General features: G+C 41.8%; 1 protein-coding gene across 2 annotated transcripts; it reads left to right on the forward strand.

Moving 5' to 3' along the window:
* The first annotated feature begins 44,731 nt into the window (after nucleotides 1-44,731).
* Nucleotides 44,732-102,238, forward strand: SLC28A3 (solute carrier family 28 member 3). Of its 2 annotated transcripts, XM_028165121.2 has the most exons (19): nucleotides 44,732-44,790; nucleotides 44,953-45,086; nucleotides 72,030-72,128; nucleotides 75,374-75,456; nucleotides 78,740-78,831; nucleotides 80,253-80,442; nucleotides 81,504-81,648; nucleotides 82,904-83,017; nucleotides 83,629-83,706; nucleotides 86,581-86,661; nucleotides 88,030-88,110; nucleotides 90,277-90,402; nucleotides 92,002-92,132; nucleotides 93,706-93,874; nucleotides 94,284-94,481; nucleotides 100,001-100,082; nucleotides 100,736-100,834; nucleotides 101,045-101,162; nucleotides 102,011-102,238. In XM_028165121.2, exons 2-19 carry the CDS (start codon nucleotides 45,009-45,011, stop codon nucleotides 102,129-102,131), a joined length of 2,085 nt encoding a protein of 694 aa, XP_028020922.2. In that variant the 5' UTR covers nucleotides 44,732-44,790; nucleotides 44,953-45,008; the 3' UTR covers nucleotides 102,132-102,238. The 2 variants fall into 2 exon arrangements, with proteins under 2 accessions (XP_028020922.2, XP_007177001.2); XM_007176939.2 differs by lacking the exon at nucleotides 44,732-44,790 and having other exon boundaries at nucleotides 44,889-45,086.
* The last annotated feature ends 41,941 nt before the right edge of the window (nucleotides 102,239-144,179 follow it).

A 144,179-nucleotide genomic window follows, 5' to 3' on the forward strand; every position in this document is an offset into this window, starting at 1 on the left:
AAAAAGAAAAAAAAAAGGTCATGAAGAACCTAGGGGTAAGGCGGGAATAAAGACACAGACCTACTAGAGAATGGACTTGAGGATATGGGGAGGAGGAAGGGTAAGCTGTGACAAAGTGAGAGAGTGGCATGGACATATATACATTACCAAACATAAAATAGATAGCTAGTGGGAAGCAGCCACATAGCGCAGGGAGATCAGCTTGGTGGTTTGTGACCACCTAGAGGGGTGGGATAGGGAGGGTGGGAGGGAGGGAGACGTAAGAGGGAAGGGATATGGGAACATATGTATATGTATAACTGATTCACTTTGTTATAAAGCAGAAACTAACACACCATTGTAAAGCAATTATACTCCAATAAAGATGTTAAAAAAAAAAAAGATGTGGCACATTGATACAATGGAATATTACTCAGCCATAGAAAGAAACGAAACTGAGTTATTTATAGTGAGGTGGATGGACCTAGAGTCTTCATACAGAGTGAAGTAAGTCAGAAAGAGAAAAACAAATACCGTACGCTAACGCATATATATGGAATCTAAAAAAAAAAAAGTACTGATGAACTTAGCGGCAGGGCAGGAATAAAGATGTAGACATAGAGAATGGACTTGAGGATGGGGGGTGGGGGGGCAGTGGAAACTGGGGCGAAGTGAGAGTAGCATCAACACATATACACTACAGAATGTAAAATAGTTAGCTAGTGGGAAGCAGCAGCATAGCACAGGGAGATCGACTCGGGACTATGCGATGACCTGGAGGGGTGAGATGGGGCGCGGTGGGATAGGGGCGGTGGGATAGGGAGGGTGGGAGGGAGGCGATATGGGGACATGTGTATGCATATGGCTGATTCACTTTGATGTACAACAGGAACTAACACAGTACTGTGAAGTAATTATACTCCAATAAAGATCTATTAATAAAAAAGGGAAAAAATACCAAGGATTTGTTGAGCTGCAATATTAACAAATGCAACACAAATTTTAAAAAAGAAACCTGCAGCCGTCTCCCAACTAGTCCATACGTGCACGTGGGTCTCCTCCAGTTCCTTCCACACACAGCAGCCAGAACCAGATTTTCTAAGGCACAAATCTGATTATGTCCAACTTTGATGTTCAAAAGAAGTGAATTCACTACAGTACAAACGCCACCCGCCTCCCACCTACCCCTGCTGCCTGAACCAGCTAAGGGTCCAGTAGCCCCTTCTCTTTAGGAATGGTATCTGAGGCTTGTTCCATAAATGGTCCTATATCCAGCCATTGAGAGGATTCTATTTGCATGATGCATGTAAAGTTAGCCGAATCCAACCTCCTCACTATTATTGCATCTGTGCCCCTAAACCTAAGCTCAGAGAGCCGGGGCTTCATTGAGCTCATGATTATGTTGTATGAACTGATTTGAGCCTGCTTGCCAATCAGTGTGTGTTTAATACATGTCTATGTGGGGCAAAATTTGATCTGAGTCCATCTAATATTATCCACCTCTACCTACTGGTGGCTACCGTGATCTACCAAAAAAGAATCTAATCCCTGTGCATGACCACACAAAAGGTCATGTTTCAATGTAAGAAGAAAGATATGGGTGGGAAGAGGGGGAGGGGGAGGGTCCCCAAGAAAACCCTGCTGTTCACAAACCTACAGTTCCTGGAGAGAAGTTCTACCCGGCAAGAAGTATCCAACATTTGAAGTTGCCAGGACTCCAGGAAAAATCAATAGAATCTTACCTATGCTTTTCAAACTCTTAAAAACTCTCCTAGGAGTATAGCATGTGAAAATGATGCTGCCTCCTGCTCTGCCCGTCTCTCTCATTCATTCATCCAACATACACATTTGGAGTCCCTACAATGTGCCAGGCATGTGTCTAAGAACTGAGGATTCAACAGTGAACAAAACAGACCAACTTCTGCCCTCAGGGAGCTTACAGTCTGATGAGTTCTGCAGGGTTGGTCCCAGTTATACTCTCCTAATTGCACAGCTGGACAATTCTGATTAGAGCACAGGGTGGGCAGAGCAACAGTGGACAATGTTGGTGCCCCACCTGGACCCCTTAGGGATCTGTGTGAATAAACCCGGCACAATGACACAGTGCAGAACCTACCCTCCTCCCACCCTCAACCCCTCATGCCTTCTACTCTCTCCCAATGAAATACTTTAACCTCCTTATCTGTGTCCTTTCCAGCCCATCCATCCTCCTTGATCCTTCTCCCCTCTGTCCATCCTTGATAAAATTCATCCCAGAGGACCAAATCCCTGTTTCTGAACTACACTCAGCATCCTGACCCATTTCCAGGAAGGATATACTTGTTCCAAAGACGGGGGAAGCAAGAAGCCTCCGTGTAGGAAGACACATCTGTGTTGGACCTTGAGGATGGGTGGGATTTCCATATAGGCCCACAGGGAAAAGGCCATCCCAGTGAGGAGAAACTGGAAGCAGGAAAGGAAAGGGGAGCAAAGGCAGTGGCTTCAGCTCAGAGGACACAGGGGGTGAAAGGAGGAGTGAGGAAGACTGAGAGCAGGAGGTGGGGCCACAGTGTGCAAGACCTGGAGCACCAGGCTCAGAAAAGTGGTTCCAGCCAGTGGGTAGAACTCAGGTGGTGATGAGGGGATGGAAAGAATGGTGGGTGTTTGGTGAGAGGCATTTTGCAAGAAAGGCTATTAGCTTTGGAGGCTGATTCAACCTGAGAAAGGGGAGCGTCTCAAAGCCCTCAAGACTGGGAGGATTTGAGCATATAGGAGAATTGTAGTGTCACTTTAGAGACTGACACGGGAGTGGTTAAGAGCACCGCCCTGCTGGCTGTGTGACCTTGGGCTTGTTGCTTCCCTACTCTGAGCCTCCATTTACTCCACAGAAAAATTGAAATTACAATCATCCGTACTGTGATGGTGAATTTTATATGTCAACTTGACTGGGCCACAGGGTGCCCAAACATTTGGTCAAACATTATTCTGGGTGTTTCTGCTACAGTGTTTGTGGTTGAGACTTACATTTTAATAGGAAGAGTAAAGCAGACTGCTCTCCCTAATGTGGGCGGGCCTCAGCCAATCAGTTGAAGGCCTGAATAGAACAAAAAGACCAACCCTCACCTGAGTAAAAAAGAATTCTCCAGCAGACTGCCTTTGGACGTCATCTACACCATAAGCTCTCTTGGGTGTCAAGCCCACTGGCCCACACTGCAGATTTGGACTTGCCAGCCTCCATAATCACATGAACCGATCCCTTATAATAAATCTCTTCCCATATATATATATATATATATATATATATATATATATATACACACACACATTCTATTGGTCTGTTTCTCTGCAAAACCCTAACTAACATACATTATACCTGCAAGGCACTTAGAACAATGCCTAGCACATACTAAGTCTGAAGGGGTATAGATATGTGTGTAAAGATTATTCTTCATCTAGGAAGGTTGGTCATCATATAAAGACCCATAATCAGAAATCCACCCTCCAGAAATGTTCAATTAGCAATAACCAGAAGAACAGTGATCATAAATCCATACTCCTATTAAAGAAAACTGTGGACTTCCCTGGTGGCGCAGTGGTTGAGAATCTGCCTGTTAATGCAGGGGACATGGGTTCGAGCCCTGGTCTGGGAAGATCCCACATGCCGCGGAGCAACTAGGCCCGTGAGCCACAACTGAGCCTGCGCGGCTGGAGCCTGTGCTCCGCAACAAGAGAGGCCGCGACAGTGAGAGGCCCGCGCACCACGATGAAGAGTGGCCCCCGCTTGCCGCAACTAGAGAAAGCCCTCGCACAGAAACGAAGACCCAACATAGCCAAAAATAAATAAATAAATAAATAAAAAGAAAACCGTGCACCAAGCTTATGAAAAGTTGAGGTGTAATTGCTTCATGTTCTATGTCATGCTGGAGCATCTCCCAATAAGTCTGCCTGACCCTCACCTGACACCCCCAGGGACTATAAGGTTAGAAGTTAGCCTGCATAAATTGATAAGTCATTTTGACTATATGACCTGGTAGAAATGTGAACGCCAAAGCTGTCGTAGTTTCTTTGCACTGTAGAAAGTTACAGTCATGCATCCAACCTGGCCTCTGATTGGGCACCCATTTCCCTAAGGACTCCCCGAACCCCTTTCCTTCAAATGCCCTGAAGCAGCACTTTGGTCTACCTGCTGATTCCCTCATTAAAGTATTAAATCAAACCTTGCTTCCTGGTTACTACCTATTTGTAAGGGAATTCTGTTTATAACACCACAGAGGGTGTCACATCTGCACCCAAGTGTTCATGATTTCTTATGAGATGTTTGAAATAATGTTTTCATGAAAGAAAAACTGCTGCCCACGAAATGTGATTGACACAGTGCTTCTCAACCTTTTTTTGTATTAATGTCCCCCTTAAGGAGCCTTTTGAGACGTTTTTCCCCTGATCATCCCCCGCCTGTGAAACTTTGGTATAACAGATCTACTGTATATTTGTTGATATAATGTGGTCCTTTGCAGGACCACAAGCCATTGTAATAGCTAATATTTTTTCACACCCCCTCCAAGAGCTCATGTGTTCTCAATATGGTAATATGGCTCCGAAAGGGGAACTTTAAGCTCTGGCCTACTACCCATTTGATCTTGGGGAGGCGACTTCCTTTCTCATAGAACAATTGTAGCATGTAGGGGTTGGGGAGGGGAGAGGATCACTCTTCCTAAATCTATCTGTTTGGGCAGAGTAGTTAGACTGTAATCTCTTTCCCCACATCATCACCCCACCCCTCTATGCATAGACACACCCATCCTGCTTTAGGGCTTGGGGGGTTTTTGGTTTGGGGTTTTTGTTTGTTTGTTTGTTTGGCTGGTTGATTGGTTGGTTGGTTGGTTTTTTGAGCCTTCAGTTCACACTGCCTTGAAGCTCTCAGGGCAATTTTTTTTTCTATTAAACACATTGCTATTTTTTTCTATTAAAAGTATTGCTAAGTATACATTGTCTGTTGTTCATTTCAGCTTACTTCTATGCTGCTCGCAAACGTGCAGCACGGACAGCTGACCCAAGCAGGCCTCTCTGATCATCAGGCTTCTGTGTGCTCCTCCCTTTAACTGGCTGTGAGCGATAACTTCTATGAGGGGCACCATTTCTATCCCACAAAGGAACACACTAGAAAGACTAGAAGACCTACTAAAACAATACTTTTACTAAATCCTTCAACTAAAATGATAACGGTAGTGATGTGGTCATAGCTTCAAAGATAATCCTCATAGAACTTAGTCAAATTTATTTAAAAGCTCTGTGGTTTTGTCCTTGAAATTTAAAATGTTTTGTCACTTCAGATTCAGAGAGGGCCAGGCTTCACATGGCAGCAAACAGGATGCCCTGCTAGACTCAGGCCCACCGCTAGGTGGAGACCCTCTTAGGGATGAGACTTGAAGGCAATACCATCTCAGGGAAGGCTCTTTGCTAGGAAATGGGAGGGGCAAGACTGGGAAACTCCTTTCTTATCCCGACATCATGAAAGAATTGCCCTTTCCCTTACTAGAGACCAAACCTCAGAAGTTTGGTCAAGAACAGAGGGCACAAGTTTCAAACAGACCATGAATCAATCAATTATTCAACCAGAAAGGAGCAAGAGCGTGACTAGTGCAGCCAGCAGGGCGGATTGAATGACACTGAGGCACTTGGGAAAGGGTTTTTGCTTGAAGTTACAAGCTAACTCAAGGAATAAAATAGCAAGAAGGCAATCCGTTTCCTCAGACCAGCCCATTTGCTTTCTTACTACTTCTTTAGTCCTTCACACCCAGGCGTCTTCCAAATGCTTTGTGTGTCCTCTACGAGATTCAATTTGAATCAGATCACTTGAATACACGGCATATGCTTGAGCATCTACTAAGCCCACCAGTTATGCATTTCCAGCACAAAATGGGAATTGAAACTGGGTTTCCTACAATCAGTAGAAATGTTCTACAAGCAAAAGAAAATAGACAAGGGAAAAATTACAACTACTGCCTGGGGTCAAATGAAATAAAACCTTCCTGACGTCCTGGAAAGGAACATTTTCTAAGCCATCTAATATAAAAAAGTAAAGTTATTCCTGCATATTTATTATACTCACAATGATGCACCAAATTTGCCAGCACATTTTGTAAGCCTCTACCTACTGCCACTGAAAATGTATATTTTTCAGTTTAAGGCTCAGTACAGTCAATTCTTTTTATTTGGGATAGCTGTGTTCTATAAATTCATGGCAAAAACTGAATTAGCAAATACTGAACCACTGTTCCTAGGGGAGACCCACAGGTCAGCTCCTGAGAAACTCTGATCACATTTTCATCAACCAACAATACACAACTTTGTTTTATATGTGTTTCTGCTTAAAGACCGCTTATTTAATATATACTGTTGATTCGTTAATGCTGAATTTACAGCCAAAAGCACTATAACTCATTCCTGAAAGCAGCTTATCTAAGGCAGCACATCTTTTCTCTGTAAGACATGTCACAGCCTTCTTTGCCCTTGGGAACGCTAGACAGCATTTCAGCACTATGCTTGAGGCCTATATTAAATAGCAAAGTCACCAACAAAGATGGGAAAAAAATGATTTTTGCATAAATATGCAAAAAAAGTGGCACTAAAAAGATTGGAAAAAGAACGCTTGCTCACAGTATGAGAGCTGTGTCATCTTGTCTGACACAAAAAGTGTCATCTTGTCTGACCTCAGCTGGGAACGTGCAGTTGAAATTCTTCTCCAATTCACACACATCCACAAATGACTGTAAAAGCACAAAGAGTACTGATTTGGGGATTACAAGTAATTTTTTGCGAGTAGGTGAACTCGCAAATACAGAATCTGAGTAATGAGAATCAACTGTATTTCTGTCTTTAGCCCCTATTGCATAGATTATCAGAGCTGAGTTTGGGGAGTCCTCCAAATATATACAAACAGAACTTACACCAAATATGAGAACCCCTTCAATTCCATTCTGACTTTCTGTGTGCAGGAATCCAGTCCTCCTCTTGGCAGCCAGTCTTACCTACAATAAAAATCTTCCTCCCGGGACTTCCTTGGTGATGCAGTGGTTAAGAATCCACCTGCCGATGCAGGGGACACAGATTCGATCCCTGGTCTGGGATGATCCCAATGCCACGGAGCAACTAAGCCCGTGTGCCACAACTACTGAGCCTGCACTCTAGAGCCCACGGGCTGCAACTACTAAGCCCGCATGCTGCAACTACTGAAGCCCGCTCACCTGGAGCCTGTGCTCCGCAACAAGAGAAGCCACCGCAATGAGAAGCCCACACACCACAACGAAGAGTAGCCCTCGCTCGCCACAACTAGAGAAAGCCCGCACAGCAACAAAGACCCAATGCAGCTAAAAATAAATTAAAAAAAAAAAAAATCTCCCTCCCCTGGTAGGCCACTGAGCCTAGTGGTTAAAAAAAGTGGACTCTCAAGCCTGCCATCTGATTTTGTACCCCAGGCCCATCATTTATAAGGCTTGGCCTTTGGCAACTCAACCTCACTAATCCTTAATTTCCTTATCTTTAAAATGGGGATGGTAGGAGTATCTGCCTATTGGGTTGCTGCAACACTTAAATGATACACTAGGTTTAAAGCGCTTAGCTCCATGCCTGGCATGTTCGATAGTCCTCAATGATCAGTGACTATTATATTGAGTTGAACAGAACACATTTCCCATCATAGTCACACAGAAGGCCATGAATGAAACACTACTTTCTTATATTTTTCAAAGCTGTGAGCTTCATTGCCAACACCATGAGCGAGAAAATAAAAGTGTCCTTAAAAGAAGGATTCCCTCTTTAACTTTTTAGTGGATTTAATCTCAGAAAAGGGAAAAAGCAAAAGTTCCATGGGGGATCTCCAGTGTTTTTCCAGATCACAAGCTTTGCCTTGACAAATGATCTGCCTCCGTGTAAAGTGAAGTTTCCTCAGTTTCCTCATCTGTAAAGTGGAGGTTTAACCAATGATCTCCAAGGACCAATCCAGAACAGTAATGTTGCAGCCCAGCCTGACTTAGGACAACATTTTTCCTTCTCTTACTCCAGTCTCTCTAAGATGCTCCAGCTAAAACAGTCTTCCCAATAACAAAATTAAAAACAAAATTTCATAAGATGATATTGTACCCTGAATTGCCCCTGATTTTCAGCCAGGAGAAATTCTGCCTCTGAGGAGACATACAGTAATGTCTGGAGACACTTCTGATTGTCACAAGGTGGGACAGGGGAGGTGCAACTGGCATCTAGAAAGGAGAGGCCAGGGCTGCTGCCAACATTCTACAAGGCTCAGGACAGCCCTCACACCACAGAATTACCCAGCCCAAAACTCACTAGTGCTAAGGTTGAGAAAGTCTGGTTTCTCTTAAAGCACAATTCCCACGGATGATTTAATTGCCCTTGGCATTGAGATCCAGGGATGTGGGTGTAAAGGGATTACCTGCTTTGCATGGTGTTCTGGTCATGACCTGTGATTTCCTGCCAACACTGAGAGCATATGATCTGCAGCATTACTGGCTACTTGAAACCCCACACACTGCTTAATCCTGCCCTAAATCTATGTTCCAATGGCCTGACTTTTTCCTAATGTATTGCTATGATTAAGCTATTTTTAAAACTTAACACTAGAAACACTTTGTGGATTTGGTTAAATTACAGACCTTCGACCTCAGTGGAACTTTTCACATGGGATGACTTTTTCCTGATAAAGAATTAGCAGCTGCTGGGGGGGTAGGAATGTTGATGGCTGGAGAGGCTTTAAACTATGATTAACAGATTGTCACTCCATCGCACTTACTCTTTCTGACTTTGGAGAAAGCAGAACATACACACCTAATGATGCTTTCAGAATTCTTTTCAGCTGATTGCCTTTTTTCTACTCCCTAGGCCTGCTATTCTTCAGGACCTTACCAGAATCACCATGTGCTCTAAAACTATTTCCTGGACTGTTTTTGACCAACTTCCAGGGAACACAATCCCTTAACGCCCCACACAGAGCAACAACAAAAGACAGAGTTTGCTCTCAGACATCACTCACGGCTTCAGCAAAGCACTTAAACCCATCAGGAAATCCCTCAAGGGGAAGAGACTTGACACCAAGGGGTGTGTGAAATAGAAAGGTGAGCTCTTTCCAGTCCAGGCAGAGAGAATTTTGTGCAATTAGAAAAAAGGAGAGGTGATTCCAGTGTTCCTCCAGGTGGAATAACTCCATCAATTTCCCAGGAGGGTGTGACAACAGAGCACCTTAATTCCCTTCCTTAGACCTCGGCTAACAGCCCTGGTATCACAATTTTGGATCACGCTTTCCATTTTTTCATTTTGTACTGATCATCTCATCAGTAGCAGCTGCAGAGATTATTGCCCTTATCGCACAGAAAAGGAAAATTGAAGTAAAAAGTTCAGTACCTTGCCCCAAGAGGTCACGTGATTAGTGGGGCACTAGAGCAAGGTCCCCTTCTCCTGGTTTGGAGATGTAGACTGAGAGGATCTCACAAACTTCCAAGAAAGAATTGTACCTCCTTTTCACTAACAAAAACATTTCTGATGGTATCTAATGGTAATGTCCTGTCTTCAGTGATAATATGGGCAAAGAAGAACTAGTTCTTTTACAAGTTATTGAATTCTTAATCTTAAGATTTGCTAAACCTTACATGTAACCATGAGGGTAGAAGCTATAATACCCATTTTACAAGTGAGAAAACTGTGGTCTGGAGACAGGATAGTGACCTGTCCAAGTCACATACCTGGGGATTCAGACCCAGATCTACCTGAGCCCAGAGCCCGGTCTCTTAACCTGTACACTGTACTGCCCGCCTCCCATTATTTTTGTAATTGAGACATAACATCCATACAGTACACAAATTTTTACAGGTCACCACCACCCAGATCAAGGGACTGAACATTCCCATGACCCCAAAGCCCCCTTGGGCTTCCTCCCTGGATAGGTGCTCTTTTGACACTCTACTGTATTTTTTATCACACTTCAGGAGAGCTGGAAGGTGCCTGAGCAGACACAAAGTCTTCTTTAAGACCACATACTCCTTCAAGAAACCTCTACAGAAATGCCATGGCTGATCTTTTTGTCACAGCTATAGATGTGTTTGACTGTGGTCAAAACAACAAAAAATATACCCAGCATATGGTGCTTGAACACCTGAACATCCACATACAAAAAAAAAGGAATATAGTCTTCACAAAAATTAACTCAAAATAGATCACAGACCTAAATGTAAAACACAATACTATAAAACTCCTGCAAGATAACATAGGAGAAAATCTAGATGACCTTGGGTTTGGCAATGACTTTTTAGATACAACACCAAAGGCATGATCTATGAAAGAAAGAATTGATAAGTTGGACTTCATTAAAATTACATTTATCTGCACTGTGACAGACTCTGTGAAAAGAATGAAAAGATAAGCCACAGACTGGAAGATAATATTTGCAAAAGACACATCTGATAAAGCACTATTATCTAAAATATTCAAAGAACTCAACAATAAGAAAACAACTGATTAAAAAATGGGCCAAAGACCTTAACAGACAACTCACCAAAGAGGATATATAGATGGCAAATAAGCATATGAAAAGATGCTCCGTATCATAGGTCATCAGAGAAATGCATATTAAAACAATGAGATACCACTAGACACCTATTAAAATGGTAAAAATTCAGAACACTGAAAACATCAAATATTGGTCCAAGAAGTGGAGCAAGAGGAAATGCAAAATGATACGTGGAGCAAGAGGAAATGCAAAATGATACAGCCACTTTGGCGATTTCTTACAAAACTAAACATATTCTTACCAAATGATCAAGTAATCACGCTCCTTGGTATTGATTCAATGGGGCTGCAAACTTATGTTGACATAAAAACCTGCACATGGATGTTTATAGCAGCTTTATTCTTTTTTTTTTTTTTTTTTTTTAAAATCATGAGAGTTTTTTTTTTTTTTTTTTTTAAAGGATTTTCTTATTTATTTATTTATTTATTTATTTTTGGCTGTGTTGGGTCTTCGGTTCGTGCGAGGGCTTTCTCCAGTTGCGGCAAGCGGGGGCCACTCTTCATCGCGGTGCGGGGACCGCTCTTCATCGCGGTGCGCGGGCCTTTCTCTATCGCGGCCCCTCCCATCGCGGGGCACAGGCTCCAGACGCGCAGGCTCAGCAATTGTGGCTCACGGGCCCAGCTGCTCCGTGGCATGTGGGATCTTCCCAGACCAGGGCTCGAACCCGTGTCCCCTGCATTAGCAGGCAGATTCTCAACCACTGCGCCACCAGGGAAGCCCAGCTTTATTCTTTTTTTTTTTTCTTTTCTTTTTTTGGTTGCACCAGGTCTTGGTTGCGGCAGGCAGGCTCCTTAGTTGCAGCATGCGAACTCTTAGTTGTGGCGTGCCTGTGGGATCTAGTTCCCTGATCAGGGATCGAACCCAGGCACCCGGCATTGGGAGGGCAGCGTCTTATCTACTGCGCCACCAGGGAAGTCCCTATAGCAACTTTATTGTTAACTGCCAAAACTTGGATACAGCCAAGATGTACTTTACTAGGTGAATGAACAAATAAATTTTAGTACATTCAGAAAATGGAATATTATTCAGCACTGAGAAGAAATGAGATATCAAGCCATGAAAAGACATGAAGGAACCTGAAATGCATATTACTAAGTGAAAGAAGCCAATCTGAGAAGACTACATACTGCATGAATACAATTATATGAACTCTAGAAGAGGCAAACTATGGAGCAGAAAAAGATCAGTGGTTGCCAGGGGCGAGTGGGGAGGAAGGAATGAACAGACAGGGCACAGAGGAATTTGAGGGCAGTGAAACTACTCTGTATGATACTATAATGATGGATGTATGTCAATATACATTTGTCCAAGCCCATAGAATGTACATCACCAAGAGTGAACTCTAATGTAAACTGTGGACTCTCGGTGATAATGCTGTGTCAGTGTGGGTTCATCAACTGTAATAAATGCACCACTCTATTGGGGGATGTTGATAATGGGAGAGGCTGTGCATATGTCAAGGCAGGGGGTGTATGGGAAATCTCTGTTATTTTCCACTCAATTTTGCTATGAATGTAAAACCGCTCTAAAAAATAAAATCTATTTAAAAAAAAAAAAAGTCACCTCCTCCCCAGGATATTCAGAAATTGTTGCCCTAGGGGTTCCCCCACCTCTCAACAAGGGCCCCTGTTACAGCCATGTTTGGAAACCACTGGTTTCTTGTGAACCAGCACCTGCCATTTAATGGCTCTGTGACCCTGTAATCTCAGGCAGATTCTTTCACCTCTGGTTTTAATGTATTACTCATAAATCACTACCTTATGGAATCCTGGGAGGGATTAAATGAGGATTCAATGTAGAAAAAGTACTTAACCTATAATTCCTTTCCCTTTCCCTAAGGAGTTTGGGCTTTGGTCTCAGGACAATTTTAAGAATTTTAAGAAGGGGAGTGATGTGATTAGCTTGGTTTAGAAGTATCACTGATTTTAAAAAGTCATTTAGTAGGCAATGTGCATATGGATGGATGGAGGAGGAGAGGGCAGGCTTGAGGCCCCGGGAAGTGAGCTGACAGTGTCTGATAGCTGCTCAGGGTGAGAGAAAGGATCTGAGAAAGCGGGGGACCGCTAGCCTTGACTCTTATCTTCCCTTCACAGCCAACATCTGCTCCAGCAGCAGGTCTTACCTTCTCCACCACAGAGTAACCAGACCCTCCAGCCTCTCTAACCTCTGCTGCTCCTACTGCCATCCTACACTGCTCAGTCCCTAGTCCTGGACTTGTTATAATAGGCTCCCAGCATTTTTCCTGCTTCCAACTCCAATCCATTCTCTATAAAGCAGTCATCAATGTAAATCAAATCTCATCCACTCGCCACCTTAAAATCCTCTAGTAGGTTCCCATCGCACTGAATACAATAAAATTCTTTACCCTGGCTTTAGGATCTGGCCGATTTCCCCTCCTCCGCTGTGCTCCAGCCTTTCTGTCTTCCACCAAGAGGGTCCGCACCTAGCTGTTTCCTCTTCCTACAATGCTCTCCCTGCCCTGGCTAACCTCCACCTCATTCCTTCCCCCATCAGCCCACCCCACCCCCTCCACATTTGCCTGAGGACTCAATTCTCATCTGAGCCGCAATGTCACCTACTCAGAGAAGACATCCCTTCCTATTTTAATTTTATACCTAAAAAGATCACCACCTGCTATTTTTCTTACTCATTTATTAGTTGATCATCGCATTTGCTGTCTCTTCCTATTAAAATGTTGCCTCTCCAAGACCAGGAACCGCCTGTCTTATTCCTTACAGTACCTGGCCCGTAATAGGTGTGAATGAATAAAAGATCGTTGAATGAATAAAATAAAATTATGTGAGGGTGGAGGAGGTGTTTGCAAAAATGTCTCTGATGATCCCACTCCAACAACTATTACTTTCATTGCACTCTTAACCATTGTTGTAGCATATAGTGTACTCTATTGGGTATCTCTTTTGTGTATCAGTCTTTCCCATTCTTTTTCGGCAAAGGAACCATTTTCTTATTTATCTTTGCATGCCCAACATCTTGCTCAGTATCTGACAGCCAGTAAGTGTTCAACAAGCATTTGTATAATGAATGAATACGTCTCAGCTGAGGTTTTACTTCTTATTGAGCCAACTTTTCATTCTCACAAAGTCACTTCCTGAATGATGCCTCCTGGCATTGATTTACATCCTCTCCCTTCTCAAACTTGTAATCAAGACATGCTCACGTTCGACATTCAACTGTCCTCATATTGGACAGGAAAGGAGATGCCCTCTAACCTCGGCTCCCCAAACTTCTCTCTTTTTCACCGCCTAATTTCTCTGAAGTGGCTCACTTCCTCTCTCCTCCACTCTTGTCCAGTTTTACCTCCCCAGTTCTCCCCTATACGCCCTCTGAGACAATACTAGGAATAGCCAGACCCAAGCTGATCAATTGTTAGAAATACACATTGCTGTGTCCACCTCAGATCTAATAGATTAGACTCTCTGGAGTTGAAGTCTGGAAATATGCATTTTTAACGTTCCAGATAATTCTGAAGGAAACCAGAATATGTCACCCTAAAATATCCCTCTTTGACATAAAAATTATTTTGAGCTGATAGCAATTAAGAAATAGTAAATGCAGAAAGGCTTCACCTTTTCTGACTAAAGGCAAGAAATAAATTCTCCTTTGACTGGAGACAAACACTTATCAGCCCAGAGACCAACCAGAAGGATCTGCAAACAAACCCTGTTAAACTAACTTTTATCTTCCTAGTTAAGCAAGAGAAGGACTAACTTACCCTAGCTGGACTACTCTCTTGCCCAAACCCCATTGTCTTGTCAATTCTTCACAAATTTATTGTTTCCTGTCTAAAATGTATAAAAGCTTCCTGCTCTGATCACTTCTGTATGTCTTCATTCTTTTATGAACTTGTAAATATTCAATAGAATTTGTATGCTTTTCTCCTGTTAATCTGTCTCTGTCAGTTTGATTTTCAGACCCAGCCAGGGACCCTAAGAGGCTTGAGGAAAATCTTTTCCTCCCCCACAATTCTCAAGCACACCAACATTTAAGACTGCTAGTAAGCTATTTTTGATTTTTTTAATAGTTAATATTCTTGCAATGCACAAAATTCCAAAAATGCAATAGGATTTTGGCAGCTTGTTACAACTAACTGTAGAATCCCTACTAATTAATAAAATAACTAACAACCCAACAGAAAAAGGAGCAAGAGTCATGAACAGGCGTTTGTCAGAATTGCCAACAAGCATATGAAAAGATGCACTATCTTGACAAATTGAACATATATCAATCTCTTTCCTAAATATATATACCCTAACAGTTCATGAATCAGGCAGCACCTCATCTAGCAGAGAGAAAGGAGCTTCAAAAAGCTCACAAAATGAAAGAGTTTTATAGGCAGAAGGGGACAGGACAAGGAAGCTACTAGCAAAGAGTAGATTGTCTCAGGCAAGGTCACCTTCGTAGAAGGTCATGTGTTTTTCCAGCACTGTGCACTAAATAAACAAAATTTTCCCCACTGATTTGATATGCCACCTTTTTGTGTAATAAATTCCTCTTTGTATCTGGGTCTGATGAATCCATTCATTCTCATCTGTGGTCAAAGGCAACCTGTAGCTTTGGAACACAAAGTAAAAAAAATCTGCCCACTTTATTCTTTGTTAGCTCCTTCATGGCTTTGCTAAGACAACTAGTTACAACTAGCTAAGACAGCTAGTTTAGAAGTGTTTGTAACATACATGTCCACCTAAAGATGGTCCATGAAGATCAGAAAGCCCTTTTCAGTTTGGGTTTCAATAATGTCCAGCACAGTGTTGGGGCTCAGGGTAGGCCACCCCAAAATATGTCTCAATGACATATTGATTATTTTGAATTAAAGTTACTTAAAAGATTGGTATAAATATACAATGGAATACTACTCAATCATAAAAAAGAATGGGATTTTGCCATTTGCACCAACATGGATGGACTTGGGGGGCATTATGCTAAGTGAAGTAAGTCAGACAAAGACAAATACTCTATGATATCACTTGTATGTGGAATCTAAAAAATACAACAAACTAGTGGATATAACAAAAAAGAAGCAGACTCACAGATATAGAGAACAAACTAGTGGTTACCAGTGGGGAGGGGGAGAGAGGAAATACTGGGGTGGGTTGGGGGGTAGTGGGAGGTACAAACTATTGGGACAGGCTCAAGGATGTATTGTACAACACGGGGAATACAGCCAATATTTTGTAATAACTGTAAAAAAAAATAAAATAAAATAACAAAGATAAAGTTACTTAAGAAACAGCTGATGCAAGAGAGACACTTTGACTCTCCTCTCTGCCCCCCTGAAAGCAGGAAATAAATCTCCATGTGAAAGGTGTCCTCCCTGCATCTGGAGGTAGAGGACACCCTTATCCCCAGAGATGGGAAATTCAGACTGGGAAGCTGTATAAACAAACCTGGCTACCTCTTTAATTTACTACCCCAAGCCCAAACTCTGTTTAGATTTTTCACTAATTAAGCACCCAAAGCCAAAGTGTCTTTGTCCTGTCACTTCCTCACAAATTTATTGCTTCTTTGTCTAAAAAGTACAAAAGCTTCCTGCTTTGGCCACTTCTTAGGTCCCATTTCCATGATACCTCCATGCAAATGAGTTAAAATTTGTTTTCCTCCTGTTAATCTGTCTTGTGCCAATTTTATGATTAGTCCAGCCAGGAGATGACCAGAAGTGGGTAGAGGGGGAAATTTCCCCCTCCCCGACAGCAGCCTGATGTTGGATTAACAAAGCACATCATCTTCAGGCAGCCAATTGGCTGCAGTTTGCCAGCACGAGCAACATTTTCATCTGTAAATGGGGATTTTGATCTCAACTCCATGAGAACAGGACTTCAGGCAGCAAAGAACTTGACTTTGAAGCCAAGGTAAGAGGACCCTTTCCTAAGGCACCTCCACCCACGGCAGCGTTTCCTTCTTCCCTAACCTCAGAGCCAATCTGAAAACAATTTTCAGATTTTCTTGGCAAATTTTGCTTTCAGTTCACTTCTCCCACAATTCTAATTAAAATGTTCTTCTTCTCTGTCGAAGGATGTGAATAGCCTTGAGAATTCTAAGTGCGAAGGTTAGGCATTCTGAGTATCACTCCATCACCCAGTTAGTGCACCCCTGCTGTGTAAAAGGGGTTGAGCCAGGAATTATAAAGAATATAAAGACAAATGTGACCCTGTCCCATTCCTAAAGGAGACTATAGCCCACTGGGTAAACAAATAGCAATAGTACAAGTCATAACATGATCAGAACAATTCTTGCAAGGGTGAGGAGCTTGGTTGGTGAGTCTTTCTATATCAACTTGAGCATGCGACTTAGTCTTTCTGGGTCTCCCTTTTCTCATCAGAAAAACAGACTAAAACCCATATCAATCTCATATACGTATGAGAGCATTTCTCTCAATGACAGAAATAAATGAAACATTCATGTAGAGAGTACGCTACAATGCCTGGTGCACGGTGGGCACTTGACACATGAACTGTTCTTATTTCCAAGAGCTATAGAAGTCCACTGAAGGGACCATTCATTACATCTTTGGCCTTTGAGAACAAATAGGTTTCACAAAATTGGAGGCTTAGAATTCAGGTAAAGGCTGCAATCTGGGGACAGTACTGAGGCCAGTTAGGGGAATTCCAAGGTATCTAAACGGTGTGCACTGCTTTCTGAGATCAGTCTGCAAAGGCAGCAGAGGACAAGAGAAGACCAAGCAGAATGAAGTTAGTATTGAAAAAAAATGTTACTTGCCATTCCAGTTCTACAAGGATCAAGCCATTAGCCACCGCAGTCACCCAGAACAGTGCGTTCTGAGGTGAATTCAGAATGGAAAAAAAAAAACAGGAAGAATTCTGTGCTTTAAATATACTGGTACCTAGATAGGTAAGATACACATCTAAGGGAAAATTTCAAATGACCCCAGTTTCTTGCATCTTCCCATACATAGAAAAGCACTAAAATGACTAACTTGAGATGTCTGGTTTTTGTAATAAGCAGTAATCTTTTGGTGCTTGACTACATGCTTTTCCTACACAGTAGCCTCTAGCCACCTGTGCCTTACTGACCCTTAAAATGTGGTTAACTTGCCCGAGGCAGTGAGTTTTTAATTGTATTTCACTTTCATTAATTTAAGTGTTTTTTAAAATGTTTATCTATTATTTATTTATTTATTTGTCTATGACGGGTCTTAGCTGTGGCACGCGGGATCTTTAGCTGTGACATGTGGGATCTAGTTCCCTAACCAGGGATCGAACCCAGGCCCCCGGCATTAGTAGCGTGGAGTCTTAACCACTGGACCACCAGGGAAGTCCCATCATTAATTTAAGTTTAAATCTAAATTGCCACATGTGACTAAAGGCTACCCCATTGGACAGCACAGCTCTGGATTATTATCATACCTGCCTTGAGCATACCCTTCATGGAAGATGGTGGTCAGATCACCTAAAAGGAGAGAGCTGGGACTTCATCAAGATGCCAAAACAGTTTGTACGAACTGTGCTTATGGCAGCTTGCTAACAACTGCTCATTTTATAGATTGAGAGGAAGGGAGAAAAAACAAAAACAAAAAAACTTCAAATGGATCTGTTCAGAGCAGTTTTCTTTCACCTTTTTTTAGAAATGGGCTTACTATTTTTTTTTCTTTTTTTTAATGGTTTTCTTTTTTTTTTTTTTTAATTTATTCGGCTGCTCCGGCTCTTAGTTGCAGCACGTGGGATTTTCGTTGCCGGGTGCAGGATCTTTAGTTGCGGCATGGGAACTCTTAGCTGTGGAATGTGGGATGTGGGATCTAGTTCCCCAACCAGGGGTCGAACCTGGGCCCCCGGCATTGGGAGCACAGAGTCTTAGCCACTGAACCATCAGGGAAGTCCAGAAATGGGCTTACTATTTTAGCACTTGTTCGTCCAGTCACTCCCCACACCATAATCAGAATCCTGCAGATTGTTTCTTACACACACACACACACACAAAATGGAACAAAAGATGAACATAGATTTTTTTGAGATTTGTCAGACCTTTTACTTAGAGATGGACCTAAATCTTGTTTTATCTAGTCTTGCAAAAAGTCTGTGCTCCAAAGCAATGAAACTATGATCTAGCCTCTCACCTTTTATCAAAATAATCTTTCAGTAATATATTCAAATAATTGTGCCAGACAAATGTAGGTATCAAAACAGTGTCTTCGATAAAGATTCTGACTCCTCCAGAGATAGGAACTGATGAATGGGTACATTTCCAGCAGTTGTCCTAGAACTTTGAAACAACAAATGGTTCTCAGGCAGAGAGGGAAGCAGGCCAATAGAACAATGAATCATGTCTAGACAGGGATTATGACAATCCTCATAATGTAGATGAGACAAAATGAGGTCTAAAAAGGTTACACGACTTGTCCAGAACTGGAAAATCACATCTGTAAAATGGACTTGAACTGGGTCTTCTGACCCCAGACCCAGGGTTGTGGCTGCTTCTATTTTCAGGCATAGGATGGAAATGAGGGAATTTGTCTTTATGATTGGTTTTTTGGAATGTGTACTTTCCTGCATCCATGATAACTCAACTGAAATCACAGAAATCTAAAATGAGACATAACATCCAATTATGACATTATATAAATGGGATTATGGTGACATACAAAGTATGAAAGGAGTACTGTGTTGATTCTATTATAATTAAACCATGAAAAAGTAATTTTTTTAAATCCTGGATGGTGCTAGTTTTCAAACTTTGATCTGTGCCAATCACTTGTGCCATTTACTTATTTATTTATTTATTTTTGCCCAAGCCATGCAGCTTGCGGGATCTTAGTTCCCTGACCCATGCCCTCAGCAGTGAAAACGTGCAGTCCTAACTACTGGACCGCCAGGGAATTCCCACTTGTGCCATTTATTTAAAACACGGTGGGGCATGGGTACCCTGACCACCCATTCTGACTCAGAATGTCTGGGGCGGGGCCCAGTCGTCTTTTTTTTTTTCTTCTTAACAAAACACACAATTCTAATGTAGCCCACAGTTTGAGAATTATTATTCATACACGGCATAGGGGACTGAGAAAGACTAGTAAGGTAGGAGGGAATCCAGGAGACTGACGAGTCATCGAAGCCAGAAGAAAGTGCTTCAGAAAGTGGATTGGAGGTTGGGAGGTGAAGAAGAGATACAGAGAAGTAGCCGCTGGCAACGTTCAGGTTGTGGGCATGCTGACAAGAGCAGCTTCAGATAAGTGAGGGCGTCAGAATGTGTTTGGCATGGGATGAGGAAGGAGAATGAGGGGAGATGGAGGAAGCAGAGTGACAACAGACAAATTTTGGGGGGAAGTTGAGCTGTGAAAGGGGCAGAGAAATAGGACTGAAATAGAGATATCTGTACACAACCCCCATCCATGTTCATTTCAGCATTATGCACAATAGGCAAGGCATGGAAACAACCTAAGTGTCATCTCTTCCTTTTGATAAGTTATTTAACCTCTCCTGCCTTGATGTCATCTACTGAGTAATAACTTTTAAAAAGTTGTTGTGAGAATTAAATTCGTGATACTGAAAGCCTGTCATAGAGTAAGTGGTCATTATTTCTGTATTCCCATACTTAGAAACCTTGCTTAGTATCTTGTTGGCATTGAAAAAAATGAATGAATGAATGAACAAATGAACAGTGGGAATGGTCCAGTACAGTGGAGAGGAATCTAAACGTTGTACATAGCAAGTTCCTGGAGAGATGATAAGCAATGCAGATCCATGGGTCCTCCCCCAAAGACTTTTTCTTCTCTTGGTTTCTTGACTCCGCCCTCTCCGGGCTCCTCTCCTACCTCACTGCCTGCTCCTTCTCAGTCTCTTGAGCAATGGAGGCTTTGCTCAACCTCTTAAGCTCAGAATATCTCAGCAATTTGTCCTAGGAACGTTTTCTTCTTCGTCTTTATACTAGCTGATTTCCCTGTGTTCTGTGGCTTTAAATACCATTCAAAGGATCCATGAACTTGGATGGGGGAAAATATCTTATTTTCACTAATCGCTAACTGAAATTGAGTATTTCATTCATGAATAAAGGGGTCTGAGTACAATAGTACTGCAGTACCTGTGGCTTTGTCACCAACAGAAATCAGAAACATTTTCATATTACATTACAATTTTTCCACATATCTAAAGATATCAATTCCTTTTTTATTACTTTGAGATGATGGTTGTTAATTTCTCAGATCTCAGATCATTAATTTAACAGATTTACCTTCTAGATCGGTTATTTAATGTATTAATACAGGAGCATATTATATTATGCTAGTGGTTTTACCAGACTGTCAAAGGGATGCACGGCATAAAAAGTTAATCACACCCGATTAAATGAAGATAAGTCCTAAATTTCTACCTTCAACTTTGACTTTGCTCTAGCTCCAGCCTCATAAATTCAGTTCCACGTGGGCGTCAAGTAGGCCTCTCAATATGAACAATACAGAAACAGCTCTGTGGCTTCACACTTGCTCCTCTCCCAGTCTCCTCAGATCTCCTCCCACTTGTTAAAGCCCCAGTTTTCTTTCTTTCTTTTTTTTCGGCCTTGCGGGATCTCTGTTCCCCGACCAGGGATGGAACCCAGGCCCCCGGCAATGAAAGCACCGAGTCCTAACCACTAGACAGCCAGGGAATTCCCCTAAAGCCCAAATTCTAACACCAAGTTACTGTACTCTACTTTCACTCGCCTTCAGAACAGCATCTGAAATTCTCTAGTCAATAAGCTTTAGTAACACAAAAAACAGTAATAATCTGGATCTCCCCCAGAAAAAGGCAAATGGACTCTTTTTTTTTTTTTTTTCAAATGGACTCTTATAATTGAAGAAAGGGGCATAATAGGATTGGAATGGCTAGCAAGAGCCTCTTCAGCAAATTTCCAAACCAGAAATTTCCCTTAGTAATTACAAGAGAGATTAATTTTTATTTTTCCCCGGAGCTGAAAATTTAGATGCTCCTATTGTCTATCCTTTTGAGGTCTACCCTAGGACCTAGGGTGGGACAGATCAGGGTGGGGCAGAGTGGAAGACAGAAACAGATCCTTTAAAATGGGTTTATCCACGCCCAGCCAGCAGGACTCACAAGGCATTCTCCTTGGCGAGCTGGGGAGTGAAGCTGGCGTCTGGCCCTCCATCCGACACACCAGGGAAGAGGCACCGGAGATCATTTGTGGTTCCCATGGTGGGTACAGAGAACAGAATTTCCTTTCCTGAAATGCTTTTATTTGTGTAACTCCAAAAGTGTGCAATGGCTAGTAATCTGAATTAGCCCTGTGACCCTACTTGCAGGTTTATTATTATTATTATTATTATTATTTTTTGGGCCCGTGCCTCGCGTCATGCGGGATCTTATTTCCTCAATCGGGGATGGAACCCGAGTCCCCTGCAGTGGAAGCGCAGAGTCCTAACCACTGGACCGCCAGGGAATTCCCTGCAGGTTTATTCTTTTTTTTTTTCTTTTTTTTTTATAAATTTACTTATTTATTTATTTATTTTTGGCTGTGTTGGGTCCTCGTTTCTGTGCGAGGGCTTTCTCCAGTTGCGGCGAGCGGGGGCCACTCTTCATCGCGGTGCGCGTGCCTCTCACTGTCACGGCCTCTCTTGTTGCGGAGCACAGGCTCCAGACGCGCAGGCTCAGCAGTTGTGGCTCAGGGGCCTAGTTGCTCCGCGGTATGTGGGATCCTCCCAGGCCAGGGCTCAGAACCCGTGTCCTCTGCATTAGCAGGCAGACTCTCAACCACTGCGCCACCAGGGAAGCCCCCAGGTTTATTCTTAAAGGTCAGTCTTGTTTGGGATTAGTTGTTGACAATCAGCTCATTTAACAAGTGTTTCTTGAGGGGAAGGAAACTAACATTTACTGAGTGTCTACTCTGTTCCAGGCACTGTGTCGGGGGTTTTAAGTGTGTCTTCCATTTAATCCTCATAATGATATGTCAGAGCTCTTGGGATTAACCTTGGACCATTTTCATCCTGTTCACTCTACATGTCTATACGTAGTCAACTCACATTTCTATCTCCAGCTTGACTTCTGAGGGCCACGATCTGAACTCACTCAAACTTCCTTCACCACTTCTCCACATCCACATGCTTAGATGCCCCATGAAAAATCTCAAATATTTCCAAGACTCTCCTGCCCATCCCAGCCCCCCCAAACCATTAAACTCTACGATTGTCTATCCCAGTAAATGACAGCGAAATCATCTTTAAGGCTCTATATTTTTTTCGAATTGCCACTACCCATACCTTCTCCTTTACTGAAAATCTCCCAGTGGCTTCCATAGCTCTTAGAATAGAATGCAGAGGCCTAAAGAGGACACCTCCAAGACTTTTGCTTTGTTTTCGGCCACTCTAGCCTCAAAGACCTTGCAGTTCTAGATTCCTTCCCAATCTAGGAACTTTATCTCCTCCCCCCCTAGAGATTTAACATGAGATTAGTCTTTAAGTTTTTTGCAATTTAATACATTAAAATGGGGCCTTTTTATTTATTCCTAGGCTCTATTATATGTTGTAGCTTTCAGCTTAGTCCCAAAGACATTTTAATTCAGGTGCCCTGGTTTAAACCTTGAATACATGGTTTAAAACATGTATTCATATACATGCTTCCTCCCAAACACACCCCCAAATGGGATAATAGTACAAATATTGTTCTGCAACTCACTTTTTTTTCTTTTTTTACATACTTTGCAGAATCTTTTATGTCAGTTCTTACAGACGTGGCTTATTCTAACTTCTATTTATTCTCTCACGGTATGAATGTACCATAATTCACTGTTTAAGCTGTTCTAATGTTTTTCTTTTATTAAGCCACCATGAATATCATTGACCATATGTCCCTGAGGATTTGTGTATTTCTGTAAGATAGATTCTTACAAGTGGAATGTTGGATCATATGAAATGTGCCTTTTTAAATGTTTATCTGTTCTATCTGCCTGCCCCAAACCAAAGTCTAGAGCTGGAAGAAGTATTAGAGGGCATGTGGTCCATCATGCTTTGTAACAGGGAAGGAATCTTGAAACCAAAAGGTGACAAATGGAGATCAGAACAGGGTTAGGATGAGAGCACAGGGCTAGGGATACTGATCTGGAAAGTGGCTCAAAAGGTGACGGGGGAGGTGGGGAGAGGTGGGGAGTGGGCTGGGAATCCGGAGAGAAAGGTGACATCTAGAGAAGCAGCCACCTCCGCCCCGGGGGTGGGAGTGGGACAGGAGCACTTGGAATGAAGACAATCAGGCTAGAGAGAGGGTCAAAGAAAGAGCGGCGTCATTAGCAGAGCCAGGGCCCAGAGAAATTAAGGAGAATGAGACCTAGGGATTTGGCCAGGAGGGTTTTTGGTAGAGGGATATGATCTGAATACTTATCAATGATGTGTTTGAGATTTTCGACACAGAAAGAAGTACCGTTTATTGCCTGTGTACTCTTAAAGTCCCCTAAGCCACCCGAGACAGAGGATGAGCCCCGCGGGTCACACAGCCGGCGAGGGCTTGAAGCCTGTTTCTACCCCGCAGGGCTCCCCTTGCCTCCTGCAACGCAGGAAACTGCATGTCTCTTCTGAACCAGTCCCGATGATCTTAAGTCCAAACGGGTTGAGTCGGCAAGTCTTCCGCCCCCCCGCTTTGAGCCCCCAAAGCACTATGGGGTGGCCTCACTTAACACCCAAGCCCCACCCACCCGGCCAGACCACGCCCAGCGGGACACGCCCACTCTGAACCACACCCGCTCTGGACCACACCCACAGCCTCCAACAGACCTGCGAGTCAGGCTCACCTAGAGCCCCTAACTGCTTCACTCGCTTGTGTCTAGTGCCTGGTAGGCACTCTGCTTACTCAAAGGCGTGATGAATGACCTCTATAAGAATTATTAGAAAATGTCTTCTATCTGGTTCATTATTTTGCACATTCATTCAAAAAACTCACTGAATTCTTAACAGCAAGAGACAGTACCACCTCCCACTGATGGAGAACTTACGGAGGTCTCTGCCTACTGCTAGGATCTGAGGAGAAACATTTGAAAAGACACAGCCTATGCGTCTAAGGATTTCAGAGACCGGCAGAAGAAATAAGGAAAGTAGATAATCACTACAAAGTGCATTTAGCTCTGGGTAAAATACCACTTTGCTAATCTTGTTTAATCCTCACAGCCACAAATAAATCTCAACATATAACAGAGGAATCCATGATACAAATGAAATTAAGTGGAGTGAACTCCACATGTGAGTTTTAAAATTCTCTATATAGCCCCTTCACTCCCTTTTAGCTTAGAATGATTTGGTTGCCCAGATCTCTGTGTCAAAACTTTCTTTTGCTCCTTCCATTGATCTTGCTTTGGTTCTTTATGCATGGAGCGAGTATGCTGCCTTGTGCAAATCATTTAAGGATGCAGAAACTCAATGCAGTATAAAATGAAAATGCAGTATAAGAGGGGTGTGAAAGTTGGAGGTGTGTACCTAGGTAGGTGTACCCGGGAGGTAGGTGCCAGGAGCCTGGTCCATGTCACCTGGGGAAGCCAGGAAGGCATCACCAAGGAGGAGGCCCTTGAGGGGAGAGGCTTAAAGGGTGGGGTGAGCTTTGCTTGGTGGATTGCAAGTGGACAATAAAGGGGGAGGTGAGGCTCTGGGGGTGATGTTCTATACAGAGAAATCACATGTGCAAAGCACTGTGGGAAAGTGTAGCCTGATCTCAAGGGATCTTTAGCGTGACCTCAAGGAGTTCAGCATGGCTGATCATATTGTTGTTGGGGGATGAAAGATAATGCCATCTGGTGGGTGAGGACCAAGACTTTACCTACCTGGCTTAGGTTTTTTTTTTTTTTTTCCATGAGCAATGGGGAACCACTGAAGAATAGTGAGCAGGGGAGTGACATGATGAAATGTCCACATGTGAAATACTTCTTGGGCAGTCACGTGAAGATAAACTAGAATAAGAACTATAAGTAAGAAGTTGGCAAGAAAACTATGGCTATGGTTTAAGTGAGAGGAGGTGAGTGTCTGAAGTGGGCAGGTATTGAAGGTGATTGAGTGTAAGACGTGAAAATAAATTAACAACCTAAACTCTCCCCCAAGTTTCCGACATGGGAAGCAGGGTGAATGGCAATGCCACATACAGATGAAAGAAAACAGGAATGGGAACCTGTTTGGGGGTTGATTTCAGATTGGTCACACTGAGTTGGAAGTACCTGTGAGACAGCCAAGTGGAGATGTTTCCAAATATGGGTATGGAGCATCTGCCTTCTGCAAACTTGGACTTCATTGGCATCTTTTCCTCATATCCTCCTATTCTCTCTCCACTGGTTCTTATGGGGTCATGGATCTTTAAGAATAATGATGAAAGCTCAAGATGCTTTCTCCAGAAAAGTACATGTGCATAAGAAAAATCCTTCTGTGTTTCTCCTTGATTCTCACACTAGTACCACACTCATAAGAGTTCTGACACCGGATGTCAGATACCAGCTGTGTGTCCTACAATTTAACTCAATTCTGACACTATCTACCTGGAGACAGCATCAAATCCCACAGGTTAAGGGCTCAGTCCCACAAGACCTCCCCCCCCTCCCATTTCAGATGCCAATCACAGGTCCAGGTTGTCACCTGTGCTTCTGACCAGCACAGGTTCCCACAGCACTTTCATCAGGTTGGATTAATTTGAAAATCCCAAGATTCTCCATGGCTTGGTCTTTCTTGTGACCAGCCTCCATCCAGAAGCCATCAAGGAGCCCACCGAAAGTTGCCTCAATAGAAGAAAAGACTCTCTTCTTAGGAATTTACAAGAGTTTTAGGAGCTCTGTGCCAGGAAAGGGGAAGGAAGACCAAATACGTATGTCTTATTATAAATCATGATATCACAACATGCATGCAAAATGATTGGATGCCTTCGGGAGATTCCATTCATAGACCTTATCTGAGAAACTCTGTAAATCACATCCCTGTGTTAGAGTAGGAGGAAGCCCTAGGGACACTAACACCCCACGGATGGGTGGAGGAAGAGGAGTGACAAAGGCAACTAAGAGGGAGTGACCGAGGGAAGAGGGGCACCGGAAAGGGCAGCGGAAGTCTAGGGTAACTGCAACCAAGGAGGGACGAGATTCAGCATCAGAATAAGGACTGCCCAGGGTTTAGGGATTTGCAGCAAGAAGGAGTCGCTGGTGACCTCAATGCATGAGGATCCTGTAGTGTGATCAGGCACAAGATGCGGAGAAGTGACCTGCAGAGGAAGTGGGTTTAGTGAGTGTAGCCCCTTCCCTCATTAAGGGTCTCTTCAGATCTGAGGTCATTATCCACAGATTGGCATTGAGTGCCCTGCACACTTGAAATGCTTTCACCCGTGACAAATAACCAATATTTATTTAGGCAGTTCGAGTCTCTTGAGAAATGAAAGTCAGGTTTAAGAATAGAACACTTTGAAGAAAGAGTGAAGAGATCTGAGAAGGCAGTGAGTGGAGAAGAAAAATAAAATGTACGAAGAGACGTGAGTTACAAAGAGAATTGGTTGAGTTGGTCTATGTGGATTGTTGGAGGATGGAGGGAATGAAAAGTACCCACCCAACTGGGAAGGTATCTTGAGATCATTTAATCAACAGATCAGTTTATTACAGTTTAACTTATTCCCAGGGTGGGATCGGGCAGACAATGATCCAGAAGCATTCACAGATGCACTCCACACCCCCAAGGGGCCGCTGGGACAATTTTATAGTTAACCCCAGGTATGGGGGTACGTGCTTGGAAACAGGATGTGCATTCCTGAGTCAAGATGACTGATTGGGTAACTAGTCTCGTGGGCACTGGGAATACGTCCGAGAAGGTCTTCATCATTGTTTGGGGACTAATAGAGCATAGAAGCCACCTGGTTCTGATAATTAGTAAACAATATCTATTATCTACCAAGCCACTGACGACAGAGAAGTGATTTACTGCACAGCACAGGCCTGGGTAGGGTCAGCAGAAGGACAGGAAGATCTGTATGGGCCCAAGATGGCGTCAGTTATGTTAACAGCCATACATGGGTTCACAAATTTTTTCCTCTAAAGACTAAATTTTGAGTTATTTTTCTATTCTACATGTGAAGTCAGAAATTAATAAACTTGGGAAAAGCCATTTCACTTACAGGCAATATACAAATAAGATATAATTTTCTCTCAGCAAAGACAGCAGAAATGTGTTTGGTTTATAAACTAAAGGAGAAAAAACATCATTGCTCAACTTTAAAAATATACATGCATTTAAATAACCCACATCTGCAGTGAGGCTAATCCACTGCACATGTAGGTTATACCTGGAAAATGAATGAAAAGAACAGCAGGAAACAATTTTTTTAAAAAAAGAAAAAACCTTATTGTATAGAAGGGTGTGAAAACAGCCTTGTGCCTTGCTTCTTGGAATTAATGCTTCCTGTAGATAAATTACTAATTCTTCTTGGAACAACATGGAAGGGTCCTTTTTTGCTGGATGTCACTGAGTGGACTCAAGCAAGTGCCCTGAGCACCCATACTTCAGAGCTTCTCTCCACTTCTCGCTCATGATCTGGGTCCCCTGATGCACTCCACACATCAGCCCCACTTCGCGGAAGTCTTCAGGCCTTAGCAGAACTTCCTGGATCAAGATTGCAAAGTTCCTCTGCATTTAGAAAATCCTATCCATCTTTTTTGTTGATCAATTTACAATTATTTATAACTACATTCTCAGTTATAATAACAGTAACAGCTAATGCTTCGATAGTCCCATGTGCCAACCATTAGCCAAAATGCTTTCCATACCAACTTACTCAATCTTAGGAACATATGAAAAAAGAGAGGGTGGCTGAGTTGTTGCCCAGGATCGCACAGTTAATAAGTGACAGAGCTGGAAATGAGCCCAGGTAATCTGCTCTTAACCATTGCCACCTTGTGCTAATCAATATAGTCACCGCACAGGAAGAACAAGAGTAGAATAATAAACTACCATGTTCCCACCAGCCAGAATTGACAACTAACTTTCAATCCAATTTGCTCTACGACACTTCTTTGTTAAAGAATCCAACTAGTGCACACAGATAAACAATTCTGTCAACAAGGCCCCCGTTGGCCACTGAACCAGGCTTCCTTGTCTTGCTCTGAAGAGGGAATCACTGTCACAAATTTAATTCCTCTTCTTCCAATCTGATCTGTAGTGATGCCACAGGCACTTTCAGGCAAACCAGTTCCCTCTATTATTACCTGATTGCTACCCATCTCCTGTTTAAGGAACTCTAGGCTGCAAAACCTCCCACCAAAAACATCCTGCACTTGTTTACTTTTGCTTGAATTACCATTCTTGAACCAGGGATTGAGATAAAGACAACACAGAACTACAAGGACCGATAAGGCTCCATCTGGAGAAGTTTTAATGCTGAGGCTGGAATGTGTGCAGAATATTCAGATAGGACAGGAGAGAAGCAAAGGGTGCCTTTACAGAAATTTAAAGAGCTGGCCTTCTGTCTCTGCTCCCAAGGCAAAATTCTTGGCTTAGTCTCCAGGTCTTTCTCTTGCCTTCCAAGTCCCATAGAGCAAGACATGGATCTTCGTTTTGTTCACTGATGACTCCCAAGTGCCTAGAATAGTGCCTGGTTCATGACAGGCTCTCAGTAAATATTCGTTTGGGAGCTGAAGATGCCAAAAGCAGAAGGGGAACGGTGGGGAAAACTCAAGTCTTCAAGGCAGACAGCCTAGATTGGGTTGTCTGGCTCCAGCAGGTTCCAGCTGTGTGACCCAGGGCACGGAGTTTAACTTCTGAGGCTCATCTGCTTTCATGGGTCTGGACAGGGAGGGCACTCCATCGTGGTTCACTGGGGGGACAAAGCCTTTTACCAGGCAATTCTGCCTGGGGCACCCCTTGCCCTGTCTGTGCTGTCTGCCAAGGCTGTGCTAAGTCTCCACTCCCTGATCTCCTCCTCACCCCACTCCGGAAGACCAAGACCTCAGCGTTGACAGGCTCCTTTGTGATCAGCTGCCCTCTTTTAGGAGGAACAAAGAGAGGCAGGGCTTGGAATCTGAATTCCTACTCACTTCCCGTGACTACACAGCACAGGGAGAGTTATGGGGAAAACCCAGACTGCGACAGAGTGTGACACACACTGCATGTACTTACGAAGCTCTTACTCAGCCTTGACGTTTCCCTGACTCAAAACAGTCTTGGATGGAGACAAATGAATATAGCCATTTTACAGAACCTGAGCCCCATGTTTTACAAAAACACTATACCAAGCTGATAACTTTGTAAGGATTCTTGAACAATTAAATCACTATTTGCCAAACATTGACGATGTGTGAGGCACTGTTGTAGGTGCTGGGAATGCATCAATGAACAAAACAAAGGTCTCTGCTGTCATGGAGCTTATGGTCTAACAGGCAAGCAGGCAATCAGTGTAGTCAATAAGTACATTGTACTGTTTTATTAGGGGACAGGGCTATGGAATTTTTATTCTGGATTAAGAATTATGATCATAACAAATTTAAAGGATTTAGTGAACAAGTATTTGGAAGGAGTAGAATCAGGGCAGCCCTCAGTTTTACTTTGGAAGATGTTAAGAAAAATAGGCCAGTGTCCTGCCCACTGACTGGGGGAAACATCACGTTTTATCTTACATGCATTGTGTCCCAGGTTTTAGAACACAGTCGTGCTGAATGACACCTTAATACCCTGTTTTGTATCATCTTTCTTCCCCATATGGCACACGTTTAAGGTCCCCTCCACCATGCCCACCTCTCTTCCAGGCTCGTGGTGAGGAAACTGGAGGTCAGAGCCCTTGAGTGACTGACTCACTCAGGTCCTGCAGGTGGCTTAACAATGGGAGAGTCTGGAACCTGGTTCCTGACACCTTTGATGGGTTCTCATACTTAGCCTGCTGGAAGTCTAGAATCTCATGGGCTGGGCTGGGATGAGGACAGGAGAGGGGAGATTATATACAGCAATTACAGCTGTAGTATTTGCTACTACAACAACAATAACAACAACAATAGCTAATTTATTGAGTCTTGAAAGTGCCAGGCCCTGGTCCAACAATTTCAAGGATATTCTTATTTGGTCCTCACAAAACCCTAAGAGCTCTAGGAAACTGAGGCTCTGAGAGATTGCATACCCTGCTCAAGAGCCCAACCTTGAAGAGGGGAAATACGGGTTAGAACAGGCAGTCTAACTTCAGAGCTCTTGAGAGAAAAGACACCAAGACTTCCATATGCAAAAACAGAAGTGATGTGTACTTCACATTGTCCCACGTCAGACGCTCATAATATCTGGTGGACCCACTGAAAACAAATTGCCCTTATGCGTTGAAACTGGCCTGATCTCTTTATTCTGCTATTTCACTGTCCCCCATGCCAGTATGTCACCTGTGTGCCGTGACCTTGATTCCATACGATATCCAGCACCCCACCAACTGTCCACTTAGTTATTTAAGACCAGCTGATCATCTTTGCTCAAGAGGTCTCCAAATTCATGCTTTTCAAATCCCGTCATTCCTTTTATATTTGCTGTTGGCATTATATAAAGCATAGCTTCTTATCAGCTGGAGCTATTTGGTTACCTTGAAATGCAGTTCCTGCTGGATGATGTAAATGCTTACTTTTCTCCTTAACTTTCACAGTAAGGGATTAAACCTGCTTAAGTGGTGATAAATATGAGGGGGTTTTTCTAGAGTTTTCTATTTTAAGAATGGTTATGGACGTATGAATTTTCGTAGATTCGATGTATTTCCGCTCTAAACATTGTTCTTTTTGATGTTAAAATCATCTTGACTTTGACTACTTTTGAAGCCCTTTTCAGATTATTCTTTTAGATACAACCTCCAGTTTAAAAATTTCCTTTTTGGAAGCAGTCATAGGTGCACCTATCTGGTTCCTTTCAGGGGGACGGTATTTAGAAGCCGAGAACCAGGCCTATAGAGCCCCTGTATAGCTGTGCTGTCTCTGTGCTGCCTCCAGGCCAGGCCCTGTGCTGGCACAGGGGATTCTGTGACACACAAGTCAGTCAGTGTCCTCAGCTAGAGGAGGTCTGGCAAGAAGATCGGGTGGTCTGGGGCAGCAACCCTGAGAAGCTGAGAGCTGAACCATGAGAATGAACCAATCCAGGGGCTACTCCAAGTTCAAGTGAAAATGCTCCGAGGCCAGAACAGAGTTCCGAGGTCCTGGAAGATTTGTGAGCAAGAAAGAGAGTAGAACAAAATGAGGGGAGGCCCAGGAGGTCTGCCTGGGTCCTCCTGTAACAGGACAATGAAGAACAATATCTCAGTATGTGCAATCTTCACAAGAGGACGCTGGGAATAGGATTTCTTTTTTTGCTTTTAGTAACTAAAATTTGTACTGAGTGAATGAATGGAAGTTACCCAGAATGATTGGCTTTGATGAGTGTGAAATAATGCTAATGAACGCTAACAAAGCCAATGATAAGTAACAAACCACACTGAACAGAAAAACTCAGAAACCAAGGTTTTCTTGCTTACTTTTACATAGTTTGGTGTGTTTGTGATTGTTACATTGCATAAGTAGGACACAGTCCTTTCCTGCTCAGATTGTTTCCAGTGCAGTAGATTGAGTAGAATTCAATATCAATATTTCCCAGCATTCACAAATAATACTGCAACTTCCAGGTGTTCTACCAACTGATGTAAGAGCCCTGACACTATCTCAAGCTTCTGCCAATACGTGAAATAACTAGATAGTGATGGGTGAGGCTGAAAATGAGAGCTCAAGATGTGGTTTAAACACTTACTTTTAGACTTAGAGCAACTTTTAAGGACAACTTACAACTTTGGGGGTACATCCTTAAGTTTTTTAAATTCAGTGTCACTGACAATTACTTGGCATCTCTATAATTCTGAGTCACATAGCTTGACCTAGTAATGACAAATCTTACTGTTTTAGGGATGTGTTATATAAGAGGAAACCCCTATACCAAAAACCTTAACCTTTTTAGGTAGTAGAATCTTTGCTGTTGTTATTAATAAATCCATCCCAACTCTGAGCATAAATAATAAAATGTGTATGGAATCTGTATTTAACAACATGGGGGGAAATATGTGGGATAATATATAGTTTCAGAGATGTAAAAAATATACGTTAGGGTTTTTGGGGAATTCCCTGGCAGTCCAGTGGTTAGGACTCCGTGCTTTCACTGCCGAGGGTGCAGGTTCAATCCTGGTCAAGGAACTAAGATCCCACAAGCCACGTGGCACAGCCAAATAAAGAAATAAAGAAATAAATTAGGGTTTCTGGGGCAGTGAGTGGGCAGGCTGGGGTTGGGGGGTGGGTGCTGAGTGTTCAGATGACACCTGGTTCTGTCTGCTGGCCGCAGCCCCACAGCTCTACTTCCTCAAAGGGGGATATGAGACCTTCTAATTGGAATATCCTGAGTGTTGCATGGACATAAAACCCATTTCACAAGAGAAGGTTGAAACTAAGAGTGCCCTCATTAGACTGAGTGAGAAACCAGTGCTCACCTCAGCTATAGACCAGCTTCTGAGCAGGGCAGCCCTGTTGCAATCCTTCTATTCCTCAACCTTGGTGGCAGGAGATGCCAGGAGGAAAATGGTAACTACTGTGTATTCTGGGTCAGTGGCATTGAAAACGGTCATTTCCCCAGCTTGCTCTCCTTATATGTGCCTGTGTCATCTCTTGTGACACTTGTTTTCTTCCCTGCCCCTGGGAGTAGTCTTCAAGATATTGACTTCTGAGGTTTGCAGATTTCACAATTTGATACTATTTTTTCTGTCTATAAGCCATTTCTCCTGGAGAAAAGGCAATTTCTTAAAATCCATACGGATGTGAAGAAAAGCAGTATGTTATTGGTTGTTCTTTTTTACAGTGCAAAATAAAAAGAGAATATATATATATATATAAATTAACAATTTCCCTGCCCACACACATAACTGACAAGGAGGTTAAGTTTATAATTTGCATATATGAATAATTCACAAAACGTCTTTTTGTATCTTTCTACTTCCATATAATTTCAAACTTATAGAAAACTTTCAAGAATAACAAAAACTCTCATCATTTAATCAGATTCACCATTAACATAATGCCTCATTTGCTTTATTTATTCTCTCTCATCTCATATACATTTACATGCTGCTTTGTTTCTGAACCATTTGGGAATAAATACAGACATCATACTCCTTTATTCCTACATACTCCAATGTCTATTTCGTGAGGAAATTCTCTTGCATAACAACAGTATCATTATCAAGATGAGGAAATTTAAGATTGATACATTACTATGACCAAAATTCAAATTTGGTCAATTGTCCCTACATTGTCCTATACATTATAACAAACCTTTCCCTTGGTCCAGGATGATGTGTTGCATTTATCTGTCAAATATCTTTGGTATTCTGTAATCTGGAATGGTCCTCTGGCTTCTTTGTCTTTTATGAGCATAACAATTTTGAGGAATACAGGCCAGTTATTTTGTAAAACATCCCTCAGTTGGCCCTTATGTCTTTCTGATTAGACTCAGATTATATATTTGGGACAATAATACCACAGAAATGATGTTGTGTCCTGCTCAGTGCATCTTATCAAGAGGCACAGAATGTCACTTTTCCCCATTTTTGCTGACCGTTTGGGTAAGGTGGTGTCTTCCAATTTTCACCATTATAAGGTTCTCGTATTCTTTTTCTTTGATTAATATGTAATTTGTGGCGAGACACTAAGAGACATGTAAATGTCCTTCTCATCAAATTCTGCCAGCCACTAGCTTTAGCATCCATTCATGATTCTTGCCATCATGGTAGCAAAATGGTGAAGAAAACATATTTGAGTTTTCTCTTTCTCATATTTCTCTCTTTCTCATATTTCTCTTTTCCAGAGATTGCAATATTCTTTTTCCAGTAGCAGCCTTATTTAGCTGACCATCCAAAACCACCCACCATTCCCTCACAAACTGTGTCTTGTTTTCTCATCTGTGAAAAGGGACAAAGAATGTTTCCCCTAGGTTGCCTTTTGGGGCAGCTGCTGGCAGGTTTGCCCTGGAATCTTGAGTGTATGCGTTCTTCCTACACAGCACCAGGCACTTTACCATGTGGTACTGCATCAAACCCACCCAGCAGGCCTGTTATAAGGTAGGCACAACTATGAACCTCGTTTTGCAGGTACCAACAGACGTTTAGAGAGGATACCTGTGAGTAACTTGCCTGAGGTTCCAGCTAGTTAGCTTTAGTGAGAGGCAGAGCCTGGGTTGGCAGCTAGACTGAGTCCAGAGCCTACATGCTTAACTGCTACCTTATACTCATCCAAAACAGAATCATGGCTTGCTCGTGGCAGGGCCAGGAGTAGGATGAGCTGGGCAAGGTGCCTGGGGTGCAAAATTTAAGAAGGCTCTCACTCTCAGGTCCTGACCCTGTGCCCTCATGACACTGAGAGTGAGTGTCCCCTTAAAATGTGCACCTTAGGTTCACTTCGCCCTCCTCCCAGCCCTGGTTCTTGGGGAGGGCCGGCCAGTGGGAATTGGCCTCCCTCACAGTTCATTGTACAGCTCACACATATTCCTGGGATACCTGGGAAGGTAGGGATTTTCCAGTTTCTCCCTTTGGTCAATGGACAAGCTATTCAGCCTTGAGCCTGATCTGTTCTAAGCAATGTTAAGCACAGAGACTACAATGAGTACCATCCCTGCCCTCCTATAGTTGCAGGTCCAAGCATTCACTTCCAGTGGAATCAATATGACAGGTCAACACTTGGGCCTTCTTAAGAATCACCTCAATGTGCATTGGCACATTTTTTGAGGATTTTGAAGTACACAAATGGATTAAACTCTGCTGTCTTGACAACCTCATTGTTTTTCCATTTTATTAACCTTTTTGCATTTATCTTGATTATGGTTTGCTTTCCCCACTGATGGAATGAATACTTTGGGGTATTAACTCAGTTGTGCTTCCCTTGGGCTTTATTTCCTTTCAGAACTTAGCTCTTGACAGGACCAGGTTTCAGAGGCATGGGCTCAAATTACAACGTTGCCACTTAGTAGCTATGTTCTTGGAAAAGTCAGTTTGTCCCCTGAGACTCAAGTGTTTCATTGGTCCACCAATGTGCCAAGATCATCTTTCCCAGGATTCTAAGTAAAGTGATACAGACACCAAGTAATCTTAAATCACAGGTGCCATTACCCAGGCAGCAGATGCTGTGCCTGGCCTTTCCTAGTACCAACTGTATAGTGGGGGTGTTGAAAAGCAAAATCTAACTACAAAGGTGATTTTGTTGGAAAAACATCCCAAAGTATTTTCTATTTCAAATACACATTATTACTTTTTTTCTTTCTTGGATGATCTGAAAAATTCAAGTTGGTTAATCAGATTAAGCTTTGCAGCCATCCCAGGATTACATTGTTGGTTTATTTTTATTTTTTTTTTTTTAATTTATTTATTTATTTATTTATTTTTGGCTGTGTTGGGTCTGCGTTTCTGTGCGAGGGCTTTCTCCAGTTGCGGCGAGCAGGGGCCACTCTTCATCGCGGTGCGCGGGCCTATCACTGTCACGGCCTCTCCCGTTGCGGAGCACAGGCTCCAGACGCACAGGCTCAGTAGTTGTGGCTCACGGGCCCAGTTGCTCCGCGGCATGTGGGATCTTCCCAGACCAGGGCTCGAACCCGTGTCCCCTGCATTGGCAGGCGGATTCTTAACCACTGCGCCACCAGGGAAGCCCACATTGTTGGTTTATTAAACTACTTCAAGATGTATTAAAAAAATGTTATTCTGTAGTACGTGAAATGTCCTTCCAGGGAGGACAGTGGGAGCAGAGAAAAAAAATCATGAAACATATAATACATTGTTCTCAACATGGGACAATTTTTTAAAATTCATTTTACTCCTTTTGGAAACACTGTCACCAAAAGGAAAAGAATGACCTCACTATAGAGCTACATGTATGAAGCAAGACCTACTGTCATGTATTTATAATTTTTTTACTTTCACATTTTTAATAAATTTGAAGGGGGTGGGGAGGTTTTTGTTTTTCATTAATGGGTTTGTATATATACAGCCCATGGGTTTTTGGTCTAAAAGCCAACTCTTAGAGAATGGAATAGGACATAGAAATCATTTGATTAAAAAGTCTAGTGAGGACTTCCCTGGTGGCACAGTGGTTAAGAATCTGCCTGCCAATGCAGCAGACACGGGTTCGAGCCCTGGTCCGGGAAGATCCCACATGCCACGGAGCAACTAAGCCCGTGCGCCACAACTACTGAGCCTGCACTCTAGAGCCCGCAAGCCACAACTACTGAGTCCAGGTGCCACAACTACTGAAGCCCGCGTGCCTAGAGCCCGTGCTCCACAGCAAGAGAAGCCACCGCAATGAGAAGCCCACGCACCGCCACAAAGAGTAGCCCCCGCTCACCGCAACTAGAGAAAACCCGTGTGTAGCAACAAAGACCCAATGCAGCCAAAAATAAATAAATAAATTAAAAAAAAAAAAAGTCTAGTGATTTGGTTGCTACGCAATGGTTGCAAAGTTTAAAACTGAGTTTGAGGGACCCTGCAATGAAAATAGCTCAGACACACAGGAGTTAAGAGACAGTTTCTCAGGCCTTGGATCAGTTATTCCTTACTAATAACGATTCTGCATGACTAGGGAATGATTTAATATGCAGTCTTGGAAAGTTGAAAGGTGATTTTCTGGTCACAATTTCTATTTCCAAATTGGGCAAAATGAGCCATCGCTTCTGCCAAGGTACCATCATTTCTAGTGATAGTCTCATGAACCAAGTTAGTTCCTGTGCTGCCAGGAAAGTCGGAATTTTCATTAGTTCTAAAAGCTCTTAACCATAGGTTTCAGATAGGTAGCATTTTAAGTTAAAACTTCTCTGGAAATGACCATCTTTTTTTGCATTTTAGCATCCAAGTTGTATGTGCAATTTGCTCTAATTAGGTCTCAATTTTTCCAGTTAGCTGATATTGCTGGAGAATGAAATGGGCAGGTCACTGTGTCTTTTAATCAACGTTGTAGTGTGATCTTGCTTGCACCATGACCTGCTCTCAAACATGCTTGTATCTTTTCAAACATACTCTCTGTAGCCTAGGGGCAGAGAAAACATAGGATTGTTGCATTTTAAAAGGTTCATATAACAATATCTGCAAGAACGTCAGACATTTGAGTTACGTTTCTGCAATTACAACCATAAATACAAGAATGAAGGTTTTTCTTTTTCTCTGGAGAATAAGGATCCTCCCTAACCTTAAACTAGATGAGTCTTGAGCAGCCATAGACAATACATAAATGAATGGGCGTGTTTGTGTTCCCACAAAATTTCATTTATGGACACTGAAATTTGAATTTCATAGGGTTTACTTGTGTCATGAAATATTCATCCTTTTGATTTTTTTCAACCATTTTAAAAGCTAGAAACCATTCTTAGCTCTGGGGCTGCATAAAAACAGGCAGCAGGCTGGGTTTAGCTCTTGAGCTGAGCTGTAGTTTGCTGTAGTAAGTGGCAGAGTCAGGATTTGAACCCAGGCAGTATGGGTCCAGTGAGCTCTTAACATATATATTATATATTATATTATATGTAATACATATATGTTAACATATATATATATTCAATATGATGATAATGATAGTAAATCACGTTCTTTATAGAAAATCTAGCAAAGGATGAAAGAGAAAATAGCAACCACCCATAAAACCACAACCCAGAAATAACCACTAGTAATACTTGATGTTTTCTTTCCATTCTTTTGTCTACTATATGCAGTATTCAGTTTATAAATTTTAGTTTTTCACTTATAAACATTTTTCACATTTCCACACAGGCCACACAATTATAATAATTAATGTATACATGAGAGTTCTTTTTAAATGTACTAGGGGAAATTGCTATTTTGAAAAAATCCTACAGCTAATAATATCATAAAGCAAAGAATCTTTTGATTAAGTTGGTCACTTTTTATTTACCTGCCACATCTCTGCATTTCTAGGAGTTGGATTTTTTAAAAGCAACCTTGATTGCAGACAGTAGTAAAAAGGCTTTGGAGAGAGTTCCTGCCCGCTGCGCCGGTGCAGTTAATTTTAGCCAGGGTTTGTTCTATGAGTTGTAAACCTGTTTACCCAAGTAGAAGTTAGCAAGCTGAAATGTGACTTCTCCGCCCCATGTGAGAGGCATCTATTTTAGACTCAGGTTGTTGGTGATCCCCAAAGAGCAGTCTTTGAAGAATTGCAGCCCCGATTTCCTTTGAAAGTACTTCTGTGTGGATGAAAGGCTCTTGGTGCTCCAGCCAGGCATCAGGGCTGTGCCTCTGAGGTGGGAGAGCCAACTTCAGGACACTGGTCCACAAGAGACCTCCCAGCTCCACGTAATACCAAATGGCGAAAATCTTTCAGAGATCTCCATCTCAACATCAAGACCCAGCTTCACTCAACAACCAGCAAGCTACAGTGCTGGACACCCTTTGCCAAACAACTAGCAAGACAGGAACACAGCCCCATCCATTAGCAGAGAGGCTGCCTAAAATCATAATAAGGCCACAGACACCCCAAAACACACCACCAGACGTGGACGTGCCCACCAGAAAGACAAGATCCAACCTCATCCACCAGAACACAGGCACTAGTCCCCTCCACCAGGAAGCCTACACAACCCACTGAACCAACCTTAGCCACTGGGGACAGATACCAAAAACAACGGGAACTACGAACCTGCAGCCTGTGAAAAGGAGACCCCAAACACAGTAAGATAAGCAAAATGAGAAGACAAAAAACCACACAGCAGGTGAAGGAGCAGGGCCAAAACACACCAGACCTAACAAATGAAGAGGAAATAGGCAGTCTACCTGAAAAAGAATTCAGAATAATGATAGTAAAGATGATCCAAAATCTTGGAAATAGAATAGACAAAATGCAAGAAACATTTAACAAGGATGTAGAAGAACTAAAGAGGAACCAAGCAATGATGAAAAACACAATAAATGAAATTAAAAATACTCTAGACGGGATCAATAGCAGAATAACTGAGGCAGAAGAACGGATAAGTGACCTGGAAGATAAAATAGTGGAAATAACTACTGCAGAGCAGAATAAAGAAAAAAGAATGAAAAGAACTGAGGACAGTCTCAGAGACCTCTGGGACAACATTAAACACACCAACGTTCGAATTATAGGGGTCCCAGAAGAAGAAGAGAAAAAGAAAGGGACTGAGAAAATATTTGAAGAGATTATAGTTGAAAACTTCCCTAATATGGGAAAGGAAATAGTTAATCAAGTCCTGGAAGCACAGAGAGTCCCATACAGGATAAATCCAAGGAGAAACACGCCAAGACACATATTAATCAAACTGTCAAAAATTAAATATAAAGAAAACATATTAAAAGCAGCAAGGGGAAAACAACAAATAACACACAAGGGAACCCCCATAAGGTTAACAGCTGATCTTCCACCAGAAACTCTGCAAGCCAGAAGGGAGTGGCAGGATATACTTAAAGTCATGAAGGAGAAAAACCTACAACCAAGGTTACTCTACCCAGCAAGGATCTCATTCAGATTTGATGGAGAAATTAAAACCTTTACAGACAAGCAAAAGCTGAGAGAGTTCAGCACCACCAAACCAGCTTTACAACAAATGCTAAAGGAACTTCTCTAGGCAAGAAACACAAGAGAAGGAAAACACCTACAATAACAAACCCAAAACATTTAAGAAAATGGGAATAGGAACATACATATCGATAATTACCTTAAATGTAAATGGATTAAATGCTCCCACCAAAAGACACAGACTGGCTGAATGGATACAAAAACAAGACCCATATATATGCTGTCTACAAGAGACCCACTTCAGACCTAGAGACACATACAGACTGAAAGTGAGGGAATGGAAAAAGATATTCCATGCAAATGGAAATCAAAAGAAAGCTGGAGTAGCAATTCTCATATCAGACAAAATAGACTTTAAAATAAAGACTATTACAAGAGACAAAGAAGGACACTATATAATGATCAAGGGATTGATCCAAGAGGAAGGTATAACAATTGTAAATATTTATGCACCCAACATAGGAGCACCTCAATACATAAGGCAAATACTAACAGCCATAAAAGGGGAAATCGACAGTAACACAATCATAGTAGGGGACTTTAACACCCCACTTTCACCAATGCACAGATCATTCAAAATGAAAATAAATAAGGAAACACAAGCTTTAAATGATACATTAAACAAGATGGACTTAATTGATATTTATAGGACATTCCACCCAAAAACAACAGAATACACATTTTTCTCAAGTGCTCATGGAACATTCTCCAGGATAGATCATATCTTGGGTCACAAATCAAGCCTTGGTAAATTTAAGAAAATTGAAATTGTATCAAGTATCTTTTCCGACCACAACGCTATGAGACTAGATATCAATTACAGGAAAAGATGTGTAAAAAATACAAACACATGGAGGCTACACAATACACTACTTAATAACGAAGTGATGACTGAAGAAATCAAAGGGGAAATCAAAAAATACCTAGAAACAAATGATAATGGAGACATGACGACCCAAAACCTATGGGACACAGCAAAAGCAGTTCTAAGAGGGAAGTTTATAGCAATACAAGCCTACATCAAGAAACAGGAAACATCTCAAATAAACAACCTAACCTTGCACCTAAAGCAATTAGAGAAAGAAGAGCAAAAAAAACCCCAAAGCTAGCAGAAGGAAAGAAATCATAAAGATCAGATCAGAAATAAATGAAAAAGAAATGAAGGAAACAAGAGCAAAAATCAATGAAACTAAAAGCTGCTTCTTCGAGAAGATAAACAAAATTGATAAACCATTAGCCAGACTCATCAAGAGAAAAAGGGAGAAGACTCAGATCAATAGAATTAGAAATGAAAAAGGAGAAGTAACCACTGACACTGCAGAAATACAAACGATCATGAGAGATTACTACAAGCAACTCTATGCCAATAAAATGGACAACTTGGAAGAAATGGACAGATTCTTAGAAATGTACAACCTACCGAGACTGAACCAGGAAGAAATAGAAAATATGAACAGACCAATCACAAGCACTGAAATTGAAACTGTGATTAAAAATCTTCCAACAAACAAAAGCCCAGGACCAGATGGCTTCACAGGCGAATTCTATCAAACATTTAGAGAAGAGCTAACACCTATCCTTCTCAAACTCTTCCAAAATATTGCAGAGGGAGGAACACTCCCCAACTCATTCTACGAGGCCACCATCACCCTGATACCAAAACCGAACAAAGATGTCACAAAGAAAGAAAACTACAGGCCAATATCACTGGTGAACATAGATGCAAAAATCCTCAACAAAATACTAGCAAACAGAATCCAACAGCACATTAAAAGGATTATACACCATGATCAAGTGGGGTTTATTCCAGGAATGCAAGGATTCTTCAATATAAGCAAATCAATCAATGTGATACACCATATTAACAAATTGAAGGAGAAAAACCATATGATCATCTCAATAGATGCAGAGAAAGCTTTTGACAAAATTCAACACCCATTTATGATAAAAGCCCTGCAGAAAGTAGGCATAGAGGGAACTTTCCTCAACATAATAAAGGCCATATATGACAAACCCACAGCCAACATTGTCCTCAATGGGGAAAAACTGAAACCATTTCCACTAAGATCAGGAACAAGACAAGGTTGCCCACTCTCACCACTATTATTCAACATAGTTTTGGAAGTGTTAGCCACAACAATCAGAGAAGACAAAGAAATAAAAGGAATCCAAATCGGAAAAGAAGAAGTAAAGCTGTCACTGTTTGCAGATGACATGATACTATACATAGAGAATCCTAAAACTGCCACCAGAAAACTACTAGAGCTAATCAATGAATTTGGTAACATTGCAGGATACAAAATTAATGCACAGAAATCTCTTGCATTCCTATATACTAATGATGAAAAATCTGAAAGTGAAATTAAGAAAACACTCCCGTTTACCATTGCAACAAAAAGAATAAAATATCTAGGAATAAACCTACCTAAGGAGACAAAAGACCTGTATGCAGAAAATTATAGGACACTGATGAAAGAAGTTAAAGATGATACAAATAGATGGAGAGATATACCATGTTCTTGGATTGGAAGAATCAACATTGTGAAAATGACTCTACTACCCAAAGCAATCTACAGATTCAATGCAATCCCTCTCAAACTACCACAGGCATTTTTCACAGAACTAGAACAAAAAATTTCACAATTTGTATGGAGACACAAAAGACCCCGAATAGCCAAAGCAATCTTGAGAACGAAAAATGGAGCTGGAGGAATCAGGCTCCCTGACTTCAGACTATATTACAAAGCTACAGTAATCAAGACAGTTTGGTACTGGCACAAAAACAGAAATATAGATCAATGGAACAGGATAGAAAGCCCAGAGATAAAACCCACACACATATGGTCACCTTATCTTTGATAAAGGAGGCAAGCATACACAGTGGAGAAAAGACAGCCTCTTCAATAAGTGGTGCTGGGAAAATTGGACAGGTACATGTAAAAGTATGAAATTAGAACACTCCCTGACACCATACACAAAAATAAACTCAAAATGGATTAAAGACCTAAGTGTAAAGCCAGACACTATCAAACTCTTAGAGGAAAACATAGGCAGAACACTCTATGACATAAATCACAGCAAGATCCTTTTTGACCCAGCTCCTAGAGAAATGGAAATAAAAACACAAATAAAGAAATGGGACCTAATGAAACTTAAAAGCTTTTGCACAGCAAAGGAAACCATAAACAAGACCAAAAGACAACCCTCAGAATGGGAGAAAATATTTGCAAATGAAGCAACTGACAAAGGATTAATCTCCAAGATTTACAAGCAGCTCATGCAGCTCAATAACAAAAAAACAAACAACCCAATCCAAAAATGGGCAGAAGACCTAAACAGACATTTCTCCAAAGAAGATATACAGATGGCCAACAGACACATGAAAGAATGCTCAACATCCTTAATCATTAGAGAAATGCAAATCAAAACTACAATGAGGTATCATCTCACACCAGTCAGAATGGCCACCATCAAAAAATCTAGAAACAATAAATGCTGGAGAGGGTGTGGAGAAAAGGGAACCCTCTTGCACTGCTGGTGGGAATGTAAATTGATACAGCCACTATGGAGAACAGTATGGAGGTTCCTTAAAAAACTAAAAATAGAACTACCATATGACCCAGCAATCCCACTACTGGGCATATACCCTGAGAAAACCATAATTCAAAAAGAGTCATGTACCAAGATGTTCATTGCAGCTCTATTTACAATAGCCAGGACATGGAAGCAACCAAAGTGTCCATCATCGGATGAATGGATAAAGAAGATGTGGCACATATATACAATGGAATATTACTCAGCCATAAAAAGAAATGAAATGGAGGTATTTGTAATGAGGTGGATGGAGTTAGAGTCTGTCATACAGAGTGAAGTAAGTCAGAAAGAGAAAAACAAACACAGTATGCTAACACATATATATGGAATCTAAGGAAAAAAAAAAAAAAGGTCATGAAGAACCTAGTGGCAAGATGGGAATAAAGACACAGACCTACTAAAGAATGGACTTGAGGATATGGGGAGGGGGAGGGGTGAGATGTGACAGGGTGAGAGAGTGTCATGGACATATATACACTACCAGATGTAAAATAGATAGCTAGTGGGAAGCAGCCGCATAGCACAGGGAGATCAGCTCAGTGCTTTGTGACCACCTAGAGGGGTGGGATAGGGAGGGTGGGAGGGAGGGAGATGCAAGAGGGAAGAGATATGGGAACATATGTATATGTATAACTGATTCACTTTGTTTTAAAGCAGAAACTAACACACCATTGTAAAGCAATTATACTTCAATAAAGATGTTAAAAAAAAAAAAGAAAAGAAAAGAAAAAAATACAAATAAAGTTGACCCTTGGATAACAAAAAAAAAAAAAAAAAAAGGCTTTGGAATCCACCAGACCTGAATTTGACTTCTCACTGACCCTTTACTGGCCAAATGGCCCTGGGCAAACCGTCAGTTTCTGTTACTCTGAGGTGTTAACTGAGGTGATGTTCAGGGACACCTCAGTTTTCCCGTGTTCCGAAGAGAAACCGAGACCACTATATATAATGTCCCAAGCAGGGACCTAGCACAGAATCCTGGTCACTTGGTAGCAGCCAGTGCTTATGTTCTCTGCCACCAACCACTCCCAGTGCTCAGCACCAGCACAGGAAACAGATTCTTTCCCTCAAGACTGTAGAGAAAATGTCCTTTTCTGTTTTGAGCAGCACAGGAGTCTTCTTCCCGGAGTGAAAATGGGTCCTCAGGAATGAGGATAATGAGAAGGATTAATGAAGTAGGTGGACCTGATCTGGAAGTGCCCATCCCGCCCCTTGCCACTCCTGCCTCACCCCAACCAGGAGACTTTGATCGAAGTTTCCAAACTGAAGCAGTGGCCAGTTTCCTACAATAGCAGGTGGCATCCTGACCTCAGCAGAGGCGGTGTTCTATTTCACAGGTACAGGGGATCTCCAGCCCAAACGTCTGAAAAGAATTCGGAGCCCAGCCAAATCCATGAGCAGCAAAAACTCTCTGGAGCTGCAGAGGACGGCAGTCCTCACAGCCGAGGGCTGCAGCAACACTGGCTTTCAGGTGAGCAGACCTTTCATCTTGTTTAAGACCAAGTAAATGGAAGTAATGCTCTTTCCTTGCCTTTCTGGCAAGTTCCTTAACTACAGCAGAGGGATTATTGGAACGCAATAAGATTTTTAATGTCACTCTTTAAGCCTTTTATTTTTCCTTCTTGGGTTCTTCTCAGGTTGACAAACCTGAAAAGTCTCTTAACCGAAACTGTTTTTGTCCCTGCCACATAAAGACAAGATTATCCTCTCCTACTTGTGTTTAGGGCTCATACGGCACAGATATAGTTGGGTTTTTTTTTTTAATGTATTTATTTATTTATTTTTGGCTGCGTTGGGTCTTCATTGCGGTGCGCAGGCTTCTCCTTACGTTGGCTTCTCTTGTTGCAGAGCACGGGCTCTAGAGTGCAGGTTCAGTAGTTGTGGCGCACAGGCTTAGTTGCTCCATGGCATGTGGGATCTTCCCGGACCAGGGCTCGAACTCGTGTCCCCTGCATTGGCAAGCGGATTCTTAACCACTGCACCACCAGAGAAGTCCACAGATAATAGTATTTACCTACAGACATTTTCCCAAAGAACTGGTGAGAGGGGAAGAATGGGGAAGAATCCAGATCCTGGATGTAGTTAGCACCTCAGGGTCCCTTTCTCTTAAACCAGGTCTCAGAGCCTCTGTCAGATGGTGGCCTGGGTACCTGCCCTGCTGCGGGGGGCAGGTACCCAAATCATCTCATGTCATCATCCAAAACTCACCGAGTGACTAACATTGCTTAGCCCAGGGCTAGGTGCCACAGAAGTCCCATCACCATAAATCACCAGGCTTTTTTCTGACTGGGTCTGGGATGGGGATTTTTCAGGGCTGTACCCAAGTATACTTCTTTTCCTAACCTGACACTTAACATGGGAAGCTCACATGAGCAGGTGTCAGCAATCCCTTGGGCTTCAGCTTCAATAAACAGGCAAAACAAATGTTTAGGCACTAACAAAGAAAGGAACAAGGACGGTAAAAAGGCTTTGACTCAAGTCCTGAGTCTTCTACTCACAAGTTATTGTAACTTCCTTGATCTTCGGTTTAGTTGTCTGTGCATGTGTCACAGTCGTGCTCATCTCATAGATTATAAGTGTAGGGGAGGAAAAATCTTTCCCTCTACCCGCTAATGTTCAGTTCCTGAGGTCTGTGAACTAAACTGACAAATGGCAGATAAACAGGAGCAAAGGCATATTAATAAATATTTTTAATTTTTTGTACACATAAAAGTCACAGAAAAGAAGGCTTCACAGAAAAGAAGGGAACATCCCAAAGAAGCAGTATGACTCAGAGGCTTATATACTATTTTAAAAAGGAGATAAATTGTGGAGAAGTGAGTAGACAAAGGAAAGAGTGGTTGGTCTCTTAGGGCCAATAAATTGTGGGAAAGTGATGAGGAAATATATGGAGGTAACTACTGGAAGATGAGGTTTGACCATGAGGTATCTCCTCGCTATCTCTGTCTCCAGTGACAATGGCTGTTCTCTGTCTGTTATGGGAGAGGGCAACACTCGCACGAGGGAAAGTTATGCCCTGTTTTTAAGCAGATAGAGGAAGAGCAGAGATATCTTCTAAGAATTATTTTGAACTGAAGGCAAATGAGAAAAGGCAGACACAGAAAGAGCTCTCGGCTCTTCCTCTATCCGCTTAAGTATGGCATATTTAAGCCAAAGTGGCATATTTGGGGTGGCATATCCTGATCACCATCATAAGTGAGAAAAAAGCATAAAGCAGGGAGCCTTTTCTGATTCAAAAGAATGGAAGGGATGGAATGGGATAAAGGGTCAAAGTGAATATGGCAGCAAGAGAAAGGCATCTGCAATGGAGAAGGGTGCCTGTTGCCAGCAGCTGGCTGCCCGTGGTCAGTGAGCAAGACACAGAGCCCCCGAAAGCCGCCCTGTTTTCTATCCCTCACACTCTCCTCCCACAGCAGAGCATCTCCAGGCCTCAGGGTGCAGAGCCGTGCCTCTCAAACCCAGCAGAGTACCACACACCAGCACCAACAACCGCTGGCCAGGTTATTCGTCCAGTGCTCCTCCTTCAACAAGAATTTCCAGAGACACGTATCTACTCAGCAAGACTGTTAACTGCCCCCTGGATGTGGCCACTGCTAGAGAGGGAGACGAGTTCAAGAAGGAATAATATGCTAATCTTGCATCACAGATGTTCGGAGAACATCAGTTAGGGCTTAAGGCTGGGCAGGGATTTCCCAGTTGAACAGGGAGGGGCGTCAGCAGAGCATCACAAATAAAGAGAACTGTCTGTACCCAGGCCCGGGGGCCTGAAAGAGCCTGTGTGCTTGGGGTAGAGAAGATGCGGAGCTGGGGCTGGGGAGTGGGGAAAGGGGGCAGGCTGGCGTCAGATCACGTGGCCTAGGCATTTGAGAAGGAAGCAATCATAATCTACACTCTTGGGAATTCCCTGGCGGTCCAGTGGTTAGGACTCCACACTTTCACTGCTGGGGGCCCAGCTTCAATCCCTGGTCGGGGAACTAAGATCCCACAAGCCACGCATTGCAGCCAAAAAAAAAAATCTACACTATCAAATCATTAAAGTACTCTACTAGCCCTGTTAAAGATGGACAAAAAATGGAAAGAGATTTGTGTGTGGCTGGGACACCAGTTAGGAGGTTAGCGTGATGATCAGAAGTAGGTTAGAGGCGGTGGAAACTGACGCTGGGGGAAAATACTTGTGCTCATAAGAGGCCGCTGCAGTGGAACGGGGCAGAAGTCAGGGCGAGGAGTCAGAGCTGCTCTGCCTGCGAATATTTCCACGTCCTCCTCTGTAATATATGCGAAAAATATATGTAATATATGTTTTTTAAAATGCTGTCTTAGTTCACTCAGGCTGCTGTAACAAAATATCTCAGACAGGGTGGCTTATAAACAAAAACATATTTCTCACAGTTCTGGAGGCTGGGAGGTCCAAGATCACGGCATCAGCAAATTCTATGTCTGGTGAGGGCCCCGTCCTCACATGGCCAAAAACGCAAGGGAGCTCTCTGGGCTTCTGTTTGTTTGTTTGGTCGCACTGCACAGCTTTGGATCTTAGTTCCCCGACCAGGAATTAAACCCGTGCCCTCAGCAGTGAAAGCATGGAGTCCTAACCACTGGACCACCAGGGAAGTCCCTCTGGGGTCTTTTTTATAAAGGCACTAAACCCATTCATGAAGGCCCTTCCCCCATGACCTAATCACCTCCCAAAGGCCCCACCTCCTAATACACCATGCGGGGCATGACATTTTCAAAACAAGAATTTGGCGGGGGGCGTGGTGTGTGGACACAAACATTCAGACCGTAGCAAGTGCCTAGCCCAGTGTGAACATAGTAACAGTAGCTCTTGGTGCCAGGACAGGTTAAAGTCCACATTCCTAGTTTGAGATACACACTTGGAAGTGATTCCCTTTACGTAGATAGGAAATCTAGGAACCGGGTTGGAGTGAGGAAAAGAATGACTTCATTTTGAGGCTGCTGGTTGAAATTAAGATGATGTCGAACATCCAGATAGAGATGGAGATGGAGCAGGAAGCTTTAGGCACACCTGCACCTGGAGGCTGGAAGGGGACATTATATGTTTGGGGGCTGTTAGCACACAGGTGGCCAGGGTGTGGACAAGACCACGGGGAGGGAAACCTGGGAAGCACCAGTGTTTCAGGAGCAGCAAAGTCAGAGAAGTCGGAGGATGAAACAGAGAAGCCAGAGGGAGAGAGAGGACAGAACCAGAGGAGGGAAGGTCTGGGGAAGCAGAGGGGAAAGAGAACCACAAGGTGAACAGCAAAGACCCCCCCCCCTCCACAGAATGGAGGAGACACTTTCATCTGACTCGCTAATTAGGATATTACTGGTGACCGGGGCTGAGGGCCGGGACAGTCTGTGTTATAAGTGGGAGTTAAGAGACTGGAGAAAATGAGGACAGAAAGGACATTCCTCTGGCAGAGAGGAGAGGAGAGAAGAGGGACCAGCTCGGGAGAGGCAAGATGGAAATTGTAGGCAGGGTTTTTCTTATCATTGTAAATTATCACATGCAGAAAAACACATGAAACCAAATAGACAACATATTATAAAGTGCCACCCAGGTCAAGAAATAGGACATTGCCATCCCTCAGCTCGGACACCCCTGCCCTGCACATTCTGTTCAACTGCCCCCCTCCCTCAGGGATAACGAGGTTCCCATCTTTGTGGTAATTACTTCCCCGTTTTGCCTTATGCCTTAACTTCTAATTATGAATCCTTAAACACTGCCTTTGCCTGTTTTTGAACTTTATATAAATAGAAAATTTCAAGAAAAATTATTTGCTTCTTTTAAAACATTTATATGGAATTAGGTAAGATGAATCATTTTGTATCTGGCTTCTTTTGCTCAGTTTTATATTTCTAAGATTCAGCCATAGTATTGTGTGTAACCAGAGTTCATCCAATTTCCTTGATACACAGTATTCTCCGCCAGCACTACACAATTTATCTATTTTACTGTCAGTGGACTTTGCCTCATTAAGTTTGGAGCTTTGGGGAACTTCAAAATAACAGAGGCAGCTATGAATATTCTTGTACGTGTCTCCTGGTGAATAACACTTTTATTTTGGGGTTATACTTAGGAGTGGAATCACTAGGTCACTGGGAATACACATACACTTTCAACTTTGATAATAATGCCAGACTGGTTTCCTAAGTGGTTTTACTAGTTTATACTCCCGTCCACAGAGTGTGAGTTCCTATTACTCCATAACCTCACCAACATTTATTGAGTTTGTTAATTTCAGTGATTCTGTTCAATAGTCATATATTAGGGAGGTTTGATTTTAATTTTCCTGTGTTATTGGCCATTAGATGCCTACTTTATGAAATACTTGCTCAAGTCTCTTGTTTGTTTTCTCTACTGGATTTTGTCTTTTCCCTATTGATTTGAAAGAGTTCTCTTTCAAAATGAAAGTCTTCTATCACTCTGAAGCTGTCTTTCGCTCTTTAACATTTTGATAAACAAAAGTTAATTATATCGCGGCCCCATTTATCAGGTGTTTGTTTTATATATTCTGTTTAAGAAATCACTTTCTACCCTGCAAGATCATGAAGATACCCTCTCATATTTTCTGTAAGCTTGTCCTTGCTTTCTACATTGAGGCCTCTAGTCCCTCTGAAACTGATTTTTATGTATAGTGTAAGATGAGAGTCAAGTTTTCTGTGTTTCTACATGGACATTCAATTATTTCACCATCACTTTAAAAAAAAAAAATCTTTTCTTCACTTGACAAATACCACGAATTCCAAGAGTCTATCTTTGGGGTAAGTTTTTTTAGAATAGGGCAACTGAAAGATTTTTTCTTCACACTCAAAGAAGGGGAAAGGATGCAGAGAAAAGGAAGAGATGAAAATTGACAGCAGGAGAGGTGGGATAAAACTCAGAACTTCTAAGGGTGAAAATTCAGGCAAGTTTTTGAACAAACCCCTTTCCTGAAGGGTGTCCCTTAGAATCCCAGCACAAGTGTCCTCCTGCCCACGAGTAAACATTGATCTTGCCATGAGTGGCCATTAGAGGTACAGGGCCCATCCTTGCTCTGACATCAGTTGGGTAGGACCCACTTATGAACATCCTGAGACAGCCCTAGACTGGAATTGTGCCTCTACTCTACACATACACCGAGGAAGGCCAGCTCACTCCATGATTCACCTGGTGAGCCAGTCAGGTTTGGAGAGATTGTTAAATGGAGCTCAAAATTTGGGAGGTCATATAAATGTTGGAATGTTGGCATAGACTTTGAACCCAGATTCTTTGAATATATAACTTCTGAGGTTGGAAGAGTACTATTTCTTCAACACATTATCAGGGAGGTCAGCATGAATCACACTCAGATAACTGAGTATGTTTACACATAGCTCAGGACAAGCTTGGCTAGAGCTATCTAGATGCTTTTTTTTCCCCACAAGTAAATTAAGACACAGAAAATACATGACAATAGAGTTGCCATATGATCCTGCAATCCCACTCCTGGGTGTATATCTGGAAATAAGTATAATTCAAAAAGATACATGTACCTCTATGTTCATAGCAGCACTATTTACAATAGCAAGACAGGGAAGCAGTCTAAATGTCCATCACCAGATGAATGGTAAAAAAGATGTGGTACATGTATACAATGGAATATTACTCAGCCATAAAAAAGAAGGAAATAATGCCATTTGTAGCAACATAGATGGACCTAGAGATTATCATCCTAAGTGAAGTAAATCAGACAGAGAAAGACAAATATATGATATCACTTATATGTGGAATCTAAAACAAATGATACAAATGAACTTATTTACAAAACAGGAATAGACTCAGACATAAAAAACAAACTAATGAAGAAATGAAATTGAGTTATTTGTAGTGAGGTGGATGGACCTAGAGTCTGTCATACAGGGTGAAGTAAGTCAGAAAGAGAAGAACAAATACCATATGCTAACACATATATATGGAATCTAAAAAAAAAACAAAAAAAAAACAAAGATTATGAAGAACCTAGGGGCAGGACAGGAATAAAAAGGCAGACATAGAGAATGGACTTGAGGACATGGGGAGGGGGAAGGGTAAGCTGGGACAAAGTGAGAGAGTGGCATGGACATATACACTACCAAATGTATAATAGATAGCTATTGGGAAGCAGCCGCATAGCACAGGGAGATCAGCTCGGTGCTTTGTGACCACCTAGAGGGGTGCGATAGGGAGGGTGGGAGGGAGACGCAAGAGGGAGGAGATATGGGGATATATGTATATGTACAGCTGATTCACTTTGTTATAAAGCAGAAACTAACAAACACACCATTGTAAAGCAATTATACTCCAAGAAAGATGTTAAAAAAAAAACAAAACAAAACTTATGGTTATCAAAGGGGAAAAGGGCGGAGAGGGAGGGATAAATTACGAGTTTGGGATTAACAGATACAGACTACTATATATAAAATAGATAAACGATAAGGACCTACTGTATAGCATGGGGAATTATATTCAATATCTTTTAATTACGTATAACAAAATAATCTGAAAAAGAATATATATATACAGAACTGAATCACTTTGCTGTACACCTGAAACTAACAAAACATTGTAAATCAACTATACTTTAATAAAAAAAACAAAAAATAATGTGGCAATTCTGGAAAACAGATACATCCCCGTTTCTCCAGGGTTTATTGTTGTTGCTGTTTGTTGCTGTTGTCATTATTGTTACTATTTGTTTCTTTAGTGAATTAAGTGAAATAATTTTATGTAGTCTGCATTTATTGTCATGTGTGGCCACTAAAGTCTCCGCTCAGTTAGTTTAATGATTAGTTAAGGATCCGATATAAATTCCCAAGTGGCTGGAACCAAAAAATCTCCCAGGCTTTGCTGAGGTCTCTGTGTGCCTGCTGGGGAGATTGCCTTCAGTGCTCAGGCAAGCTGGCTACAATTCTATGTTTACTTTACTCCCTGCTTCTGTTGAGTTTCAACACCAGCCAGAGATGAGAACTTTGATTTTTCTCAGGTCTTTCTCAAGCATGAACATGACTCCGGGCATGTCCCTGGGCTTCTAATTTCCCAGGAATATCAGAGCGTTTCAAAGTCCCTTATGGATATCTCATTCCCCAGCTTTTCCTTTACGTTTTTGTTTACCTTGCTGTTTTCTCCAAATGTTATCACCACCTCAGGCAGCCACCTGCCTTAAACGATTGCCCCCAGGGAAATAGCATCGGGTGAGCTCTAACTCAGATTAAATAAAGACACGCCTTGTGAGTGGTATCTTCTGAGGAACTACAAGACAGGTCAAATAATGGCAGTTATCTTGGAATTGGACTTTGGGAGAGTGACAACCCCACTTTGCCTCATTATTTACTCATTAATATGAGACAAGGCTCTCTGCACCATGAAAAAGTGTCACAGTCCAAAAGGGGCCAAGACAGGCATAAGAGCTCCCCTTCTGGACCACCCAGTTACCTTATTTTGCTGACCTGCTCAGCTTTGGAAATGTACCAATCATTTTACCCTGTCAGTCATATCACTTTATAACTTTGTTAGCTTTTAAAGAGTTTTTGAAAGTATTTATTTATTTGGTTGCATCAGGTCTTAGTTGCGGCAGGCGGGCTCCTTAGTTGCGGCTCAAGGGCTCCTTAGTTGCAGCGCACCAGCTCCTTAGTTGCTGCTCGCCAGCTCCTTAGTTGTGGCATGCAAAATCTTAGTTGCGGCATGCATGCGGGATCTAGTTCCCCCCGGACCAGGGATCAAACCCGGGCCCCCTGCATTGGGAGAGCAGAGTCTTAACAACTGCACAACCAGGGAAGCCCCAAGAATGTTTATTTTTCTAATTCTCATTACTGCATTCTGAGTTTCTCATCCACTCAAGTCCATTGGTTCAGGAACACTTACAAGGAGGAAGTTGGTTAGAGAGCACTGGTCTGACTTGTGCAGCCAGGGAGGTTTGAAACAAAGTAATTACTTAATTACTTAATTGCTTGAGGACTGGTCAGACCCAGACAGATGAAGCAGCTGGGGAGCAAAGGTCTAGGCACAGGGTATGTTGGAGCCAGCAAGGCAGGGCATAAAGTCAAGAAAAGATATTTCTAGGAGCCAGCAAATGTGAGGCTTTCTGTTGACCCACACAGCCGCTTCCTTGTTCCCCTGCAGAGCATGAGGTCTTGAGGTCAGGGAAGAGGGAAGAAGGAAGTGGGAAAGGAAGAATTTAGAAAAGCACAGGTGGGAGGAAGAAGTAGTCTGCTGTGCTCCAAGCACTGACCACAGCGTATGTGGTTCTGACCTTGGCTGCAGATGGCAAGGGGCCTCTTGTTAAGGAGGAAGTGGGAGAGGGAGGAAAGGGGTGAGCTCCTGGAAAAAGCCAGACGGTTGGTGGGCGGGTGGGAAAGTGAGGGTGACAGCAGGGCACAGACACTGAGACTGAAAGCTACATACTAAGTCATTACGAGGAGGGTAAAACCCCTTAGGTTGAGGCTTCAGAGCCAGGCTGCCAGGTCCACCATTTAGGCAAGTGACCTAACTTCTATACTTATTTCTTCATCCCAAAATAGGTACTAATATCCTGCATCATAAGACTTTTGGGAGATTAATGTAAAGCACTAGTACCTAGCAAGTGCTCAAGTATCAGCAACTATTATTTAAACCATTTACGTGGGGAGCTATTTTGGTGCACGCCAAACCAAATTTTTTTTTCTTTTTTTAATAAATTTATTTATTTTTTATTTTTGGCTGTGTTGGATCTTTGTTTCTGTGCGAGGGCTTTCTCTAGTTACGGCAAGTGGGGGCCCCTCTTCATCACGGTGCGTGGGCCTCTCACTGTGGCGGCCTCTCTTGTTGCGGAGCACAAGCTCCAGACGCGCAGGCTCAGTAGTTGTGGCTCACGGGCCTAGTTGCTCCGCGGCATGTGGGATCTTCCCAGACCAGGGCTCGAACCCGTGTCCCCTGCATTAGCAGGCAGATTCTCAACCACTGCGCCACCAGGGAAGCCCCAAACCAAATTTTGAACTACAGGTGTGAAGTCTGTCTCTTCTCATAGCAAATACTGGACTCCACTGATAGAAAAACTGTGAGAGATGCCAACATGCAGATCTGAATTGTTACCATGTCAACTGAACATAAAACCTCATGTCCCTGAGGTCTCCAGCACACTGGAGAGCTCGGCCCTCAACATCTGTGTCTCTTCAAAGCACTGTAGAAAGTAATTTACAGATATTCTGGTTCATTTTGATTCATGTTCTATTTAATCAAATGAATTTCTTTTAAAATTTTTATACACTGTTAAGTTTATTCGATGTGTTTCTAGCACTTAATTACTTAATCAGCACTCCCTGGAAAGAAGTGCTTGATGACCAAGGTGACTTTAGAAATCACCAAAAAGCAAATTTTTTCCAACTGCGAGCAAATTCAAATGCCTATGACATAATGATGTGCAACTTACTGGTATAAAATACTCCAGTTCTAAGTAAGGATAATATTTAGAAAGAAATGACCGTAACTCCCCACAATAACATAAGAATCAGGTAACTGACCCAGGCTTTATCCTGCAGGTGATTCAGGCTTTGGCATAAAACACACCTTGCTTCCCCACTCCCGCATCTCGTGGCTTGAGGGATCTCAGTTCCCGGACCAGGGATCGAACCTGGGCCCCCTGTAGTGGAAGCTCAGAGTCCTGGACCACCAGGGGATTCCCTAAAACACTCCTTTACATAAAGAGGGCTGGAGAGTGGCTGAAGCAGGAACCAAAAGTAGACTTGGAGTCGATTTCACTGAACTTGCAGGAAGGTCCCAAGTTGTAACACCCACTGTATAAACCAATGGTTGCAAACGCAAAGCAGGATTTTGAATAGCTTAGGGGCTATTCAAGATAATACAAGATGAAGTTACAAGATGAAGGTGTCATTAATGATATCTGATGTCTCTTGACACCACCTGTATCTCTCCTTCCCTATTTCCCTTTTCTTCCTTCTTATTCTGTCTTACTCCAATAATAGACTTTAATAAAAGCTGAAGCCATGTTTTCTGCTCTTAATTTTAGAAATAAAATTAAGAAATAAATTTAAATATTAGAAATAAGTCTTTCAGTGACTAATCTGACTAAATTGCTTCACAGACAAGTGTTATTACATCCTTCATAGCTTTTGTATATTATAAATATTAGAGTAAATTTCTTAATCTTTCGACCTTTGGCTGACAGTCAGGAGCCCTACAGAAAGGAGACCACCACCAGCCTTGTGGCCCATGGTGAAAGCATTTTTATAAACAAAACACAATCTACAGTCACCTCACCATCTGAATTTTGATCCCATCAGACAGACTGGAGATTTGCCTACTAAAACAAATCAGAGAAGGAAATGAGAGTAAGAAGAATCTTAATTTCAACTGAGAAATTCAAAGGGATTTTATCCTTGTTTATTAATTATTAATTTTTTTCTCAACTGTAGGAAGATGTTTTGCTTATAAGAGCACTTCCGGTTCCCCTGTGACTAAATGGGTTGCATCTTTGGAATGTCAGACACAGCCAAGTTTATTCAGGTTAACCCGTAGAAGTAGTACCTTGAACTTTTTAATAGTCCTTATACTGACTACAATTAAATAATTTATGGTTGACAGCTTTTCCTCTAAACTCCCTGAGAACAGGGACTGTAATGCAATGCCTTGTAACTAATACAGTTTCTACGCCATAGTAGGTGCACAGTAAGTATTTATTAAAGGAATGAATGAGAATGCTTGGGATGGAGCCCCAAGGAACTATATGCAACATTAAGGGTTGAGTGAAAAGGCTTATACGGTACAGGAAAAGGAGAAGGAGACGTACAGATGGTAGGAAAGAACTAGCAAAATGTGATCACAGAAGTCACAGAAGTCAGGGACAAGAATATTTTAAGGAGTAAATGGTCCACTATGTATGATGAAAACTGGACTTAGGGGAATGGAAACCATTGATTACTTTAGCAAGGGTGATTTCCATAGTGTGGTAAGAATGAAAGCCATTTTGGCATGGGTTCAAGAGTGAATATGAGGCAAAAAATGGAAGCAGTGTCTTGTCTGATCAGGCTGCTATAACAAAACACCACAGACTCAGTAGCTTAAAGACAACAGAAATTTATTTCTGGAGACCGGAAGTCTAAGATCAAGGTGTTAGCTCGGTCAATGTTCTAGTGTGAGCCCTCTTCCTGGTTTAGAGCCAGCACCTTTGAAATCACCGTGTCCTCACATGGTAGAAGGGGCTAGGGATCTCTGTGGGCTCACTTTTATAAGGGCACTAATTATTCCCATTCATGAGTGCTTCACCCTCAAGACTTAAGCAACTCTCAAAGGCCCTACTTCCTAATACCATCATCTTTGGGGGTTAGAATTTCAACACAATGAATTTTGAGGGGACACAAACATTCAGACCGTAGCAACCAGTAAATGCAGATAGAAAACTGTTTTTTGGGTTTTTTGTTTTTTGTTTTTTGTTTGTTTGTTTTTTAAATAAATACATATACTCAAGGATGCTTGCTCATTGCTTTCCTTTTTTTTTTCAATTTTTGTTTATTTATTTATTTATTTTTGGCTGTGTTGGGTCTTCGTTTCTGTGCGAGGGCTTCCTCTAGCTGCGGCGAGCAGGGGCCACTCTTCATCGCGGTGTGCGGGCCTCTCACTATCACGGCCTCTCTTGTTGCGGAGCACAGGCTCCAGACGCGCAGGCTCAGCAGTTGTGGCTCACGGGCCTAGTTGCTCCGCGGCATGTGGGATCTTCCCAGACCAGGGCTCGAACCCATGTCCCCTGCATTAGCAGGCAGATTCGCAACCAATGCGCCACCAGGGAAGCTCCTGTTTTGGGGGTTTTGTTTTAAATTTATTTTATTATTTTATTTTATTTATTTATTGTTTCTGGCTGTGTTGGGTCTTCGTTGCTGTGTGCGGGCTTTTCTCTGGTTGCGGTGAGCGGGGGCTACTCTTCATTGCGGTTCACCGGCTTCTCATTGCGGTGGCTTCTCTTGTTGCAGAGCATGGGCTCTGGGTGCATGGGCTTCAGTAGTTGTGGCTCGTGGGCTCAGTGGTTGTGGCTCGCGGGCTCTAGAGTGCAGGCTCTGTAGTTGTGGCACACGGGCTTAGCTGCTCCACGGCATGCGAGATCTTCCCGGACTAGGGATCAAACCCGTATCCCCTGCACTGGCAGGCGGATTCTCAACCACTGTGCTACCAGGGAAGCCCAGAAAACTGGTTTTTAATGGGAGAAGAATTCTTGGCTTCACATATTAAAAAATTGATAAAGATGCAACTATTAGAAAATCAAGGGAAAAGAGGGTTGAGTAAGGTAGTGCATGGGAAAGCACAGAGCACTATGCCTGGCCCAGAGTAAGAAGTCCAGATGTTGTCATATTATTGCTCTTAGGATTAGCTTCTCCATGCGTGTCTTGAGACCTCTCCCTCTCATATGTATAGTAGAAGTTCTTGTGGGAGGGTCTTCAACTATTCAAACAACAGCCTAAGTCAAAGAAAAGCAAAAGAAACAGTAACAGGAAATTGGAACCAGGCTGAAATAATCACGCATTATCAAGTGCAAATATGAAAAACTAAGATAAGAGTGAAAGACAACCCAGCAGGAGAAGGGCAGTGATGTCTTGGAGTGTACAATTCTACATTTATATGACTTTTAGCTAGTTCCAGGATCTGGAAACCACATGTGAAAAAAGGAAAACATATACATATGTGTTTTTGGAGAAATTTAACTCCACTATTGGTGATGACTTGGTTAGGGTGGTGACAGGTCGACCATCCCATTATAAAGTTACATTTCTCTCTTCCTAATTAGTAAGTGATCTGAGCAGTGATTCTTCAGGCTGTGTGAATATCCAGTTCCCCAGCACATTTCACCGCATGGTTTTTGCATCCATTGATGACCCTTTCCTGGATCAATTATTACTTCGGGAGTTGCAAAATGGTAACCTTCATTTCTTCAGTATTCCTTACCCCACATTGTTTTGAAAAGAATGAACTTCCCTTTTTTTGTCTTTCTCTCTTTTTGAGCATCGTTGTAGACTAACATTCCCTTTTATTCAATGTTTTATAATCAATTACCAACATTATTTGTTTCTTCCAAACTTTTTACGAAATTTTTCAAACATACAGAAAAGTTGAAAGAATTTCATAGTGAACACATCACCCACATTCTACAATTTACATTTTACATCCTTTATCACACATTTCTTCATTTATGCTGCCCTCTATCCATCCATCATTCTGTCATATTTTTTGACATAAGTTGCAGTCATTATTCACATTTTTTACTTTTTGGTACTCAGTTTGTCCCAAATTTGGCCAGTGATCAGAGTATATAAAAATGAGGTCATGTTAATGGTTTTTACCAGGTTCCTGCTTCCAGACTACCAGAATCAGAAGTGGGGCTGAGGGTTGGCCTTCATGGCACCTCTATCTTGCTGCATTAGTGGAATGGCCCAACCAAGTGGACATTGCATGCAGCAACCAATCTCCAGCCTACCTGAGCTTGTCTGGTCTGGCACCAGAATTACATTGGAAGCTAATCTGCATTTCATCTTTTAAATAAAACCCAGGACTCTGATCATTTCTGATAGAAAAAAACAACCTCTTTTAGAAAAATCGTATGACATCAGCCTCGGACAATTAAGCAGGAAGCTTAACCATCACTCATTTTCTCTTTATTTCAAGAATCTATATGAACCAGATGCTAAGTCCTTTATTCTTGGGCATTATTTGACTTATCTGACTAGTAGATTTACTGGATGATAATATGGACAGAACCAGAAGTAAAACCAGGACCTCCAATGAAAAATAAGAAAAAAAAAAAAAAAGGTCCATATTCTCCCAGATGTATCCATTTATGATGGCTTCATAAATAAGAGATACATCAGGTGGGGAGTGGGCAGGGAAACCTTTCCCACAGGCCTGAGGAGAAAGGGGCACATTCCACTCCACAGACCAAGAGGAGATTGAACTCCATGTTTGAAATGTATGTGACAGATGCAAAAGGACACTCACTACATTAAGCTACTAAGTACAAGTAGAAAAAAGAATTCGTATCTATTGCATAATTTACGTCCATGGCATTGAAATTAAAGTGGTTATTTGAACTTGCCACTGGACCTTGCTGGGGGTTTTTTTCCTTGTTTTTTAAAGTGTTAATAAAGATGCATATATGTTATTCTATCAAAAATTAATTTTAATATTTTTTTAAATAAATTTATTTATTTATTTATTTATTTCTGGCTGTGTTGGGTCTTCGTTTCTGTGCGAGGGCTTTCTCCAGTTGCGGCAAGCGGGGGCCACTCTTCATCGCGGTGCGCAGCCCTCTCACTGTCGCAGCCTCTCTTGTTGCGGAGCACAGGCTCCAGACGCACAAGCTCAGTAGTTGTGGCTCAGGGGCCCAGTTGCTCCGCGGCATGTGGGATCTTCCCCGACCAGGGCTTGAACCTGTGTCCCCTGCATTGGCAGGCAGATTCTCAACCACTGCGCCACCAGGGAAGCCCAATTTTAATATTTTAATAACTGTATTTCAATATAATTGGCTTCCTTTTAATCCTATATATTTAATTTTATGTATTTTAAAACACTCTGAAACAGGTGCATCAGCTCCACCAACTGCCCTGCTTCAGGACAGTTCCCAGAAGTTGCACATAGCTTCCATCACAGTGGCAGAACTTCATCATAACCACTGGGAGTTTAGGAAATATGCCTTTTTCTGGGAAACCGAAGGCCCTGCTAAAATTGAGAGTTACATTTCTAAAGGAAATGGGGAAGAATAGATGTTGGGGACAACTAGCAGTCTTGGCCATAATATTATATTTTTTATTGGAGTCCAAGAGCTGTTAATTAGATTCCTATTTTTTGTTGTCATTTTGGTTTTCCTTTACCCTTACTTTCCCACTTGATTTGTCATAGACTGAAAGTTCTCTCAACCTCTTTCTAAATGTGTCCCTAGATTTTTCTCCCAGTTTCCCTTGTGAATCTATGCCACTTGTACATAGATAGCCATCCTTCAGAGAGTGAGATTGTACCCCGACCACTGGCTTATTTTTGGACGTGGTAATGGAATTTTTTGTCCTCTCTTCAGCCTTGATTGATTAAGATGATGACCACTGCGTGTTTTACCTTTCTGAGTCATTTTCAGTATATGGTTGTGTTCTTTTATTCCATCTGACTCAATCAAATAGATTTGCTTGCCCTTAGCTTCTCTCATCATATTTGATGTGATTTTTTAAAAGAACTTTTCATTGGTTTGATTTATTTTTGTTTGGTTTCTTCTGAAGACATATTTTGTTTGTTTGTTTGTTTGTTTTAATGGCTCCTTTTATAACCAACTTAAGATTGTGAGTAATCACAAAATTTCTATATTTTCTACTTTCCATTATTTTATTTCCTCCTGTTCCATCACTTAATTTTAACTGACTATATATCTTTTAGTGTTTACCTTTCTATCTTAAACACTGCTACTTATAATCTCTTCCAGCTCCCAGAAATTAAAAGTTGAGGAAACTGGCTTATTTATCCTACCATCAAAATTTTTTTTCCTTCTCCTTCAAGTGGTGCTCTGATAATCTTTTCTACATTATCAGGGGTTGTAATGTTTATAATTTGTTCTGGAAACTTACTCCCTGGAGTTGTTTTGGATTTCGATTCATTAAAAAGATTCAAAACATGCTATCACTTCTTTTGCCAAAATTTCTCCATTTATCATTTGTTTGGCTGGTTCTTCCTCAAGGTGTTTCTTCAAGAAAGCTCACAGAAGTCATATTCCATGAGTACTTGCATGTTTAAATGTATTTTTTTCTAAATCCAACAAATAGAAACCTTCGTCTAATTTTTCTCCTTCAGGTACAGAACTCTTGACTCTTTCCACTTCTCCTTATGTCTCTATCCTTAGAGGTTCCTTTTGCCTCTGGCTCACGAAGATCACGAAGGGAGAATGTCATCAGTGTTCTGTAGCCCTGACTCCTTGCAGCCAACTCAAAGCTCTGTTCAGAGCATTCAGAGGTGACAGAGAATTGTGCCAGGGCAGTGTGACCATGAGTCCCAGGCTGGTCAGGTGGTTTCCTTGGCACCCAGTCTGTGAACCCACACAGGCTGGCAAGAAAAACAGGCACATTTCACGGAGGAGCAGTCTAGCCAGTGCCCATCACCCCACATCACGGATTACGTAAACCCAAGACTTGAGCCAGAGGTTACCTGCACCAAGAGGGTCAGAAGCAATAGGTAAAGATCGGAGGCTTCTGGAATACTGCCTTTGAAAATGCAACCGTTCCAAGGTAATGCTCATGCAACTTGAAAGAAAATTTTAGAAAGAAATGGCCTTAAAATATTTGACATTTGTAGAGTTTTAAAATAGATAGATAGATAGATAGGTAGATAGATAGATAGATAGATAGATAGATAGATAGATAGATGGATGATAGTTAAGAGGGGGGAGGAATGATTGCAATTTGAAGAGATTAGATTCACAAAACAGATGTTGACTTTTACATGCCAACTTTCAACAAGAGGACGAAGTGGCAAAGAGGCGCCACCACCTTTGAGTGGCTGGGCCCCTGCCACGGTAGGTGGGCCGCGTCACGCCACCTCCGGCTCATAGCTTTGCCTCCCTCTCCTGTTCTGCCGCGGGCCCACGATGCCGCAGTACCAGACACAGGAGGAATTCAGTCATGCAGCGGAGAAACTCTACCTCGCAGACCCTATGAAGGCACATGTGGTTCTCAAATATAGGCATTCTGATGGGAGTTTGTGTATTAAAGTAACAGATGATTTAGTTTGTTTGGTGTATAGAACAGACCAAGCTCAAGATGTAAGGAAGATTGAGAAATTCCACAGTCAACTAATGCGACTTATGGTGGCCAAGGAATCCCATCAGTGTTGCCATGGAAACAGACTGAATGGTTTGAAATGAAGACTGTTTGTCATGTTCTTAGGAAGTAAATACCTTTTGAGTTTGAGAAAGTGTTGCGACAGAAAATACTTTATGTAACTAAGTGGGCTATTCAGAAGCCAAGAGATCATTTTTTGTACTTTGTTCTTTAATGTTTACTTTAGAGGGCTAGGAATGTAAATGCTTTCAGTTAGAAAGCCTTTATTTAGTTTTGGAAATGGAACAAGGAATGTCTATCTTGGAAACTTTTTGCAGATTGTTTGATGTTAGGCAAAATAAAAAATTACTCTCTGGTAAGTTTGTATCAGTAATTTGAAAATGAGATTTCAAGAAAAGCCAATTCTTCCTTAAATTTAGTTAATCTGTCTTTAAAAGAAAATTAAATGTAACCGTTTTGCTGGATTGATATATTTCTTTTGGAGCATTAATTTTGTGCTGTTGATTACCAGCAAATACAAAATACGGTAACTGGAATTAACTGTGTACTGCACAGCAGTATAGCTGATTATATATGGTAGTGTAGTCTCAATTATATCTAAAAATAACTATGAAAACAAGTATGCTTAACTTAAACTTTACAAATTTAAACTATATGTTTTGTTTTGTTTTGTTTTGTTTTTATAAATTTATTTATTTATTTTGGCTGTGTTGGGTCTTCGTTGCTGCACGCGGGCTTTCTCTAGTTGCAGCGAGCAGGGGCTATTCTTCGTTGCCGTGCAAGGGCTTCTCATTGCAGGGGCTTCTCATTGAGGTTGCTTCTCTTGTAGCGGAGCATGGTTTCTAGGCGTGCGGGCTTCAGTAGCTGTGGCACGCAGGCTCACTAGTTATGGTGCGTGGGCTTAGTTGGTCCACGGCATGTGGAATCTTCCAGGACCAGGGCTCAAACCTGTGTCCCCTGCATTGGCAGGAGGATTCTTAACCACTGCGCCACCAGGGAAGTCCCTGGTTGTTTTTTTTAACATCTTTATTGGAGTATAATAGCTTTACAATGTTGTGTTAGTTTCTGCTGTATAAAAAAGTCAATTAGCTATACATAAACATATATCCTCATATCTCCTCCCTCTTGCATCTCCCTCCCACCCTCCCTATCCCACCCCTCTAGGTGGACACGAAGCACCGAGCTGATCTCCCTGTGCTATGTGGCTGCTTCCCACTAGCTATCTATTTTACATTTGGTAGTGTATATATATCCATGCCACTACATCTGTGTCTTTATTCCTGTCCTGCCCCTAGGTTCTTCAGAACCGTTCTTTTTTTTTTTTTTAGAGTCCATGAACTCTATTTTTAAATATAAGGGATTCATCGTATCATTAACTTGTTGAGCAAAGACTTACTTTGAATCTAATTTTCAGTGCTCAGAAACATCTGCCAATACTTTAAATGCATGAACAGAATGTTCACTAATGGATTGAAACAACCGTATTACAGAAATATTTGCCACATATTTGCCATCTGTATTTCCTCAGAAGGGCTAAGGTTTATTTGAACTGCTAAATTTTTGCATACCTCTACGACACCCCAACACATTTCTCTCATTACTTAATCAAGGTGTTAAGCATGACTGACACAACTGTTCTCCATTAAACCAGCAATATGATATTATTTGATATTTATCTTATATTTATAACTTGAATTTTACCACCTAAATATAATGTTCACATGTTGATTCCTACATTAAAATATTTTTTGTTAGGAATTTGTGTGTTAACCAACGTTTTAACATGGAAAGTTCCGTTAGCCATATGAATTTTGGCATGTTTCAGAGAGATCAGTAAATAAAATATTACATGAATAAAAAAAAAAAAAAAGAGGACAAATTGACTAAATGCCCCAGAGCAAGCAAGCAAGTAGCAAGCTAAACCATAAAATTAACATAAAAGTTAATGAGTACTTACTGTGTGTGGTACCAGACTGATCACACAGCCCCGCTAGGTAGGTAAAGAAAGCTGTGTTCCCATGTAATAGGGTAGGAGGCCTCAAGAAAGTAAGGCTGGATTTGAACCCAGGTATGACCATGGAACCCAAGATTTTTATCATAATACAGCACCAGTTCATACAGATAATTTACCAATATTCCAAGAAGCAGTCATCTAAGATTTATGTTAAGTCACTGCCTGTGATCTCTTTATATCGCATTTTGGAATTTTAAGTTATTATTTGAGGCTGTTGTTCTAGTCTAGTCCCATTCCATGTTCAGAGAAATGGATACAGAAAGGTTAGATCACTTGAAGAAGCTCAGAAAAGCAACAGAAACTGGAGATGTATTACCAACACCTCCACTTAGACATTTAAGGCTTAGAATATTAAAACATAAGGTAAACTTCTTAAAGAAATAGAGAAAGTAGTTCCGTGCTAGTCCTGTACCACTTGTAGAGACACAGTTTTATCTGTTATTTTAAGTTTGAGAGCCCCTTTTCCATTCATTCAAAAACAGTCATTGAGCACTTGTATGCCTGACACTGTGCTGAGCACATAGTATTCAGCAGAGAACAGAGGACAAAGTATCTGCCTTCTCAGCTTACAGTCCAGGGGGTAAAATACAGATTTACACAGTCCCAAGTCCAAATGACATCACATTCCCATTTTTGTTGCTGGCCTTGGGACTTTGACATCCATGGCAACATTTAAGGCATGCCTTGGTCTCAGAACGCACCACATTGATTGCTTCTGTTACTGAATTAAACACAAGGCCTCCGTCTTGGGGTAGCCAAACCAAAGCCCCCTTGGCTCAGTCAGGGAGTTCTTTCCCACCTGGGCTCATGCTGCCAATAATGAAACTGAATTTGGTGCAAGCCAGACGGGCTTTTATTCTATAGCCCGAGAATGGAGAAGGGGAACTCATGCTCTAAAGGCACCTTCTCCCTGGAGGGAGGGAGTAAGGGAATTCCAAGGGTTAGGAGACAGACAGGTCATCAGGCTCTAGGAAAGGGTGGAGATGTCCAAGGGCAGCTGGGGCATGCGCAGTCTTCCACACTCCTTTGCACACGGCATGAATTGTGCCTTGCAGAGTACAAATCCCTGCTTCGGGCGGAGATCTTAGCACAGTAATGGAGCAAAGGTAACTCTTGATACCTCCAGGTTTCATCTGTGCAGGCGCCTTCCTGTGGTCAAGTCAGAGCCAGCTCTGGGGGGTTGACCACTGCATATCTCTCAAAGCATGTATCTCTCACAGGACAGCTGCAAAGCCTCTCTGCCAAACACCAGGTACTTTTGAAACAAACACAGAGATAGATCAGGCAAGTGTCCTTCAGCGCTCAGGAGATGGTATAGAAACACAGAGATAAATCAAGGCAAGAAAAGTGGTGACCTTTAGTCTACTTTGTCCACTATCTGGTTTTACTGTGGGCCTTTGTGGCAACCCTGTTGATAAAACACAACTAGCCTGCATGGCTAAAAACCAGTTTCTACGCCTGGGGCCTGGGCTGCATAGCATGGATAACACTTCCAGGAAGTTTGCATTAAAAGTGTACAAAGATGTGAAAATAGATACACACACACATACATATGTAGAAAATTAAATAAACAACTTTTATCACCAATCTAATCTGTGCTGGCAGTATAAAGCCCTCCACCCAAGGTATATTATCCCCCTAGAACTCGCCATGTAATGCCAAGCCCTAGAACGAATTAAAGAACTTCACAGCGACTTCTCGGGATCCTTGTCAACATCACTTTGCCAGCTGGGAAATGCCCATCTTTCATACACCTATATGCTCCACATCCAACCAAAGGTTAGGATCAAAGTCTACTTGGGTGAAGGTTTCCGTTCTTGCCCCAGGTCTCAAAGCCCAGCTGTGCCCCCTCAGCAAAGTCAGTCACCCAGTCAGAACACACGGGGCCAGAGCAGCTTCTATAAGGAAGGTGGAAAGAAAGGCCCCCCTGGCACAGTGATGCTGAGTCTCAGCAGAGAAACCGCGGCCGAGAAATGGAAGCCATATTGTTCAATCAGGGCCACAATGGGAGGGAGAGACCAAGTGAGTGGAGCAGGCACAGTTAGAAGAAGAAAGAATGTCAAACTCATCATGGAGACGTGACCTGCCCACAAATGCAGGAGTGCCCATTCATGTTATTTAAAGGGCACAGTTGACTTAGAACCAGTCTATGGGGTCAGAAGGCCACTGTGTTGGCATGAGAAATGACCACCAGAACCTAAATAGAGTTTAAAAGTGGTCACAAGCCTTTCTGGAATCTTCAACACCTCTGTCATTTCTACTCTTGTCTAGAGCCCAAATCAGACTTTCTTAATTGAAAGGGAATTCAATCTGTAGGTACACTACTATGTCTTTAGACATTCCCAAGGCCAAAGGGTCTTGGCCCGAGGGCCAAACCCTATGAGTACAATATGGCCTGCAGTTGGAAAGTCTGAGTTCAGATTCCATCTCATCTACTTCTGGTTGTGCAACCTGAGTCAAGTAATCTTCTCTTTGCCTTAGTTTCCTCATCTATAAAAAGAGGGATCCTGGTACCCGCCTCACAGGACTCTTAGGATCAGATTTCTTTTTTTCTTTTTTTTTTTTTTTGGCTGTGAGGGGTCTTCGTTGCTGCACGCGGGCTTTCTCTAGTTGCAGCGAGCAGGGACTACTCTTCGTTGTGGTGCACGGGCTTCTCATTGCGGTGGCTTCTCTTGTTGCGGAGCACGGGCTCTAGGCTCGCGGGCTTCAGTAGTTGCAGCACTCAGGCCCTAGAGCACGTGGGCTTCAGTAGTTGTGGCATGTGGACTCAGTAGCTGCAGCGCACGGAATCTAGGGTGGGCGGGCTCAGTAGTTGTGGCGCACAGGCTTAGTTGCTCTGCAGCATGTGGGATCTTCCCAGACCAGGGATCGAACCTGTGTCCCCTGCATTGGCAGGTGGATTCTTAACCACTGCGCCACCAGGGAAGTCCGGGATCAAATACTGATACAAAACGTTGTAAAGGGTTTCATGATGTGTCTTGTACCTACTAAATATTATGTAAGTTTAGGTGCACATAAAAGCAAAAACCAAAAGTAATAAGGGAGAAGTTTGTTTCCTGCAGGTAAGTCAGGAGGTGGTAGTACAGAGCCAGAGTGGGAGCACAGCTCAAGGTTTTCAGGGGCCCATACCCCCCACCCCCTGGTTCACCATTTTGACATCACCAAGATGGGGCCCGTGTGTTCATGCCCCAGTTGGAACCATCCACACACCAGGCAGCAGGACAGAGGAGAAGATAGAAGGGACAAAGAGGACCTGCCAGCCATCTCTTAAGGAGCGACCCCAAGCTGCCCCACTCAGGGCTCCACTTCTATTTACATTTCATTGGCCAGAACCTAGTTAAAAGGGAACCCTGGAATCATAGCCTTCATTCTGGGTGGCAATGTGTTCAGCTACAATTCTATAGAAGGGGACCCCCTCCACAAATAGATGGCAGGGGAGGGTGATTTCAGTTTTCAGAACTTCTATTTTCTAGAAGTTATATGGTTTAGAAACTGAATGAAAGGAAGAAATTAATTTAAAAGGCCTCTGTCCACCTGTACCCCCTGGAACAGCCACTGTAGATCTATAGTTGCTCGAACAGCATGGAAATGCAAGATCAGAAAGACAGGTAGGGGGCTTCCCTGGTGGCGCAGTGGTTAAGAATCCGCCTGCCAGTGCAGGGGACACGGGTTCAAGCCCTGGTCCGGGAAGATCCCACATGTCGCGGAACAACTAAGCCCGTGCACCACAACTACTGAGCCTGCGCTCTAGAGCCCGCGGTCCACAACTACTGAAACCCACGCACTTAGAGCCCCTGCTCCGCAACAAGAGAAGCCACCGCAATGAGAAGCCCGCACACCCCAACGAAGAGTAGCCCCCGCTCGCCGCAACCAGAGAAAGCCCGCACCCAGCAACGAAGACCCAACACAGCCAAAAATAAATACATAAATAAATAAATTTATTTTTTTAAAAAAAGACAGGTAGGGAAAAAAACCCAGGCACCGTGTACTCCCGGCTCAAGGATCTGCCTCCAGAGGGAGCCCAGTCCAAGATCATCCTCTTAGGACACTCAGCCACTAATACTAAGTAGAGAAATTAAAAGTGGTGTGCTGTAAATTGCTTAGAAATACTCATACACGACACCCACAATGTTGTTACCCATTCAGTGGACAGGTGTGCCCTCAGAATACAGTCATGGTTATAGGAGTCCAGTGTACTAAGGTATCTATTAATCTGAATTGCTAAATAGATGGAAAGAAACAATGGGCTAAGAAGTAATTATGGGCCACCTGTTATATAGCTCCCATGACTCCAGTTTAAAAAGAAGCAGAGATATAGGTGTTTTAAGGGTCATTTTTCAGGCACCAATTAACACCCACAAACACCCCAATTGTTTCTGTTGGAAATCCTCAGCCGGGAGATATAGTTCTTCTGAAAACACTAAAAAGCCCAAGCATGGGGGCTTCCCTGGTGGCGCAGTGGTTAAGAACCCACCTGCCAATGCAGGGGACACGGGTTCAAGCCCTGGTCCGGGAAGATCCCACATGCCGCGGAGCAACTAAGCCCGTGCGCCACAACTACTGAGCCTGCGCTCTAGAGCCCCCGAGCCAGAACTACTGAGCCCACGAGCCGCAACTACTGAAGTCCACGTGCCTAGAGCCCGTGCTCCGCAACAAGAGAAGCCACCGCAATGAGAAGCCCGCGCACAGCAATGAAGACCCAACGCAGCCAAAAATAAAAATAAATAAATCAAAAAAAAAAAAAAGCCAAGGCATGTAATCTAGCAGGGGTAAAACAATCCCATTAATGTTACAAATACATCCAGAGGTGCTCTTGTTGCCGCTTATGTCCACTTTAACCCCAGCCCCATGCCAACCCTCCCCCTCCCCTCCCCCTTCCTCTTTCATTAATCTTAAAAAGGACAGCTCCGCCCTCTTGTTCCACAAGGAAGTCTCAGATTCTGCCACCAGGTGGCAGGAATAATCAGCACCAAGAAGCTGAAGCTCTTGGAGCCAGAAAATGTCAGGATTCTGGAAGGGACCTTGAGAACACCAAGTCAAAACTATGTTGTCTAGATGGGTGGACGGAGGGGTAGGAAGATATGACCTGCCCAGGGTCACATGTGTAATTAGGGACCTAAAGGACCAAGCCCCCTCTGTTACCTGTGTCCTGTTTTTCCACCAACTCTTGCTGGGTTTTATTTTTAACTTTTTATTAAGCAAATTTTCAGCACCCATGAAAGTGGGAATAGTAAAAGGAGTCCCTAAGTGCCCATCAGCCAGCTTCAGCAATTAGCAACACTTTGTCATCTTTCCACACTATATATATTGTCCCCCACATACCGCTATATTTTGTTTTTTGGTTTTTTTTAAATTTATATATTTACTTATTTCTTTTTGGCTGCACTGGGTCTTCGTTGCTGTGCACGGGCTTTCTCTAGTTGCAGCGAGCGGGGGCTACTCTTCATTTCCGTGCACGGGCTTCTCATTGCGGTGGCTTCTCTTGTTCCAGAGCACAGGCTCTAGGAGCACAGGCTTCAGTAGTTATGGCTCATGGGCTTCAGTAGTTGTGGCGCACAGGCTTAGCTGCTCCGTGGCATGTGGGATGTTCCCTGGACCAGGGCTCGAACTCCTACCCCCTGCATTGGCAGGCAGATTCTTAACCACTGCACCACCAGGGAAACCCCATACCACTATATTTTGATACCAAGTATCCAGAGGTACTACACTGCACTAGATAATGCAACGTTAAAGTCACCTTGGTTCACTAATTCAACAAACAATCGTTAGTATCTGTTATGTGCAAGGAACTGGGTTAAAGTAAGGTATGAGCACTTGTAACACAATAAATCAGTTTGGTCACAAAACTTTTATGCATAAAAGTGTGTGCAGGAAGTTAGACTTTATTCACGTTTATACACTCTTGTGTTTCAGTAAATGGAACATGTAATACAAGCTGGAATTGCTTTTTTTTCCCTAGATCTGTGGGGCCAGCCAGAGATCTAAGTTTAAAATCAAACTCATACACTTGTTCCTTTTTCAAAGACATGGTCGCAGCTGACAGGGCTAGCAGGGAACATGTCCTGAAAAGATACAGGCACCTACCTGACACTGTTTATCTATCTGTTGCCTTACTTGGAATGAAGTACCATATAAAATGTCTCGTTGGGCTGAGATTGGAGAAAGATCGGACCCACCCAAAATAGGTAAAAGATAAATGAACCAGGTATTTGTCACATTTGGAAAAAGCAGTAGGGGGTCAGGATACCCGTCCAAGAGCAAACCCTACTCAGTTTGTCAAAGTAAAATCAAAAAAAGTAAAAATAAAGTTGGTCTCACGAAAGAAGCCATGTTTTTCTTATGCTCATTCCTACCAGAGAATGCTTTCAACGGAACAAAACACATTTTAACATCTCATAGATCCAACGTCTAGGAATAAAATTATCCTGCCCATGGTTTACTATATTTTGTTTTGTTTTATAATTTGAAAGTCTGTGTGATGTGTTGGAAAGGAGGTTGGAAACCAACATGCTTATCTCAGCTCTGCTTGTTAGAAAGTTACATGGCCTAGACCCAGCAACTTTGTTCCGTTCTGTCTTCTGCAAGTTGGACCACACCAATCTTATCTATCATAACAACACAAACCAAAATCATCCATGTTTCAAATATAAACAATGACCTTCAGTACAACACGCACATTTTTCAGGTCATCATGGTACTGGCTGAACCATGCTTTATCTTTAAATCTTGTCATATAAGGAACTGCTAATATTTTATAATTTTGCAGGATAGCAGAGAGAATACGGCAAGCTCAGGGCAGGAGAACTTAGCCTGGGCTTGGAGAAAGTCACGTAGTTCTGTTTGGCTGGGTGTTCATTCATGGTGCCTGCAAGGGGAGCAGAGTGAGGTAAATAAGCAGGATCGTGCAGCCCTGAACCATGCCAAGGAGTGTGCAACTGACTCCACAGGCCAGGAGACTCATTTTATTATGGAGGAAGAGTAGCGAAGAAGGAATATAGACAGATCTGGACGAAAGAAAGATCAGAAGCAGAAAACTGATCAAGAACATGTTTAATCAAAGAAGTGAAATAACACAGAACATTTAGGCATTTGTTAGTCTTGTACTTAAAGCATTCATATCTTTAAGGAAAAAAATATAAGTGAAATATGTGATCCAAATTTTCAACTAAAACTTATTTTTGGTATCAGCCACCATATGTACTATAAGATCATATTAGAAAACGGAAAGATTTAGGGATTTCCCTGGTGGTCTAGTGGTTAGGACTCCGTGTTTCTGTTGCAAGGGGCACAGGTTAAATCCCTGGTCAGGGAACTAAGATCTCACAAGCCGCGCGGCCAAAAAAAAAGAAAACAAAAGGATTTACATTTCTAGATTGAGATAATTTTCTTCTTCCTTATGTGGCTTCTACAGACAGTAAATTGTCAAAATTTTTAAAAATCATCTGTGTTTCTTTATGTGCCAAGCTTCCCTGCTTCTTTCTTTAATCAGCTGACTCATCTAAACACCTCACCTTTGCCATCCCGTCCCTCAAAAGTCTTTGGGTATCATTCATTGAAAGAACATTTGTTTTGTGGCTCTGAAATGTTATTTTTGCGATCTGTATTTTTTCCTAGTGTGATGACGACTGCTTTGAAAACCAGAACACATCAGGAAATGACAACTCACTAAGGAGCAGAGTTGTGCAAAAGAGAGAGCAAGAAAATGGCAAACAGGTACGGCTGGAAAGCAGTGAGTGAATCTTTCACCGTGTTAACTACTGTGCAACAGCTATGGGGACAGAAAGCATGGCACTCAGCTGGCACTCAGAGGAATGAGTTAAATGGTAATTTGAGTGTGTAAGGCAGAGTCATGAGGAAAACACACATGCCCACACAAAGATTTTGTGTTTATACAACTGTGCTCAGAGTTCTCTGATGGGGAGAGTACCCAGGCTTGCTCTGACACTTCACTATTACTATTACTATTAGATTCCAAACTCCATCCCAAGTCAGAAAGCACTGGCTTCAGCAGATAACATCTCAGTTTTAAAGTAAATGAGGCAGAAAAGAGTAAGTAACCATTTAGAAATGGTTCTAAAACTGTGTGCATCGCACCCTACGGTTCCTCAGCGACATCTAAGTGTACACAGCAAGCCGAGGTGCTCTGTGACAATGCCACCTCTTATTTCTTTTATATATTGAATTCTGGGTAGGATCTCATTTTTTTGTTTGTTTGCCTGAAAATATCTTTATTATGTGTTCCCTTTTGATGGATATTTTCACTGAGTATAGATTTATTTTTAATTAAAAAAATTTTAATGAAGTAAAGTTGGTGTACAATATTACATAAGTTACAGGTGTATGGATCTCATTTGAAGATAGCCTTCTGCTAAAAAGAGAGCAAATTGCCCATCTATATCACCCTTAAAAAAGTAATTTTGGGTGCATATTCTGGGGGGAGTTTGCTCATGATAAAAGAATAACTTATTTGAAGTAGAAAATTTGAAATATTATTGCAGCAAAATTTGGAAGACAAAAAATGACCTAATGACCTGTAGTTCCAGCAAAAAACAAAACAAAACAAAAAATCAGTGCCTAACATATTAGAATATAGCTCACTTTAATACAAGTACATATACATCAATAGGCACATGTCACATACATTAGGTTCATGCTTTCATATTATTGGGCCATTGTTTCTTTCATTTAATATATTATAAAAGGTGTTCATATCACTAAGTAGTCTTCAACCAAAAAAAGAGAAAACAATACTTCTTTTCACACAAAAACCTGCACATGGGTGCTTATAGCCGCTTGATTCATAATTGCCAAAACCTGGAAGCAACCAAGATGTCCTTCAGTAGGTGAATGGATAAATAAACTGTGGTCCATCCAGGCAATGAAATATTATTCAGTACTAAGAACAAATGAGCTATCAAGACATGAAGAGACATGGGGGAGCATTACATGTGTATTACTAAGTCACAGAAGCAACCTGAAAAGGCTGCATACTGTATGGTCCCAGCTATATGACGTTCTGGAAAAGGCAAACTATGGAGACAGTAAAAAGATCCCTGGCTGCCAAGATGGGAGAGAGGGGTGAATAGGCACAGAGGAGTTTTAGGGTAGTGAAAACACTCTGTATGATACTATGACAGTTGATACATGTTATTAAATACTTATCCAAACCCACAGAATATAGGACACCAAGAGTGAGCCCTAATGTAAACTACAGACTTTGTCGGTTCATCATTTATAACAAACGTACCACTCTGGTGGGGAAGTCTATAATGGGGAAGGCTGCATGGGGTTGGGGGCGGGCGGAAAAGTATGGGAGATCTCTGTACCTTCCTCTGAATTTTGCTATGAACCTAAATAAAACTGCTCTTTAAAGTCTTTTTTTTTAATTGTTTCACTAAAAAATGTCAGAAACAAAAAATTAGGTATTATTGTAAACAGAAATATGAAGACTGAGGAGTAGCTACTAGATTTGGCAACAATGGTCCTTAGGTTACCTTGGCAGGTGACCTTAGCAGAAGCCATCTCAGTAGACCCCTGGTCACAGTGGCTTGAAAAGTGAGCAGGATGTGAAGGAATGTAACCAAAAGTAAGGGCAATTCTTTCAAGTGGTTTGGCTGTGAAGGGAAGGAGGGAGGGTAGATGTCCCATGGTTGTAGGGTCAAGAAGGTTTTGTTGTTGTTTTGTTTTGTTTTAAAGATGAGAAAGGGCTGGAAAAACCAAAAAAGAAAACAAAAGGAATGCTAGACATTCCATATAGTAGGTAACTTGGGACAATTTCACTCTAAGAAAATAATAATTATGATCATTTAAATCAAAAATGTACCAAACTTTGAATATTGGCCAAGCTTGGTGTTAGGTGGGAAAAAATGAGAAAGGCTTCTCTGGACTCCTGACCTTTGCAGCTACAGCTTGGACTCAGCTGGTCTCTATTACAATCATCCCATCACCTTCCTTGTACCTGAGCCCCAGCCCACAACAGGAAGGCAGCCTAAGTCAGGAGTACAATGGGAGTTTGGTATCAAAGGACTATACGATCTTTGAGGATCCTTTCAGCTCAGAGACGTGCTAATAACTAATTTCTTTTTTTAGGGGGGTGGGGGGTGGGTTAAAGTAAAGAGAATTGAAGGTCTCATGGGATCTGACAAAAAGCTAGAGCTGAGATTTGGCATTATACCTCTTAGAGCATGTTCAAAACTGCTCCACATCTGCCAGCTTCCTCCCAACCTTCCTTGCCTTTGCTTACAATAGCTGGACCTGTTTGAGACATTATTGCAAAATGATGAGACGCAGGAAATCCTCTCCACCATCACAAGAATAGGATGGGTCATGGATATTTCAAAGCTAAACAGTACGTGGAAAGATTGTCCATAAAAGATAGCCCAGGTATATACTTCACTCAGTCAGTTAGAGCAAGTGCTAGTTGAGTAAGGGAAATATTTCCCTTTAACCCAACTGATAGAAGAACCCTAGCTCCCAAGGGTAGTTTAACAGCTCTTGAAGATGCTGAGCTACTGTTCACATCTGTAGACCAAGCCTTGGGCTGCCAGGAAAATAAAACCAGCCTTGGTCTCAGTCCTTTGGAAAGTGGGGCTGGCAGAGTCTTACGGAAGATTTGTGCAGCCTCTGGTATTAACTTCATTTAGCACTTGCCTGAAAACAGAGCAGGAGTTGAATGTAGAGACAGGAACTAAACGCAGAGATATTAGCCCTCTCCCTGAAGAAATGGAGAAAATACCAATGGCTCCTTCTGAAGTAAAGGGAGAAATGTATGAACGTGGATTTTTTGTGACAAGGGGGAAAATGTCTGTGCATAGATAATTGGAGCAATCATCTTGCATAATAATTTAAAAGGACCTTTTGGGAAAATTTCCTTGCCAAAATTCTGAGCAAAAGAGATCAGAGTCCATTGTGCTCAGGATTCTCATCATTCCATCTCTGTTCCAATGTTTGATTTCGAGGGTGAAGAGCAAGTCACCATTGAGCAGGATTCTCCAAGAAATGATGAAGATGAGGAGGATGACCAAGAGACGCATCAAAAAGGGTACAGATTTAAACCATAGAAATAACCACACTTACCTCCTAAACACAGTGGTTTTGCCACTTTTTAAATTCTCATCTAATTTTTAACATTAATTATGATTTATCAGAGATGGTCACCACCAATCTCCCCTCCCTACTACCCACCCAACACCATTTTCAGAAAAATTAATGGAGCTCTAGAATAATCAACGTGGTAAATTCAAACTGCTAATGTCCTGGGAACCCAATATCCAGGACAATCTTCTAATTAAAGCTGTGAATTGCCAACTAATTGCTCCAGTCTATACAAAAGTAGTTAATTCATCTTCACAATGTTCAATCAATAAGCAATTGATTTCTCAAAAATCCAATTCACTTTAAATCCCAACAAACTTGCTCTTACCTTGTCATATCATAATGTTCCGAGTCCTTATCACCCATTAGCAGGTGAGACAAATTATTATTTTTATTTTTTTGGATCAGAAAAATGAAGCTCAGAGAAGTAACTCAGCCAAGGTTAGTGGAACAAAGCTAATTTAAATTTCAGCTTCTGATTCCCAGTCCAAGATTGTCTGGTACTCTATCATAACATGAAAGTATCTGTAAATTTTCTAAATTCCTATTTAAATTTGGTGTAAATTCCTAAGTCTCTGAGGGAGACTTTATTTTTACGTATCAGAAGACAGAGTCAGTCAGAATTAGGATCAAAAACTCTTGTCACATATACATCATCAAGAATATTTGCCACCTTGGAAACCTGAACTTAGTTTCATCCCTTGTTTTACTTTATGAATCTCTGATCCTGGGGGCTGAGAGCTTCTCTTGGGTGGTCAGAGGTACTCAAGTTTCATCCGTGTTAATGGATGGAGAACAACCACCAGGAGATTGGGAGTTGTTCAGCCTAGATAACCAAATGGCCAAAGCGACTATTTCTAGCTACAGTACTTCCTTTTATGAAGTGTCAAATTGCACTAGACACATTCCTTGCAATTAAAAAATCGGATAAATTCAACTTAAAGTAGATGGATGTGCCCTATTACATGCTGCCCTGCAACGCTGCTGCTTTATAACACTATATCCACAGCTGAGGATGATGCATCAGCAGTCTTTCCTAAATTAGACCATGAAAAATTTAGTCTTTACTATACTTATATTCCCTCAATATGTTCTAGAACAGTGTTTCTAATTCTCAGTACACATATTCACACACATACGTAAGACAAAATTTTCATGAAATAATGCCTGTCGTCACTATGTATGATACCCTCTGAGATGTCCTATTCTTTTGTTTAAGGATGATCATCATGCACTGTGTGGCTGACTTCGCAACCCACTAATGGGTCCCAACCCACAGCTATAAACTATTGTTCCAGAAAAGCAATACGCACTACCACTTCATTTAGCTAAGAATTTGACAAAGGCCTGTCAATCACAATGTCCAAGGTGCTGGTGTTGGGCTCACAGACACCTATTCTCCACAAAGTTACAGTCAGTTAAGGCTTCATAACAAAATACAATCAAAGGAGACAGTAGGAATAAGTCGCAGAGGAATGCCTCTGTTTGACGAAATGCAAGAAGGCTTTGTAGAAGCAAAGGGCTTGAGCTGTGCCCTGAAACGTGAAGGGGGCTGAGATTTGGACACAGGGGCATGACTGCTGGAGGGAAGGGAACTGGAGGTGTTCACCAAGGGGACGGGAGCTCCCAGCGGGGGGCTGAGTTCTTTGAGATCCTGGGGATTGAGAATCTTCTATGTAGGAGAAGGGGTTGTTTTAGAAATCCTGTCCAGTGTCATGGACATATATACACTACCAAATGTAAAATAGATAACTAGTGGGAAGCAGCCGCACAGCACAGGGAGATCAGCTCGGTGCTTTGTGACCACCTAGAGGGGTGGGATGGGGAGGGTGGGAGGGAGGGAGATGCAAGAGGGAAGAGAAATGGGAACATATTGTATATGTATAACTGATTCACTTTGTTATAAAGCAGAAGCTAACACACTATTGTAAGGCAATTATACTTCAATAAAGATGTTTAAAAAAAAAAAAAAAATTAAACCTAAAAAAAAAAAAAAAAAAGAAATCCTGTCCAGTGGCCTGGAAGTGGTCATGATTAAATGTGTGAGTAAATTCCTTCCATTTGGTCTCAAGTGGGAGAATGAAGGCACATTGAGCAAAGAGACATGTGCAGGGAAGCCAGGTTTCAGAGCAAGTGGAGGACCTGGGGGAGCAACTGGGAGCACCCAGGAGAAGGAAGGACAGTTGCTATGGATACAGGCCTCCAGACTCCCTCACTGGTGGACACCATCCTCCCCAGAAGAAGTGATCAGATGCACACGTGGCTCACACACCACACACTGCCCTGTAACAAAGCTCTGGGCAGAAACAAAGACACCAACCATTCCAGAACGTTCTGAAAAAGCTATATGACAACCCATTGGTTTAACAGCCCTCAAATCTCCGAAATTCTACATTACATGTAAGCATCCTGTGAAGTCCGTCAGCCTCCCGCTAAACAGGGTGGTGACTGAGGACAGGGAATCTCCAGCTTGCTCACACTTTGGGAACCAGAAGGGAGAACCAGATGGGATGAGAGTTCATTGGATTTTTGGGGGGGGGGCTGCGTTGGGTCTTCAATGCTGCGTGTGGGCTTTCTCTAGTTGCAGCGAGCGGGGGCTACTCTTCGTTGAGGTGGCTTCTCTTGTTGCGGAGCACGGGCTCTACGCACGAGGGCTTCAGTAGTTGTGGCATGCGGGCTCAGTAGTTGTGGCTCATGGGCTCTAGAGCGCAGGCTCAGTAGTTGTGGTGCATGGACTTAGTTGCTCCAAAGCATGTGGGATCTTCCCAGACTAGGGCTCGAACGCATGTCCCCTGCATTGGCAGGTGGATTCTTAACCACTGCGCCACCAAGGAAGTCCCCATTGGATTTTTTTTTTTAAGTCAACATTTACATGACAGCTTACAAGCTAGTGGAGGCCCTCCTAGCACAGTGAGAAACACTCTCATCCTATGGTTTATTCTTAGCTTCTGGTTAGTTATCCTGTCCCCTGCTTTATTTCCAGGAGCATGTTTTCTGCATCTCTGTAATTCCTCAGGGCTTTGGCACATCCATTCAGCAAAGGTTAGCAAGCCACGGCTGATTTTAGTCTAAAATGAAATGAGTTTCTCATTTCTATTTTGTAGGACACATACCTCATGAATGCATTTGCCTGCTTGATTTACAAAGCCTTATCTAGCTTTAGCGTGCCAGGTTATGTAGTGTATGTGGTGTTTACCTCTGTCTGCCTTCTTGCTTTTGTGTTGTTACAGGTGCCTGGAAAGGAAGTGTGGTACAGTTTATGATTTTTGTAGGGAACACCAAAGAACCCTTAAGTCCATGACCTGGGGCATTTTAATAGCAGGTAAATAACAAAAGGGGATGGAATACCAATGTCTCTTTTCCAGGATCCCTCAAATATTAGTTTTCTGTAGAAAACAAATAAATATTTCCCTTCCCCTTGACTTCCCTGAATCATCCAGAGAGGAGAGAATTTAACCAGGATGCCCTGAGTGGTGGGTCTCAGCTTGAGAAGCCCAGGTAGATAGCTTCCCTGTCCTGTTTATGCAGCCAGCAGCTAATTTTTTAGGTCACCTACTCTCACTTTGTTATTGTGGTATGGATTTGAGGGTTGGATATTGCAAATTCAGGTAACTGGAAAACATGGTGATAATCACAAGGCAGAAACCTAATTGAAGGGGTGATATAAGTAATCAATCAATGCTTTATATAAACACAACACGAGAAAGAGCCTAGGGTCATGTAGCCCACTCTTCTTACTTGAAAGCAGGACCAGACTGTCTTCACAAATGAGCAGGTGTCCTGTTTTGACTCCCTCCAAACAAAGGGCTCCAGGGCCCATTTCAAAGAACACTCCTGTCTATAAAATGTGAACCCTCCCACCCAAGTCCACAGACATTTATGCAAGACTGCTGCCCCCCATCCCCTCCCCCGGAGGTCCGTAGTTTCCCGGTGCTCACACAGCTAGAACAGGGAGTAAGCAGGATTGAAAGCTTTCTTTGTACTGGCTCAGAGAGTATTTTGCAGACCATACTCAAAACCACACAGCTATGCCATTGTAGTACAAAGTAAGCAGATGGTGTGGCTGTGTGCCAGGGCGACTTTATTTGTAGAATAAAAATACAAATATACAAATACAACTGTCCTTGCCACCTACAAAAACAAGTGGTAGGCCAAACTTAACTTGGAAACAAAGACTTGTTTGCTGACCTTTAATGGAAAACCGTGCTGTTCTTATCCTAGAATATCATCTTCAAAAGCCATCACCTTGGTCATCGCCCCACCTCTTTCCTTTAGAGATTCTGTGGCACTTAGGGATTGTTGTTGTGACACTCAGAGATTTTCCTACTCAAGCTTAGGCAAATCTGGGCTACAAACTAGAAGACTCAATACCTTTTTGCCAGTAGTTGCTTTAGTGTCTGGCCTTTCTCTGACGGAAGCTCACCTATTGAGTCTGAATATCAGAAAAAATAGTACTAAGCAAGAGCCCCAATGATCAAGCAACAAGATTCAAGAATTCAGAAGGTTGTTTGAGAAAAAAAGACCTAGCACCCTGTCCTCCTAGCATTCTTGGTGAGACTGTTTAAAATTTTTAAAAACCCAAAATATAGTCCTTATAATCAGAGGCACCTATAGCTATATCAAGAGCACCCCTGCGTTCAATGGTTTCCTGACTGAACCTGCCCTTTGCTGAGCCAGATAAATGCTGGAGGCTGGTCTCCCGCTGATTTGGTGATGTTCACTGTCTGTATTTGCTTCCGACAGGTTACCTGGCTCTAGTGATTGCGGCCTGTGTGCTGAACTTTAACAGAGCCCTTCCTCTTTTCGTGATCACGGTGCTTGCCATCTTCTTTGTGATCTGGGATCACTTCATGGCCAAATATGAATCTCAAATCGCTCAGTTCCTCTCTCCTGGCCAAAGGCTTCTGGACAGCCACTGGTTCTGGCTGAAGTGGTAAATGCACTTAGTTCTCTTACTGAGGTTGAGAGTGACGTTAGTCTTTTCCAACACTGTTCCATAGATTTGTTCTGAAATTGCTTCCTCATTTATGGGATATTGAAGCTAGAAACAACCTAGGGAATAATCTGTTAAAAAAATGCCTTCATTTTACAAGCAGGACATCAAGGCCTAGATAAGGCAAGATGTGCTCAAATGTCCCTACAAACTGTCTTAATTTCAAGTGCCACTAAATGATAAAATGTTGTCCAAAAGTTGGGACGGTTCTGACTTGGAGAGGTGGCTTTCTGCTCTGGGCACGAATCTGGACTCTTTGGGAGGAAAGGTCTGTGAATTAGTAAAGCCAACTCTCTCTTATAGGACCCCCTGTCCTGCAAGTGACCATTCAGGGCTTTTCTTTCAGCCTCTCTCTGTGGGACCTCCTCTCTCTCCAGGTGGCCCTACAGGGTAGGACCCAGAACCCATTCTCCTCAGTGTGGCCCACATGGAATCTACCAGGAAAGTTCACACATTCTTGGCTTAATAAACCAGGGTTGTACAATCCCAACAGAGCAACCCCCTCTGGCTCTGCCATCCACTGATTCAGTGCTATCGTATGCCCACTAGATTCCCCAAGGAGTCAGAACCCAGGCTAAAGCCTGACTTAGCTCTCTGAGGCTTGGGTGAGGTCTCCAACGCAGAGGACACATTTCAAGCTCTCCCTTGAAGGGAAGAAGGTAACGCTTCCCCCATCTCCCAAAATGAAGATGCCCAGCAGCTCTCGCAAAGAAATCACGGGACTTCCTCTCCAAGCATCGTTTCTCCTCTCTGACCCCTTTATATATCCTTGAACTGGCAAAGGGCCCAAGTGTGTGGAGTAAAGGGACACATTGCTTCATTTTTTTGACTATGTGCCTTTTTAGCTACACCCAAAAAGAGTCTCTTGCAATTTCTAGAAGCATAATTTCCTGGTACCAGGGTGTGTTACTCAATATTTTTTGTTTGTTAGTTGAAGCCTGTTTAAGATTTTAAAGTTAGCACAGCAAATGATGCCAAAGCCTCTTTCTTTGTTCTCTTAGGGTGATTTGGGGCTGCCTGATCCTGGGAGTTATTTTCTGGCTGGTCTTTGACACCGCCAAATTGGGCCAACAGCAGCTGGTGTCCTTCGGTGGACTCATAATGTACATTATCCTGACATTTCTATTTTCCAAGCACCCAACCAAAGTAAGCATGAAATCGATCATTTCTTGGTCTTTTTCCCTCTTTTTTTTCCTCATGTGTAAATTGCTCAAAATAATGAGTATGAGAGAGTTGAACTGTTATTCAATATTTTTCTTACCTTGCTATGATATTTAAGTGGCTAAGGTGCCCTTTTCCTGAACGTTAATAGTACTGTTACTCTCTCATTTTTCATTCTCAGTAATTTTCCAGTTGCTCAACCAGTGAGATACTCTCTCCTGTCAAGTCCGATTTCTACTCATGTACCCCCTTTCCCCCCCATCAAACACACATACAAAGAAAACGCATCCATTTTGATTCAGATTTCCCCAGACCAACAAATAATCTAATATTCTACCATTGGATTCTGCAGTTTATCAAATTTGTATTTGCCATTGAGGCTATTTTACTCCAAAAATTTGTCCTTAAGTTTTGTTCACACAGAATTCAATTCTCACCCTTGTTCTGTCAGCCTGTAACCCAATAAATGGGCAAGAATTCTGAGATATCAAAACTTTCACATATGATTCATAATGGCAAACTCTGGAAGACTTTACTGGCTGAAAGGTTGATCCAAGAAAAGAGCATTAATCAAAACCAAAGCCACCTGATACAATCCAAATTCTTTGCCCTGTGTAGGTGACCATCTCTGCTATTTTCTGTGCCTCCAATCCCATAGTTCTTTGCAGGCCACTCATCTCTACTCCAAAAATGAAAGCACTTGATTGTCCATTACCACTGCACTCCCTGGGTCTGCATTAGAGTTAATTGGTTCCTTTTACTGTGAAATGAGAGCCCCTCAACAGGGTGGAATTTCACTTAATTCACTTACAAATTGTCAAATCAACAAACCTTGGACACACAGAGAAGTCATGTTCGACCTTTCCATTTTCCAGATGGGGAAATAATTATACGTATCTAACATTTACAGCATGACCGGGAAGGCCAGATTCTTCCTCCTTTAATGGCCCTTCTAAGACTACTCTTTGTGTCTAAGTGATTTTATCGTGACAAAATGGTTACATGCGCTCCTGGGACTGAAGGCTTAATCTCAGGTTTATGAAGAGGGAACACAACCCTGAGATTTTTAGGTATGATTCTATGGAGGGATTCTCTGCTCACAACTGCTTTGGCCTCCGAAAGAAGGTGGATCACGGGCCACATCTGAGAAGCTTCCAAGGAAATAGTGATCCTCTGGGCATTTATGCTGAGTTCAGCGTTCATTTTCTAATAACCTATATCTCTTCCTATTTCTGTATAGGTTTACTGGAGGCCTGTCTTTTGGGGTATTGGGTTACAGTTTCTTCTTGGGCTTTTGATACTAAGGACAGAACCTGGATTTATGGCTTTTGATTGGCTGGGGAAACAAGTTCAGGTAAGTTTGGTTCAAAAGAATGCCTTGCTTTTATAGTGCTTTTAACATTTGAATATAACCCTCAAGACATGTCAGAAATAGCTTTATTTGTCTGCATTAGTTGACCCAAATTTTAATTCCATAGCATGAATTAGACAAATAACTTTGTTTATGTTAATCCGTGTAGTTTATTAATATTCTGGTTGTCTCTTACCCATACCATCCACTACATCACTCCTCAATCCCATTTGACCCCTTCATCCTGCCTGAGGGGTGTCACTCTTCTAAGATGTTTCCCCCAACAGAGAAACAGGCTTCTTTGCATCTAGTGGTAACCAGTACCTCCCATGTACCATCTGTGGCTTCTGGAGCAAGTTACCACACCCAGCTTATTCTTTAGCACCCTAGAGTCAGAGTGAATGTCAGAAACGCCAGGAAACCTGTATGAAGTTATAGTTCTAAGATATACTTCCAGGCCATCCACTGGAGGGGGAAAGTTGACAAAATCAACTCTCCAAGTCTATCCCACAAGTTTTCTGAGTCCCCACCCTCTGCAGAGCCGTAGGTCCTGTGGATGGTAACTACATCTTTAGTGCTTGTAATGATCTGCTCTTTTCCTTTCTTTAACTCAGACGTTCCTGGAGTACACTAATGCTGGCGCCTCATTTGTCTTTGGTGAGAAGTATGAAGACCACTTTTTTGCATTTAAGGTAAAGCCAAACACTTTTTTTCTATGTAGACACTTCCTTTTCAGTAACTTCTCAGTCTTTGTAGATGTTCAGATAGAACCTAACTGATCAGAACCCAGGCATATACCTTCCAGGCATGTCATAGGGGCACAGCCCATCACTGGGCTTTCTCCTTTACCTGAAGTCAGTGGACTGAAAACATTTTATTTTTTTTACAGTAACATTAAGGGAAACATCTAGAGGAAGTTAGGAATACTGAATCACAGGCATACCTCAGAGATATTGCCGGTTCGGTTCCAGACCACCGCAATAAAATTAATACCGCAGTAAAGCCAGTCAAAAATTTTTTGGTTTCCCAGCTCATATAAGTTATGTTTATACTCTACTGTAGTCTAGTAAGTGTGCAATAGCAGTATGTCTAAAAAAAGTACATACGTTAATTAAAAAATACTTTACTGCTAAAAAAAATGCCAAAACAATTACAATAGTAACATCAAAGATCACTGATGACCATAACAAATATAATAATAATGAAAAGTTTGAAATATTGTGAGAATTACCGAAATGTGACCCAGAGACACAAAGTGAGCAAACGCTGTTGGAAAAATGGCGCCTACAGACTTGCTCAACGAAGGTTTACCAAAACCCTTCAGTTTGTAAAAAACACAACCTCCGAGAAGCGCAATAAAGCAAAGCACAATAAAACAAGGTATGCCTGTACTTTTGGATGTCTTGTAGCATTTGCTGAGATAGTTATGAAATATCATATGGGGGGGACTTCCCTGGTGGCGCAGTGGTTAAGAATCCGCCTGCCAATGCAGGGGACATGGGTTCGAGCCCTGGTCCGGGAAGATCCCACATGCCATGGAGCAACTAAGCCTGTGTGCCACAACTACTGAGCCTGCGTGCCACAACTACTGAAGCCCGCACACCTGGAGCCCGTGCTCTGCAACAAGGGAAGCCACCGCAATGAGAAGCCCACACACCACAACGAAGAGTAGCCCCCTCTCCCTGCAACTAGAGAAAGCCCGCGCACAGTAACGAGGACCCAACACAGCCAAAAATTAATTAATTAATTAATTAATTATTTTAAAAAAGATCATATGGGGTAATAGTATCTGAGATTTCAGGGAAAAGAACATTAGGTCCCTGGCAATGAATAGACATATGGCTGCTAATGCCTCCCCAGTCCAAGCTCAGTGACAGCCCTGCAGTCAGGAAACTCCTTAATCCCAGACAAACAGGGACAGCTGGTCACCCACATCAAGCTCTGTTCTTCCAGAGCCATCCCCTTGCTTAACCTTTCCCCTCTCTCCTTCAGCACAGCCTTCACCTTGGCAGGCCTGCAAGCTGGGCCTCCTCCCAACCAAAGGAGGGATGTTATTTTACAGGCGAAAGGCAACTTGGCAACTTGGCCCCATGCTCAGGCCTAATCGATTCTCTCCCAGGCCTCCCCCAGCCCCAGGAAGCTCACCTTCCTCTGGGAAGTCCCTGCAAATCCTTGTCGATGAGTCAGAAAGATGCGTTTGGCTTTTCCTTCAGATTTCTTTTTTGTGGTGTGCTATTGTTCCTACACTTCTCCATTGTTTTCTTACTCAGGGACTCCAAATTTACCTCCAAATTACCTCGGCATCGGTTAGGCCAACTGCTATGCTGAATCTTTTTTTAAACTGCTGATTTGATACTTTGGTGCTGAGATAACTAAGCCATCTCTGAAAGGTCAAATGTTTACAAATTGAGAGAGAAATATGCTCCTATCATGAATTGAATCCAGAATTACAAAAAATAATGTCACGGGGAAGGAGGAACTTGCTGCCCAGACTGCACCAGTGTCTTCAGACCTCCCCCCACCCTCTGCCCCGAGGGCAGTAGCCTCCATCCTTTCTGCCAAAGCAGATTCCTGTGGGAACATTGGGGGGATGAGCCCCTTTAACTCCCTGAAGCTTTCAGGAAGGCTCTGCCTGCCCATTAAAGCCAATAAAATCACATAAGTGAGCGAGCTCTGAATAATGGCACAAAAAGTCTTTTAATATATATTATTAATAGATTTTTCTAAATTAGATCCTGTACAAATTGTCCTTGGCCATTCTGTGTCTCTGGTGGCAGCTTGTCCCTGGCCATTTAGCTGGGAACAGAGGGGAAGGGGAACAATGGAGTAGGGGTGCGGAGAGACCCAGACCACAGCCCTGTGTGGTCTATGCAGGGTAGAAACTCTTCCCTGTAGACACACAGGCTGCACTGAAGGCATCCAAAGAGCATCAGGAAAATCGGGTCTAGAAAAAGACAACCTTTGTTAACACAGAAGTAAACTAGTTTCCAGAGTTTAATCTTTGTATAGTGATTCAAAGATCTATAGGTAAAATAGTTATTATTCTAAAAGCTAAATCCATGAATGCTTGCTTTATACAAGGCATTGTTTAAGCACCTACTGTGTCACTACTGTGAATAAGGATCTGAGGTAGCTCACACTTAATCGTGACCCAGGTTACTTTGCTCATAAGTAGTGAAGCCCATGTCTGTTTAATATCAGAACAACAAGACTATCTGCCAGTGGCTTTCAGTGTCTTGATCTAATTATTACAAATTCCCCCCAAAACGTCATTCCTTCTCTTAGAAACTAAAGTAAGAAAAGCTGATCATAGCAGGATTTTTTTTTTTTAAGTCAAGTTTCCTATGAAATAGACTCAAGCTTATCCAGAACAAATTAGAGTAAGAGACTGTAGATGGGGAAGTTGCCTGTTAAAAACGTTGTTTAGTTCAAGAGGAGTTTCCAGTATTTTGATGACATTTCAGAGGGGGAAAAGGAGGCAGAAAGAAGGAGACTGATCCGAAAGCTACTAATACTGCTGGGGCCAATGTTAACCCGTGACCGCTCTTACCCACCACCACCCCCAGGTCCTGCCCATCGTGGTTTTCTTCAGCACTGTGATGTCCATGTTGTACTACCTTGGATTGATGCAGTGGATCATTAAAAAGGTACCAGGACTAGAAGGCCGTGGGTGACCGGTGTAGAGCTGATTATCGCAGGGACAAAGTCTTGAATGCCTTTTATCTGTGTTTTTCCAAAGTACCTTTCCCTTCGTACCAAGATCCACGCCCACCCCAAGTTATTAGATTTAAACCCAAAAATCCTACATGGGTCCACAGAGGGAATTTTATCTCCAGGACTTCTAATAGGGCTGTGACTTGCAACACACTGAGCACCTTCATGAAGCGGTTATTCCGTTAGCCAAAGAATTGACTCCAAGAGATGGGGACCTGATTGTCCCTTCATCTTGGCTATCTACTCAAGGCTTACACAGAGTCACTGCTTATCCTCAGGTGATAACGAAAGTGGACCCTCCTGGTCTAGGAGTTGCTAGAGAATCAAAGCAAGAAGGGGAAGCTGATCTTTTCTCCTGAGGGATTTTTGTAAGCACACAATTTTTTTTTTTTTTAGGTCTGAAAAGTTAACCTCAGTTCTGCTGCCCCAGCAGCTGTCAGTCCTACATCATGTTAGATCACAAAACTCAGAAATTTGTAAGCTAGTTTGAATGCACATGAGAGCAAGGCAGTGTATACAGGGCTTGGGCACAGACACAGCCCTCTTTTGATCCCTGTAAATAAATAAAATGGAAAAAGAGAGAGAGAGCCAGAATACCAGCAGAATTAAAAGTTTCAGCAAGAGCACCAGGGCACATAGTTTTCTGATTGTCAGTTTAAACATTCAGCATCCCTGTGTCCACATCGAAGCAGGAAGGAAGGAGAGAGGATGCAACAGGAAATCCCCATTCTGAGGTGGGCACCACAGTCTCTGGTTGGAAGGACCACTAGAGATTGGGACCATCAACCATGTTTGTTTGAGAGTTAAGTAGAAAGGGCCAAACCTCAACTACATCCCATTACTTATTAGCTGGGCAAACTTTGACAGAACAACTAAACTGTTCTGTGCCTTGGTTTCCTCTTCTGTAAAATGGGCCTAGTTATAAGACCTCCCTCAGAGGCTTATTATGAGGATTAAATGCATTACTCAGAACAATGGCTTAAAACAGTGCCTGGAATGCTGTGAAGACTGCCATGACTGTTAGCAATTATTACAACCTATTACTTGTATACAATAGGCATTCAAAAAACTTGTATGAAATAGACATTTCAATAGACATTGTATAGTGTTCAATGACTCAGACTTACCACTCAAATAGGATTTGATCAGCCTGCATTATGGACTATATAAGGTATACTCAAGTTTAGTACAATTGTTGAAGGCCTCAGTATTTTCCTCCAGTTTAAAGATTTTTATCCCTACTTTGAAGTTCTGTGTATACAAATAGTTCTTTACTGACTTTATCATTTTCTGCCTTTTAGGTTGGATGGGTAATGCTAGTGACTATGGGAACATCTCCTGTTGAATCTGTAGTTGCTTCTGGCAATATATTTGTTGGACAGGTAAGTTGTAATATCAAAAAACAAAACACTTGCTAAAATGGATACTCTTTCTAGAAAGAGAAATAAAAAAATATGACAGTGTTATTTCTTTTAGTGTAGGGGAAAGGGTGTCAAGATAATGAACCCTCAATATTGACAATGTCCAGATTCCAAGGAGAGAGAGAGTGAGAGAGCGGCCTTCTAAGAGTGTCAATGCACTAGTGTGGAATTTGGGTCCTTGAAAATTTATGGAGAGGAAGAAAGATTGAATCATTTTATCAAAGCATAGGGCTTCTCATGTATAGATTCTCAATAAGTCCTTTCTGACTTAACTGAATTGTTGAGGTTTCTGGCCCACCCGTCAGAGGCTAGCAGCTCATCCACTCAAATGGAGTTCACCATTTATCTTGAAGCTGCAAACATGTAACAGGCAGCCTCACGCTCTGTAGTATAATGTTTGTGGCAACGAAAGAAACCAAAAAGGTTTTCCACCAACACCATGCAGCCATATAAATACTCATTCTCAACTTATCTGAACTGTCTCTTTGCTGAGCCTGAAGAAAAATGCTGATGAGCAAAAGTATTTTCACCTTCCTTATCCATCACGTGGATAAATGCTCTCTTTTTAAAAAATATTTATTTATTTACTTATTTATTTGGTTGCACCAGGTCTTACTTGCTGCAGGAGGGCTCCTTAGTTGCGGCTCACCAGGTCCTTAGTTGTGACACACGGGTTCCTTAGTTGTGGCATGCAAACTCTTAGTTGCAGCATGCATGTGGGATCTAGTTCCCTGACCAGGGATCAAACCTGGGCCCCCTGCATTGAGAGTGTGGAGTCTTATCCACTGTGCCACCAGGGAAGTCCCGATAGAGGCTCTTTTGCCCGAAGTCCATTTAAGCAAAGAAATATGTTGCCAAGTTCTGTCCCTCAAAATGGCAGCATTCCTAAGGGGCAGATAAGTAAGAAATGGTAATAATCATCCTCATCATTCAGGATATATGGCTTCAGGCAGAATGGAATCACACACCAAGGAAACCAAGTGTGAATACTTGCTAGCACGGCTGTGCAAAGAAATTGAACTCGAAGCAAAAATCAAGTCACCCAGAAAAACACATGGCTCCAGATCAGTAGGCTTATACAACTGCTCCAGGCAGGCTGAGCCTTCTGATTGGTAAGCCCAGCTTACTAGCCTGGAGCAAAGTCTTTAGAGTTGGGCCCATACTTCTTTCCCCAGGAGTTGAAATTGTTATAATTATAGCCATAAAATCTCTCAGGACTAATTAGGGCACCATCTTGAGTTGATTACTCCTACCTGCAGGGTAAGAGGGCTCATGTACTGGGTTTCTATTTGGTCCATAAATTGAAGCTCAACACACTCAATCTCATAGCACAATTAGAAATAATGAGGGGAAAATTGTAAAATTGCACACATGCTTCTGTGGTGCTCAATTTGATACTTAATATGCTAAAAGTACAGCTATTATTTATGGAGAGCCCATGCTGCAGGCCACCTGCCCTCCTTAATGGGACTCAAGCCTTTACAACTACACTCTAATTGATTCCTTTCCGTGCAAGGGGAAGAGGGGGGGTCTCTGATTCTCAATTAGGAATGGGCCTGTGGGCACCGGTATATGTTATTGCTGGTATTTTTTCATACTTGTGTCTTGTTTCCCTATAGTATCAGCAAAGAGGTTTAGGGTCTGTTGAGATGAAGCTGGAAGATAGGAAGTCACAGAGGTTTGGGAATCACAGTTCCCAAGGCCAGACCACTGGGCAGTTACTTGGCCCATGGTGCTCCAACCTTAGAAAACAGTACTAAGCCATCACAGTCCAATCCTAGGCTAGGTGAGAGCCTTATGTGAATTGGCTTTGCAAACTTCACACGTGACTCTGTATGCACACTGCCCTGGAGTCCAAAAGACCCAGACAATGATGGTGTGGGTTCTCAAACATGAGCACGCATCGGAACCACCAGGAAGCCTTGTTAAAACACTACTGCTGGACCCAGCCCCAGAGTTTCTGATTCAATAAATTTGAGAATTTGCATGTCAAACGAGTTCCTGTGTCAAGCTGATAGAGTTGGTCTGAAGTCCACTCTTAGAAATACTGCTGTAGAGAATGGAATTTTGAGTACATTAGCATGTCCTTGTGAGGGAACGTTTAATCTGATCACTTTTTGTTTCCAGACAGAGTCTCCACTGCTGATCCGACCGTATTTACCATACGTCACCAAGTCTGAACTCCACGCAGTCATGGCCGCCGGGTTCTCTACCATTGCTGGAAGTGTCTTAGGCGCATACATTTCTTTTGGGGTAAGAATGTTTGGGGATTAATTTACGGAAAAATTCAACCTCTTCTTCCTTTGCTATTGTTATTTCTGCTTTTTCCTTTACCATTGCTGCCAGATAAGAAGGGCAAAAGAGTGTTCTTTTTGCTGTCTAGTTGGTCACAGTTTCTTTGGCATTTGAATGGAGTGACCCCAAGGAGCCTTGGTGTTTCACTCTCATATCTCTGCCACCTAAATGTGAACTATATCCAACCATAGCAGAATGAAATCATATTATGATTTGGCTGAAAATTTGAATAAGTAAAAGAAAAAAAAAAAAACTATTACTGACACTAGTTAAAGGCCATCTAGGTCAGTGGTCAGCAAACTATGGCCCATGGGCCAAATTTAGATCACTTCCTTTTTTTTGTAACTAAAGTTTGATTGGAAACCAGCTATCCTGTTCATTATCTAAGCAGCTTTTATGATACAGTCTTGAGTAGTTGTGGCCCTAAAAGCCAAAACTATTCACCCTCTACAGAAAACATTTTCTGACTCCTGGCTTACAGCACTGATTCTCAAAACTTACTTCACGTTAGAATCACCTGGGAGCTTTTAAAAGCCCTAATACCCAGGCCCATACCCCAGAGTAATTCAACAGAATCTCTTGGGATGAGACCCAGGCATCAGTATTTCTTTTCAATCCTCAGGTTTCAATGTATAGCCCAGTTTGAGAGCAGGTGGTCTATGGGATGGCGCTGAAGAACGTTATGGTAACTGGTGCACATGCCCTGAGCACAGGGCTTATTTACAACCCCCAGTGAAGAAATGGAATAACACAGCAGCTGTGTGGTCCAGGTGATGAGGAATTCTTACAAGATAGGCAAGTTTCATTCCAGGACTTCATCTGAGCCTCACAGAACAAATCAGTAGGAAGAGGGAAGAAAAAAAGGGTGAAGGAGGCCTCAGGAATACCAGTTTGACTGACTCCATAGATGGATTGCTGTAGGAATTCTACCTACAAAACTGTGCTGTGTGGAATGGGAGTGGGGAGGGAGGTGCAGATTCTATAATTCTGAAAATACAGGGAAGAGAATCCAGAAACAAGATAAGGATGTGGGAAGGGAAAGGGGAAGAGTTTAAGTAGACCTGCAAAGAGGAAAACAGAAACCGCTTACAGATTAAAGGGACTCTGGATAAACACATATTATGTAGGGGCACAAAGGACATCGGAAAGCAAAAGGAAAATGGAGAGGGGTGTACCCATGCCTGCGCCCCAGATACCCACCATCTAAACTGATGATGTAATGAAATAGCTTTAGAGACTATATGAACATTCAGAGGAACAACAGAGAGGTAGAGTTATCTTCTTTGAAAGTTTCTACAACACAGGATTAATTCTCTTCTGAAATGCTCAGATTGTGGTTTTGTGCTTCTCCCCGAGGATGTGGTCAACTGGTATAACTTCCTCCCTCCTCTCAAGGTGATACCCAGTGTGTGGCTCTTTGAGCTCTTCCAAGCCTCCAAAGAAACATTGATTTCTGGCATGTAATCAATGCCTGCCTTGTAAGGCATTTGAGCCATTCATTCGGAACACAACAGAAAAGCTAAATCTAAGTTGGTCTTCTTTCTCCTGAAATCACAGGTTTCGTCCTCTCACTTGTTAACTGCTTCAGTTATGTCTGCACCTGCGGCATTGGCTATTTCTAAACTTTTTTGGCCTGAGACAGAAACACCTAAAATAACCCTCAAGAAAGCCATGAAAATGGAAAATGGGTAAGTGGGACACGTTCACCTAGTTATTAGTTATTGACTATACAAGCAGGAGGTTGGCGGGAGGGGAGGTTTTCTCCAGTCCAGATTCAAAGTACAGCAAGAATTTGATTATCAGAGAACACAGTGAATTAAAGTGAATTTAATTTCCCATGACTATGTAGACTTCACCCAAAATATCTTGTCTCAGTACTCGAGGAGATCTTTTCTAAATATCAATACCTAAATGTCAATACATTTCCTTGACTATTCAGTGTAGATATTTCATTTAATTAATTTTTTTAGACTGAAGTAGAGTTGATTTTCAATATTATATTAGTTTTAGGTGAAGAGATATTTAATTTTAAATATAGCATAGGGTTCATTGGGCCACGATTTAAGACTGTTAGAAAGCCATAGGATCACCGTTTCTGGAAGTTTCTTATATAATAGGGAAGATAAGTGTGATATCAGTATTCCTTTTTATTAAAAATTATTTATTTATTTATTAAAATATTTCTTTCTTTATTTGGCTGCATTAAGTCTTAGTTGCGGTGCGAGAGCTCTTCGTTACAGCAGGCGGGCTTCTCTCTAGTTGTGGTGTGTGGGCTCAGTAGTTGAGGCACACGGGCTCTCTAGTTGTGGCACACAGTCTCTCTAGTTGTGATGCATGGGCTCTAGAGCCTGCACGCTTAGTTGTCCCATGGCATGTGGGATCTTAGTTCCCCGACCAGAGATCGAACCCATGTCCCCTACATTGGAAGGCAGATTCTTAACCATTGGACCACCAGGGAAGTCCCGATATAGGTATTTCTAACCCCTCTTAGGTTCATTTACTTTTTGCCCTGTTCAAAAGAAAGAGAAGAGGGTGGAAAAAACTCAGGGATATAGGGTATTCAAAAGTATGTCATTAAGTAACAGAATTCATCAACCAATATGTTTCTGAGATTCATCCCTTGTTTGTATGTAGAGAGAGTCATAACCATGAGTGAAAAAGCAAGTTGCCAAAGAACATATATGTTCAAATATGTGGATTTCACTTATATAGGTAGCAAGTATGTAAACTGACACAATGTACTATGTAGGGATAAAGAAAAATTGAAAAGAAAGGGAATCATAAGCAAATTCTAGTGGGCCAAGTACCTCTGAGATTAGAGAGAAGAAGATGAGATGAAGTAGGGGGTGCTCAAAGCTGATATGACTCTCCATTTCTTAAATGAGGTGGTGGATACACACGCCTTCCTTGAATTGCTAGTTCTTTTACTGTGAATATTTTATAAATATTCTCTGGAAGCTACTTTTAATTAAATATCATTGTTAAAACCTGTAATATTTTTATCCCAATTTTTTAATTATAAACGCCTCCAAATTAAAAGAGTAGTATAACATTTAGACACTCATATGCCCATCACCTACACGCAACAATTATAAATCCCATCATGATTTCACAGAATTCAGGTGAGTATTTCAGCCAGGACATGGGTCTGAGAGTTTGTCTCTCCATTTGAATGCGCTCTGATTATGCCATTTCTACACCTGTGATGTCCATCCACTGATAATCCCTTCGTAATTCTGGAATTGCTATTTTTTGATAAAGTGATTCAAAGAATCTCCTAGAAGCCGCAACACAGGGAGCATCCTCATCCATTCCCCTGGTGGCAAACATCGCTGTGAATTTGATTGCCTTCCTGGCCCTGTTGTCTTTTGTGAATTCAGCCCTGTCCTGGTTTGGAAACATGTTTGACTACCCACAACTGAGTTTCGAGGTATGATTCTATCATGTTTTTCCTCCTTTTTGTTTCTGCCAATCTTTGTTTAAAAATAAAATAGGTTTGTGAACAGCCTTTCCTAACGTGTATAGTGCACTCTTATACACTGTACAAACTTATCATGAATCCCCCTATTGCCACCCCCCTTTTGCTGTCTCCTATCACCCTCCTTACCCCAACACAGAACCATTCTGTCCTGACCCCGTTCCCCAAAATCCAGGTTACTTCAAATGACCCAGTTTCAAACTTGACTCCTAATGGATATAGACAGGCTAGGGAATGCACAGGGATCTCTGTGCCTAAAGGACACACAGAGGGGGCGGGAACAATCTGGTCATGAGGGTGAGGCCGAAGAACCAGAAGCAAATCACTACTCTAATAAAGTATCCATTTTTGGTTTTTGTAGGTAATATGCTCCTACATCTTCATGCCCTTTGCCTTCATGATGGGAGTGGACTGGCAAGACAGCTTTATGGTTGCCAAACTCATAGGTTATAAGACATTCTTCAATGAATTTGTGGCTTATGAGAAACTCTCAAAATTGATCCATTTAAGGCAAGAGGGTGGACCCAAATTTGTGGATGGTGTGCAGCAATATATGTCGGTGAGTAAATTTTTTCCCCCAATATACTTCTTCGTCACACACATACATTCATCAAATAGCTGCTGGTGCCTCTGTGTGTCAGGCACCATGCCAGGCATTTGGGGTACATCAGAAGGAAACAGGCCAAAAATCTCTGACATCATAATGTACATAGTGACTCATAATTGTCAGTTGTGTTGAGTTAATCACAGTGTCTGTGTGCACACACGTGCGCGTGCGCGTGTGTGTGTGTGTGTACAGAAAGAAACGCAGCTAATCCTTACCACTGTGATCATTTACCTTTGAGCACTATCAATACAAACCCAGAGTCATATGAGCTGGGATTGGAATCAATCAACAGATATTTATGGAATGTCTTCTGTGAGCACCGTGCTATGTATGGAGGCCACGGTGTTGAATGAGTGATAAGGCCTCTGCTCTCATGGGGCTCATAGTCTAATGACCATGAAGGACTCTTCCTTCCTATTTAAGAAATTTTTTGAACTCTGAGAAACTGCCTAAGTGCTGCAAAGCGCCTGGACATCCGAAAGAAACAGTGAGACACAGTAACTACTCTCCAAGTGAATGAGGGAAGAGAAAAAGCTCAGGGCCTTTCAGACAACCACCCTATAATTATGTCAGGATTTCGGGTCCATAGCCTGCAAGGAGATGCGCATGTCTGCTTGGCCTTGAATGGGATGAGGGAACTTGGAAGAGGCCATTATTTAAGCCATATTTGCAGCTGAGTCTCTAACTTCTACTTTCCAGAAGAACAGAATTGTCACACGTCGAAACTCTTAGGGAAATGGTGAACATTTCCGACCACCACCATGACTCATTAAAACAATCCATTTGGAATTAATGTCCTGGGCAGATATTTGGCTTTAAAAGGAACGGGGAGGGAAAGCATGCTGCCCAAGGTTCTAACTGAGACTGCCCGCCTCTGACCACCACCACCATCTCACCCAGCCTCCCAAACACCAAACATGCAAATTTTCCTCCCACATGTCACACAAATATCACAGCAAACTCCAGGAGAGTACTGATTTGTATTTTATGGTCAGCGGCATTTTGACCCACACATCTGATATGAACAAGAGCTCTAGGACAGTAGGTCTCCTGCGTCTCAAATGTTCATTCTTCAACTGACCACGCAATGGAGCTTGGCCAAATGTCCTTATTGTTTGGATGCCACCACAAACTAGCTTGCTTCCCTGCCAAAAGTAAAGAATAGGCTAAATTAAGTGAAATGTTTTCCGTCCCCAACTGGCAGTTGCCTGGAGAACATAGTTTTGCTAAAAGGAAGCTCTCAGTTCTGGTTGTGCTAATCAGGTTTGTGAACAGGTTATTAGGAGAACAGAAATAGAACAGTAGAGCTGGTTTAGGTTGGGAGTGAGCCCAACCAGAGGCAGACCCACAGAAGATATTTGGAGATATGAGCTCAATGGCTTCCACTATTGTTGAGTCACAAAGGGGAAAACATTTTGTTTTTCCCAATTTGTTATTTCCAATCAACCAAATGGGGATGAGTTCCTACAATTTCTGTTCACCAACCAACAAGTGGTGGGAGTGTCCCACCATCTACTGGAAAAAGTACCACATGACTAAAACATTTGATCTGGGTCCATGAGGCAAAAACCCAGTGTAATCCATTGCATTATGCCCACTGACGACCTCCATCTAAGCGGTCAGAATGTGTAGGTACAGATGGCCAACAGGCACATGGAAAGATGCTCAACATCACTAATTATTAGAGAAATGCAAATCAAAACTACAAGGTACCACCTCACACCAGTCAGAATGGCCATCATTAAAAAGTCTACAAATAATAAATGCTGGAGAGGGTGTGTAGAAAAGGTAACCCTCCTACACTCTTGGTGGGAATGTACTTTAGTGCAGCCACTATGGAAAACAGTATGGAGGTTCCTCAAAAAACTAAAAATAGAGTTTCCACATGATCCAGCAATCCCACTCCTGGGCATATATCTGGACAAAACTATAATATGAAAAGATACATGCACCCCAGTGTTCATAGCAGCACTATCTACAATAGCCAAGACATGGATGCAACCTAAATATCCATCGACAGATGAATGGATAAAGAAGATATGGTCTATATACATAATGGAATACTACTCAGCCATAAAAAAGAATGAAATGATACCATTTGCAGTGACATGGGTGGACCTAGAGATTATCATACTAAGTGAAGTAAGTCAGAAAGAGAAAGACAAATACCATATGATATCACTTATATCTAAGTGGAATCTAAAATATGACACAGATGAACTTATTTACGAAACAGAAACAGACTCACAGACATAGAAAACAAACTTATGGTTACCAACGGGGAAAGGAGGAGGGGGAAGGGATAAATTAGGAGTTCGGAATTAGCAGATACAAACTACTATATATAAAATTGATAAACAACAAGGTCCTACTGTATAGCACAGGGAACTATATTTAATACCCTGTAATAAACCATAATGGAAAAGTATATATATATATATATGTATATATATATATGTATATATATATATATATAAAACTGAATCACTTTGCTGTACAGCAGAAACTAACACAATGTTGTAAATCAACTATACTTCAATTAAAAGAATAAGAGAAAGGCGTATGTAGCATGTTGTCCCCAGAATGAGCTCTTTATCACTCCATCCTTTTCATCATTTTCTCCTTCTTCAAGATAATACTTTGCATGTTTGTTTACACATAAAACATACCATGGTACAGAATTCAAAAGGTACAAGAGGTGAGGAGGGAAAAGGAAGTCATCCTCCCTATTTCTCTGCCATTCACCTCCTCTCCCCGGTCCACGTTATGCTCACTGTTGTCAGTGTTGCTCTTTGCTCTTGGTAACATATCTTGGAGGCCATGCCATATCAATGCCTGTGACACAGTATGAGCACATCATAACTTATTTTAACCAGTCCCTTGTTGATGAACACTGTTACCAATTTTTTGCTATTAGAAGTAATGCTACAATGACTGTCCTTGTGGCACCTTTGTTCCTGTGCAAGGAGAGCTGGAAGATGTATTATGGATGGATTAGATTCCACTTAGATATAAGTGATATCATATGGTATTTGTTTTCCATCACATAATCCTGCACATTTATGGGCAAGGGCAAAGTGGAATCATCCCAGCCTCCTTTTCCTCTTATCATAAAACCCTACATGGCCACATCTGTGTATCCCTTTCCCACAGATCCCCAGAAGGAGAAAGAGGAATCTCAAGCACTTTATGCCATCTCCCTCCTCACGGTCTCTTAATAAGCTTGCCTCTTTTTGAAACCAACTGAACTAAATGAAAAGCACTAGACAGAGCAGGGGACAAAGATGATGAGCTTTTCCAGAAACAGCGGACTGCTCAAATACTTGGAATATTTTTTTCCTGCCCACTGTATGCACGCTGATTGAGAATATCAACAAAGGAGTTCTCAGAAATTATGAAAGAAAAGAGGAGACTTATAATCAACAAAAAACTTACCATGAAAAAAAAAAAACTTACCATGAGCACTTGAGTCTTGAATGTGAGCTTTTACAAATCCAGTTAGTGAAAGAAAAAAGAAAAGGTTTGTTCTTTGAACCAAATCATAGATTTTTCTCAGGATTTTGGCAAAGAAAATTATTGCCTCGGTTGTGTGGGTGCCTTTGCCAGATTGGCTGTGCCTCTGGTGAACAACCGAGCCTATTGAATCTTCCAAGCCTCCCATAATCAGCCCCTCAACCTGAGGAAGATTGTCTGGCCTGAGCAGCACCTCTTGCCTATTGGAATAGAGAAGGAGGGTCATGCTCACGCTTCCAAGAATTCACCTGCCATCTTCTTACTGCCCTGTGAAAGGACTATTCTCTCTCCCACTACCTAACATTCCTATGGTCTGGTCAGAGCTGAGGAACAAAGAAAGGCAAGCACACACCAGTCAGCTGAAGGGAGCCCCCCTGGTATCTGTGAACTTCGTTTTTACTAAGATAATTCCTTTTCACTGAAGTATAATTTGCATACAAAAAAGGCCTATTTTTGGTGTACGGATGTTTTGATAAATCTGTCGCCTGTGTAACCACGACCACAAACAATCAAGATATCACACATTTCCACTACACCTAGAAAACTTCCCTCATGGCCAGTTGTCAACACCACCCCATCCCACCCCAACCCAGTCCCAGGAAACCAGTGATCTTTCTCTTACTATAGATCACTTTTGCTTGTTCTAGAATTTCGTATAAATGGACTCACTTAGGATTCATGTTGTTGCATGTATTAGTTTTTTCCTTTCTACTGCAGAGTAGTATTCTTTTTTAATGCATATCCACACTTTATTTATCCATTCGCCAATTGAACGGCATTTGAGTTGTTTCCAGCTTTGGGCTATTGTGAATAAAGCTGTTATAAATATTCACGTACAGTCTTCTTGAAGACACATGTTTTTATTTCTCCTGGGAACATTCCTAGGAGTGGCATTACTGGGTCGTACAGGCTGTTTTGTTAATTTGATAAGAAACTGCCAAGTATGTTTGTATTTTACAAACAGGCTGTGTCAGTTTACATTCCCACCAACAATGTACAAGAGTTCCAATTGCTCAACATCCTTGCCAACACTGGGTGTTGTCTATCATTTTTAGCCATTTTAGTGAATGTGTAGTAAGCTCATTGTTTTAATTTAATTTGCATTTTCCTGGTGACTAATGATGTCAAACATCTTCTCATGTGCTTATCTTGGCCATTTGCGTATCTTTCATGAAATCTCTTTATGTTTTTTATTGGGTGCTTGTCCTCTTAATGAGTTATAACTGTTCTTTATACATTCTGAATAAGTCCTTTGTCAAATAAATGTAATGTGAGTATTTTCTGGGACCAATTTTGTATTGACAGCAGCTAGTACTGTGCCTGACACAATATAGCAAGTGGCCAGGTCATACTGGATATTAGAAGTTATCATCGAGCAGAAAATAGCATTTGTAGAGGCCAACACTACCAACTCCAAGAACTTCATGGAGAGTCTCTGAATCCACACAGCCCCTTTCCCTCCCTGAAAATTCAAGGGGAGGACTTCCCTGGTGGTGCAGTGGTTAAGAATCTGCCTGCCAATGCAGGGAACACGGGTTCAATCCCTGGTCCAGGAAGATCCCACATGCCACAGAACAACTAAGCCCGTGTGCCACAACTACTGAGCCTGCATGCCGCAACTACTGAAGCCCGTGTGCCTAGAGCCCATGCTCCACAACAAGAGAAACCACCACAATGAGAAGCCCACGCACCGCAGCGAAGAGTCGCCCCCGCTTGCTACAACTAGAGAAAGCCCACAGGCAGCAACGAAGACCCCTCACAGCCAAAAAAAAAGAAAAAGAAATTCAAGGGGAGATGGAAAAAAGAGACCAGGAAGCAACAGGTGTTTGACACCATACACTGTACATTTATTTGTCAATATTGATTCCATAGTCGGAATAGGAAGCCCAGTTAGGATATCAGATATACTCAGCTGGGTCACATCACGTATACATCTGTGTGTTTATGCTTATTTCTAGATTCGTGCTGAGACAATTGCCACTTATGCTCTCTGTGGCTTTGCCAATTTCGGTTCCCTAGGAATAGTGATCGGCGGACTCAGTAAGTGAAAAGAATATTCTCCAACAACAGATATGATATAAACATGCTTCCAATCTCCACGTTGCTCTGTAACATTATTTGTGTCTGAGAAAAAGAGCCCTGCAACAGCAGTAAGTTCTTTTGGGTCTATTTTTTACCCCTGCTCTGCAATGTAGTTTTCCCCATGTCTATTCAAGCTAATGTCGGGAAAAATTTGCTCAAATGTACAGGTGTTACTCCACTCAAAGATGACAAATAGATTACACTTTGTATGCCAATTCCAGTAGATTTATAATGACCAGCTGGAGAAGGATTCTGAGGGCCAGTGGAAATTCAATGGGAAAATGCTGTGATTAATTAATTCTATGCCACCATGGGCAAAGAAGGAGATGGTGACAGATGAGTTGCAAATATTTGGAATCCTTCCTTGAAACCCATTTGCCTTGTCATGCCCTCATGAACATACTGTGAGTTCTCCTACACCAGAGAAACTTCTCTGGACGTGGAGCTCATCACTAAGCTCTTGAATCTTGAATTCTCCAGCTCAGTTTAAAAAAAGAAAAGTCAACGGACCTGAGACTCCAGCCCCAGAACAATTCTCAAAGGCTGGGAATTTGGAATTCTAATCAATAGGCTCAACATTAATCTGCCATGCTTGCTTCCACATTTCCCAGCATCCATAGCTCCTTCCAGAAAGCGTGACATCGCCGCAGGAGCAATGAGAGCCCTGATTGCGGGGACCATCGCCTGCTTCATGACAGCCTGCATCGCAGGTACTGCATCACGTCCTCTGTGTCCGGTCTCCCTGTGCTCAGAGGATGGCAGCTTTGGGGGGACGGTGCCTCCGCAGAGAGCTGAGAGGCAGAGCTGCCGTTAAGCAGATTGTGAAGTGAAATGTGTGGAGCATGGTGGAGAAGCCAAGAATAGAAGCAGAGTTCAGTGACTTCATTAATTAAATAAGCAGCACTCTGTTCCACTTCCAGGCATACTTAGCAGCACTCCTGTGGACAGCTGTCATCACATTTTGGAGAATGCCTTCAACTCCAGCTTGGTTAGAAACACAACCGATGTAGTATCTTGTTGCCAGAGTCTATTGAACAGGTATTGTATTCTTGATGATAACTTCTTTATATCCATCATTAATAATAAAAATAGACCAAAAGACCCCAACCACTTATTTTTGTAACTTCATAACTCTTAATATAAGAACTTGTCTGGCAGTTCTAACCACCTTTCATCTTGACTAACTAAGACTAGAAACCATAGCACTAACCAGTGCTGCTCCAACATTTTAATATGCCCCCAGCTGTGTATTAGGTGTTTTGTATGAATTAGCTCACATAAACCTTGCAGCCGCTGTATAAGTTAGGCACTACTGCCTTTTTAAGCATTAGATAAAATCTGGGCTTGGGGAGGCAACGTCACTTACCCAAGCAAAATGAGTGCAAGCAAGATCAAGATAGAAAGACCCAAGAAAATTTGGGTCTTTCTGCCCATAGAGCCCATGCCCTAGTAGTTACTAGGTACTGCCTCCCTTTCAAGGGTATCAAGCAATGCAGGCTTCCCTGACAACATGATGATGGTGATGCTACAGTGGATGAGGGGCCATCAGTGACCCACGCCAGCCACCCCCACTCCGTACAGTCTCTATCTTCAAAAGCAGTATCACCACTCCATCTGCCCTTCTTAATGTGCACGTGTTTTTATAAGGATTGTTTCTGTCCTTTATTCTTTTACTCTAGAGGAAATAAGGTGAGCCTTTCAGGCCAAACAGGATTTAAGAGTCAAAACTACTTCTCTGGTGCCTCTGTCCTTAACCCACCCTAACTGGAATGTGAGGCAGGATATCAGCTTCTCGCCCTATGCAATCTCTAATGTGTCATCTTCTGCTCATCTACTGTTTCTGTTTTCTAAGGCTCAACTAACTGTTTTATTCTACTTTTCACCAGCACTGTTGCCAACGGTCCCGGTGAGGTCATCCCAGCAGGAAACCATAGCCTGTATTCTTTGAAACACTGCTGCAATTTGTTGAATCCGCCAACACTAAACTGCAGTTGGATTCCTTTTTGAGTTCAGCCACTTCTCCAACAGAAAAAATGTGAAAAAGGTTTTGGAATACCTTGAGTAATTTATTTGTGTTTTCATTTTTGTTCATGCACAAGAGTAATTTTTTTTAATTCGTGTGTAAATAGTTGACTTGTGTTTGTGTGTGTGTGTGTGGTGATGGTGGTGATGATGAAGTAGGGACCTAAATGCCCAAAGGACTCTTTATCTCCAAAGTACAATATACTAGGATTTCTAATTATTGATCATTATTGATCATTTGTATCATATTTTTCTTGGAACTTACTGTGCCCTTTCAGTATTTAGACTTTATTTTAGAAAAAATATATTTATGTGTCTTTTCCCTCTGTTCTCTATGTTCTGGTGTCAGCCTTCATAAAAGCCTGTGGAATAGTGTGTCAGGGATGCCAATTATTCATATGCTGGTTCTCCTTTGTTTGCTATGGTTATTCTTTTTCTTTCTCACTCTTTTTTCTCTTTGTAACTGTTTGCACTTTTCTATTCTATTTTATTCCTGAGAGTTAATTAAGTTTCTTCCTTTTCAAATTCAAAAATTAATATTCACTTCTAATAAAAGTGGCAATTTTAGGGCTTCCCTGGTGGCGCAGTGGTTGAGAATCTGCCTGCCAATGCAGGGGACACGGGTTCGAGCCCTGGTCTGGGAAGATCCCACATGCCGCGGAGCAACAAAGCCCGTGAGCCACAACTACTGAGCCTGTGCATCTGGAGCCCGTGCTCCGCAACAAGAGAGGTGATGGTGAGAGAGATGGTGAGAGGCCCACACACCGCGATGAAGAGTGGCCCCCACTCGCTGCAACTAGAGAAAGCCCTCACACAGAAACGAAGACCCAACACAGCCAAAAATAAATAAATAAATTTTTTAAAAAAAGTGGCAATTTTACACTCACACACACACACACAATTTTTTCTCCACCCTGTTCACCCCAGCTCTCTTTCCAGTACCACACCCTGAGATTATTGTTAATGGTCTAGTACATGCATCTTTCTCTAAACACATAAAAATGTGGCAGATTTGTTGTTTCTACACAAGTAGAATGAATCTATTTACATATCACCTTCATTTTCTTTTCACTTGGAGTGTGTGTGATTTTACATAAAAGAGATAATATACACTCTGGGGGAGGGAGGGAGTTAGAGGTTTTATCTTCTTTCTACTTGTTTCCTTCTTCCTCTCCCCTGCCCCATCACATCCAGGTAACCCAAGTTAAATAACCCGATGCATCATTTTCTGTACCTTTTTTATGTTCTGGTCATATTTTACAAACATATCCATCTACTGAGGATTGGAATGGTAGTTTTACAATACTGGTATTACTCACATTTTTATGTGGTTTACTTTTCTTCTATAACAATACATTGTAGATATTCTAGTCCACTGGCAAACTTTAACTATTCTTTTCAAGGGCTTCATAATAGCCCATGACATATTACGTATATGTATACTAGTCAGTACTCTATGGACAAGCATTCACTTTGTTTTCAGTTTTTTGTTTTTGTTTTTGTTTGGTGTTTTTTGGTTTGGTTTGGTTTGGTTTTTTTGTTTTGTTTTGTTTTTGTTTGGCTACTTTGAACTGTGCTTGTCAGTTTATATATCAGTGCTTTCATTTTCTATAGCAGTGTTATCTGATCAAAATATAATGCAAGTTGCATATAATTTGACATTTTTTAGTAACCACATTGAAAAAGTAAAAAGAAACTGGTAAAATTAACTTTAACAATATATTATTATTATTATTATTATTATTATTATTATTATATATTAGTAATACATTTTTTCAATGAGATATTTTATATTCTTTTTATTGTATTAAATCTTTAAAAAATCTAGTGTATATTTTATACTTAGAGCTTATCTTGAGAAACTAAATTTTCATTGGCAAGACAATCTGTAATTAGATCTCATAAAATTTACAATTGAAAAATAAATTTGCATACCCAGGTTGTTCCAGATAATACCTAAAAGTTTTCCAATAAATGAAATTAGTATCAGTTTTTAAATTTTAGTTCCTCAGTTCCATATATGAAATAGCTCCATATTTCAAATATTCATGATTAACATAATGGACAATGAAATTTTATAGGATGATTTCCTACATGAATTGAAGTGTGTGTATATATTTGGTATTAATATATGTTGCCAGACTGCTTCTTAGAGAAATACGTTGTCTTAATTTTCATCTGCTTTGCAATATAAATTTTCTGATGTGTTTTATTCATCTACTTCCGTGAGTATGTGTGATATTTCCTTTTAAATACTATATGTTCAGATAAGTTGCACACTGATTTCTTTTTTAATGTTGTTTCTTTTTTAATGTTTGAGGGACAGAGATATTATTCCTGAGCCATATTATGGGAAAGGATAGTAAGGGTAGGATCAGGCAAATCAGCTGGTGAGCACTTGAGGCTCGTTGCCTCCAGAAACCTTATCAATCTCCTATGAACATTGTGAGTGGCTCTGGGCTGGCTGGAAGTTTCCCTTTTCCCAGTGAAGCCAGTCAATGGAGGGTTTTGGTGGACGGTGATGTCTTCACTCTTCTTTGGCAGACGTAGAAGCTGGAGGGCTCTTTGTTCCTCACAGTTTATCCTTCACCCAGCCATAGTCTTCTAAGATGTCAAAGATGGAGTGTCTGTGTGTTTCCTGTGTGTTTCCTCGGTTGTCACCTGAGGTCACTTAGTGCTGACAGCATGTTGCTGTCAGTCTGTGCACCCTGACCTTGTTTCAAGCCAAGGCTGTGAAATCTACTTTGAAGAATTCTGCACTGTCTTGTCTGTCTATGAAATCCGAAGTCCCTAGCCGTCTTTCTGAGTCTATCTTTCACACTGACACAGTTTTCACTAATCTGAAAGCCCTTTTTTATTTTATTTTATTTTTTAAACATCTTTATTGCAGTATAATTGCTGTACAACGGTGTGTTAATTTCTGCTTTATAACAAAGTGAATCAGCTATACATATACATATATCCCCATATCTCCTCCCTCTTGCGTCTCCCTCCCACCATCCCTATCCCACCCCTCTAGGTGGTCACAAAGCACCGAGCTGATCTCCCTGTGCTATGTGGCTGCTTCCCACTAGCTATCTATTTTACATTTGGTAGTATATATTAGTCCATGCCACTCTCTCACTTCGTCCCAGCTTACCCTTCCCCCTCCCCGTGTCCTCAAGTCCATTCTCTACATCTGCATCTTTATTCCTATCCTGCCCCTATGTTCTTCAGAACCATTTTTTGAAAGCCCTTTTTTAAATACAGTTATGAGTCCAGTTATGAATGTTTCCTAATTTCAATAAAGATGGAAGTTTGCTTTCCAACTTTTTATTCTCCTTGTTATTTTCCATTGGTTTGCAAAAGGGGAGGGGGTCAGAAATGGCATTTCTCTCTCCAATCCAGAAGCTATAGTTATAAACAAATTCTCTGACCTTACAGAAGACTTAGGGTCTCAGCCAAAAATAGTTGGAGTCATGGAATATGGAAATTTTTCTTTGATTTTTCTTTCTACTGGTAAAATAGAACATCCAAGCAATTAGGTCTGAGTGAGAAGGTCTCTGTAACTACACAGATTACTAACATGCATCATTTTGAAAATGCTCCCACCTAATTGCTTTCATGTTTCTGTGGTTTAGTTAGGCTGGTAGGCCATCGTGAAGAGCTTAAGATGTGCACCTGCCCAGTGAGGCTGACTTCCAATTACAGAACGATTCCAAAATTGGGCATGCTTATAAAGAAGGTATTGAAGGACACAGTGTGCCAGGAAGGATTAAACTACTCTGAATGTACTGGAGCAGGGGAAGCGGAGGCGATCATTCACATTTTAAACAGGCAGGAGCACAGGACTAAAGAAATCCTTGGTACATGTGCACCATATGAGGCTAATGAACCACATGGTCCTAAGAAAAGCTACCTTTTTACAGCCTGTTACTTAATAAAAGCAACTTTGTTTTAAGCTGAAGCAGGAAGAAAAGTGAACACACTTGTCCATTCTTTTTCTGGATCACAAGCTTATGATGATGAGTGTATTTTCCTTTTTATTACAAAGGCAATGTGATTGCCCCTGGATGTAGAGGGAGTTCTTTCTACTCTGGTCTTTAGTAGACTACTTGGCATTTCTATTTCAAGAGACTTTAGAAAGTAAATGATGGACCTGCACCAAGCCAGTTCCTCTACTCACTATGCCTTTTGCAAAATAGGAAGACAGTGACTGATACAAGGGGTACAGCCTATAGCCATGGAATAGAGAAAAGCACTCAAATGACAATCTTGAAATTTAGTCCTCTGGCGACTGAAAACCAACCACTTTATTTTTTCTTTCTTTCTTTCTTTTTTTTCTTTTCTTTCCTTTTTTTTTTTTTTTTTTTGGCCGCTCTGGAGTCCTAACCACTGGACCGCCAAGGAATTCCCCAATCACTTTAGTATGAGAAACCAAGATTAGGAAAAAAACTGATGTCTTACAAGTCATGTTTACATGAAGAATCAGACCCGTATCTTCCATGTACTGGGCATGCTTCCAGTAACACTCATAAAATAAGAGGACTGTAGAATCCTAAGTCACTCAGAAATGCCTCATCTCCTTCCACTCTCCCCCCAACCCACTTTAAGTCATGTAAAGCCACCAAATCTATAGATTACTATAGCTAAAAGGAGAATTAGGGCAATATTCCCTGATCTAATCTGAGTTCCTTCAACTGCAGAGTACCTACCTCATTTCATAATTGTTAACCCATATGTCTGTCTGACCCACTAGACAGACTACTAATTCCTATGTATCTCCAGTACTAGTGCCTGACATCTAGCAGACATTCAGTAAATGTTTATTCAATGAATGAATGAATGAATATTGCAAAATGACTAACCTTCACATAAGCAAGAATAGTTAACTGGATCACTGTTAAAAACTTTTTAAAAATATCATCCAAAAACGCATACTCAGAATAAAAATTGCAAATGATATGCCAGTGTGTATAATGGAGAAATTGGAAATCTTCCTCCCACCTCAATCTCATTCCCCATAGTTAGCCACAGTGAACACTGGTATCACTGTTAATTTTTCTCAGTATATAATAAACTATACAGTAATTATAACTATCAAACTGGAGTGAATGAATCTTCTTTCAAGCCCAATGCCAGAATTACTTTCACCTTCTATTTCTTGGCAACATCATGCACATGATTTTGCTTGTCTTACAGCATTAACTGTCCTGAACAATGATTAGCAAATGAAGTTCAAGCAACTGGTCTTCCTGATAATCTCTGCAAGGCCAGTTGGCAATTCAGTAGTATTATCTACCTTGAAGCTAAATGGAATCATTAAAAGCACCTCAATACCCAAAATAAATAGGTGTACTTAAGTAACCAGATTCTTTCTGCTTGTATGAGCAATTGTTCTGCTATCATATTTGGAAAAGCTCTTATAGGAAATGGGAAACCACAAGCTGGTTGCCACTGCTGGCAGGTATGAAATATGATTCAGCAGCTAAGCGTCCATCTCTGGACCTGAACTGTCAGTGTTCAAATCCTGGCCCCAGCCACTAGCTCCATTACCTTAGATATTTATGTAACTGCTCTGTGCCTCAGTTTCCCCATCTGTAAAGTGCAAACAAACACATCTCCTCCCTCATATTTTTGTGAGAATTAAGTAAGTTAAATCATGTAAAGCACTTAGAAAAATGCCTCACAGAGAAAGGCTATAAAAGACACTTTTTCTTCATTGAGGTATCATTTATATACAATAAATGTACGATTTTAAGTGTACATTTTGATGAGGTTTGACAAATACATACATCCATGTGACCATCTCCCCAATCAAGATGGAGCACACTTCCATCATTTCAGAAAGCTCCCCAGTACCCCTCCCCAGTCAATCTCACCCCCACGCTCCCATACTCCCAGGCAAGCCTGATTGATTTTCTTTCCCCTAGAGATTAGTTCAAATAAACGATTCGGCTAGAACGTCATGTAAATGGATTCAGACAGCACATGCTTTTTTGTCTCTTGCTTTTCTCATTCAGCATAATGAATTTAAGTTTTATCCAGTAGGTCATTCTGTTTTTATTGCCGAGTATTATTCCATTGTATGACTACACCACCATTTATATATCACTTCTACTCTTGATTGACATTTAGGTTGTCTTTAGTTTTTGTAGAATATTTGCTTTTGAGAGAGATTTCTATTTGCCACACACTCTTTAGGAGTTTCGGAATATCTTAAGCTTCAGAAATATAAATTGGAATGTGAAGAAGGCATCATTTACCACATGGGGGTTTGCTCCTTATCACCCTTCCTCTCCCTCATAATCTTGCTGAATCTTTTCACTATATGTTGTTCTTCACAGGGATTTTCAAGATGGTGGGCTTCAGGCCACAGACAGGAAGATCAGTGATGACTGAGCCTCAGTGAGGAATAACTGAGAGACTAGAGCACCATGAGGTCACTCTTGGTTGAATAGAATGTTGATTAGCCTGCTCCTACATACCGCATGATGGCACTTTCACTGTACTGCATTCTGAGAAAAATCACGGGGCTTTTCCAAGTCTCCAGTAAAAGTAAATTACCTTAACATTAACTGTAGTACAAGAACATGAGTTAAAAATAGACAAGAAATGTAAAAAACATTTTGTAGTTTGCAAGTATTGTAGGAAAGCCCAACACATATTTGAGATGAGTTTTGATCATACCATGACAGATTTTGGCTCCAATAGCTTGCAAGGTACAGAAGCACCCATCAACTAAAAATTTTGTTACTTAGGAGCCATGATAAACTTAATCCCATTTGTGGGAAAGATTGGCCAGTTCTTAAAAGCACTTGTGCAAAACAAAGACTCAAATTCTCATTAGAATTCACCCATCAAAATTCAACGTGCCCTTTCTGAGATGGACATCTCAAACAGTTGAGAATTATTTGCTCTCTTTGACCATCCATTCATCAATGTCTGGCCATGTAAAACAGGTTATCCAGAAAGTGAGGGTTTCTGTGTATACTTAAACCAAAAAGAACCAAACAGAAGGAAACAATATGTTCTTGGGGACTCACGAGAGGTCCTCCTGTTGCAGTCTGACTTGAGTACTGTTTCCATAGCAACAGACTCCAGCGTTCTCAAACAAGGGTCAGGTGCTCACAGGAGGCTGCAGCTGGACACTGAAGAAAGTTTTTTTTCTCAAAAGTTACAGAAGTATTCAAAAAAAAATTCAATCAAAATTCCATCTAAAATTGGCAGGAGGGTAGTCTTCTAGATGACCTGAAAACAAAATTAATTTCTTAAATACTCGCTCCTCCCTCTTCCCATTAATACCAGGAAAATGTTTGGGGAGAATTTTATTCAGGTTACAGTTTTTTTACAAGTGCCTCTGGTCAGATAGGACAGACATCAATAGCGAGGAACAGGTCAGAGATCCAGAGAATTTCCCCAGCAGCTGGCCAGAGCCTGGGGGGTCCTGAGAGGACAAGGCAGAGATTTGGGGCCCCAGAGGTGGCTCCCTATGTTGGCCTCCTACAACTGTATAGGAAGAGGTGCTCAGAGGTGTTTTTGTCTCTACCCCTTCTCATAATACCTTTTACAAGATGCTTTATTGCAAAAGTAATCAGCCTTATTTTTGTAGAAAAATATTCAAAATCTGAAGAAGAAAATAAAAACATTATCCATATCCCATCACAAAATATAACAAGTGCTAATAATCTGTGGTATATAGTCATTCAATGTGTGTGTTTGCTTAAGACTTTCAAAATGAGATCACTATTGTGATTTACTTTGAGGCCAGCTTTTCCCTCTTAATATATCACAAACACTTTTGCATGTTGTTAAATATTCTCCTACATCATCATTTGTAAATGGCTGTTGTGCATCCCACTGTATCACTGTACCAGAATTTACCCAATCTCTTATGCTTGGCTATTACAGATGTTTCCCATTTTTCATGATTATCAACACATCGACAATACATATTCTTGCAGTCAAATCTTTGCACAAATTCATGATTAGTTCCTTGTAAGACATACAAAAATGCTAGAGACACATAGAGATTTTATCTCCCAACATAATGTTTCTTATCTTATGCTAAGTCTCAGGGCAAAGCCAAATGATCAAACTTTGAATGGACAACATATTTACAGTATAAAGCCTGTCCACCTGCTAGATTCTGCTGGCAATCAAGAAGGTAAATGAAACATGACAGCAAGCTTGGGCTTGTGTGGGATTTTATACACTAAACAGTGACATCAGCTTTGTAAAAACCCTGGGCAAATGACACACCAGGTTATCTTCATCTGATTAAAGATGAATTTTCTAGTTCCATACTTGAAACTGAAAGTGATTTCTCTATGTCTTGAGTGGGCTTTTGTACTGCCAACACAGATTAACTGGGTACGAATAAAACAAAAGTAAGTTTGAATGCCAACTCCCAACCCCACTTAGACCCAGTCCAGCAAGAAAAAAGTCCTAGTCCATGGAGAATCAAAAAGTATGGTTCCTGCCAGTTCCGCTGGTTATAGGGCAAGCTGACGGCAGGGGATGGGAGAGCACTGCATCGGTCCTTGGGCTTGGGTCTGTTCACCCAGTTAGGGGAGGGCCAGAAATTTCCAGCAAAAGCAGGATCTGGAATTGTGTGTCCTATCTCCTCAGGTTGCCCAGGAGAGCAGCCATGGGTTCTCTTTTGCAGGGAGACAGAGTAGAGTCAACTCCCTGTACCTACCGATGGTTCACAAATAGCCGCATACTATACACCTGTTCTGTACCTAGCTCTTTGTCACTTAATGATATATCCTAGGACTCCTTCTAAATCACTATATAAAAACTTCATTCGTTTGTACATATCATATGGATCTACTATGATTTATTTAGTAGTTTTCTATTTATGTTATATCCTACATTTTGCACCCCCAAAATGCTGCAGTAAATAGCCTCCACGTATGTCGCTTCACTTATGTGTGAGTATACTTGTAGGAGAAATTTCTAGAAGTGGAATTGTTGAAACTTAGGTCATGTACATTTGTAATTTTCAAAGACATTGACAAATTACCTTCCATAAAGATTTGACTGATTGATATTCTCACCAGCCAATCACAGTGCAGTGCTTTAGTAAACTTAAGAATTTTTGCAAAATGCAAAGAAAATGGTATCTCAGTGTTTTTTAATGTATATTTCTCTTGCTTAATGAAGCTGAGAATCTTTCTGTATGTTTAGGAGCCATTTGCATTTCTTCTGTGAATACTTTATTCCTACCCTTTATTAGTTTCTCTATTGGGTAAGTTGTCTCTTCCTCAGACATTTGTAGGTGCTATTTATCTATGAGGGAGAATAAGTCTTTATCTGCAATAAGAACTGTAAATATTTTCCCCATATTGTCATTTGTATTTTTACTTTTTTATGGTGTTTTTTTGCCATGCATACATTTTTCCCCTCCATGTTTAAATGTATTGATTTCTTTAATTATGGCTTCTAGGTTTTGTGTCATAAAAAAATCCATCTTCATTTCAAAGTCAAAAAATAATTTCCTGGGAATTCCCTGGTAGTCCAGTGGTTAGGACTCAGCGCTTTCACTGCTGAGGGCCTGGGTTCAATCCCTGGTTGGAGAACTAAGATCCCACAAGCCACGCTGTGTGGTCAAAAAAAAAAAAAGTAATTTCCTTGTAAAATTTTTATGGTTTCACTTTGCATATTTAAATCTTCGATCCATTTGAATTTTGTCCTGGTAAGTGGTGTGATATATGGCTCTAACTTCACTTTTGCTAGATGGTTGTCTCAACTTCATTTACTGAATACTGTTAGTTTCTATTTTTGCCATTTATTTAAGATATCACTTTTAACACATAATAACATTCCATGTATTGGGGTTTACATAGACTCCGTTCTATTCCCTTGATCTATCTCCAGTAAGGATCAATTGTTTGATTTTGAAGGGGATCAAGGTATGCTACCCTAAAAGATGCCACTTTTGTGTAAGAATTGTTTTGAGCTGCAAGCAATTAGCTCTCTGCCCTCCCCTTTTCTGTCTAAAAGCAAGGCATAAATTTCCATTTGTAAAAGTGTCTCCTCGTACACCAGGAAGATGATGACAACTCTTAATCACTGGAGACAACTCTTATCAATGGAGAAAACACCAACTTGAGTTTGCATAATAAATCTATAATTCTTCTCTTCCACTAGTTTCCCCTATATATTTACCTTCCCACAATTTACTGCCCCGGGAACCACAATTTATTGCTAATTTACTTCTTACAACTTACTCCACTTCCTTTGTCTAGTAACTTCACAATTTATCACCCTTTGTTAAGATGGTATACATGCCCCCAGGTCTAACCACTTCTTTGGGTTTCTTCTTCTTCCTTTTGAAGCCCCCATATATATGCAAAGTAAATTTCTTCTTCTGTTAACCTGTCTTTTATGTGTTTAATTCATGGCCCCCAGGCACAGAACCCAAGAGGGTAGAAGAAAGGATCCTTTCCTTCCCCTACCATCTCTAAAATGGAGGTTATAATATCTACTCCAAAGAATTAGATTAGAGAATCAAATGAATGTGGGGTGTTTGACCCATAGAGGAATTCAATAAATTTCAGCAATGATGATGAAGAGAAGGAAAATATTGCCTACCTCACTCCTGTGCAAAGAAATGCAGATACCCAGAGGGTTCACAGATAATCCTGGTTCCCAGATTAGCCTTTTCATTATACTCTGAACTAAAGACTTCTCTACATGCAAAAAAGTGACATTAGCAATGATCTTGATAGTAATTTTAGTGAATTTCTCACTAACCCAGTTTGAAAGGGCATCTCTAGGACTGTTATTCTCCTGAAACTGGATGGCCAAGGCAAAAATGGCAGATAAGACCAGGTTCGAATTCTAGTTTATCCACTCATCTCTGAGAATCTGTTTCCTTATCATTAGAAGAGAGATAAGTATACCTCCTTCTCATTCTGACAAATGAGATAGTAAGATAAGAAAAGTGGCTAGCACTGTGTTTGTCATTTAGCATATGTTCAATCCCATGGTGGCTATTTTTGTTTTATCATCATCATGTTCTTTGTCATAATCATTAAAGATTATGGCTTTCGGTCAATGAGGACAAAAAAAAGGAGGGTAATAAACACCAGAATTGGAAGGAAAGAAAGGACATAATAATCAGAATATTTTTTAAAATTTTAAGTAGGATGGAGAATAGAGGGATATGTGTGAATAATATGTGATTAAACTAGGTAAAATAAAATGTTAACAGTAGGGCTTCCGTGGTGGCGCAGTGGTTGAGAATCTGCCTACCAATGCAGGGGACACGGGTTCGAGCCCTGGTCTGGGAAGATCCCACATGCTGCGGAGCAGCTAGGCCCGTGAGCCACAATTACTGAGCCTGCGCGTCTGGAGCCTGTGTTCCACAACATGAGAGGCCGCGATAATGAGAGTCCCGCGCACCACGATGAAGAGTGGCCTCCGCTTGCCGCAACTAGAGAAAGCCCTTGCACAGAAACAAAGACCCAACATAGCCATAAATAAATAAATACAAAATTTTTTAAAAAATGTTAAAAGTAGAATCTAAGTAGTGCAAAATCATTTCAAGTTTGCTGTATGTTTGAAAAAAAAATTTATAGTAAAATGTTTGGAAAAATTCAAGGCTACCATCCCTCTCTCCTTCCCATCCTAATTTTACTGTAACCGCCCCCCCCAAACACTCAAAGGCAAGGATGATTGATTTTCCCTTTGTCTTGATATTTTACATAGAGTGAAGAGCTTGTAATTCACTTCCTGGCCTAAATTACAAGCTGTTGTTATGTATGTGATTCCCTCCCTTCCCCTATAATTCATACTTTTTATTTCCTGCCGGTTCAGCTGACAGCTCCAATTTGACAGCTGTCCAATTTTGACAGCTCCACATCAGCAACCAATATCACTCACATCCCAGAATCCCCCCTCCCACCCTGTTGCTTTCAGTCCCCCAAGTCCCGGAGTCAAACAGTTTCTCACCAGGAAACTACAAAGAGGAAGAAGCTGGGACCTGGGATTGAAATGCTGTATATCCAGAGCATTTGAAACGCCAAAGTCAACTGCAGCTTTCTCCTGTTGCTATGGCACAGGTGACCCTGTAGAGTCACCAGCCTGGAAACTGACAGACATAGATCAGTGTGCACTGGTTGCCATGGTGAGGAAGAACCTAAGGATGCTTTCTCCATGCCCATTGGTGCCCGGCATGTCAGGTGTCCAGAGCTGCAAGAGAGTGCTAAAAGCCCTCATCAAATCATTAACTTTTAGGCAGGAATTCAATTGTGCTCAATTGGTCTGAGGGTCAAGCTTCACAAAAGAAATTGTCACAGGGAGGAGAAACGCTGGACCCTTCAGAAACCTGGAAAATAAAGTATTCAAAGCAAATTCTGTGGGTTTTTTTTAGTGACTTGTTCATGTTCTTTTTCAAAGGAAAGTTTAACTCCATTTAGAAATGTTTAACCTTGGGCAATTAACATCCTTTAGTCCAATATTTGTCAAAATGCTGTCCCCAAGGTAACAAATCAGAATCTCTGGGGTAGGGGCCCAGGTACCAGCAGTTTTAACGATGTCCCTAAGGTCCTAGGCACACTGAAGTTTTAAAAATAGTGCCCTAGTGTACCTATATAACTTTAAAGTCTCATGACAAAAACAATTCCGGTCAGCAGCACCAAAACATTTCACCATTCTGGTTCCTTTTTGTCATGTTCTTACATCACCATGGCTCCCTAAGAGCCGCACTCTTTGAAAGATATTTGTCTACCAAACAAATTGCATGTACAGTCAGCCCTCTGTATCCTGGGATTCCGCATCCACGGATTCAACCAATGCCAGTCGCAGCCTGTTGAATCCGCGGACCCGGAACCCACGGATACGCTGGCGACAGGACTAGTGACCTTCTACAAGGGACTTGCGCATCCGCAGATGTGGGTATCCGCTGGGGGTCCTGGAACCAATCTCCGCGGATACCAAGGGATAACTATATTGAATAATGATTTTCCCCCTTTTAATCAAAGACGTATATAATCCCCTCAGCTCAGGTGAAATATATATAGCTCATTAGGCTTTCAGAGATTAAAAACAATAGCTCAAGTTCCCCAGTCCTACCTTTGCCAACCCTTAGTGATCTGAGCATTCCAAATTGGGATTACAGAAACTGTTGAAGAACTCCACGGCGTCGAAGACCAGTTCTGAGATTGTGACTCATGTTAAACAGAAGCAATAACAAGATCCATCCTCCTTCTAAGGAATGTAAACTTATTTATTCCTTCATTACTTATAACTACCCCGTCCCAGTATGGATAGAATTTAAAGTAATTCACAAAGAGTCATAAAATAACGTAAATTAGCACAGCCTTCTACTTGTTTCCTAATAGCCCACCTCCCTTTCCTTTGCAGTATTAATAGTCCTCCTTTTTAGCTAAAACACATGGCTACCCACATTTCCCAGCTGTCCTTATAGCTAGGTGTACCCATATGACTAAAGTCTGGTCAATGGGATGTACATGGAAGTTGTTTATGCAACTTCTAGGAAGTATCCTCAAAAGGGAGGATTGGTTGTGTCCCTTCCTGCTGACTGGCCACAGACATAATGGGGAGAGTAGCCATCTTGGACCATGAGTTGGAAGCTGTGTGTTGAGAATGACAGAGCAACACATTAGAAGTCTGGGCTCCTGATGATGGTGGAGCTGCCATTCCAAACTTGGACAACCTACCCAAACTTTTTCCTGAGAAAACTGAAGCTTCTTTCTTGTTTAAGTCACTGGTGTTTGGGGTTTTTCATTCCACACAGCCAAACCTAATCCTTACTACTAACATAAATGAGGGGAAAAAAGATAAAAACATACAATAAAGCCAGAAATAAACTTAGCACAAAAATAAATACCATATAGTCTTATATATTTGCTGTGAATAAGTTGCAACTTTAGCTTCACGCTTTCTAATGGTCAGTGTGACAATAAGTCTTTCAAAGGACACATCTCAGTGTCATAACATTTATTTTTTTAATTGCTCAGGAGAAACACAACTGTTCCTGATGCTAAGAACAAATTAATTCATCCTAAGAGTCTCCATAAAGAGGGCATCCATCATGTAATATAATAACAACAACTGCCACAACTTCCTTACGGTAGAAACAATTGTTTCATGATGTTCTTCAATACAGGCCAGGAGAATCCAAGTGTAGGTAATTTGAAATTGCCCTGTCGACTCATTTATGTAGTATGCTAGATTGAATGCTCTCTTTCCCATGCCTCACAAACACTCTCTAGGTAGGACTTAGAGAGATAACAGGTGGGAGGATGAGAAGGTGGTTTAAAAAACCAAACTCTACCCATATCCAAGTTGTCTGCCACCAGCATCACGATCACCTATGAGAAATGGGCAGGACTGATATGTCCTCCCTTCCATGTACCCCAACCTTTCTTGTTATGATATTTTCTCCTTAAAACACCCTTGAAGTTATTTTAACTTAAATTTTATAGATTATTTCAAATCTGTTAAAATTTTTGTGTGTCTGTCTGTCTGTGTGTCTCTGTGCACTGGAGGAGGAACTCGGTATGTGATTTTTCCATCTCTAGTCCCTACATATCTCTGAATTGCATAATACAAGTAGATAATGAATAAAATACAACCAAGTAAAGCAGTCATTTACTAAAAAAAAAAACACAAGGACAAAAAATGTAAATATTTAACTTATGGGTCACGTGTCCCAACTGTGAATACAAAGCGGCGAATGTCAGCAGTTTGTATCCCGTAAAGGAAACTAAAAGGGTTTCCAACACAACATTCTTTTGCTGGGGGCAGCAGGGCAGACACCCCCAAAGTCACAGAGACGCATTTTCAAAATTTCTAGTGAGATGCTTCCTGATGGAGCCTCGTGCCTGCTCCACTTATTCTACCGCATTTCAAGCAGGATCTTGCTCTCCAACCCGGGTTTCTTTCTGGCTCTATCCTGTTGAAGGAATGATTTGTGAGACAGTGTGGGAAATGAGTAGTGAACATGTGCTACCTGAACCAGATGGTTACATACTTCACATCCAATGTGGTACCTTTATACTTCCTGGCTAGGTTTTGTTAAGGTATGCTTTCCTGTTACCCAACATTGGATTTGAGGATAGAAGGATACGTTGTTTTTTGTTTGGTGGTTTTTACCCTGAGCATTACTTGTTTTCATGATGCAAATACTGCCCTTAAATTGGTAAAGTAGAGATAGGAGAGTATATCTGCGGTCATTGCAAGTAACCCAAGTCCCACAGAAACAGAACACAAAATGAATTCCTCTTGATCCCTCAGAGAGGATGATGGAACTTCTATTTTCCCCGGTTTAATTAACTGTCCAACTCCCCTAGGCAGCTGCAGGCAAACATCTCAAAACTTTATCACACCAGTCTAGTTGTCATCCTCCAGCGGCCCAAAGCCACCTTTTCCCTTATATATGGAATTCACAAACAAATTCATTTCCCACAAACGGAATCTCTAATTAGGATCAACTTCATTTGAAACTGTGCAGCAAACAGGAAAATGAGAGCATTACAGAACATCATTAATAGCAACTGCAAATAACTTTTTAATCGATCTAGGTATTCCTCTCCAAGAAGTCACTCTTCTCTTCCATTGAGGAAACAGACAATTTTTGCTTGCCATTAGCAACAATCTCAACATCATGCATAATAATAGTAATAATGATCATTTTTTAAAATGCCAGACAACAACTGGGTAGATCTTTCTCATTTAAAAAAGCTTCCAGGAGACTTCCCTTGTGGTCCAGTGGTTGAGACTCCGCGCTCCCAATGCAGGGGGCACGGGTTCGGTCCCCGGTCAGGGAGCTAGGATCCCACATGCCACACGTCACGGCCAAAATAAATAAATAAATAAAAATAAAAAAGCTTTTATTTGCATTAGCATCTCACTTGATCTTACATCTGCTTTGCATACACTAAAGTAGGTGTTTTTACTTCATTTCACAGGCATAAGGCTGAGGGGTTCACTGTGGGGACTCGTGTTACTGAGGTTTGTTTGATCAACCTTGGACAAGTTACTCAAGGTCTCTGAACCTCAGTAAATCTATAAAATGAGGATAAAACTAGTACCTACCACAGACTGCTGCTGTGATGTGCAGTAACAGACATGCGGTAACCCTGGTAAAGCCTTGTAACTGTTGGTTGAGCACGGAGGGGTGAGTTGGTCTTCCCAAGGATGAACAGTTTTTAATCTGCAGAACCAGGAAGAATCTGGCCTGTCAACTCCAGACTTGCGGCTTCCTTGAAGCAAGAATCTATTTAGGGGCAAAACTAAGATCAGATCAGACATTTCCAACACTTAAACCTCTCTTTATTTCTGCCATCCCATCAGCTATGTGAGCTGATGTAAGCTTAAAGACTGAAAGGATTACTGACTCTCCTTTGGGGCTGGGATGAAACACAAACATTTGATGATCAATAGAAGAGTCTGTAAATAATGAACAGAACTCACAGAATTGTGCTTGGAATCCCGAAGGCTAGAAACACCTGTCACATATTGCTTCTCTGCCCTGGCACACTTTGGGGACAATGCACAATGCTGAAGTCCACTGCTGGCCACAAGGTGGCAGAATGTCACCAGCAAGGACGCTCAAGCCCAAACTTCACGCTGGAGCAGATCAGGGCAAGTCGCTGATTGATGTCTGACACCCAAGAAGACAAATGAAATAATCCAGTTAACATCAGCCCTAAACCTAAGTTAGTGACAAATATTCTGCAAATGCCATTCTTCTGCCTAAATGCTCAGCTCTTATTCCAGACATTAAAATGGGCACCTCATCGATCTTCACCTACAAAAAGGAACCTCAAGGTGACCATGAACTTATTCCAACATATATGACTACTTCTATTTACATGAATCCCAATTTTCAAACATATAAAATAATTGAGAAACTTTAGGTGTTGGGAGCCATCCTCCAGAATCCTCAGAGCTCTCTTATATAATATTTTCTTATAAGATGAAAATATCTTAAAAATTAAATTATTTCCATATTACGCAATTACCATAAACATTTTAAAACCTGGATTTTCCTACTAACCTACCTGTTTCTGAGCTATCTTCCCTTTTACTTTCTACAAAAGTGAATGTGTAAGGACTATGGAATAATTTAATAGCTTAACAATATACAAGGTTTTATACAGACTTGGATTGTTTTAGAGTTGGATGGTAACTGGGAGATTATTTACTTTAATGCCCCTATTCTCCCAGTGAAGAAAGTAGTACTGCCAGAAGTTAATTAACTTGCCTAAGATAACACAGAAAGTCAGTTCAGAACTGAGACCTGAACTTTTGTCATCTGACTTTCAGGATAGTTTGGACTGATTTAGATCTTTCATTTAATTGTGTCAGGAAAGTCATGATTGTCCTTTACCCCATAGAATTGAAAAACTACTTGCAAGACGAGAAAGTACCAGTCCAGTATCATGCTGTGTGATTCCAGCACTTCAGCTGGATCCGTATTAGCAATTCAGCAGCGGTTAAGACAAAAACTGAGAAGCTTCATGATCACAATGGTAATCCCCCCACCCTCCAAAATGTAAAACCCTAACAGATGATCCAGGGGTGAGTCTTTCTAGAACTTGAAAAAGAACCTGCCAGGTCACAGCCACTCCACTGGGATATGAGATTACATAAAATTCAGGCAGAAGGAGCAAAATGCCTCTCCGGGGACTCCAGAGACCCTGAGCCTGTCTCAGGAGGTGTGACTATAAAGTAATGGGTCTGATTTTAAAAGAAGCACAACCAGCGCTTACACATCTAAGTGAGCAGTCACTTTGGGAAGCTGCATATTTGTGCCAGAGATGCTGCAGCGGCTCCATCGTTAACTCTTCTTTGGGACTTGCCTTCAGAGCTTCACCATGTTCTGCCAGATATCTACCATGGGCGTAAATCTTGGTTGTGTGAGGGTGGATTTGTTTCTGGAAAACCTCCAGAGTCAGATCTTGGGAGTAAGGTGGGTGGTCAAGGCAGATAGTAATATTTGGGGATAAAACTGAGTTGCATATAGTCATTGGGTCGATTTCCCCTGTGGCTTATAAATTCGACCAGATGGCTCATCCAGGAAAAGATTCACCTATTGAAGGCAGTCAGGAAAAACTTTAAGGTATTACTAATGTGTACGTTACTGATTTCAAAATAAAGCCTTCTTAATTCCAGTTCTTAATCATTTTGCATCCACTGGTAAGTTACTCTTCTGTCTCCCAACTCATGTCTCAGCTCCTCTAAGGGAAAGGGCCAATTATTAGATTAAATTACATGAAATTGCTGCCATTCAGACATATTTAACCTGCAAAAATCATATAATTCAAGCTAATACATTTGAAGTCGTAATATTTAGCCCAGTGGCAAAAAGGAGTACAACAGCATTAAGAGATGTCACCGGGCTTCCCTGGTGGCTCAGTGGTTGAGAATCTGCCTGCCAATGCAGGGGACACGGGTTCGAGCCCTGGTCTGGGAGGATCCCACATGCCGCGGAGCGACTAAGCCCGTGAGCCACAATTGCTAAGCCTGCGCGTCTGGAGCCTGTGCTCCGCAACAAGAGAGGCCACGATAGTGAGAGGCCCGCGCACCGCGATGAGGAGTGGCCCCCACTTGCCGCAACTAGAGAAAGCCCTCGCAGGGAAAAGAAGACCCAACACAGCCATAAATAAATAAATAAATAAAAATTAAAAAAAAAAAAAAAAAGAGATGTCACCGTGCTGAGATGGGCGATCCTGAGTGTCAACACTGAATCGCCAGAAAACGATGCCGAACAACCCCACGAGAGGTAAACATCCGTTTTCTCCCTCCATAGTTCTACTTTTTATGCATTGAGGTTTCTTTTCATTATCTAATTTAAACTGCACATCTTGAGGGTGAAAAAGCCAGCCACACATACCAGCAAACAGCCTTTCACGAACAGGGCTATTCTGTAAGAAACATCAGTCTCACCCTAAGTCATAGCCTACACATAATGGCCATATTCCACACATTTGGAAGCAAATTTGCCAACTTGGTCCCTCTAGGTCCTGGGACTCCGCTAGATAGGCCAGATGATCCAATTTTAACTTAACTGATTTCACTAAGGAACGGAGTGTACACTTGGCCTTTCCACCTCCCTCCCTCAGGGCAGATGTGACCTTGTAAATTACGATTGAAGTCATTGTTCTGTGAGTTATCTTTCCCTTCTGGTTTGTTCTTTTTCTTTAAGGTAATTTATTGCAAGAGTAATTTTTTTTTTTTTTTTTTTTTTTTAGGTATTTGGCTTCATTTTAAGAGTAAATTTTTTGCCCCAGTTTTATTGAGATATAACCCTCTGGTTCTTCTTCACTTCATTTTTAGTTTTGTTTGTCCTTGTCCTGTATTTACCATCAAAACAGGATTAGAGAAGCTGTTCCACCATCCCTTCATTTGAATATTCAGAAAGTGTCATTCAATATCACTAACCTGCCTGGGAGAAAAGACTCATTAGGTACAGCAGAGAACTTCTGGATGTTATTTCAGCTAATATATCATTTACTGTTTGGGTGGAAAACTGTGTCATCCATCTGCCTCCTGCAGAATTCTCTCAGGAAAAGCTTTGACGAGGGAAAGTGTCACTGATAAAAGCTGGCCTTGAGGAATTAACCAGATGATATGCACAGCTATCAAGATTGCATGTTGAAGAGATGCTTCCCATCTAGATCAAGGCATGGCCGGAGCGGACACAGGCTGGCGTCACAGCCCAGCCCCTCCCATGAGGCTCCCGCCCTGCGCCTCTATCCCAACAGTCCCCAGCCCTCAAAAATCATCATCGGTGGGAAGTAACTCGGCACATTCAATTATATTGTGACAAATTTTAAATTGTTCACCTGCGCCTCAAAATGGGAAAAGTGGGGCTACGTGACTGTAGAGTTATGATCTCTGCTGGGGACTTCCTGATAAGCTCCAGGCTGGCTGGGACGTATTCGCACATCCTTTGTGTTAGCCCACAAGCAGTTTGGCTGACCCGGCTTCCCCGCCCCGACCCTTTTTATTATCGCTGCCCAGAAATGCAGTTCTTGGTTTGTTTTCTTTTTTAACAACCTTTTGTGATTACAAAAGCAATATCTTTTCACTATTAAAAAATTAGATCATTTTGCAACATATATATGTATGAGTCATCACATTGTAAATCTTAAACTTACACAATATTATGTGTCAATTATACCTCAATAAAGCTGGAAAAAATGGAAAATGTCAATAAGGAAAAAATGGGAAAATTAAAACATCATATTCTTATTCCCCAAGGTTACCACAATTAACACCTATATGTATATCGTGCCACACTTTCTTTCTATGCATATATATCACATATATATATAATAATACATCTTTCCATGTTCATAAATTTTCTTCTAATCGAATACCTTTCAACCACCTCCCCCCACCACCACACTGTACCCAAAATGCATTCCTGCTAGTTTAGCTAACCAAGCATCCAATCCAGGACCATGCATTATATCAGATTATTATGCTCTTTAATTTTCTTTTAATCTAGGACACTCATCTCTTGTTACACATCACTGAGTCCTTGAAGACAGCAGGCCAGTTATCTAGCTGAAGTCCTATCCTTTGGATTTATTTGCCTTGTTGCTTCCTTAGGTCATCTGCCATTAAGCCTGTTCTCCCATCTCCATATTCCCTTTTAACTGGAAATTAGATCCAAAGGATTAGATACAAACACTTCCTGGCTAGAATCCATCAGAGGACCTGTGATGTATTGCGTATTGCACCACATCAGGCGACAGGTAACACTTAGTTGCCTACCATTAGTGTTGCTGGGATTGCCCTCTGGATTAAGGGAGACAAGAGCTTAATTCATCCAACTGGGAAGTAATCTGTGGGGTGTTACACTGGCAAATTATTTTTGAGACTCTAAACCTTTGTAGCTAATAACCTGATCCCAAAACCATACCATAAGCAAATAGGGAAGAACAGACTGCACAAGTCTGAGACTAACAGCAGGGTTAGAGTGAGTGGGGAAGGTAATGCCAAGACTTTTGATTAGTGATCGAAGCTGGAAGAAGTGAATATTAGGGCATTCATAGTGCCCTCCACTTGCCAAAGTAATTGATGGACATTAATGCAGCTTGCTGTAAACCCACGAGCCCCAGGGACTTGGGTGAGACTAAACAACTGATAAAGTCAGCAGTGGTATTGCGTAATTTTTTTTCCAGAAGAGCTCTCACAGGAGATCGAGGACTCTGATTTCTCTTTTAACACTCATTAGTCAAAGTTACAACGCCAGGCTCACACGTGCAAGTTCTTCAGAAACAAGAACTGGATTTAATCCTCCCCAGAGGAGCCTGATCTAAGTACCTGCTTCAGCTGCAATCCCGTGAGCTGGGTACCATCACAGCAACTAGGCAACGGCAGGATGGGATCCCATCTCCCCACCTACCCACTTTAGTCCCACTCTCCTTCGTGGGGGCCATAATTTTGTGACAATGACCCCGTGCAGTGAGGTTGTTTGTTGATCCATGGTTACTGAGTTCACTGCTAGACAGGGGACATCAAATGGGGCCCTCTCAGGTACCGGCAGCGTCAGGCACCCACCCCCACCAGGAACAGGGATGACCTGGTACTCTTGTTAGCCATGTACGGTACAGGTTGTACTGCTTTGCTGCTTGCTTTTTCAAGATGAGAGTGGCACAATATTTAAGACAGCAGGAAAAACCAGAATTTGTCAATCCTTTAAGCAAGTACAACTGGAAAGCCTCAGAAGGAAGATGCCTCTGAATATGTTTACCTCTGTGCCCCTGAGCAAAACATTCACGTGATAACTCAGAGCTGAGGTGGCTCTGTCTGACTGCCAGCATGGCCTATTTCCAGAATAATAACAAAGATGTGCAATTAACCTGGATAAGACAAATTAGCCCAGGATGTAAGAGGGAGAGAAAATAAATACCACATACCACAACCCCCGCCCCCGCAACACAGACTACCAGAATTTGGCCTCAAGCAAATATAATAGATTTAGACTAGTTCAAGTGAAACTCTTGGGGCAGCTCCAATATGTCTTCCTGTCTCTCCTACTATGTAGAAAGAAAATCTGAAAGGGCTCCTGGGACCACTGCAGTGGTCTTCTGAGTGCTCAGAGTTAAAAGGGGGGTTCTTGCATGGCTGGTAGATACACAGCCTTTGGCCAAGTGGAAGCTCAGTAACTTCTGACTAAATGATCCAACCAGGTAAATTTCCTCCTAATGGACATCAAGTTGAAAATTAAAAGGAAAAAGAAGAACACAGTATTTAGAAAAACGGGTCCTAGAGGCTGTTCTACCAGCTGCTTCAACTCCAAGAAGGCATCTCTGGTCTCTGATTTTAGTACAAGAAGCTTGTACAACCAGCTCAGCTGGAAGCGTGCCATCCGCCCTGCCAGCAGCCCCTCATTAGCTACCTCTGACCTGTTGAAAAGCTGAAAATAGAACCTTGAGCCATTCTCTCTGCAGCTCAACTCCTATAATTCTCTTTCTAAATATTAGCAGCTGCCCCGTTATGCCATAGTTTTAAAAGTACTTGTCCCTTTTTGCCTTCTTTGACCACGTCAACCACCACACTACTTTTCTTCAGGAAAAAGCTTTTTATGTAAAGAGTGAATTGCCTTTTTATTTGCTTTTCTCCCTATGTAGCTAGGCGTGCTACATTTTTTCTTGATGGCTTTTATACTTGGTTAAAATCACCTGGAAAAAAATCAGTAGGGAAGAGTAGAGTATTTCCTTAGTTACCCATTGGCCATAGTAACTGAAGTCCACAGAAATCCATTTCCCATTTCCTATTAAAATTTTATAAGCATTTAAAATATTCACTTGGGTGCATCGTGTTTTCTTTTGCATCCCAACTGAGTTTCTTTTCCAGCCTGAGGTCTAACGTCTGGCTGATTTTCCTCAGTGGCTTTACTCACTTAAAATATTTTTTTTCCCAATAAGTAAACACCCAATTCTGTTCATTAAACCAGTGACCTTTGAGTTTTCTAACACAGTTCTCCAAAGCTGGAGCCAACTGTTGACAATGCTTTGGTTGATAGGCACACACAGATTAAACAGTCTGCCCCGAGATATATTTTTCTCCCCAACTTAGAAGGATTCCCTGCTTTAGATGCTGGGCTCCCTACAAATCATAACCAAAAGTCACTGCAGCTTGCCTTTCCCAGCTTTAAAGCCAATACAAATGCCCTCTCTGGCACATGAGTGGAATAGAACTTTACTAGCCCCCCAGTCCTCACTCTCTAGATCCTTATTTTAGGGAATCTAGACCCAACCAGGCTGAACATACCTTGTAACTCCCTAGAGGCTCTCAAAGATCAGACTTCTCAAAGAACTTACTTAAAACTCAGATTCCCAGGCACCACCTCCCACAGACTCTGATTCAGTAGGTCTTAGTGGGGTCCATGAATCTGCATTTTTCAACAAACTCCTGTCCCCGCCTCAAGTAAATGGCCCTTGGAACTCACTTTGACAAACACTGCTCCAAGAGAGCTCATCTCAATGGCTTTTGATCAATGCTGTGTTCACTCATTTACCCAGCAAACAGTGGCCTGCTATGTGTAGGCTGTCACTCAAGGGGCAGATAAATTTCACTTGGGCCCTACCCTCAAGAAACTTATGGTCTAGCAGGAAAAAAATGAGACATGAACATAAGTATCTACTCAAAGGGAGTGAGAGATTTGTCATGAAAAAGGAACAGAGTTCAGAAGAGGAAGAGTAACTCTGAGCTGGAGAGGGATGGAGCATGGCTTTATGGAGAGGTGACATAGGCATTAAGTCTGAAAGAATGTGTAGTATTTGGGCACATGGAGGTAAAAAAGAGGAGGGATTCTGAAACACAATAGGCGGAAGCAACGGCACTGTGTGGGGAAGAGGGAGTCATTTAATGGGCTTGGAGCACAGGGTGCAGGAAGGGGCACAGAAGCAATCCAGTCGAGCTTAAAGAAGAGAGTTGTGGCCAGTCCTGAAGGGCTCTGAATGCCAAGTACAATGGCTTGGTTACAAGTAAGATCTTGAGGTATACCTGGCAAAGGAGTGAACTGCAAGCAGATTTGCAAGTAGTCCCAAGCTGCCCCAAGCGTGTAGTAACATGCTGGCCCTGGGCATTTGCCCAAGGAGGTGGGAAGAAAGTCTACTAAGCTCTTCTCTGCAAGGATCCCTCAGCCCTGCAGTCCAGCCAGGAGCCTCATACACTATACCTCAGAATACGACATCCAGTGTCAGCTCGGGAACCCACTAATGTTAGAAAAGGATTAGAGCTTTCAGCAGTGGATTTTACCACCATTGAACCTATAAATTCTCCTTGAGTTGGAAGGATGAGAAAAAATGTAGAGCTAGAGCACTCCATGCTCTCACACTTTTATCCTCTTGAGAACACTGCTACATCTCTATCATCATGTTCCACCACACACACACACACACACACACACACACACACACACTCTTAAAACTGAAGGGAGACTGAGCTGTAATCTGTTGGCAGGTTAAAAATAAGAACACAGTGCTATTAAGACTAGACTTTCCCTGGCAAAATTTCTCATATCCAGTTTAATGAATAATTTTTATTTGTGTGTATAGCACTTGGTAGGCTTGCCGGGGGTTGCAACTTCCCTATCTAGACCATAACTATGAAATGAATCATTCTTTCTAGTCATAACAGTTCCATCCCCCACCACGCCACCACCCACCTCAGATACAGGTTCCCCCAACTCGGGGGCTGACTGTCCATCCGCACATCACAGGATCCTGTGAAAATCCTTAATTAGAAGGCCAGTTCCTCTGCATGCACTTCAGAATCACCAACAGCATAGATTACATGAGCAAATTGTACCCATAAATTCAGCTCCCACCCTATTTTTCACCTTAGTCTAATCAGAAATACAAACAACATGTGCCAGAGAGAAATGAATTACAATCAGAAGCAGGGACCCAGAAGAAGCAGAGGGACGTTAGGATTATTTGCCCAGGTAATGGGTCATTTCTCCAGGAAATCTAATCAGAGGCGATAACAACATGTACTTTTTCAGGGAAGGAGGGTTTTTTTCTGCTTGCTTTACGACAGCAACACAACCTTTAGCAAGTGCAATATGTCCCTTGTGACCTTTTTGCACATCTACTATTATAAAGAGCCATTAGATGGGGAGTTAGGAATACAGCACCTACTGCTTTCTGCTGGTTTTACTGACAGGCTATGCCAACAAATTAAAGAGAGTAGCTGCCTAGTCCTGCAACCAGGCTGGCCCATTCCTTGTGTGACCTGCTCACAGTGGATCACGCTTTAGAAGAGGTCAGGAAGAACGATCTGAATGCTCGTGCTCCCCTTTGCATGAATGTGCACTGACATATCTTCAATTAGAGCCTCCTGGCAACCATCTCTGTCTGCTCCAATGCAGGTGCACGTGAAAGCAGATCAAAATGGACTATGGGACTGGAGTTAACTCTACTGTACTGTACGCTTGAAAAGTTGCTATGAGAGTAGAGCATTAATGTTCTCACCATAACAACAGCAACAACAATAAAAGGGTGAGATGAAACATGTGGTAAGTAACCTTATTGTGGTAAACATTTCACAACATATGAGTCTATCAGATCATTGTGCGCCTTAAACTTACACAGTGTTATACGTCAATTATATCTCAACAAAACTAGAATAAAAAATTTTTGATTAAAACTTATGGAATGTGTATATGTATACGTATAGCTGATTCACTTTGTTATACAGCAGAAACTAACACGCCATTGTAAAGCAATTAGACTCCAACAAAGATGTTTAAAAAAAAAAGTATGGAATGCGGACCTTCTGTGAGTCAACGCTGGCCTCTGTGGAGACCCGGCAGTAGCTGCTGGCCAAGGCTGGCAGGGCTGGGAGCAGTGATAAAGGATCTTTAGCAGGAGATCAGTTTGCAAGCTGGTTCCTGCTGGGAGGACAACTAGGACCTGCAAAACCTGACAGGGTGAGAGAGTGGGATGGACATATATACACTACCAAATGTAAAATAGATAGCTGGTGGGAAGCAGCCACATAGCACAGGGAGATCAGCTGGGTGCTTTGTGACCACCTAGAGGGGTGGGATAGGGAGGGTGGGAGGGAGGGAGACGCAAGAGGGAGGAGATAAGGGGATATATGTGTATATGCATAGCTGATTCACTTTGTTATAAAGCAGAAACTCACATACCATTGTAAAGCAATTATACTCCAATACAGATGTTAAAAAAAAAAACAAAAAAAACCTGTCCCTTTTTTTCCCCGGGGCATCTGGGATGTCTGCCAAGGTTGCTGGCCCTGCCCAGTTGCCCAAAGGCACAGCCTAAATGCTCACGGAGGTAACACACACACACACACACACACACACACACACTTGCAAACTGCCACCAGTTGGAAATGGGGCTACCCTAGAAGGATGCTCGGCAGATGCTTCAAGCTGGGATAAATCAATGCTGCGAAACTTAGATTTCAGAATCCTGGAGCTAAGGGTCTAGAACTGTGCTTTTCGATATGGTAGCCACTAGTCATGTGTGGCCACTAGCGCTTGAAATGAGGAGAGCCTGAATTGAGATCTGAGCTGTGCTTTAAAGTATAAAATACACGTGAGACTTTGAAGACTTAGCATGAAATAAAGAATGCAAAATATCTTGTTACTTTCTATATGATCAAATTTTGAAATGAAAATAGGTTGGATTATACTAGATTCTTATTGCTAGTGTAACAAATTACTACCAAATTTTGTGGCTTAACACCGATTTTTTAGATTACAGTCATGGAGGTCAGATATCCAAAATGGGTCTCACTGAACTAAAATGCAGGTGTGTTCCTCTGTAGGCTGTAGGAAAGAATCTGTTTCCTTGCTTTTTCCAGTTTCTGGAGGCTGCCCACAGTCCTTGACTCATGGCCCCCTTCCTCCATCTTCAAAGCTTGCACTATTCCATCTGTCTAACCGTTCTTCTCTGACCACAGCCAGAAAAGAATTTCAGCTTTTAACAATCCATGTGATTAGAACAGGCCCAGATAATCCAGAATAATCCAGATTTATCTCCCCATCTCAAGGCCCTTAACTTAATCACATCTGCTAAATCCCTTGTGTCCTATAGGGTAACATACCACTGGTGGCAAAATTAGAATGTGGACATCTTTGGAGGCCATTACTCTGCCTACCACATGGATATGTTGGATGAAATACAATATATTATTAAGATTAATTTCACCAGTTTCTTTTTTACTTTTTTAATGGGTCTACTAGAAAAAATTGTAATTGTGTATGTGGCTGTAGCATTACATTTCTATCAGACATTGCTAGTCTAGGGCTTTTTAATCACCAAGATTCACTACATGGACCACTTTAGGGTGCCCAGACCCTCTCTAGGGCACAGGGGTACAGCCCTGAGGTGACCTCCACTCCTAGAACACAGCTGCGTGGCATATACCCTATGCTCAGGGTGACCATATGCCCCTGTTTGCCAGGGGCAGTCCTGGTTTACACTGAGGTCCCAGCAGAATTAGTATCAGTGTTCCCACTCACTCTCAAAATGCCCTGGTTTGGATGATACATTAAATGTTTGTCCTGCTCATGTGTACTGTGTGAATATGAAGCTGCTCACCCATCATCAACCAGAGCCTCCAATCGATTTGCTCGTGAAGGTAATGGGTTTGCACTGGTCTTCACGTCCCGCCCCGCTGGACTTTCCCAGTCTTCTTCATGAGCAACGGCTCCCACAGTAAATACAGCTGACACATCAAACTAGTTGGCTGTAAGCTAATCAACTTTTGAGTTTTTTAATTATACTTTGTTGTCATTTTATAATTATAAAAGTAGCACTATAATTATAAAAATAAATCATTATAATAACCCATAATGTAGAAAATGTTATGTGTCCTGTAATTCTCCACACACATCCCCATAAATAACAAGGGTCAACAGTTTGCTGAATATTCCTTCAGGTATTCTCTTCTATGTGCAACAAGTTTGGTTGAAGAGTCTCAGTTCAATGAAACAAGTGTGAAGCTGGTTTCACTGTTCTTTTACGGGCATCAGGAAGACTAAATCTAGCTCAATCTGTTAAACTCAATCATCCAGTAATGATTAAATCCAGTTTGAACTTAATCTCTTTCTCTAGTTAACACTCAGTGAAACTCAGGAAGTATAATTATTAGTGCTCAGTTCAAAGTCTCAGCCCAGAGGTTTGTTTGAAGATGCCTGAAGTAAAGAAGGGAATGCCAGACCCACCTTCTCACACCCTCTATTCTCTGTTCCAGCACAGCTTTTATTGGTGGGTGGGTGGGTGGGTGGGTGTGGGTGTGTGTGTGTGTGTGTGTGTGTGTGTGTGTGTGTGTGTGCATTTGAAGGGTACAGTCCCCTTACCGCTGGCCATTGCCGGCTCTCTGTGCAGAGGTGGACGTGGAAAGGTGGTGCTGTCTATTGGATGATTGGTCCCACAGTGAAGACTTCTGCCCAGCATGTCCTTATTTAGGCAATAAGGGCTACCAGGCACTCATAGCCAGGACATGGCAGCATTGCTTTTCCTCTCCTTTCTGTACAACCCCAAGTGGTAGGAGCTGTACCCCTTGAAGTGTGTACATCTTCCACTTGACCAGGTGCGTGTCCTTCACCCAACATCCTCAGTCCCTAGCTTCTGCAATGGAAGAGCTTCCGCACCTGCTCTGCTGTGCTCCCATGGGTACTGAGTGGGTGAGCTGAGGGTCTACCCAGCACCTCCAACTGCACAATCCTTTAAGGGCTTTTCCTTCTTGAGAAAACTCCACAAACTCCAGGAGCAATCTGGGCCTGCTGGCCAGGTTCCAGGGTTACCCTCAAACCTTAGAAGCAATTTTTGCATGCCCTCTCAGAGGAGTTCAGGTCTTCTGAACATTAGCTGCCCATACTCTTTGCTTGGCCTTGCAATAAACACTGCACTTTCCTTCACCACAACCCAGTGTCAGTAGATTGACTTTACTGCACAAGGCAAGCTGACCCAAGTTTGATTCAGTAACAGGAATATTACTATCCCAAGAATCCTGCTGCCCCTGTCTGCCTCCCTCTCCAGCCATCTTTGTAAATGGAAGGGGTAGTAATATTAAGTTCTTCTGGAACCCACTTCAAAAAGCCTGTGTAGTTGCTAGATGCTGAGTAGCCCTCATTGACAGCTGGGGCTGATCCCTCAGGTATCAGGTAAACCTAGAAGGAACAGAAAAGTTTCTCCACAGGTATTTACACCCTCCTACACATCCTAACAGATTTTGCTTCTAAGGTGTCCCTCAGGAGAAATTCTCCCAAGTCCTAGCATTGAAATGAATTCTACACAATTACTTCAACTGTTAAGTAAAACACACATATGATTTTCAATATTTATGTAATTGCAACTTAAAGGCAAAACAAAAGAATAGTGACAGAAGAAATGAAACTAGGCAAATCTTGCACAGATTATCCCCATCATAAACAAGCAAGTCATAAATAGTCTGAGGGGGAAGTAATGCCCCAGGCCACTCAATGGCTGCCTTTGCAGCACTCAGCTGCTGGCAAGACCAAAACATAAAATAAAACTCATCAGAAATGTTATAAGATCGAGTCACGAAAATTGACCACAAAGAACCAGAAAGAAAAACAAAAAGATGAACTATAAGAGGGGGAAGATAAGCGTTCCAGAGAATCAGTCCAGGAAGTCCAAAATCCAATGAAGAGAAGTTCTAAAAGAGAATGAAAAAAGCGGAGAAGCAGAAATTATGAATAATCATGACAATAATGGTAATACATTTCAGCTTGAAAATTCTCTGCATAATGAATGAATAAAGAATCATGAAAACTGAATTTCCAAATGAACTTTAAGAGAAAAACAATGACTTGTACAAAGAATTGGCCATCAAATTAACATCAGCTTGAAGATGGAAGAAGGCACAATACCTTCAAAATTCTAAATGAAAGTTATTCTCAACCTATAACTCTATCCAGTAAAATGATCCATCAAAGAAAATGGAGTAAATACTATTTTTATACAGGTTCCCAAAAATGTACTTCCCATGCACCCTTTTTAAGGAAGTTAATGGAGGAGATGTCCTAACAAAATAATAACTGATACATATCTGGTACTTCCTGTACCAGGTACTATTGGAGGTGCTTTACATATATTAATTGGTTTACTCCTCACCACACTCTTATGAGGTGTGTGCTATTATTATCTGCATTTTTTTCAAGGAGGAAATTAGGCTCAGAGAATTTAGGTAATTTGTTCAAAATCTCCCAGCTCATAAGTACTAGAGAAAGAAGGAACTGAAATAAGAAAGAAGACAAGGGATCCAGGAAAAAGAAATTCAACCAGGAAAACGGCACAGAAAAACTCAGGATGATGCATAGTGTAGCCCCTAGATGCTCACTGGTCAGCAGATGTTGAGCATTGTCGTCCAATTTGGAGCTGAAGGACGGAGGACTCTGGAAGCAACATCTGCAAGGGGGAGGAATCGATTGATGAATTATCTGATATTTTTGACTATCCGGAAAATGAAATTGATCAGTGGGGGACAGATCTGGTGGGACGTAATTATAGCACACTATTTGGCTCTATAGCTAAGACATAATAATGTAAACACTGCTTATCGATTTTGTAAAAAAATGTTTTGATACAAAATAAAATAGGAAGAAGGAATAAACTGTGTGTGATGAGGAGCAGGGGAGTGAGATTGTGTAAGAAATTTAAATCCTCACTAGCCAAACAAAGAGACAATGTCTAAAATCAATAAATCCAGAAATGGCAGCACAAGCATATTCTTTAAATGGCAGCAAATACCGAAATAAATGGTTGAAAACATTTTTAAGTATTTGCCTTTGGGAAGTGGGACACAGGGTAAAAAGGGATGGAAAATTTTAGTACTACCTAATCTTTTAATTAATCTTTTAAAATATACATTAGTTACCAAATTCTATTTTTTTCAATTATATAAAAAAGAATAAGGTGACTAACAAGAAGTATGAAAAAAGCCTATTGACTCAAATATATGGGTCTGACCTGTTCCAGATTCCCAGTATTCAGATATGTTAATGTTTTTTGCATATATGGTATAATATGGAATATTAAATATGAGAAGACATTTAGGAAGTTTAAAATATATACAGTCATTAAAACCCTTTTATTTGGGCTTCCCTGGTGGCGCAGTGGTTGGGAGTCCGCCTGCCGGTGCGAGGGACGCGGGTTCGGGCCCTGGTCCGGGGGGATCCCACGTGCTGCGGAGCGGCTGGGCCCGTGCGCCGCAGCTGCCGAGCCTGTGCTCTGGAGCCCGTGGGCCACAGCTACTGAACCCGCGTGCCGCGGCTGCTGAGGCCTGTGCGCCTAGAGCCTGTGCTCCACAGCGGGGGAGGCCGCCGCAGTGAGAGGCCTGTGCACCTCAGCGGGGAGTGGCCCCCGCTCGCCGCAACGAGAAGGGGCCCGCACACGGCAGCGAAGACCCAACGCAGCCAAAAATAAATAAATTTTTTTAAAAAAATCAAGCAATCTAATTTAAAAAAAAAAAAACCCTTTTATTTAATACAAATATATCATGCAAATCAATTGTTCAACTATAACCATGTAGCCTATGGCTTTGATGTTTCTTATGTTTAAAATTAGAGGTGAAGTTATCATTTGGATGTTATAAGAAGCACGTTAGGTTTACACTTTTTCCTTTAGACCTTTTTGCATTTTTCTAAATTTTCTTCAATTAAAATACACTGCTTTTCTACAGAAAAAAAAGCTCAAAGGAGAGATTTTTTAAAAGACGATGTATTTGAATTTTAAAACTAGATTCATATGCTACTTTGATAAATCCAAAAATTTAATTAGAAAGAAAAGAATTTAAAAGAGGAAAACATTTTTTTTTTAAAAGAAAGAGAATGGAAAGGAAAAATGTCCCTGTATCATACAAGAACATTTGGTTTTTCTAAGTGACTCAAACCTAACACAACACATTCCAAAAGAATTTATTTCACATGTTTTGTTGTATGAGACTCTCAGCAATGTTACTCAAAATCCCAGGTCATGGGCTGAGGATTGGAAACCCTCCATTACCTAGAGACTGCTCAGTGTGATGGTAAATGTTGTAACATAAAATGGAAAGAAACACTGGGCTGCCCCCCTCCCTGATGTAGAATCCCAAGCAGGAGGGAAAGAGAAGAGAGTGAAATGACGACAAAACTCCCTTCCCTCTGAAACTGTTGCCCGTGTATAGATGATAAATCTAAGAAAAGCTGCCAAGAGGCCCCACAAATGCACGGCTCTCCTTTGCTAAGCCTGAGGCATGGTTGTTCCACAGAGGACTGTTGGGAGTTTCATGTCAAAAGGTGACTTGATGGAACCCTTTTCCCTCACTTGTAATTTATTTAAATGCCAAGAATCTTAATGCAGACTGTCAACAGCTCCATGTAACGTTTAACACATGTGACCTCACTTGAGTCCCTAGCTCTCTTTAAGTACTTTAAAAACACATTATCATCTCATCTCAGTTTACAGCAGGATCTTAAAGAAATGCCATTTCTTGAAATGAAATGTTACATAAATCACAGCTGCAAAGGTCTGTGACAAAGCCAGCCTGATTGCCCAACACCCCACAGCACACACGAAGGCAGGAAATCTGCTCTGAAAACAAAGAGAAGACATGTCTGTCTGCTACAGAATTCCCAGCATCAAGGAATGCCCTCCAAGTGTTTCAAAAAATTCCTGTTCAAAAATAAAATGCAGATTTCTGGGGCATCCTGGTATGTTCTCTAAATCACCACACAACCACCTGGTCCAAGTATGGGGGAAACTTTGAGAATGGCCCTGGTATCTGGGGTGTCTTCAGGGCCTTGAGACTGCCTGGAATGGAAAGATGTGGCTTAACTGTCCCTAGAATGTCTGGTCCAATACCCAAGAGCACTGATGCCAGAGTACCTTGGATAAAGTTCTGAAAGATGGCTGAACTGAGCCTGAAGGAGATCCTCTAGTACCTTCAGGCAAAACTTTTCCCAGGGAGTCTTCAGTGATGATCTGCAGGCTCCCAAGAAGAGCGTAGGCTCTGAGGAACCCCCAAAAGGCACTGAAAGTGCCAGAACAGAGCAGCATCAGCTCCCATGGCATAAAGCCACACGGGATGTTTTATGGCATAAATTATAATTACATACCCCTGAATAACCTGGTGCTTCCTGGAGGCCGTGCCCAGCTCCCTATTTATTTATCCCTAACCTGTTTTCCACAGCCTCCACATTCCCACAGGCATGAACCAGAACCTCTCCCTGAGTCCTGGACGAAACTCAAGTGTCTGTCCAAGGGCTTAACTTTCCCCCACCCCGCACTCTACCTCCATCCCTGTTGCCCATCATAGCCCCCAGGGGTGTCCGATGCTCCAACTCGCCACCAACCAGACTCCTCCACCACCTCTGAGATTGCTTTCCACGCTGTAGTTTGCCAAACTACAAGGCAGCTTCCAACTAGCCTCCCCTGATTAAGTAGGAAGTGGTCACCTGTCCCTCTATGCCCGTCCTCCACATAGGAGGGATGTGAATGGTGTCACAAGCCTTTGACTGCCTCTTTCAAATGCCATCTTTCTCAGGTATCCACTCTCCTGACCTGGTGGGAAGGCCAATGTCAGTCCCTTTTCCAATCCAGCTGCGCTTCCCTTCCCTCCCATCATCAGGGGCTTACAGGATCCAGAGGCGGGTGGGGAATCTCTCAGCATCTGCTTCCCAGGCTGCCCTTCCTCCTTGCAGAGAGATAGTGGGTCTGCCGTGTGGCCACCCTCATTGTTCTTCCAGGGATGGGCTTCCCAAGCAGGCAGGCCTCGTGAAGCTTCCCGCAGGCTCCCCGGCCCAGCCCACTGCACGACACCGGCAGTGCCCCCAGATCCTGCCCCCTCAGGAGCCAGGCTTGGACTCTTTAGGCCTTGCCACTCAGGCTTGAGCTCTGGTCCTCTTTAGGCCCTGAAATCTAACCCCACCCTAGGGCCACCCTGCTTTTGCAAACCAGAAAATACAAAGCCTTTATTTGCTTGCTTTTCCTTAATAAATGGGCTTAATTGCCAGTGAGGAGTCATTTGATGGTCCCAAGGGCCAGATCCCAGATCCTAGAATAGGAAAAAGTTGTTTATATTTAAGGAAGGGAAGGAGAATAGAAAATAAGGTTGGTGTAGATGGTTTTTAGATACCACTTATATAAAACGGGACTGTTTTTTAATATATGTGTTTATTCATCAAACATTTAGGGAGTGGCTACGGGCCCATTAAAATGCTAGACAACGGGAGCCATGGAACCTGCCCTCAGGTAGGTATCTGGAAGCATCCTGTGAACAGCCATCAAAGAGACTCCTCCTATCAACCATGAGGAAACACTATTTATTATCTCTTAAAATCACTCATTATTACTTGTCTGTAGGCGCAGAGCGTAAATTTCCACATCTTAAATTACCCATTGGTTACTTTGCTCTTTAGAGAGAGGGCTGTAGATTGGATTTCCTTAGGGTAGAGCCCTCTAGGACCTCAATACCAAAAATCACAGGAGTTTTCCTGGATTTGGGGCTATGAAACGTAAAACTCCTTCACTCACATCACTTGATCCCTCTTACAGAAGAATCACGGGTGGCAAGCCTGCAAGTCCTCTGATTACATTTATAAAGTAAGAAAGCAAAGCTCAGAGAAGTTAATTTCCAAAGAGGGGGCTAATCCACGGGGAAAGGGCCAGGTTCTAACCAATGAATCATCTACATACGTAAGCAACTCATGTACCCCAATTCACAAAACCTTGTGTTCCTAACTGGAAGCGGAAAGAAAGCTGGAAGCATTGAACTCCTGAGGGAGGGGGTTTGAGAGGTGGGGATGCTGTGGTCATCAGAGTGGGATTTACCACAAAGCTGATAAAGCTTAAGTTTCAGGGTCCTGCACTTACATAAGCTCCTTTGGAGGCTCATAATATGAAAAGGTAACCCTTCATACACATTTCAACCAGGAGACTAATTTCTCACTTGTTTCAAGTTTGTAATTTGTTGGATTCTGTTTTCTCACTTTAAATAAATATTTGTTGTTCAAAAATAAAAATTCGCTGAAATTAAAAAAAAATTCTTTTCCTTAAATAGGCTCCCCCAAGATCGTATAAGTTCCCAGCAACCTGGTTCACCACTGTTCTACTTTTGTTTGGCAACACGAGGGTGGTCACAGGGTACTGAGGCATAGAGAAGGGAATTGTCAACCCCAACAGACACCATCCCTCACCTTACCAAACAGAGACACCCATATGTAAATAGCATGTAAAGTTAATTTTTAAAAAGCCTCCTTTTAATTGACTTCCTACATATCAAAGGAGAAAACAAAGATGATCAGTGCCTGGGGGAAAAGTTGCCAGGCAAGGAAATAACCACTAGCGAGTAAATTAACTGAGAACTCACAAACGGGGAAAAGTCAGGAATTTTTAGGTGTAATGAAAGAGGTTTCATGGAGGTTATGCTAATTAAGGATTGAGAACTCTTCAAAGGAGGCCATAGGTCTGTACCGGGTTGGTTAAAACAGCCCCATCGTTTATTGGTCAGGAAAGTCTTCAGTTAGGCCCAGAGAGGGTCTGGTGTCCCCCAGGCCACTGAAGGCTCGTGGTCATTTATCAGCTTTCAGCAGGTCAGAACCAGCTATGATGAAGCATGGCCTTCCGTTTTGATATCTCCTGGACAAGCACTGCTGGAAGTGGAAAATTTTTCTTTGAGCGTACAATAAGCCAGGAACAATAAGGTACTCAGCTTAGGGCTAATCAACCTGACAACCATGAATGCTATATATTATTAAATGATTAAGTAAACTGAAAGTGCTCAGAACAGTGTCTGGCACATAGCAAGTGCTACATCATTATTTGCTAATATTATTATAAGCATGTATATACCCTTTCTAGTCTGAGAAACTGGGATCCAAAGTGGTCAAGTAACTTTCTCGAGACCACCCAACTAGTGGTGATGGAGCTGGATTCCCAATCCAGTACTCTCTGACTTCTTTCTTTAGCCAAAACTGCCCCTTTGCACAGAAATCCCTGGATAAATGTCCCAGTTTCCTGGATTCCTTTGAAAATTATACTAGAAAGAGAACTCTGAGCATGCACTTATTCACCCTCATAGGGCTCAGGATGCAGTTGTGGTCTTTGGATGAGAATTTGGAAGCGAGAGGACCTCAATCACATGGAACACAGCCCTTCTTCCTTCAGGTCTATGACTGGAGCAAGGCTGCAGGACAGGACAAATTCTGAGACTCTGTTCAGAGAATGGATGGCCTGGAACATAGAGGACCCCAGTGAGGAAGATTATGTTTTCCAAAAGTGGCCACGATATCTCCCACCCCGTTTACTCTTCTTACAATGCATGCGATGTGATTTTTTTAATAGACTTTTTTATTTTTTTATTTTTATTTTTTGGCTGCGCTGTGCAGCTTGTGGGATTATAGTTCCCTGACCAGGGATTGAACCCGGGCCCTCGGCAGTGAGAGCGCGGAGTCCTAACCACTGGACCACCAGGGAATTCCCTAATAGACTTTATTTTTTTCGAGCAGTTTGAGGTTTACAGAAAAATCTCACAGAATTTTCTGGGAGCCCTCACACCCTCGACCCTTCCAAGGACCTGGCAAGAGCTCCAACAATGTGTTCACATGGTCATGTGTTATGTAAAGTTTGCAAAAATAAGATTTTTAACCTTAATTGGTCTATTCCACTGCTCTTTCCACTCTCTTTTCCTCTATCATACTTCCCTTCATGTAGGGTGGTTTTGGAGTGGCCACAGGTATTTCAGGATACAATTGAAGGAGAGCTGGTGATACACGTAGCTTGAGTTTAGCTTGGGACGTGTTTACACATTTCACAGTCACATTTGTGTGTGGTTTAGCCATCCCTTTGTAGGGATGGCTTCCAGAAATACTCCTGCTGCCCACCGTGCCAACACCAAATATCATGGCATGAAGACCCCAGGCCAGAGACTGCATCAGGAAACAAAAGGGCCCCATGGCACTTGCTACTGCAAGGATGAGGATAATGGAGGAAAAACAAGGACTGAATTGTGTGCAGCCATAAGCCAGTCTATGGGAAATTCTTCCAATCGTCAGAGGTGTAATATTGTAAGCAGAGGACCCCTGGTCAAAATTCCTCTTATTAAGAATACTCAATACGGCTGATACAATAATAAACCTATCATACAATTTTTTCATTTTTGTTGGAAATTATGCGAAATGGAATGTATCAGAATTCCTGTGTATATAGGGTACAAACAGTAATACAAACAGTTGCTGTGTGATGTCCCATGTTTTATGCACCCCAAGGTGTCAGATTGGAGCTTAGCATATATGACGCATCCTTTCCTGACAAAGTCTAACAATGTCTGATGAGATGGCATGCGAAGTTGCCACCAATGCTCAGAAATGGCCTGGAAGAAAAAGAAAACAGTGCTCCAGTGACAAAGCTCCCATACATAGTCATCAATCGGTCAACAGGTGCAGTTATAAGTGTAATTTGATTACCCGACTATATAACACGATTCAACTTGGTGGGAATTTCAAAATGTATCTGAATTGCTCATATGGACCTTATTTTCATATTAATTTTATATATTGTCTTCAGAGTTACTGATCCTACCAAAATAAATATGACAGGAGGGAAATACCCTGGTGGAAGCCGATAATGTAAATCAAAAAGTAAAAATTAGCAGAGCTTTAAAGTGTCAAAAAAGAAAAACTCTCTTGCTTTTAGAAGATAATGGAAACTAAAACCTTTGATGATCAAAATCATGAAGATAAGGGAAAAAGAATCACAACAGCCAATAAAAGGTAAATGAAAATGAAAATATTGGGCTGGCCAAAAAGTTACAGAAAACCCCGAACGAACTTTTGGGCCAACCCAATAGAAAAGATAAAGGTGATTAGGAGAATCAGGACACTAATACAGGAAACAAAAGGAAAGAAGCCGGATGGCATTGTAAAGGAAAATACAGTTGGTGCAGACAATGGAGCAAGCTTGAGACACATAGCTTCTTTATTTTAATAAATTTGGTGGCTTTGCTACATGTCCTTTACTTTGCTACATGTCCTTTACATGTCCTCTCTTATCTAGCCAAGAAGAGAGGGGGAAAAAGTATCTTAGAGATTTGTCAGGCACAAAACTGAGTCTATTATGTTGTTTTCTGCAGTTTGTGAAATTTCTGATATTTGTCTGCTTCTTAAAATGTGTAGTTTGTTTGACTTCTTTTCCAATTCTAAGCATTCCTTTTGATAACTAATTTTCTAATTGTGATTTTGTACTATTTTTCTGCAAGAAAGTCCCTGAATTATCTGAGCTTCAGGCCCTACTAACCACAGATCTGACTCCAGAGACTGGTTGTGCAGTTTGAACCCCTGCCAATCAATGTCAAACAATATTCAGACATTATTCTCTGCCCAAAGGAGAGGATCCGGAAGGGGAAGAGACAGATCCAGATGGCCCCACAGGTTCGCTTTTCTCTCTGATTTGGGGAGTTTAGTGAAAGGTGCCAACCAGGGTTCTAGTTTTGGGAAGAAATAGAGTATATTGGCAAGTGTTGGCTGCTTTTTGTACCTTTTAAGAAGACTCAACAAACAGTGGATTCAGGTGAGGTAACCAGTTTGAAAGCAGAGAGGGAGAGAAATAGCACTATGCCAAGGCAGAAAGGTCCTCTCCGCTGAGACCCTTAAATCTAAGTTGACTCTCAGAGCTGAAAAAGGCAACTGCTAAATAATTACCACTTGTAATATAAAAGAATGAATGAATAAATAAATGAGTAAATAATAAATAAATAAATAAAAATTTTAAAAGGCCACCTGCTCCTCTACATAGATTCTAGTGCCAATATCTTTAAGCATCCACCTTAATTAGCTTAAACACAAAGAGATTGTTAAGGATATAAAGAGCTCATAAAATTGCTGGAAAAGCTGAAGAAGCAGGCTGTAGCTGTAGGGCAGTTTCCCAAGTCAGCAGTTTCCATTTCTACAAATGGCAGCAGCTCCCCAGTGGCTCAGTCTGGTGGTGTGGTTTTGGAAGGCATCCTTGAATCTCAGTCTAGGGTCATTTTCTGCAGAACTCTGGCCAGTACATCTCATTTAAGAACAGTGATGGGCTTCCCTGGTGGCTCAGTGGTTGAGAATCTGCCTGCCAATGCAGGGGACATGGGTTCGAGCCCTGGTCTGGGAAGACCCCACATGCCATGGAGCAACTAGGCTCGTGAGCCACAACTACTGAGCCTGCGCGTCTGGAGCCTGTGCTCCGCAACAAGAGAAGGCCGCGACAGTGTGAGGCCCGCGCACCACGATGAAGAGTGGCCCCTGCTCGCCGCAACTAGAGAAAGCCCTCGCACAGAAACGAAGACCCAACACAGCCATAAATAAATAAATAAATAAATAAATTTATTTTTTAAAAAAAAATGAACAGTGATAATAATCCATAGGCCTTATCTCTTGCTGTGAGAATAAAAAAGATCTTTCCACAAGGGCTTAATTACCAAAATACACAAACAGCTCATACAACTCAACAACAACAACAAAAAATCCAATTGAAAAATGGCAGAAGACCTAAATAGAGAAAAGGGAATCCTCCTACACTGTTGGTGGGAATGTAAGTTGGTGCAGCTGCTATGGAAAACAGTCTGGAGGTTCCTCAAAAAACTAAAAATAGAGTGGCCATATGATCCAGCAATCCTACTTTTGGGCATATATCCAGGCAAAACTTTAATTCAAAAAGATACACGCACCCCTATGTTCATAGCAGCACTATTTACAATAGCTAAGACATGGAAACAACCTAAATGCCCATTGACAGATGAATGGATAAAGAAGATGTGGTACATATATGCAATGGAATATTACTCAGCCATAAAAAAGAATGGAATAATGCCATTTGCAGCAACATGGATGGACCTAGAGATTATCATACTAAGTGAAGTAAGTCAGACAGAGACAAATACCATATGATATCACTTATATGTGGAATCTAAAAAAGTGATACAAATGAACTCATTGACAAAACAGAAATAGACTCACAGACATAGAGAACAGACTTGTGGTTGCCAAGGTGGGGGGGAGTGGGGGAGGGATGGAGTGGTAGTTTGGGATTAGCAAATGCAAACTATTATATAGAGAATGAATAAACAACAAGGTCCTACTCCATAGCACAGGGACCTATATTCAATATCCTATGATAAACATAATGGAAAAGAATATAAAAAACAATGTATATATATGGATAACAGAATCATTTTGCTGTACAGCAGAAATTAACACAACCTGTAAATCAACTATACTTCAATTTAAATAAAGATCTTTCCAGAGCTGTACCAATAATGTCTGATCCCTTTGGGGGATATTCTCAAGGACTCTCCATAATAAAACACAGCACTATTGTGCAAAATGATGTTTGGAAAAACATCAAAGAATTAGGCAGTGGTGTAAGTGGAAATATCTGTTTTTACTGATTCTAGAAGTATCAGTAAGTTAGTGGGAACTAACTTCTGTAATAAGAACAAGGATACAAAGATGGAGCTGTTTAAATTCCACCACCTATGTTATTCTGGAGCTGTCTTCTCCTCAATCCCTTCTATCACTTTACCTCTCACACTACCACCATTCAATAAAACTGGAAAAATCTATGCCATAGAATAAGATGATTTTTGAAAATTTTTGTTTACCACTGGAATTCTCTTCCAAAGCAGGAATATTTAGGAGTTGACAACAATTTTGAATTCTTTAATGCTGTAGAGGAGACTTTTTGTTGCCTATGTTTGGAACGTATGACAAACATCCTATGACAGCAATAAAATGCAGCAGGTTCTCTGAGTGGTAGAGGGGAACTGCTACTACAGACAAGTTTAACTTCTGTTATGCATAAATTCTTCATGATACAACAGATTAGCAGCAACTCCATTATCAATGGATTCTATTATTGATAGGGGATATTTTTATATCCTTTATACAGACTCCATACATAGGTTAACACAGGTTACTTACTAAGTATGTTTCAGGGAAATGAAGCAAGCACATGGTGTTTCTATGCTTGGCTGTTCAATACCTCTGGCAACAGACCTGAGAATATATGGTTCGTAATTCCTTTAATGGACTCAAAAGTGTAAAATTTCTCTGCAGAATTTTGTGCAGATATTGCAGTGTAGATATTGTTTTCACTTCTGGAAAGTCTTTTATCTTACAGAAAAAACTATCGGCAAGATTCTTTTGACTTTGCTACCCTTCACCCCAGACTCACCAGAAGTCACTTGCGATTTTATTTTGTGCCAACTTAGCTAAGCTTGACCTATGCTTCCCAAAAGTCCTTTCCCCATACAGCTCCAAGCTAGGATTGTACCCAAGAGTAATTTGCATGAGATTTGGAAGCCACAAAGTATACAGCAGCCGTTATGCTTGGAAGTTGAGTGCAGGTCCCAGGGGCCAGTGCAGGTCCTACACATTGCTGACCTGCTGGCTCATCTTGTTAGCTTGCGGCAGCAGCAGGCTGTGCAGCTACTTCGGCTCCTGCCCCATCTCTTCAGTCAGGTCCTCCTAGTCCTTGGCCAGGCACATGGCTTCAAAGCGAAAGGCACTAACTTTTCCACAGGTCAGCGACATTGCCAGAGTTAGATGCAGTAAAAGACAGATACAGTTTGCCTTCACACATTCCAACCTGTTTATTTTCCTCTGCTTCACATCCAGCTTTTCTTCCCCACTGTCTGCCCTGCTGGCCTACAGCAACTTCAGGCCAACGACCAAACAGTTCCTCTTCATGGGCTTTCAACGTCACTAGCTGGTGACTTTTCTCTAATCCTCTAACCAGTGTCCTTCCTGAACTCGACTGCCTTAGCTCTGCCACAGTTGTGTAAAGTCTAATCCCTATAACAAATCCCATTTCCATACCACTCACGGTGGTTCTGCTCCCCTGGTTGAACTCTGACAGATGTGCTGCTGCTGACGATGCTTATGGAGAATACAGTGACAGAAGGACCCAAGAAATGCAGCTCCACATCTCAGCTTGTTAATTACTGCAGTCAAACCAAGAGTCGCTCAGGACCACTGGCAGAAAGCAAATCAACGCACCTTACCCCTAATGGTCATCAAAAGTCTTCACATTTTTTAAGCTC

This window comes from Balaenoptera acutorostrata, chromosome 6, assembly GCF_949987535.1.
Source record: "Balaenoptera acutorostrata chromosome 6, mBalAcu1.1, whole genome shotgun sequence".
Classification (NCBI taxonomy): domain Eukaryota; kingdom Metazoa; phylum Chordata; class Mammalia; order Artiodactyla; family Balaenopteridae; genus Balaenoptera; species Balaenoptera acutorostrata.

What these genes read in the sequence shown, in the direction of transcription:
- SLC28A3 (XM_028165121.2), top strand. Translation starts at nt 45,009, where the DNA reads ATGAGCAGCAAAAACTCTCTGGAGCTGCAGAGGACGGCAGTCCTCACA. An exon ending in TTTCCAAGCACCCAACCAAA is followed by an intron (nt 81,649 to 82,903) that starts GTAAGCATGAAA and finishes ATTTCTGTATAG; the next exon opens with GTTTACTGGAGGCCTGTCTT. An exon ending in CATGACAGCCTGCATCGCAG is followed by an intron (nt 100,835 to 101,044) that starts GTACTGCATCAC and finishes TTCCACTTCCAG; the next exon opens with GCATACTTAGCAGCACTCCT.